Genomic DNA, 144,179 nt, shown 5'->3' with positions numbered 1-144,179 from the left:
AGAGGTTAATATTTGTATAAATAACTGTTATTGAATATGAAGTACAACTTTAATCTGTGCAAGTCATTGTATTTCACGGAACTTTCACTTGACACTTAGAGGCAGTCATGAAAATGTAGAACATCAAAATAGTATGACAGAACTTATTAAGTACATTTTCCAGCATAGTATTTTATGGCTTTTGTTTTGATGAATTATCAATTACATGGCTTTCCTCTACTTTGTGCCCTTGTAAAACCTGTTCTGCTGTAACACAGACCTAAGAGAAACCATGTAAAGTTATGATTTTTTTTACCTAGTCAAGAGGCTGGAGCTGGTGGTCTTTTCTCTTGGGCTGTCACAGATGTGCAATAGGAGGTAATAGCTGAGCTTCATTATCCATTGCTTATTTGTTTAGGTAGTTGTTGGCAAAGACTAAAGGATTCTAGAGATGTACCACTTGTCTTGTGTTGGATTTGGAAGGAGAAGACTCTAGGCAGTCAGTTTTGCATGAAGAATACAATAATAGTATTGTATATGTTATTTCAGTTGCATGCTATGTTTCTTCTATGGGCAATCTATGGGTGGATTTATATTATGCAAATAAAGGCTTTCATTTCCAAACGCTCTGATGTAATATTTTGGAAACCTGGCTATTTTGATGTAGAATGCACATGAACACCAGCTATTTTGATGTTGGATAGCTGAAGAATTTCTCTCCTATTGCCAGGTTTAATTTTGGTTGTGTCTAAATGTGCAGGAGAAGAAATTCCTGCTGAGCAGGATTTTGAAATCATCAATGTATGCAAATCCCTGGTGGCTTTTTTCCTCTCCAGAATTTGGAGTAGAGCCCAACACAGGTTTTTTCAGTCTCCTGGTGTAGCTGGTAGGCTCTTCTGCTTGATATTAATACTCAGTACCATCATGATTCCTAAATGAGGTGATTCCTTCTGTAAGTCATTAAAAGGCTGACAAACAGGCCCTCCCCCAGACAGGAGCAATGCATCCATCTGTGCTGGGTCAGCTCTACTCAAACAGGTGAGACTGAAAAACCAGGAAGTGGTAACTTCTCTCCATTTTGGTTGTGTAGGGTCCTTGTTCTCTAAGAGAAATTTTTGCTTGAAAAGTTTATATTAAAAAGTGAAAATATTTAAAGAGTCAACACAGCATTGACTTAAAGGCACAGGCACTGGCAGAGTGACTGGTTATTTAAGCTTTGCAGTCAAGCAAGTAGCTTAAAACTCCAGACATTTGTGCTTAGGACTATCTTTGTGAAGTATGCAGTGAAAAACTAAATCTGATGCCCTGTCTCTCCAATTTACCCAAAAATGGCACTTCAACCAACCACAAGTTTATTCTGGATATTCCATTGAACTTTGTTTAATATTTATTTCTACTCTTAATGAACATTACAGGCAATGAAAAATTGACAAAAATTACAGGGTCAGAAATTGAGTTCAGTTTACATTAATTTATTATCAAATCATTTCTTTGATTGCTGCAAAGGTGTATCTTAAGACACTTAGAAAGAATTGACACTTTTCATATTAGTGCATTATTACTTGATTATAAATCAGTAGGAACATTGTCTGCCACAATTTTAGAGAAACTAAGATGTAGACAACTGAAGGTTTGAGTTTGCATGTCCTTTCACATGCCTTTTGGGCCTTGTGCCTTATCATCAGCTGAAATCTGGAGCAGAGGAGGTTGAGTTATATCCCATGGGCTTGCCCAGTGAGCCAGGAATGGAGTTAGAAGTAAGCACCAATGATCCAGATCTCCAGTCACCTTGAGCTGCTGTATCACACTCCCCCTAGAACTGCTTGTGTCTCAGTACTGTGCAGTGCTGTAAATGGTAGTGTTTGGAAGGGGTTCATTACCAAAAATCTTCATTATTTTATTTTTCTTGCTGCTCTTTTTTTTTTTTTCTTCTTTATCATGTTTAGTTGCTTCTTAGGGAAAGTAATAGAAAATAAGTCCATAAAAGATATTTACTTAGAGAGGAAAAACTGGGAAATGTCTCTCTTTTTCAGAAATCATAACTACCAAAGAAATTATGATGGTGGCAGAACAGAGCTAAGCTTGTCTATGAGCTCAGGGATCTGATGTTCCAATGCCGAATTTGACTGACAAAAAGGATGATGTTTGAGACAAGAACTGCTTTTTTTGTCTGGCAACACAATAGGATCTTCTTCCTTGATAGATTCTCAGCACTACTCAGTATAATAACATGATAATTGGTCCCAAAGAAGGAATGAGTAAGATTGGATGGTGGTCTTTGGGGGCCCAGTTGTGTTATATCTAATCTAATTATGTTTGATAGTGACTTTTTAATACATATGGTAGCTATTTCCTTGGCTTTTGGAACTAAGGCTTATATGCAAGCTTGATATTTGCTTGGTGTCTGTTCTAAAAGCACACAATTTTTTTTTTTCCTTAGGAGAAACCCCAGCTATATCTGTCTCATGTCATACTGTATTCTAATTCAAAACTAAAACTGATTTGTTCCAGAAGATGTCTTGAAGCATAAATATGTTGTGGCTTGTGGAAATGTGGGAGGTGTGATGGAAAGAGCAAATGTCTATAGATTGTACGTCAAAAAACCACTGCAACTTGCTACAGAAAAGACATAGTAAGTTATTGCTGCCTTGGAGCAACAATCCTCAGCAGGCATTCACCCTTTTGCATGAGACAATATAAACATTTTAGTGGATTTATGAGCATAAAGGAGCATCTGGAGATGATGAGATTGTGCAAGACTAATTTTAGAGTCTGAATTAAACTAACTCCATAGCTACAAAAGTCACTGCCATGTTTTCTGCTTTTGTTTAAAAAATGTGTATGGACTACAGCAAGCCCAGATTTCCTAACCAAATGGAACAGAAAAGTCTAGTGCACTACTGCTGGTGGTGGTGTGGTGGGCACTGGCTTACTGAGAGGATTACAAAAATCCTTAATGAAAGATAGTTATGCAATTGAATTTCTGAGGCAAGTTTCTTCTCAGCTGTTAGCATCTGGGTTCCATTTTGCCATGAATAGGTGACTGTCTCTTGGATTTATTTATGTTTCTCACTTTTTAATAGAGAGTATAGCATTTATTCCTGTTTTCAAGGAGGCAGCTGTTGCTTTTTTTCCTTTTTCCTCTTGCATTTCACCATTGTCTTCCAGCTTTAAATAAGCATATTATAAATGAAACGTATTAATAAAATTAGCGCTGTGTGATGTGCTAATGCAGTAGGTAGGGAAATAAATTTGTTTGAAGTCAGTTTCAGTTTTGGAAATTTAACTTGCTCCCTTGAAGTAACTGAAACACTGAAATGTATGTTCTATTTTGTGTGTAATTTCTTCTTTTTTCTTTCCCCAGTGGCTCTTATTAGTGAAAGGCTTCCAGCTTAGCAGTGATGGTTATTGAAAGTTCAAATAATAGAAGCCTCAGTTTGTAAAGAAATGCAACACCTTTTAGGAGCTCAGAGACTCCAGTGCCATTGACTTACAGTGTTAAGTCATAGTTTTGGCCATCATCTCTTCTAGAAGTGGCTGATGCACAAGTGGAAGCTGGAAGTTACTGATCACCTCACAGTGATTAATAGGTAGATCACAACCTGTACTGTTCTTGACATGCACCATTTTCTGGGACCCCCTGACAATTTACTTAAGGCTTGAGGATGAAAAGGATAAAATCTTGACTCCTTTAAAATCAATTAGAATTTTATAATTAATTTGAAGTGAGGAATCATGCAGTCATAAAGTACTGGGCCAAAGCTGTTCTTCTAAACATAGAAGCAACATGAAAATAAGTCACTCTAATTGAGTAGCTGAAATCAAAATGCAAAACAAAGGAGAAAAAAAAAAACCTTTGGATGATATGTTCAACATGCTTTCTACCAGATCCCAGTAAAAAAAAAGGTAGTTCATGGACAGAGAAGCCTGTTTTCCTATGAACCTTTTGAGATTAACAGAACTTTGATATTTAAAACAGTATGTGAGTCTTGTGGAAGTTTTCAACATGAAGTAATGAAGCAGTTAGCTCTTTTTCTTCCACAGATTTTCCGTATTTACTAGTGGGAATGCCAACAAAATTTCACTCCTCTCTTCTTTTGACCTATATTTTTTGTGGAATAGATACCTCAACACTACTGAGGTTCTAAAAAATACACCTGAAACATCCAATCATGAATTTGATCAATACTGGCCAACAACTTGAAGAGGTTTAGTTGACATAAGTGTTCATGATGTAATTGCATACACACTCAGCTCCCTAACCTCAAAATCCAGGGTAGAAAATGAATCTCTTATTTCTAACAGAGAATCCTTTTAAGGCCAACCAGAGATTTTATACAACAGGAACTGCAAATATGCTTAGCTGTACTAATGTACTTCATTTATTAGATAATAAGAATTCTAAACAGCTTTCTGGAAGGAAAGAGACTTGTATTTGTCAGCAAAGCTCTACTAGTTACGGGTTCCAGTGCTTCCCTGTGTTTCTTAAATTGTTGCCTAAAGCTGAAAAAAGTTTGTTTAAAAGTGAAAGAAATGCCAGATACCACCTTCCTCTCCTGCAGCCACCCTGGAGCAACCCATCCTTACAGACTGAAACTGGAGTAAATTTTCAATGAACTCTTCAAGAAGGAGAAGGTTGTGCAAGCTTTCTGCTAGTTAGACTGGGCTTGAATGAAAAGCATTTGTGTTCCACCCTTAAGACATCTTTTATGACAATGTTTAAAGTGTCTATCCACCATAGTTTATCTGCATCCTGATCTTGTCCTGCCTTGGATATGTTCCTTGCTGTCTTGGATATGTTCCTTGCTGGCTTCACTGAGAACATCCTTCCCTTCCTGTCATTTCCAAATTTTGTCTGTTGATTTGGCCATATTACCTTCTCTTCTGCCTCAAGGAGCTGGCAAAGCTTCACTCCAGCCTGTATTTTGCTTTTTATCTTGTACTTCTGTTCTTTTCCAGCCATGCTAAGTACAGTGTTGTTAAAGTCTTTCTAGAGATACTGCTGGAGTTTTACCTCTAGTGCAGGGCAAGGTGAGGTGTGAGCTCACAAGGCAAACACCCTCCTTGCTGAGGAGTCACATTTTCTTTTGGGGGCCTGCAAATTCATCTTGTGATAAATCTTTGTCTGGAGAGAGAGAGGAGAGGTACTGCAAAAACTGCTGTGTTTGTCTCACCTATCTGCCATTTTAAGATTTCAGATTTCTCAGGGGTAGGTAACTGCATTTCTTGTAGTGATTGCCCATTCTTTCATGGCATTTTGGACATAATGCAAGTCTGCTCTTCCATTTCAATTCTCGTGTTAGATAGGAATATTGACATTTGTTGTACAAACCATTATTCATTTCATTGGTAGCCATATTCATTTAATGGTGGGTTATTTAAGATCTTTTCCAGGATCTTTTCTAAAACTATTAATGTACTTGACGACCAGTGAGAGGTGAGGGTAGTTAGTGAGATTTGAGCTTGTGCAAAGAGAATGACTTCCACTGGGTTTTGGTAGGAGGCTGTGGCACAGCTCATGGAAATCTGTTGGTGCCAACAGCCTGTGACAGAACAACAGGCTCAGCTTTCACAGAATAGATTTTTTAATTATTATTTTCTTCCATTTCTGTTTAGTAATTTTTTTCTCCATTATCTCTATTGAGTATACATATTGAATTGGAGATACCCAGCAGTGCTCACTGAAGGCATTCACATGTCAGGAGCCAGACCTTCCACACACTTTAATATAAACTATAAAGGGTTGGGTTCATTAGCTGTGCCTTTTGCTTTTAGGTGGGTGTATTCTTCTAATTTTTTTTATTAAATGAGGAAGTTATCATGACATGCAGTTTTTGAGACTAGCCAGCCACCTTATGTGGCAAGGTGAGAGAAATCAAAGTTTTGGTTTGAGTACTGTGTCTAAGTTTAGGTGTACATGCTGAAAACCTGTAGGTGCCATGTTGAACTGTACCACATGCCCAGTGCTTCAGAAGCCTCTATTGATTTTAAATGTGTATGTGCTTTGTATCTGTTGCTCCAACTCTTCTTTGACTTTTTTGAATTAGAAAAGATGTGCCAACCTCCATGCCATATGCCTGTTTCTCCTAATGCCCATGGTTTTTTCAGGCTCACATGCTTTCATATGTAAATTGGCTATCAAATTCCACCCTCAGTTTTAACCTGTAATAACTTCATTGCTTACAGTGCAATTTGCACTGGTGTAATTTGGATCAGAATCTGGATGCATATGTAAATGTGTGCTCTTATGCACACGTGTAATGCCTGCTTTTTATATATAAAAATGCCTGATATATATATATAAATATATATATATTTGAACTTTCTTTTTACAGTTGAAAAGGAGAGAGAGAATCTGTTTATTAATTATATATTGATCAATTTTAGAGCACTTAACAAGAGGAAAATAAATCTTTTGAAGTAGTTGGTGGATTTTTGGAGTCATGCACACACATACACACACTTCTTTACAATGTATTCTGATTCTTGTCTGTCCCAAACAGAAACTTTTCTTCTTCCTCTGACTTGCAATTCTGAATTTTTTGCGAGTCTCAAATCTCATTTTTAGTTGATTTTAGGGAAAATGGAGGCAGAGATATTGTTTAAAAAAAAAAAAAAGGAAAAAGGAAGAAATCCCCCCCACGTTAAACAGCTACCCCAGCCCCCACTTCTATACCACCAGCCCAAACATGGAACATATTTTAGCAGAAGTGCCCCAGCTCTATCATATGTGCTGTGCAGAGTCATCATGGCCATGGTGCATAGCTGAGAGCCGGAAAGCAAACAGCTGCTGTAGCCTGATTTGAGTTAAAATAGTGTCAGTGTTTAGTCTGGCGCAGTGCTTCAGGAGAGATTGGCAGCTGGGTCAAACAAAGTCATTCCATTGGCTCCCTTCCCAGTAAGCTTCTGCTAGTATTTAGGTACTAGTGCAGCCTAGGCCCCTTTTCTCAGGGATAGCCTAACATCTGACCGCACCCTCTTTGCTTTTTAAAAAATGCCTTTTCACTCTTTAAGATAAATCCTCTATTATACAATCTGCCACTAATTGTGTGTTAAGACTGTTTTTCTCTCGAAAGCTGATGCATCCTGCTCTCAACGTGGTCTAGAAAGTGGGCTGTTACAGTACTGGATTAATAAAAGGGGCCTTTATGGTTTGTGAAAGAATATCTCTGTGCTTAGGCAGGAAACTTTTTGATCCACAGAAAAGCCAGACGACATCCTAGGTAAGGCTGTGTATCAAATCTGCTTTTATGGGAGAGTGGGGCAGCGAGTGCTGTTAATTGCAATTGCTTCAAGTTTTGCATGCCCATTTTGATAAGCTTTTTAGAAAGTTTAGGAAATAGCTACTCCTGCATCTCAAGCCCTTTCTCTCCTCCCTCCTCCTCACTCCTCCTATGCCTTTACTGCTTGCAAAAGCTTGTAATGATCTGCTTAGTTTTCACTGGGATCCGCGCGGACGCTTCGCTTCTTTTTGGAGAGGAGTTTCTTGCAGAGGCGCAGGGCAAAAAAGTTCTGCGGTCGGACCCAAACGCTGTTAGAAGTGGAGTGGCTGGGGAGAATTTACAGGGAAAGCTTTCCACTGTTACAGACTGCCTGTGCAATCATTTAAAAGTAGTTGAAAACTGCTTTGAACTAACAAGGGTTTAATTACGGAAAAGTTTAACGTGGCGATGGAAGGAATATTAAGTAAGTTGTCTTTGTCTCATACTTTTTAATTTTAGTTGTTGCTTTAGCCTGTTGGGTCACATTTTTTGTCAGCGCTGAAGGCTGCCATGAATTGGTAATGAGGGCCCCTTTTGCACATGATTTTGGCACTTGGCCAAAATCAACTTCCCAAGGCAAGCTTTCTCTAAAAGAACCTGAAGCATTTTTTTGTGATTAGGAATCATGTCTGAAAGCTGCCACAACCAGTTGTGTAGGCATGTCAAAATGACTTTATACAGTATATCTGAAGCATTCGGGGGGGGGGGGGGGGGGTCTGTATTTTCTTTGCGTACCAAATTGTTGCTATTATCATTCTAAATTTCCGCAGCTTACGCACCTCCAAAAACCAGGCTACAGAGAGCTAAGGCATAATGAGGATCGTTGGTATCTTTGTATTTTTCAACATGCCAAAGCAGCACTAATTGTCACATTTAAGCAAGATACAGTATTAGGGGTTGCTTAAAACACTTGTGGATGTAAAGCAGATGAATCTTTAAACTTTTAATCTCAGTAAATTATTCTCAGTGAACAGTAAGTAATGATATTTTCGAGAAGTTTCTTTGTTTGAATTGTGTAAGTAGAGCTTTTTGATATATCTATTTTAAAAAATACATGCCTGGGTCCACTGGGGGGGAAATTTGCAAGGAAAATCTTGGACGTGCTTTTGGATTTATCCCATTTCCTTGAAATCTGGGTATGGGTCTGATCTGTGAGACAGGGAACAGGAGCTGGGTAGTCCTTTGTTGTTAAAAAAGGGGAAAGGGAGCTAGTCTAAACATTAGTAAGGAGCTGCAAAAGTTCATGTTTCAAGTGTGCTTGGAGTTCTGAAATTTGTGGAGATCATCAGTGCAACAAATGAGTTATTCCTTACTGATATTATATAAACAAGTTTGGCACTGTAAGTGAATACATTATTACTGCACACTTGAACGTTCTGTGACTTTACTCTGTGAATTGGAAATTAAGGACCTCCTATTACATACTGTGTATGCTCTACAGTGTCGTTTCCACGTGTGTTCAGTGTAAAGACAAAATGCATTGTGCAGCACTTTTGTCAGGTATTTTTATTTTACATTTCTGCACTCGTATGTGGCTGTAGCCGAGGAGTTGCTCCTTCCCTCCTATGTGTGTTGTTTATTTATAAGCAACACCATCTCTCGGCAGCAATATCGATATGGAACAGCCCTTTCCCACCTTCCCTGCCCCCAGCCTTGATCCCTTTGGCTGCTGTTAAAATGGGCTTTACAGGTATTGTCTTTCTTCTGCTAAACTGTATTTTCTATGAGGTGTTGGGGGTGTGTGGGTGTGTGTGTGTGTGTGTGTTTCCTTTATTACATAATGCAAGCCACAGCTACACTGGGAGAAAGCTCGAGCTTTACAGACTCCTCAGAATCGGTACTTTCATGTAACTTGGCTGGGAGAGTTTGTTCATTGTTACGTTGCAGCAGACTGACTTACAGTACTCAGAAGCCTCCTGCAAGTTTAACTATAACTCCTTGTATTTGCAATGAAAATAAGCAGACAAGATGAACATGTTGCAAAAGAATAGATGGAGAATTATAGTAAAATAAAACTTAATTGTATTTTTCTGGGGCTTTTGAAAAGCTTTACAACAGGGGAAAAATACGTCACTGTTGAATCCTATTTTAATGTAAAGCATTGCCAGAAAATGATCATACTTGGTGCAAATGTAAATGTGACAGTAGAGTTTTTGCAAATCATTATGGAATTTATTTGCTGGTGTGTGGAAGTGATTTCTCCCGGGTTACTGAGTTAGGTACTGTTATTTGAAAATATGCACATACCCGCCTTGTTACTGCAAAACTAACTTGAAAATGCTTTACTCTGATATTCCTAGTTTTGCCTAGAAGCTTTTACTGGGAAATAATGAACACATGCTAGTGTACTACTTCTAGAGGTTTTCTTTTCTATTCTGGTTGGTGAAGGGTTGTGTTATAAATCACAGAAAGTTATTCTCCAAAAACTTTGTGAACAGTTTTTAAATCCAGAATTTTTTTTTTTTCTGATAGCATGACTGAAATGTAAAATCTAATATATGAAGCGACAAAGTTTTTCTTAAAAACTTAAAACATTATAAATTCGGCTTTTGATTGCAGGGACCATATTAACATTTTCCTTCATGAAGAAATCTATCGTCTATACGAAAGTGCAAAAAAGTCATGTTTTCATCAGATAAATCAGCATTCTGTCTTCATAAGTTTAAATTTCAAAATGCATAGACACTGCATTATATTTTACCAGTAGATTATTTTTTCTTTATAAAGAGGTTGATAAATAACTGGTTAGTTACTTTTCCTGCCTTTAGAAAAGGTGAAGAATATAAAGTATTCTCCATTGTGCTATTTTTATTTTTAACAGCCCTCAGGACTAATGTGTCTCTAATCTTCCTACTTGGAGGGCTTTATGTTTTATGTTTGTTTGCAAACACATAATGAAAGAGTGCAATTATAAAGCTTAACTTCATTGTAATTTTGGATCTTAGATTTTGCTCCATAGAAACGCTGAAGTCTCAGTTACCCATTTCAGTGCAGTAAAGCACTGAATATATATATATTTTTCCATTCAGAAAACAAATTCTTGCTTTTTAGTTGGTATTTTTTTGATCATTAGACATTAATATTTCATATTTTGTAGTGCAGTGTAAGTGGTACATATTATTATGCTTTTTGAATAAAAGTTACAAATGTATTTATAAAATGCTTTCACTTCTATGAAAGAAAAAGAACTCTAAAAATCGTGGAACACTTTCAGTTTATCAAGAAAACATTGCTCTTGTGAAAATAGCTTTATTTCTTAGTAGATTCTGCCGCATGTTTTAAAACTTTAGAAGTGAAACAAGGCTGTTTTGTTTTGTCTTATGGGTTTGTTGGTTTTTTGGTTTTTTTTTTGGCAAGGGTTTAATTCATATAAACTAAGCACTTTGTTCTATATGTTCTAAATTCCAGCAATGAGATAAATAAATTGCTGGATTGGATGGAACATAATTATTGAATTTTGGCAGAACTTCAGTGAACTCTGCCATGAAAGATTAATGTGCGCAGTGTGCTCTTAGATTCTAAAGTAACAGAGTAAGATAAGGGGAGCACATAACAGGCTCCAACCTTTGTGCTTTAGAGAAAATAGAAAACCATGGGCAAATGTTAACTTTTGGTATAAACTGCTAATGATAATGTTTTGTCATCTGGGTGATAAAAACTACAGGAGCAGACAAGAAAATCCAATTTAACACAAATTCTCTCCACTTCTTTCTTTCTCTGCTTCCCATTTTTCACAATTAGAATAGCCACAGTTGCTCTATGTTCATAGGAAAAGGAGAACAGAGCAGGCAGGGTACTTACAGTATCCAGTAATGTAAAGTCCTGACGGAATCCCTCCACATCTGCTTGTGTCGTATGTGGGTTTTTACTACAGTCACGATTTTGGTTTGTGATTGTGGTGCATTGATTTCAGAATACAAGTAAAATTGTGCTGGCTGGATGGAGGCTGCGTGGAGTCATAGTAGAGGTTGTTATTATTCCCTCTCTCTTCTTTCTCTACCAAACGTTAATTGTTTAAAACATTTGCTTCAATTGACAATTTGTGGTTATAATCACAAAATCTTATTCCTCTTTGCTTTTAAATGATTATTGCACCCAAATAATGTTTGTAATTGAGAACAAATACATCTATTGTCCTGCCAGTCAGGCTCCCTCGGCAGGACCAATAGGATTGCAAAAACTTTTTAGTATTTTCAGTCAGTTTGCTTTTGGGGAGAACAGGCATGAGATCCACCCTGCTCTGGGGAAAGCGCTGCCACTTTGCCGACTGCTCCCTGCTCCTGACAGCAATTCCCTCTGCCTGCTCAGCCGCTCCAGCACCCTGAACCTGAGCCCACATATTTTCTCTTCCTCAGATATGTGCAGCAGCAAGCACCAGCCCCTGGAGCTGGTTTCCAGGAGGGCTCAGGGATTGGCAGCACGATGGGCAGGCTCCAGCACGGCTGCAAACACAGGGGCTGCCTGACGGGCTGGGCATGGGGATGTGGCTCAATGCACCCCAAATGCCTGGAATCAGAGGGAGTGAGACAGGGAGGATGCATGGTAGGATTTTTTCTTCTGTTTGCTCCTTGCTTCCAGACTGTCAACCTGCTGCTAAGGCTGAGTCTGCTCGGCTCAGTGTTTTAAAATGGCAGATATCCAGAATCTCAGATATATTTCATGACTTCAAAGACATTTCTTCTCTCCTTCTCAGCCACATCCTTAAGCTCATGATGACAGCGTTATGAGTGGGATAGTTAAAGAGGTATAAGAGCAAGGGACTGATCCAGTGCCCATTGCAGTCAGCAGAGAGAGTGCCCCTGACTACGTGTCTTTGGATCCCACACCCTGTGACCTGGCTGCTCTTCCCCCTAGTTCCTGATGGCACTAGCATGACTAGCATTGCCATCCTACTCAGGCAGCTTCCTTGCCTTCATTGGCACTCCTCTAAGAGGAAGGTTTACTGAGTAAAAGGCTTGAATGTGCCTTCCTTGTGTTGTAAAGAAGCAGAGTCCGAGTGCTTATTTTGGCTATTTACAGTCCTTTCCCTTGTCTTTCTCCCCTTCTGGAAATGACTCTTGCTCCTGACCTTGATTTATCAATTTATATCACCATTTCAAGTGGAGTTCAGTATGTTCAGCTACATGTCTGTATCTCCATTAAAATACTGCATTTGTGTATGTCCATGATGAAATGAATTTATGTTCTAGGCCTATTGTTCTGATAATCAGGCGCACTTTTCTTTCAATAATGTTGATTCCAAGATAGCTTCATCTTCAAACAAAAAAGGACACTTTTATCTTTTTTATGGAACTGTAGAATGCTTCAGTCTTTGTTTGCCCTATAAATGTGTTTAGTTGGAAAACCTTTAAAAAGTTACATTGAGAGTGTGTCCGTATTTTAAAGAAGACAATGATCCCTTTTTTGTTTAAGCAATTCACAGAAATGACCACTGCTTTTAGCAAAGTAAAAATGTTACCACAGATAACTAAAGAATAGTAGTAGGAATATTGGGCCTTCTTTGCACAGCTAATAAATGTATTTGCAGTGTGAAATCAAGATATCCTTTCACAGCAGTGGGGTTATGGGCTGTTAGAATACTCAATCTTAGAATATTACCGATATTTTTGCAAAAGTTGCATATATGACCCAGTGAACACCCCCTATATAACTTTAGTGTCTAATAGTAGACCGAATGTTGAAATGTGTCGCGTGTGAGGCTCTGGGATGCCCAAGCAAAAAGGTGCCTTAAGGAAAAGCCTGCTGTTCCCTCTCTGCTGGCCCGGGGAGCCGTGCCTGCCGCAGAACCAGCAGCTCCCAGGGGTGCAGAGCCGGGGGCACCAGGCCCCGCAGCAGCTGGGAGAGCAGAGCCAGGGCAGGAGCCAAGCCAAGGCACTCGTGACTGCACTGAGCATTTGTTCTGCCTGGTGGAGAGGGAGCAGGAGGCTGGTTTGGGATCTGAGCTCTGCCCTGAGCCTTTCTCAGAGCGGGGCCAGTGCCTTTCAGCTGCCATCCCAGAGCCCTGGGCAGAGTGTGGAGAAGTTTTGTGGGCAGAGCACTGGGAGAAGGCTCAGTCCTCTGAGGGATCTTCTGGGGATTCATGAGTTACAGCAAAATTTAACACCCAAATTATACTCAGAAAATATGAGACAGGTGAATGAATGTGGGTTCTTAGATCTATAACTTTGTGGAAATCTTTCTTGCAAGCATGGTAATGAATTATTAAGCAGTATAAATTCTACTGAAGAGTTGTTTGGGTGCTTTTTAAGTCACCTGCACATTGTGAAGGTCAGCAGAGCAAATTATCCTAAAACATATTCTGTACAATGACGTACTTTGTGTTTTACAAATTTGCACATCCTGGTGTCCATTTCTGAGGAGTGTGTCCCTGGGCATGCCACGTCTCCCAAGGGCTGAGCATAACAAAAACCTGACCTCTCCCTTCCACTGGGACACACAAAATCTTGCATGGCAACATTACAACCTTCCAAAATATTGAAAGAGTGTTGTGAACAAGGGGAGTTTTGCAGACATCTGAAACTTTTTGGTTTTAATTGTGAGAAATGAGGAACAGTGCCGTAAAAAAAGGCTGTTATACTTGGGCGGGGCAAGAGGCAGTAGGGAAGGAAGATTTGAGTTTAGAAAACTCAACCAAGTCATGTAACTCACAATGTTTGCAACCTGTGAAAATATTGATGACAGAATTGAAATTGTGTTATGCTGGCAGGTCACAGCTGAAATCGCTTTTTGTGGTCTCAGAGCATGGCTGAAGCAGCAGAGTATTTTACTAAAATAGTGCTGTATTAATAGCAGGAAAGAAACAAGTACCGGAAAGGAATTCCAAATATTTACAAGGTATCCCATTTGGGGACATGCATTAGTTTGGTAAATTCCAATTCCCAGACTGGCAATAATGTTTGTTACTGTGTGTCCTTTATGACTTTCAGAGCAAGAGAAGCCAACTTGAGGAGCATGCACACTGTGATACCCTCAGTGGTAAGTACCCTAACTGCAATCAAGTTTATTACATTTTTGTAGAGTGGAGGCCTTTTCAAGACCACACTTGATGCAGCTTAGTCACACAACAGCTTCAAATGGCATTCTGGAATAATAGGGCAGTAATGTGATACAGTCCATAATGAAAATCAGTGTACAGCACAGGTGGCTGCAAGCATTTGTGTGGTCAGATATAAAACCTTTGCTATGGGTACAAGCTACTGCTTTCCCACTTGAGGAAAGTATAATTAAAAGGGGTTTCCAGATGTGCTGGCACACATCTGCTGTTTTTAAAAGGGAATTTTGCAAATACAAACTGAGCTGTACTGAACTGTATTGCATTCATCGTTATAAAGCCGTTGATGGTTTTTCAGGTAATAAAAAGATTGGAGGCATCAACACTCCCACTGTAAAACTGAGGTGTCTTTAGACAACAGCATTTTGTGTTCACTTTGTGTTCTTAGGATTTTCTGTGAGTAGTTCATAGCTGAGCTGCGGCAAATATGCAAAATTTTTTCTGGACAAAAATTAACAATTATTTTATGAAAACATGATAGTTGATTCCTTGCTAGTGATTTAATTTTTTACCAGGTAGATGTAGCAAATTTGTATGGTGTTGCTTGTTTGTTTGTTTTCAGTGCAGTGAATAAATGATATTAAAACATTAGTAATGAACAGTGAATAAATGATAGTAAAACTAAAACATTAGGATTCAGTTTCTTTAAACAAATTTTCAAGATGTGGTAATAATCAGGAAACTAGAAAAATATGATATATTGAAACAGACCTTTAATTTCACCTCACACAGAAAGCAGAAAAAACTCTACCTATAGGCTTCCATGATGCATCCTTAGTTGAACTATCTGGAAGAAAATAAATCAGAAAACTATTATAAAATGTGATAGGCTTTAAAATATTGCTGAGAGAAGATTACAGATCTTTTGTTTCAGCTAAATAAACAACCTGTTTTTCATAATATTCCACTGATTTTGATAAAGCTTGTATTTCCCCTAGAAATGTTGCTATTAAAATAAAATCCCTGTTTCAGTAGTAAGTTTTCACCATTCCAGAAGTTTTAGTTACTGCTGCTACTTGGAATAAGCATAAGGGAAGAATGTTGTCCTGCTACCTTCTTACTGACTCTTCTAGCATTGCAGAGGTACCCATAACTATGATTTTGAGTTGGTTCTGAAAAAAAATGAAGGCTGTGATCTACTTGGGCTGTTGGCCAGGCTGCTAAGTGATGAGAGAAGGTTTTTAAGGATGTCCTGTGTAATATTGCCACACCTTTGCTCATATTTTCTTTACTTACTTCCACAGATGTACCCCGTAGGCTTCCTTTTCATGTGAGAGTCTAATCCTTAGCAATTATCTTAGGGAAATACTGACACTGAGTAAATCAAATGGATTTCTGGATATTTCCTCTTAGTTGGACTCTTTCATGCAGCAGTTGCTTTTTTTTCATTTAAATCTTTCTTTCTTGACTAAGCAGGATCTAAAATCTCTTTTTAAGTGTGTAAATGTCAGAATAATTTGCAGAAGATTTAGTCAGAAAAAGGGCCACTGAGATCAAATAACTTTTAATATAAAACTTAACATATTGTCTGAACCTTTTAAGTTCTTACAAAGGCATTGATGGATTCAGTGAGGGATGCAAAAAGCAACCTTGGTAGCAAATTGCCCTGTGTGTTTGATTTTTCTGGAATAACATTATAACCTGCTGTGGTCCTGGTGCTGCTAAACAAGAGTGCTCTGGCTTTAACAATTTCATGCCTCTGAGACAAAGGGTCCAGATCAGCTCATTGCATCTGGCCTGTGAATGGGGACTTCTTGAGGATGCAATGAAATGGATGGCAATCAATAAGAAGGATATTAATAACATCATAGTGAAAATGCTGATTTCATCAATACTGCTAGTACCTCTGACCTTTTCCTTTTAATGCATATACATTGTGATTGCTATGGTATATTATAAATGTTCTATTGTGGCACAAAGACTTCCAATTTGTGCTCCCAGTGACAGTTTTACAAGGATATATTTACTAACACATACACATGCATTTAATATTAAACCACATTTAAATCACTGCTTGCCCAGGAGGTAGGATTTTAGCACTTGTGTTTGGGTATTTTTCTGGCAAAATGCCATTTGACAAGAAACTTAGAAAGGTCTAAAAGAATACAGACATTCAGATGTGAAAATGTGCAAAATGAACACTACCTGGCACTTAAATTACACTCTGCTGCAATTAAGACTTGTTAATAGTCACTCCTCTGAGCTGGCTGCTCACATCAGAGACCAGCCCTGGCCAGACCCTCACAGTTTTGTACATAACCATTTTGTATAAAGGGTCAGTTTCTACAGAAGGTCTGGTGGGTTAAACAAAAGAAGTAGTTTATTGGAAAAAAAAAAAAGAATATTTAAATGTTGGGGAGGCTGCAGAATTTTGAGTGCATTTGGATTATTCACATTCCTATTATTTGGAAAATAAAATAGCATTTTACTCCCCCTGAGTGGGGGAGATGTGGAAGAGTGTTTTGGGGCTGTGCATCAAGGGGCATGAAAAAGGCACTTTATTGGATGGCAAAGATGACAAAAATCCTGCCCTGACCCAAAGATGGAGGACACAGCCCACCAAAGGTGTATCACCCCTCCAGGGCAGCAAACCTGCCCAGCGTAGCTCAAAGAGATGAGGCACTGCTCCTCTGGGGTATAAACCTCTCCCAAGCAATTCTGTAAGAGGCCAGGGAGCTGATGACTGAGAGTGGAGAATCTGTTACATATATGTGATATCACTGATACTATGGACTGCCAATTTGGCAAGGATTTCCTCATCTGAACATCTAATCCTATTTTTTAGACAGTATTCCAGATTCAACAAGTGCAGTGCTCCCTATTTCACCCAGAAAGAGAATTGAGAGTCCCTGCTTGATGCTGCATTTTATCTCCATTTAGAACACTTTTTTTTTTTTTATTTTTTCATGGGCTTTGAACTGTTGATGTTAATATTTTCTTGTAAATCAGGAGGATTGCCAGCACTTTTTATGCCTCCCAGATACCCACTCTTCACCTTAAAGTAAAGACTTCTGGCTTTGGCTTCCCAATCAGTTGCCATAAGAATATATGGTCTATTATGTTAGAAGTCTTGGCTAATGCCTTGGGAAGACTAAGCCACAGGAAAAAAAAAAAATAATACTCTTTAATATTAAGACTGATTATGAAAAGTATGTCCATAGGATGAAAAAATTCAGGGAGGAAAAAGACACCTTCAAAATATTGCTAAAAAATCTTCGAATATTTTGATGAGATGACTTTACAGAACCAGAAGACAGATCAAAATTAGTTATCTTATGTGTCAAGATTTTTTTTTTAAGTTCCATAACTTTCTGATCTGTGAAATACAAGAAAAGATAAACTATCATCTATCTTATAAATAAAGATCAAGGGGAAGGTGAATCAGATCAAGTTATATATTTACTATCAGAATATATTAAAAGACTTCATTTTGTCTTGTTTTTCTACATCTATATTAATCTTTGGGAGAAAGAAAACCAAAAAGATAAATTTGAACTTTAAGCCAGAACTTTTTAATACTGAAAATATTTGAATAGAATATTTAAACAATTTCAAAATTTTTAAACAATTTTCAAAACCCTCCCTGCTTTTTTAAATGGCAAGTAAATTCTACACATTTCCTTGCAAATAACTTTATTTTTAAAGAAATAGCCTTTTTTGGAGGCAAAATTGTCAAAAATATTTCCTGCTTACTCTATCATGTGACAAATGTATATTTTGCACTTCTTCAATTGTTGTGCTTGTGATTTTGTACCATGTGAAATATTAACAAATTATCCTTTTAAGCTGTGAGTTTTCACGCTCGCTCTTAGAAAATGAAGTACATGAGAGTAGAAATACATGGAAAATCTAGTTTCAGGGGCTTTGGCTGTGGATAAGCCTCATATGGTCATGGAAATAAGACCACTGAAACCATCAGAAGTGGTGTGCCTAGTGATTTACTTGAGGTCAGTATGTGTTACACCAATATAAATATACTATATGAGACCTGCACACAGATAATTACACTGCAAATAATCTTGAATACAGCCATGCAGTAATTGCTGCCCTGAGCTTTCACGTCCTTTGGTGAAACCTGTGCAGGGCAGGTCTGTAGCCAGAGCAGTGTGAGCAGCAGCAGGACAGAGTTCTTGGGGTAGCAGAGGTGTTCTGCAGGGAAACTCCAAACCCCACTGCCCAGCTGGGTGGCTCTGATCACTTGCCTGCTCCCAGGCCTTCCATTAAATTGGGCTGAAATCCCCTGGTATTTTGCCGCTTCCTAATATCATCCTGTCGAAATGTTTCAGTGTTGTTTAAGGAAGGCTTAAAGACACAGCTCTTAGTAGGGTTGTCATTCAAAGTGTTTATGCCCTGCTTTTTACAGGTCTTGTGAAGGAATATCTGCTTTCAGCCAGAAATGTGAGCACTGCACCTTCTATTCTTGTGCAGGGTCATCACTTGTGGCAGGAGCACTGAGGACAAATATATCCTCTCCTCTCCTGTCTTGCATAACTATTCCTATTGTTTTCTAATTGAGTGCTTCAGAGTTGAGGTTGTTTCTGATCAGTGCTGATTCACCTACTAGATGTACAGAAAATCAAGTATGTTCTGAATATTATTTTCACTTTTCTGTGAGGCAGCTAGGAAAGGCTTTTATTTTGAGCTACCCAGTCTCTTATAGAACTGCCTTCCAATTGCAGGTGATTAAAGGGATATTGTATACCCCTGAGCAAAGAGCTTGAGCTCTTCAGGGGCAGAACATGAGTTTCTCTCTCTGTCAGTAGCTCAGTAAAAATGCATGTCTGTGCAGTGTGTGCAGTTGCTGTTGACAGACACTCCCTGTTAGCTGGGACTGTGTTGGTAGTCTGGAGCATGACATCCCATTTTGGGCACTGGATAGCATGATGGGGGCAGAGTGGAGTGACAACAGTCAGAGATCCTGAAGGTCTGATTTACAAGGAATGCTTGAATCAAGTGGAGTCATTAGTAAAATGTGTTAGGAAGGACGAGAATAGCTGGTGGTGCCTTGTGGACGCGTAGAGGTTCCTTCTTGTTCTCTTCAGCCTATCTTCCCATTTCCTCCACCATTTTCCACATTCCCTATTACTTCACCCTGCCCACCCCAACACTCACAGTTTTCTAACTTTTCAGGGGGAATTTATGCACAGTGCTTCTGGTTGTTAAGCTTTTAAAGAGTTGATCAGGTAACTTCTTTCATTACAGTTAACGTCTCCTGTTTGATTTGATTTTGATTTGTATGGCAAGAGATACTTTAGGGGATGACATTGTTAAAAGAAGTCTTTTCAGTCTTTATCATAATTCCAGCTGTATTTTCTAGGTAGTGCCTGAATACTTCCATTGTTTTCTGAAATAACAAGGAAAAACCTTCCTAGAACTCCTGGTCCAGGCGCTAAATCTCTCTGCTTTATTTTTTTCCTCCATCCATTGTTCTCATGGGCATCTGAAATGTACCACTGAAAATTCAGTGTGAAAGTCTTGCTTCAGAAAAGCTTAAATAATGGGAAGTTCTTATCTAGCAAATTCTGAATAGGTAACAAAAAAAAAAAAAACAAAAACAAAACAACCAAACAAAAAACAACAAAAGAAACCCCAAAAACCAAAAAATCCTGAACAACCCAGACCCCCCAAACCCTAACCAATTATAAATATTTCAGCTTCAGCATGGCAGCTTCCTAAGTGTCTAAGAAAGTGCCCATGGGAAGATTCTGTACTTCTAGAATAGCTGAAGATAAATTAGGATTTGAACATTGTGGTAATTTTGTTTGGATTTCACTTTAGCCTTTTCTTACCACTAAGTGAAACAGACATGTACAATGCTCAGAATGTGTCTAATGCTAAACAAATCCCTTTGTACATAAACCATGGGTACATGGAGTCTGTATTTTGCCAATGGATTCATTAACATACTATAATTAAGATTTGAGAACACACAAATGGCAAACCCTTGATAAAAATGGTGACCTGCAAAGTCTTAGTGGTAATTTAGAGCTGCACTAGGATACTTTATCTTCCTTTTAAATAAGATGGATATTGAACACTGAGAAATGTATCAAATGTCATCAAAGTTATACAGATAATTTCTTGTCAAAAGGGCTCAAACTCTAGTTCAGATTTTCTCTTTTGATGTGAATGGGGGAGTTACTGGGGCAGAGTATGTCCCATAACATGGCAATAAACACCTGTTCCTCCTGAGGAACCAGGTGTCTTCCTCATTGAGTGCTGACTGTTTGCCTCAGTGCTCTACAAAGCAAATTTACAGACCCTGTCTGCCAGGAAGTTCTCAAACTGGAAAGCAAACATAGGATGGGGACAAAATACACCAGGGCATCCAAACCAAGTCTAGTAGAGCAAATAGAAAACATCAACAAAAATAAATGGAGTGAGGGAGTAGAGGGTGTGTTGGAGATGTTTGCTTTCTTGAAGAAAATGAAAAAAATTCCAATTTGTGGTGTTTTGAATACAACTCAGGGAAAAAAAAAAAGAGAAAAAAAACCCCAACTCTATGAAGGACAGGAAAGAAGTTGCTAAAGCAAAACATTATAATTCATGATGGAGTGAAGACCATGTGGTCTTAAAATATAGCAAGAAGGATCCTAGAAATAAAATTTAGGTAGAAGCAGGTTTCATGTTACCTACAGATCACTAGGAAATGTGAGGTTACTGAGTAGAAGTGTGTGCACAAAAATCTGTGTGTGCACTGAAAACTGGAGTTTTCAAAGGCAAATGTGACTCTTTGCCGTTAAAGACATATCTAGATAACATTAAAACATGACCAACTGATGACCAGATCCTGGCTCATAGCTGAATGTAAATTTAGAAAAATTAATTTTGTTGAAACTGTAGAGTAGTACCACAGAATGTCAAGAGAAATCCTGGAAAAGGGGTTTTCTAGTCAGTACCTGCTTATTTTTAACCAGTGTAATCCACTTGAGTGGTGTGGACTTGGAAAATTCTTTTTCCTTTTGATCTTCTCAGGTAGAAAATTTTTTGTTTCTTTGGATTTCTAAAACAAGCGAAAAAAATAGAACATACTATTTCCTTTCATGAACTGTTTGATTCTTTATCAGCTACAGTCTTCCCAAGTTTTTGCAGCTTTCTAATGCTGAATGCAGCACAGGTAGGTTTTTTTCAACTTTTGATGCTGCCTGTACCCTGATTTTTTTTTTTCTGGTGTGTGGTTGGCTTGCCAAAGTGCTGAAAACTTCTATTTGAACACCATAAAAATGACAAACAAGGTCAAAATTATGATACAACCAGTGCAGGAATGAGGTAGTATCTGGTCTTGCTGCTGCCTTTCTGTGCTGGGTTTGTATTTAACTCAAAGCATAATTTTTCTACTGAGCACAAAACTGATTTTTTTTTTTTTTTTTGTGGCACACTGGTATTTTTATATTGCTTTTAAAAATAAAATAAATGTTAGGAAGACTTGTTATCGCCAAAAGAAATCTCACAGAGGATCAATATCCAAGTAATCAGAATTTAGAAGCCTGAGCTTACAAGTGGGATTTGAAGGACACAAGGGTGTCTACAATAGATGTCAGGCTTGTGATGAGATTGTAGAAATCAAGGAGCAGAGAAGGAAACAAATAGAGGTTTGTTGTGACCAAAGTTATGAAAGAGAGAGGAGAAAGGGACACCACAAGGAGGTGGATAATCCTGGGTAAGATTTCAAAGTTTTCAGAGCACACCCAAATCAAACCTCTGTGGTCCCTGACATTTTGCCTGCTATAAGCCAGTGCAGCATTCCATCCAAGAAGTGTATGTTGGAAATATGCTTTAAACTGGAATAATTCATTAGAGTGTGTTCCTGAGTAATGAGCCAGTAAGGGGTGAGGAATTAGGCAGCCTAGGAAGGGATCACAGTGAGGGAGACTGATGATGTACAGCTCTCAGACCAGAAAAACTGGTGGATGAAATTAGAAGTGAAATTGCTGCTTTACTCTGTCTCTGAGGTGGCATTTCAGCAAAACAATAAAAGCAAGATTTTTGGTACTAAGGCCCTGAAATATGCTTCCCCCTGCCTGCCAAATCTCAAGTTAAATGTCAATATTGCTTTCAGAGATTCAATTTTTAAAATGTCCTGGAGTGAATCATGTGTCATCTTACAGAAAGTCTTCCAGCCAGACCAAAGCCATTTTCCCCCTTATGTGCAATATGGGTAATGAGACACAACTGAAAACAGGAAAAGAGCTTTCAATGGGAAATATAAGAAATACTTAAAAAAATATTTACAAAACAGAAGAGGAAGCATCAGGCCCATTATCCTAGAATTAAAGTACTAGTTCAGCAGTTTTCTGTTTATTTTCTAGTCATGAACATTGGTTTCTGGTTTTCTTCTTGCTAGCTATATGTACATCAAGCCTCAGTTAAAACAAGAAAACAGACCCTGATTTTTTGTTCTGTTGACTGTGTAGCAAGTGTTCTCTTCTCAGCAGTTTAATGTGATGATATCACATTAGTTAGAAAAATGACCTATATAAGATTGTGTGCACCATACCCTGGTGGAAAATATGCCAGGATAAATTTGAAAGGATTTATTTCCAATGTGCTAATACAGAAGAAGTTAGGAAGGAGTCATGGTCTTGTAATACAGATTATTTTTGTTTCTTTGGGTCTGCAAATTATCAAACACTTCAGGCTTTACCTCTGAGAAGACAAAAGTGGTATCAAAGTCATTTCCACCACCTTATTAGCAGCAGGCAAGCAAAAGACCTTGGTCTTAAATAAAGAATTCAGGTTTGAAATAAAAAAATTCTGTATATAATTCCCATGGGTTTTTAATGAGATTTTTTTGTCTTTCTCTGTAACTTACTGATTTATCTACTGCTCTTACTTCTGTTTTTCTTTAAAGCTCAACCTCCAAAAGAACAGTGCATTTAAAATTCAGCATTAAATGAGTAAAGGCCTGCCATACTTGAAATCTGTAGTGGCATCACACTTGGGTTTTTTCTGTTGGCCACATCTTCATTCTGAAATCCAGTTGGGAAGTTTTGTTTTCTGGATTTTGAAACAGTCCAGTGCTCCCTGTAATATCACTTTGGAGCATCACATATTTTTCCTGCTTCCATCTCGATCTGTTCTGCTCAATCCCTTCCTATTGCTCATTCCCAGTTGTATTCCTGCCTCTTTTTCCATGTTGGAAACCTTTGCATCACACATGCACTGGACACTTTGTTTACTAACCTTTAATTGTTGCTTTTGCAAAGATTTTGCTAATAGTGGTTATGATGCATAGCTTTGGGGGTTTTTTAAATAAAGATGTGGCACAAGGCATTTCTGTTCAATTAAGTTATTCAAAGTTTATGTTTATGCAGGTAATTAAATGAGATCCTTGTGCGGTTTTCTTAAAGTGCTTTAGTTCAGCTGGGTCTGTCTTTACTCATGCCACACAGTATTTTCTAACATTTTGAATTCATTCCTTACTCTTATAGTTCAGCTGTAGTTTTTCAAAAATTTCCTGTGGTTTATAGCATAAAAAGTTTACTTACTGTACCCTCAGTGGAGACAAAGAAGTAGAAATTAATAATGATTCCTTGAAAGATTTTACACTGTTATATTGTTCTCAGGTACCCATTCTTGGAGAGTTTGGGAAATATTTCCATAATCTGATATTAAAAGACAGTTCAGAAAATGATGCAGTTGGAATTTACCTTTGGAAAAGCCTCTCTCTATCCATTGATGGGCATGGAAATCTGTCTTCTAAAATAACTAAATTAGGTATCAGAAGCCAAGCTGTAGGAAAATCATTGCCCTTTGTTTTGAGCTCTTGTAAAGTGTGCTATTAAGCTTGAGAAAAATTAGAGGAGGATTCTTATAACAGACCTGAAGTAAATTTCAAAATTCCCACCTCACTCTCTTCTCCAAGAGTTGAGTAGTGCACAGTCCCCTTATGCTTTGAAATCTGCATTGCCTTTTATTTAGGGAGAGTCCTGCATGACTCCAAACAAGGACCTTCTGAATTTTAATCTGGGAAAGACAAATCCTGTGTCTCAGAGAACATATTGCCCCATGATATTTGCTGAAAGTTTATACATAGCAAGGTTCTCTTTTATGTATCTTGGCATACATTTTAGTCAGTTTTATTCCTGGAGACCAACTCCTACATCTTTATAACTTCTATTATAAATCTAAGAAAATGTCAATATTCCATCTGAAGGACAAAGCTAAAAGTAGAAGTTGGGTTGTGCTTTACACATACAGTGCTCATCCTATGAAGGATGCAAAATAAGCCATTTTTGAGTGTTTAAAAAAATAACCCAAATATATAAAATAAGAACTGAAAAGGAGATTTGTACTCAAAGGATTGTCCTTTGCTCTTCCCACATAAAGTAAATTCCCACTTTGTTCTGCTCATTATGGATACACAAATAGCATCCTGCAAAGCCTTCTGTAATGCATTTTTTCTGAATGCCAGTCAGATAATACATTAAGAGGTCTTCTTCATATCAGAGATGGGACTGGAGGTGAAAACCAGACATGGTTGGAAGTGCCCTTGTGTAGCTGCAAAATGGCATTTCAGAGCCAGCTGGCCTCATCAGAACCTGGGAGCACATTTACAGTGTCTTTAGGCAGCATCTCTCTCTAGGAACAGCAATTCTGTTTTTTTGAAAGAACCTATTGTATTGCTTGTAAAGAATTTCTAGTCTTTGATTATTGTGATATAAAAAATGAGTAAATTTTTTTAGGTCTGCAGGTATAAGGTAGAGCTAAAAAAGTCTAACAGGTGCAGGTTTGGGTAAATAATTCATTATAAAGTGCAATTTGCAATTGCTAAGTCATCAAACAAACTGCATAAAAATTTGGGAGTGGAAGAAAATTATTGAGCCTCTGAGGTGTGTATATATATTTATATATATTTCTTCAGCAGTGCTTTCTTGATTTTTTTCTCATAAAATCTGTGGTTTTGAGACAGTTGAAAATAATGGATATCCTGAACTTATTATATGGACTCTTGGAAGGCAAATCAGCACATATTTTGGGAGTTGAATTTTTAAATTATAATGTTATGCTGTGTGTGATGGCTTTCAAGTTGTGTGGAGCTTATATTTACAAGTACAGGTAGGGCAGTAGATAGGGCTTGTAGCTGTGCTAAGTTTTCATAAATCCTATAGCAATAATTAAGCTGATCTCTTTAGCTTTTTCATGCTAAACATTGTTCTGGGATTTCAGTATGTTGAGAAACATTGGCTTCATAAGCAGTCATGTGTTTCTAATTCAGCAATTTTAATTACAGGAAATTTAACGATAATGAATAGTAACAAAATATAAAATATAAAGAGGAAAAAAAAGACAAAAGAGAGTTTCCATCCCAAGAAAAGAAGCCTTTTGGTAATAAACTGGTGGCTTTACATTGGAAAATTCATTTGTTCTACTTAGAGCATATATGCTAACTGTTAGCAGCAGTCTTTTATTTTATTTTTGCTGTCCTTTTTATTTTCTCTTTGGTTCCCTTTTAATAGCTAGAAATATCTATTTAATAATTGGGAAAACATGATGGTAAGGCATGATCCTAAACAGGAAAGCAGCTGGTGTCTTAAGAGTTTGGTAATAGGATATCAGATTTTGTCACTGCTGTAAAATGAGTAATAAACTTGGGCAAGATTTTGGCTCTGCTGATCAAGAGTTTTGCCATTGATTTCAGTAGAGTCCAAATTTCATTGCTGGGGTGTGATAAGTAATAGCCTGAGTCAGAGTCTGTGGCAAGCAGAGGAGAGCTGCCACTTTGGCTTGTCTTGGCTGAAATGTTTGTGGTCCCTGTGTCTATATCATAGATCCAACCTCTGTCACTTGTGCCTTTCCCAGCAGAGCATCTGATGATGGAACAGGCACAAAGGTATGCAGTCTTCTGTTGCTTTGGTTTCCTTTTGTTTTCCAAAAGTGGTGGGAAAACTGTTAGAAGGAGCTGCTGATGCTGTGTCCTCTCTGCTTTAGTTTTTAATAAATAAGACTTCAGTATCCCAGTTTTGTAGGATGTCAAAGAATGAAATAACTAAGAAAGAAATCTTCAGCAATTCACACCAAATTGGGCAGAAGGATGATAAAATGTAGGATCCTAGGCCTGGAGAACTGGCCAGTTAAAATACCAAATGATCCAATTAAGAATAAAAGACAAATTCATGCTATTGTTGGCAAACTGTGGAGGTCATTTGATCATGGTGATTCATTTGGCCAAGAGCAGCAGCAGCCTATATTAGACAGATTTCATTCAAAATTATCTTTGATATAGAGCATAATCAATTAACTATGGTGATCTTCATGTCAAATGTTATAGCTGATGAATTAGCTTTAACTAACCCCATTGGTAGATTTATTTATGGGCAGCATATCCTGGCAACATACATAGATTTAGGGCATTAAGAAAAAAGTGAACTGCTAAGTAGTGTAGCAGCTTGTCTGGTAGCCACCTTTTTGGAAATAGAATCATCAAATTTCAGAAATACAAACTTTCAAAAGACTGCAAATTCCAAGAAGTGACTGACAACCACATTCTTAATTTTCTACACCTTCTTTAAAAACATCTATTGAATTAACTTTTGAAATTGACTGCAACTTCCTTTTAACTTCAGTGTAATTCCACTTCCAGTTTGAGAAATGTTTCTTCATAGCCTTCTTTTGGAATGTTCAGTAGCAACAAAGATATTAGAAACCTTAAATATGGTAAAATTTTGAAACCTATTTTGTGGTCCAGAATGTTGTTAGAAGAACAAATGAAAACCTAAAGGGGTTGCTTTTCACACCTGAAACACCCTAAGTCTTAAAGAAATCTCAGTGCTTTCCTTTGAAACTTTAAAAAAAATCTGGATCTAACCTGAATCTCACCCAGTAATTTCTGGTTTCTCTGTGCATACTTACAAGCAAAGATCAGGAGACTAGGACCATAAGAATTTCTGCCATCTTTCTTTTTAAGTTAGAACATCTTGATTTGTTTCCTTATTTTGTTCTTGGTGTCATGCCCTCAACTGCCTGCTAAAAATTAACCAGAAAGATGGGAAGGCATGTTTGCAAGCTAATGAACTTAGCCATTTTAGTTTCTGATGTTCAAATGCAGCACATTATGTTCATGATATGTATACAGAACAAATGTGATACAGTACAGAAGATGGAGCCAAGCTCTTCTCAGTGGTATTCAGTGAAAAGTTGATAAGCAATTCTATTTCAAGGCAAATGAAAAAATGGCAGCTTTTTACCTGGGGGTGGTTAGCACTGCAGCAGGATGCTCAGAGAGACTGTGGAGTGTCCATCCTTGGAGATATTTAAAATCTGATGGACACAGCCCTGAGCAAATTGATTGACCCTGCTCTGAGCTGAGCTGGCCCAGGCAATCTCCAGAGGTGCCTTCCTGCTTCAGTTTTCTGTCTGAATCTGTAATTCAGTCTTGGCTAATGAAATAACTTTGAAAAACATAGGAGATTGTAAGCTAATAGTCTTACAGCAACACAAATCTACCAGATTCTGAAACTGTATTATTTGTACTTACATGATATAAAATATATAGATAATATGTATTTTGGGTAGTATTCAAAGCCAACCTTAAAACAGAACTTGGTAGCTCTGCTCCTAAATTAAAAATCAAAGTATTTTTACTGTCATCATAAACAAGATTCTGAAGAGTAAAGCCATAGAAGTTGAAAAAGCAGAAAAGTAACAATGTTAATACTGTGTTTAAAACCATGTCCTAGAGGCAGACATTAACCAGCTGAAAAGCACATAAATTAGGATCTTTTTAAAATGCTGAGTTGCACAAATCATTCATAAAATTGATGTATGTTGACTTTCCACTTTCTTTTTTTTTCTTCTTCCATTAAAAATGTGTTTTCCCCTTGAAGCTGCCCCAGTCTTTTAGGGGCTGTGCTCTGTCCCTGATTCTGGTAACTTTGGTGTGCATTTATGTGGAGAGCTAAAGATTTCAGTGAGGTCCAAGTGCAACATGATGATGTTGTTAATAGATTTATTTTCATACTGGGATGGCACTCAGAGCCTGAGCCCAGAGCCCCTCACTCTCTTAGGCACGCTCAGCACAGAGCAGGAGAATTTCCTGCCAAAGGAGCTTCTCCTCAAGCACACAGCCAGGGTGTGTCCCCAACAGCTTCCATGTCATGATATTGGTATGCTCCACCTTCCCCCAGCTTTCTAAGGGGGACTTTGGGGTATATCTTTCCTTGGATTAATTATAGTATTTTTAGGGAAATTGTACTTGAAGGTAAAAGGTACAGAGAAGAGAGGAAAATAAGGACTTACAACACATTTGAAATGTTGGAATGAGCAGGTGGAGGGGTGTGTCTGATATCTAGCACTCGTGTGGTGTATTTGCATGCCAAAAATTGTTTTAAGAATTATCAATTGTTATGTACTTGCAGTAGTTGATAATGAAAAAAAATCATCACTTCTTTTTTCTTTCTTTCTTTTTTTTTTCTTTCTGAATTCATAGGCACTATATGCAGATAGCTATGAGAGACACAGCTTCTAAAATGGTGCCCTTCCCTGCATCATTAGCTAATGTCCTAATCAGTAAACAAAGAAAAAAATCCTAAATTTATAAACAGTTCTTTTGCCTTTAAATTAGCATTGCATATTTAGTATATGTTTGTTTACTTTTTTATTATTTTTAACTATAGTTTAAAGCAATAAGCCAAAGCTTTGAATAGCATACATGGACATGTTTTAATATATTCATGAGTGATCAAAATACAGTACAGAAATCACATATGCTGCTCTGCTGCAACTTTCAAGGTTCAATCCATCATTCTGGAACCCAGGGGGCTGAGATTTGACATCCTGCCTAGAAACCATACTTCAGATTGGCTGGAACCATGCCATCTCATGTTCAGGTTAAAAGAGCAGCTGTAATTTGTCTGGGTAGCACTTTAACTATGCACAGCAAATTGTAAAACCCATTTTCAGTAATAAACTGGAAGATAAAATAGGTCCATTTGCTTCATTTCCTGATCCATACAAGAATTTCATCATTTTGGTACAATACCACTTGGAGTTTGATCTTACAATGATGTAGATTTCTGTAACAACCTTTCAGATTAGCAGTTTTATTTAACCTATATACACTATGTAGAAGATTTCTCTTTTGGCATTTAGTGGAAGCCTTTTTCTATTGTTCTTTGGAACTGAAAATATGAGAATAATTTCATAGTAGGAGTTAAGTTTATATGTGATTGCCACAATAAATAAACCCCAATTGTACTCTTTATCAACTGTAAATACCAGATGTGAAAATACTCTATCCTGTTCTCTTTTTTCTCCTTTTATGTCTTAGTGTGGCTTGCTTGCAAGGGAGTAGCAAATGTAAGTATTCCCAGCAACCCAGTGAGATGTTATATATATATATATGTAATTTTTCTTTCTGGCTTTGGTTTGTAATTATTTTATAGTTCAACATTTAGTGTTTGCAAGTGTGACTTTTTTTTTTGTCTGAGCAGCAAGAAGGGAAGGGAAGGGAGTTTTCTTTGTCATTTAGGACCCCAAGAGAATCATCCCAGGATAGACTTTCCTCAAGGGATTTGCCAGTGAGCCCAGTTGTGGGCAGCCTGACCAGAGGCAGCCCCTCTCACCTGTACATGAAGGGTTTTGTTTCAATTCTTTTTGGACGTTGCACAGTTTGAGTTCCAGCTCTTGATTATAGAAGTCTGCAGAAGCTTTGTGTGCCCATAAGCTGTAAGAAACAGCTTTAAATACCATTCTGCTTCAGTAAACAAGTAATGGCTTGACCATTAAATAAGTTGCCCATCCCCTCTGTATCCTTGGTACATTTACTTCACCAGCCTTCCTAAAAGCATCAGATTGTTGGGTTTTCCTTTTCACAGAGCCATTTCTCTACCTGCATCTCTACTTGGACTTCTCTCTTTCAGTTCCACAGACCTCTCTCTTTTGGGGTACGTCTTCAACTCTTAGAGTTTGCTAAAACACAAGGAAAATCTCCTGTCACTCTTCCTAACCCCTGTGCCCCACCTCTGAGCTGAGGAGTCCCATTCACAGACATGTCTCTGGTGCTGCCCATGCATCAATCACCACGGCAGCACCAGGGAAGGCTCTTTCCCTTACCCTCCCCTCAGTACCACGGGGTTTTTTGACATTTTTGGCAAGATGCTTGTCTCTGTTACCCCATTGTTTTAGCTCAGCCCCACTGAAAATACATTCTTGCAAGAGGTCTGTTTCCTTCAGCCCTTTGAAAATGCCTCTGGATTAAGAATTTTTATGCAGCTACAGTGTACTTACATTAAGCATGTAATTTGCTGGGGTAGCCAAGCCAGGGAAAATGCAATGTGTTTCTGTATAGTGCATCTCCCCCTACCAGAGTGAAGCAAGAGCAGGCTGCAGGGTAGCATTGTGTGTCTTGGTGGCCACACAAGCACTGGGTATTCACTGGAGACTTGGAGGTACGACAGCTGCATATAAATATGCATACTTGGAGAGATCCGTGCTTGTGCCTCCTTCCAGGGCTGATTGGCTGTGCTGCTGCCCCTGCAAATCAATGAGCATTTCCCTCGTCTATCAGCTGCTCCCTTGCTTGGAAGCAGACAAAATGGTTAAAACACCAGCAGCCCACAGAGGGCTCCTGAGTGAGGGAGACTTGTTTGCTACAGCACTCAAAACATTTCCCTGAATCTACAGTAGCTCTCAGTAGATGAATTTAGCACTCAGCAGATTAATTTAGCTCACAGTGTGCTGGATTTAGAAAGAAAAACTAATATAGATGAATACATTCTGTTCAGCCAGCATATTTTGTTTTGCAACAATACACATGTCTTATTTGAACTGCAATCTGGTTGGAAAGCGTTTTGCGAATGGTGCATTGGTCATAAAAATGAGTCATGCTTGCTCATTTTTTAAAAAGCTCTCATCTACTGCAGATTGAGGAAAATAGTATTGAGCAATTCACTGGAGAAAGTATTGGTATTTCAGCCATCTCTGATGAGCTCTGGGCAGTTTTTAAGGTAGACTTTCCTATTGTGTTGCAAAAAAAAGCAGCAGCTTTCCCTTTGTTACCTGCATATCTCAGTATGTGATGTGCACCACCCTGCTCTTTGTGGCTTGGCTCATCTGCCTCATGGGCAGGGTTTCCTTGGAAGGATCTACAGGCTGGAAGCTGAAGGTATATCCAATGGCTGTTGGGAAGAACTTGAGCAGGATAAAACCAAGATACAAAATCCATTGTTTCATGGCTTCATTTTAACCTTTAGCTTTCTTCCTTAACCTGGAACATGTCACAAGGAAAGTGGAACTAGATTGCTTATGGATGGCTACTTGCTTATGATAACAGTCATGTTTACTAATTCAGGAGCTAGGAAATTTAATAAAATATAAAAAGATATAAAATAAAAATATAGAAAAAATAACCAGGAGCTGATGATATCATTTGAACAATTTTATTTGAACATAAAATGGTCAAGGAAATGAGAAGAAAAATGCTGTGATATGACAAGCTGGCTTTTGAAAATGCGATCCTCAGTAAATGAGTATCTTATAGGGAAAACTCTTTCCAAACACAGCTTCCAGAGGTTTTCTTGACAAAGTATTTCCACTACCAGCAGCAGAGTGATGATTATAAAACATTCTTTCAGTCACTCAACATTTTTTTAAAGGGAAAACCCCCCACATTAAAGAATGGGTTGAAGAGAAAATAACTCCTCTCAACTGAGCTGGTGCTGTACAGCGCAGACCTAATTTACTTGGGAGCTTCTCTGATGTTACTGTGATGACTGCTTTATAGAAGTGATTCCCAATCCTATTTAATCAAAGGACTACTGAGCCTTTTGGAGAACACAAACTGAAGATCCTCCTCTCAATGATAGTGCAGTGGTTTTCTTTTACCAATAGATAAAAATGAAGCAAAACTTTGGAAGCTCTTATGAGGTTTGTTTTGCCCACTTGTTTGTGTACTGCCTTGCATGTGCAGAGATATGCATATGTTTTCTTCTCTGTTTTTAAATCCTACAATACTTCTGGAGTTTATCTTGTGACATCTTACAGGCTCCCAGCAGCTTTTAATCAGTATGTTGAGTGCTGCAAGGAAAGACCACAGAAGGCTGGAGGCCTGGTTCCTGTGTTTGCCAGGAGCCTTGCCCACCAAACCACAAAGCATTCTGTGCTCAGTTGCTTTTCCTTCTAGATGGTAAAGTCTGCTTTCAGTAAGAGACAGCAAAGTGGAAATCTCTCAGGAATCGTGTGGGATTTTGCCAGTTCTCCTGTGAGGAGGATGAGGCAAAGTGGTGCATCCACAGGTTGTGCAGGTAGGCAGTGGTGACTCACCATGCCTTCTGCCTCCTCTCTTCCAGGAGGAGTGGGAAGGTGTTAGGAGTAAATCTTCCTACTGGAAGAGGTGTGAGCAACCACTATGCCACATGGACCTCACTGGGAGCTGCAGGAAGGGGCTGGAGAGGGATTGGCACCACACTGCCCTGGCAACCCTTTGCCCCTGGCTCTGCCCCTGCAGCCCCCAATACCAGTGAGCAAAGGATGAAGATGCAAAAGACAGGAATTATTCTAAGGGCAATGTTTGGGACACAGGAAGCAAGGAAAGGCTTCTGCTGACTGAAGTCCAATTTTTTGTTGGTGCTAGTTTTAAGTCACACAATCTTTCCTTTTCCTTGACTCTGTTAAGGTGGTTTTGTCGATAAATAGGAATCATGGAAAGTTAACTGTAAGTCACAAAGATGCAACTGTACTTCTACAAGGACTTTGTGATTGCTGCAAGGCTGAGTACCCTAGACCCCTAGCCTGTACAATTGAGGGGGGATTAGTAGTTAGCTTTACTTTCAGTAGTTTGAGATTTTTGCAAATAGACCAAACTTCAGTGTCTTCTCTTCCACGGGACAACACCAGAGCATCCTGCTGCTGCAAATCCTTACATTCCACAACCCACTTCATTCATCTCCTCCTTTCAAGGTTTTTTGTGTTCTTGGCAACAGCTTCAGAGGAAATTAAAAGCTTTACTTCCAGACTATCTTCAAACATGGAAGCCAGTTTCTGAAAATCCAGTTCTAAAAGCTTCAGTTTTTATTGTTTTCTGTGCTTCCTTGCCAAGATCTCCTTGCTGTGGCAAAATGCAGCCATCTGTAAGATCTATTAAACTAGATACATTTTAGTGTTGGTACTTGAGAGTACCATACTTATGGCCTTGTTATGGTTTAAGATTGTGCCAGACTTCAGGGCACATAGGACCTTATTTTAAATGTTCAGTTGGTTGGATGGGTTTTTTTCTCTTTTGTTTAAGTGTGGTCCAGCTTAAAAGTTGCAGCTTGGAACACATACATAAATTAAGCTAATTTAATCTAGATCTATTATATATAAATGGACCTTGTAGCTCTGATGTGTACATGGAAACAGGGGATAGCATATATTGGTAGAACTGACTTGTCTGTACATTATAAAAGTATGAAGTGTTCCAAGCAGTCCAGCAGTGGTGCTCGTATAGATTCTCATAAAGAATATTTGCTGCTGTAGTATTTATAGAAGCTAATGGATATCAAAACTTCCTCTTGATCACTACAGGAGTATTTATACTTTTATACAAAAACAATTTCATGATCATATTAAATGAGTTAAGAACACAGTTATTTCTTCACTGGAGCACAACTGGCCATTTCTTCCTATTCCTGTGATATAATTTTAAGCTGCTATATTCAACATTCTTGATATTGCTTGGTAGGTTATAAATGATAAAGTGAACTAGATAAGAGATGTTTCAGCTGTGCACAAACCATGCTTTGTTATGGGAACATAACAAAGTTATGTATATAGATGCAGTCTAAGTTTTTTAAAAGGACTCCTCATTGTCAGGTATTATTTTCATCTGATCTTGAGAAACTTGGAGAATAAACAATAGACTAAGGCTGACTAGCTCAATACATGGGACGTGGAAAGTAATTAGCATAGCATCAATGAAGCAGATGTCCTTTTTAACAAAGTTGATGCTATTTGGAATGAATATTTGTTTTTTTTGAAGTTCAAATAAGCTTGGATATAGAGGTTTTACAGTTTTAGTCCTAGGAAAAAGAAATTTTGTTTAATGAGGTATAAAAACATTTTGTCTCTTGAAGTGTTACTGGTTCACTGGAAATCATTTTTATTTATGATTTGTCTGTATTAGGCACATGACTTACAAGCACTGTTTGCTTTCATCACCTTTTCCTCTTCATTCTCCTGTCTCTTCCCCTCACTTCAGCAGACTTACCTGTCTGATAGAGATAATAATTTGTAATAACTCTGTATCTGAGGAGTTGTACTGGCAAAGTCATAGTGGCTACCTCTAGCTGCTATCTCTATGTAGGCAGTATTTCTTCATGATATAGTGGAGCTATCTCATTTAAACAGACTCAGGTGCAGGGAGAAAATCCCAGTCTTCAGTAAATAAAGTGGGTATCACTCTCCTGAAGGCAGCGATGTTTAGAATTTTTTTTTTTTGCTCCATAGTTGGTGAAAGCTTTAACAAAGGGTGTTGAACAGTATGGTGTGATGAGACATATTTTCCTGAGGAATTAAGAAGAAATAAGATGGTACTGAAAACAGCATGGATTTTACAATTGCTTTGGAATTCTGTACACAAACCAGGCATAGAATGTTTCTTCCTTCTGCCCTTTCTTCTGTTTTTTTTTTTTTTTAGTTTTGCTTTTCTTTAACTGCATATGTTTATAGCTATAGGAACATCAATTTTTGTATCAAAGACTAAAAAATTCTGCACATAGCAAAATACTACTGGCTAACCAGTTTCTGTCTAAAGGTGTATAGAGGGAGGAAAAGACACTCCATATTTTGCTTTCAAGCCAGCCAAGATAGCTCATCTATGCACAGAACATTCCAGGGGAAGCAGGAGAAAGTCCACATACATAAGATTTGCTGAACCCTTATCACTCAGGAAGTGGGAGGAATGGTTTTTAGATTGGCATTCTAGTCTGGGTTATCAGAGACTTAGTCGTGGTTCCTGAGTTATCACAGATATCCTGATGTTAAGTAGCATAAGTAGTTTTCCTATGCCTCAGTTCCCCATCAGGTAAAAATAGGGATCTCTTACAGGGCTGTTGTGGGCATAAATACCTAAAGCTTGTTAAGTGCTTGGCTTCTTCAGTAAGGAAGCTTGTCTAAGTACCTCAAAGCACAGTTTTGGCTGGAATGTGTATATGTGGTATCCATGCACCGGGGATTCATTAATATCTTGGGAGACAGAGGCCCAGTGAACCTTAGAGGATGGAAATATCAGCAATGCACTGAACTGCTCTTGTGTAAGAACCAAGAGACACTTCTTGGTGGAAGGCAGTTCTTTGAGCTGTGGCTGGACATGACTAAAGTAGAAAAATATTGAATTGCTTGGTCCAAGGGGATGCCAGGGAATGAGAGAAGGCTCTTCTGAAATTCTGCATTGAGAGAGGAGGAAGTGGAGGAGCAGCACAAGCAGGTACTTTATAAGAGGGAATATTTCTAGAATGGATACTTCTTTTTGGAAGTAAGACATACAGGAGCAAAAATATGGAAGAGAATCAGGAAAAAGGATAGAAGAAGGATTCTTGAAGGAGGATTTTTCTTCTGGTAGACTATATAGCTCAAGACACAACTGGGGAGTTGGAAAAGGAGAGGAAGATTATGTTGGAGAAGAGGGAGAGAGTAACAGTAGCAGCTCCTGAAATACTGATGTCAATTTATTTAACTAGTGAAACACTAATGTTGTGGATGAAGTCGTGCATAGGAGGACATCACAGAAGGATCAAAAATCAGAAGATTTATAGTTTGCAGCAAAGAAAATAATTTTGTGTGAGATTTCTGTGTTAGAATAGTCAGAAGAAGAACAATTATTGAAACACTTCTCTCCAGCTGAAAAACCTCTGCAGGGAATCCGTCTGTTTTAGCAGAGGGAAGAAGGGTGCTCTAGAGATAACAGAGCTCTTTCAAGGTTAAAGGCAGAGGTCACGGTGGTGCTGTAAATTCCACCAGCTCCAGCTGTCTGCGCCGGGCTGTGAGAGGGAGCCGGGCTGTCCATGGGCGACCGACGGAGCCGCGGCTTGTCCCGCGTCAGGACAGCGCCAGGAGCATCGTGAGTAAGGGCTTGGCCATGGAGGCAACAGGTTCCCGAGGCAAAAATAGTTATGGGTGGGGATTGTGACTTGTGTGGAAAAATACCGAGAGATGAGGCAGTCAACAAAAGGGAAAGCAGAGGGAATAGTGAAGCTGTATCGGGAAAGATGAGCTGGAGTTTTTCTAACAACAGATATCAAAATTTTAAGGTAGAGAATAATCTTTAGGGTAAAGTGTAAGTACAGAGAGAATCTGACTGGATTTGGAAGATGAAATTTTTGAGAATGATCTTTGAGAATCTTAGGGATTAGAGGTCTTTTGCCTTGCTTTGTGTTTTTCTTTGCTTTGCTAAGACCATTCAATTTCATAGAAAAAACCAAAAGTACAGAGTGACATGTCATTCTATCTCACCTCCTGAATAACACTACATTCAGATAGATTTGCTAGATGAGGTTTTTGTTTGGCTTGTTCAAGGGGGTGAGCAGCAGACAGAATATAAATTTCTCCTGTTTAGTCACACTAGTGAAAAAATGAGCAATTTGGCATTTAGCTGTCAGGTCTATGTACTGTTCCTGTACAAACCTTGTTTAAGAAGGATTTAAGTAAATACAAATGAAGTACTGAAAGCATAAAACATCTGGAATATTTTAAAGATGTACTGAAACATAATGTGATTATTTTCTATTTAGCTAATTATACCTATTATGACTTTTAAAAAATTCCACTTTGCAGCCATTGTTATGTAACTTGTGGCTTTTCTGTTCTTTGAATCTCAGCTTTCCATTCATGTGGTATATAGAAAAATGTTACAAGACAAATTACAAAGCTCAACTGAATCAATGCCAAAAATCTTAACCAAGTTACTCTATTAAATAAATAACTAATATAGTGCTTACTCTTCTGTGGTTTTTTTGGATTTTTTTTAATCAAAAAGAAATGCTAATGTAATAAGCCAGAGCGGAGCAGGATCTGCTTTTTTTTTTTTATTCTGGTGTATAGTTTAATGGAGTTACTCTGCACCTATAGTGAGGTATTTAAGATCAGTTTGTGAGCTACTATTCCTGTGTAGTATTTTTTCACCGTCTGGAACAGGATAGTTTTGCTCCTGCTAGTATTTGGATGAGGGATTTCTTCTCCTTGGAAGAATACTTTGGACCTGAAGAAGCTGCAGGGAAGAAGAGGAAAGCACAAATCTGCTGTTTGCCTACTGAAGGGAGATGAAGAGGGTGATTTCCAGGGGGGTTGCCTGGCTGTGGATCTGCTTTGGGTGCCCCACAAAGTAGCTGCCATGGGAAGTGAGCTCCAGGGGATGCTGACTCAGTGGGAGGTGTGGATGTGCCTTCCAATCCTCCTCCAAATGCAGTGGAGGTTTTACTTCTCTCTTTTTCTGCAAAATGGGTTCACAGTGCAATTCAACCCCTAGAAAATATATTAAAACCAATACTGGTCTAAATATTTTAGGAGTAAAAAAAGATTTTAAAGATTTTGTCCTTTCTTTTTGCAGCAGTGACTGAAACTACTACTAACAAAATGAAAACAGTTATATGAGCTTTGTGTTGATAAATTGGTCATTGCTTGGGTACTGTTGTAGGAATCTGGCTGCAATTAGCAAAGCCTATGTTTGAGTCCAGTTTTATCCCTAATTTAAGAACTGAAGTGAGCTTGAAGCCTTACAAAGTAGAATAGATCTCACTGGGGAAAGAAAAAATTAAATTTTTACCCGCAAATCAGTCATAATTTGCAAAAAAATCTTGAAGAACTCAAATTCATTTTATAAAATATTTGATTCATTTTTCTGTATTATGCTTTTGAGACAACCATTCACAAAATAATTTTTTTAGAAATTTGAAAATCCATATGATGAAAATCCCTCTAAATAGTTTGTGGGTTTTGTCGCACAAATACATAAGAAAGAAAGAAAGAGAGGGAGAGAGAGAGAGTTTGGTTCCTCTCATACATTGCTATTTGATTGAGATATCAAAAATACCATGAACACCTTTTTTTGCCTACAAAATTATCCATTCCAGGTTTACTAGTAACTGAGGTACTAGTAGGTAACTTCTTCATGTTTTCTTTTTAATTAAATATGACTTCTCAGTCTTTTCAGATCGATCCTGTTCAGCTGGCAACATGCATTAAAAAAGGGGCATTTGTTAAACATTTAAATTCAACAGTTGTCAGCATTTTTGATGAAATTTAGAGGATTTGATCGATTTTGTTAGCTATTTTTGCATGCACTTATTACCATCTCCAGTATTATTATCCTTTTCTTCCTGAAATGTGTAAATTGGTTGAGTAGAGTTACCAGTGTCCTAGGAGCACTGGGAACGCCCTGGGAACACTTGCTAGGTTCCACTGGTTGTATTCTAGGGAAGTGTTATGGATAAAAACCGGGAAAAGAAACATCTTGACCCCAAGAGTGATGTATCATGGTATATCTGAATCCACCTTGAGAACAGGAACCTGATTCCAAGCTGGAAAGCTGTGGGTAGCTGACACAGGGGTTAAAACAGAGACATTCTGAAAGGCAGGAATTTGCAGGTCTCAAAGTTCACTGGGCATATTTGTTATTGTGTTTGTAACCAGCCCAGTGTGTTGCTGGTGCAAGGTGTATGAGGGCCATTGCAGTATTACACAAAAAAAGGCCATAAAAACACTGTGCAATGAAATATTTGTGCTGTTCTGAAATGCCTTGATGTTACCATCAACTGAGATGCTTCCCATTCTCACAACTTTTTTAAGCAGGCATCTAAACTGATAAATTTCTTTTCTCCATGGTTAGGTGGAGGATGTGCAAAGCCATTTTTTATAGGAAGACTTGAGTCCATAATAATAAAATAAGGTTGATTTTAATACTTCAAAAAGTCCTTACTTCAGTTACTTAGTGTACGTTTCTGTGGGCTCTCTGTTCCTATTTCTTTTCCCTTTTTCACATAAATGGGTGTGGGATGGGATGGAAGAAGTTCAGGTATTGTAATGTGCATTCCAGGACTGTTTGTGCTGAGCTGATTTTAATGTCTACAGGACTAGGGTCAGAAAAGCCAGTTTAATTATGTACAAACATCCAAGAGCTATAGACAAGAACTCCAGCTACTGATAAAAGTAACCCCAGCACTGATGAGTGTTGCAAAATAAAGATCCCCCAGAAACCCAGTTAATGGCATCTTTGTTCCCAAGCCCTGACTTTGTGGAAGTCCTGATACTTCAGGTTTAAAAATTAACAATGTGGACCTGAAGTCAAAAAAATACTTTGAAAGTGGGGATGAAACAAACTCTTCCCTTTTCATCTTCCCCAATGATTTACAGGCAAACACCACCCCAGGCAACTTCCGAACTTCCATAATTGCATTGAATTCCTTGTTAATTGGGCTTTTCTCTTGCTTTTGAGTTCTTTCTTGAGTAATGCTTGCTTTATAATGATTTGTGTGCAGACAATAAATGTAGAGATTTAATAGGATGAAGGCTTTGGCTCCATATAAAGGTATTTAGTCCTTAACTCCCATTGAAATCAATACCTTTCCAATTATCATTATGACTTAAAATTAATATCCATAAAATAGGATTATTATTAAAATGTTTGAGGGATAAAAAGAGAATAAAAATACTGTTCTCCTCTAAAGGGATTGTGAAAATTGTATCTTTAGAATTGCATGGTAATTGTTCCTGTAACTTGATGCTTTTTATATCATATGTGCTCAATTTGAAAATAAGAATTTGGTGACTGACTCTGGAAACTAGGAGGGAAACTTTCTCCATTTCACAAGTTAAAAAACCCTGTCTTTCATCAGACTCTTTATGATGCCTGTTCCTCCAGAGCAAGTGGGGATAACAGCTTGTTTGTGATTCACTACAAGGTAAAGAATTGAAACTATTTTCTCTAAGCAAAGCAGAGATAAGTTGACTAAGGAGGAGTGAGCAGTATCTTTTGCTCTGAAAGAGGCTGTGACACAATTAATGAGGGAAGTGGAGCTGCTGTTTTTTTCCCAGAGCAGAGTCAGAGGTTCAGGGATTTTGGCTGGTTCAGGAGTGCTGGCAGCAATGTCAGCATCAGCAGGGATGGGTGGCCACCACAGTTCTGGGACCTGGCCAAATCTGCAAATTGCATCCCATCTCTCATGAGTGCATTTACCCTTGCTAGTTTTCATGCACATCATGTTGTTACTGAAAGGAACAGCAAAAGTACCCAGAAGTCTAAAGTCTAACAAGGAAAGGCAGTTTGCTCTCTAATGCTAAACAAATGTAATGATCAGGAGCATCCATGCTTGGTACTGGAGTCTAACCGTGAGTGATTGAGGTTGGTGGGACATTACTGGTGGCCTAACAACACTGTCAGCAAAAAAGGGAGATGAGCAGTCATTGGCAGAGGCTGCTGTCTTTTAGTGCACATAGTGATAGTCCTTCTCATGCAAATGTGGCTTTCTTAAACAGAACAGATTCTGGTTATGTTTTCTGTTGGTTTTAGATTTGGGGTTTTTAGGCTTTTGGTTTTTTGTTTTTTGTTTTTTTTTTTTTTCATAGTAGATCTCATTCCCATGTAGGACCTCAGAATAAAGATTATGTTCAGCAAATCTTACAAAAGCACAGTCACCCATATATTTTATCCTTTATCCCATCATCAGTCATCTTTTCCCTGTTTTTGCATTTGTTCAAACTCTCTTGCTGTTAAACTGTTTCCCTGCTATTAGATCTGAGCGGGGAAACTGTTTTATCTACAGTTGCATGCACTGTCCAGTGGTGCAAACCAGTAACAGGGCTGGGGTTAGGACTCACACATAAATCTTTCTGAAATGAGATAGATGTTCTCAAAAGTCACAAACAGGCAGATGGCTGAGGAGATGGTGAGGACATGATCCTTTCAGTTCAAAGTTGTCTGACCTAAATCAGAGTTTCTGAATTTAGATAAACTAGCCTGACTACATCAGAAAGATGCTAATGTAACAACAGAAACCTTTATTTTAAGCAAGATATACTCTAGGCTTTGCTGAATACAGGGCTGATTTGATGGGGTTTGCATGTTGTCTGTACCTTTTCTTGCTGCTGTTTGTTGGTCCATTCCAAAATTCCCAGCATCATGGTCAGTAGTTTTCCTTTTCGTGAAAGATGTAAGGAATGTTGGCCTACACATATTCATGGAAAGATGTTCCACATGGCAGAAACTGCTGTCTCAGAGGGCTGGTAGAGAGGTGAAAGAACTGTCTTTCTGTGTCACCATAATCCTCTTCAAGAGTCTTTTGACATTGTTTTTACACTTCCTATTATAAGACTCAGCTTCTAGAGTCCAGGATTGAAGCTGTGTTTCTTTCTTTGGGGTCAATAAATGTCTGGTGAAACACTCCCAAAAAAACCATTCTGTCACAAGAGTATGTGGAAAGGATGGAATGTGCTGTCAGTTATTCCCTGACCTTGAGGAAGATCATCTGCATCTTCTAGCACTGGAGCTGGTGATAGTGGTTGGCAGATATCATTCTTCCTAACAGAATTTCTGAAGATTATATCCAATCCAAACACACTTCTTAGATATTTACTTATCAAGAAAATTATTTGCAATGTGCTCGCTGTTTGTTTTCAACTGAAATCTTTGAGCAGGGCCTTGAATATATAAAGTCTGGTATAATTCTGAGTCCTCTGCAAAAAAATGAGTCCATGTGATCCAAATTAAGTATTCAGTTTTCAGTCTGATTTTTTGGCCCTGAGGAACTCATCTGGGACAATGTTATTCCTGCAAAGGAATTTGCTGAACTTGAGTTGTGCAGTGTTTGCAACTCAGTCAAAGCATTCATGATTAGAATATATGGACCATAACAAAATTATCACCCTTTTTTTCTATGAGGATTTGAATACTACTTATTTAATGTCTCTCCAGACCACGGGTCAATCAATGAAATTTAAGAAAATATCAGTGCTTGAACTTCTTGAATGTCTGTTTGTGCATAGGCTGAAGAGGAATTCCCATGGAAATACTGTGTGACTAAGTAATTAAGAACTCTAGCATATTCCCTACTCATTGAAAAAAATAAAAGTTGCTCAGGAAGGCTAAAAACTTGGCTTTTTGATGTTAATATTCATCACGTAACAGTCTTGATAATGCTCTTTTTGACAATATGTTTATTTTAAATATTATAGAAAGTAAAGTAACTGTATATTTCAGTTCCTTGAAGAACATTTAATGATAAATACTTTTCACCATCTGAACATCTGAGTATCTTATATTGATATCATTATGATATAATGATAGTTATACATTTGGATTTGAATAAAAATATACAAAAGTTGATACCACCTATGTAACAGATAACCTCAAACATTTCTTTGCTCAGCATGGTTTGGTATGTCTGTTGGGTTTAGTTCTGTTTATAAGTTAATCCTGCTCCACAGTCAGGAATCTTCTGAACAAACAGGGACCTGCTAGATTTTAAAAGGCTTTTCATTTAGAATGATATTGCTGCTTGCATTTTCTATATAGGAATAACCACTCATTACTAAATTTTTCATCAAAAATATGAGAAAGATAAATAAATTATAATGAAGTTTTTTTTCTGCTTTGCAGGTTTCTTTTACAATGTGTTTTGCTCCGGCCAGTGAATTTTGTTTAACAGGTAAGCAAATATTCACAGTCATACTTTTTTTCAGAAAAAATGTTTCCCAGACATTTGACAACTAATTCTGAGAGACTGGTGTTCTGAATTGTTGGATAAAATTTGCAAAATCTATTATAAATATATTCAAAAAGCTTTTGTTAGTTTTTCATTTGAAAAATGCAAAAGCAAGACAGTTACAATTTTAAGAGTGCTATCATTTTCAATTAGGAAATTTACCACATTTTCCAGATGTTTGAACTTCTAGTGTTTCTCTCCCTTCTTTTCTTTTCTCCTTGTTTCCTCACATTTTACGTTGATATTTATGGGCTTTTTTTGTTTTTATCAAAGTCTTACAAGTGGAACGTTTTTTTTGCTATCTATTTCCTTCTACTTACCAGAATTTCAGCATTACAAACAAAACCATCTACTGAGAACTCCAGGGATGTTATTGGTATTTTAACACCATGGAAATGGCAAAGCAATGCTCTAGTGACTGTTGGGAAGTAGAGATGGCTTTGGAAATTTATAAACACCATTTCTGAAATTAACAAAATACAATTCAGAAATTAATGAATTTAGAGGTAATGATCTGGTTTCATTGAAATAAAAAAAATTAAGGTAAAGCACCAAATTACACTCTTGCTGTGCCTAGGTTCATAGACTGAAGTCTGTGTTTTACCTGTGGAATTTCAGTTTGACTGGCTGTTTTTGTAGGTAGTTTGCAGAAAGCACCTTTTTTGTCCACCTCTTTTATCATTATGAGAGAGATGGGCAATATTATTTACATGCAGTGCAGCTTTAATGTTGCCTACACACATATGATAATTTTGTATCCTTTTTTTATAAAATGTGGACAAATTGAATTAAAGTTGCTATTTTGGATGGAATATTATGTTCACAGTATATAGACATAGTTTGCCTTAGATTAAAAGTTTTTGTGCTTTTTTATAGGCTTATCTTAGCCCTGGCTAGAATAACCAAAACCAGCCAAAATAATAAATAAGATCATGGTGTTCCTTTGCAAGTATTTTTCTTATTTTATGTAAAAATAGTCCATAGCTCTACCTTTTTATCAGTACTGGTAATCTCACCTTTAATTTAGATAAACTGTTCTTTGATCATCCTCTCATTATTCTAACTTCTTGACATTGGGTTTTTCTGTGGTGCTGCCAACACTTAAAAAGCCTTTTCAGTCTCAGTTCACCAAGGAGAAATTTCATCCCTTTGAATGTTCTCCTGAAATTTTTTTTAGACAAATTGCTCCCAATACCTTTTATGTCCTTTAAAAAATGGATATTTGCTTCAGCATGTGCTGCCTTTTGGGTGCCTAGTGGGATATTCCTGGGTTTTGTTTGCAAATTAGTCTGCAATCACCTTGCAAAGAAAGAGAAAATCTTGGTTTAAAATTACCTAGTGATTTCAAATGTTAGTCTTAAGAACTTTTCAAAAGATTTTCATATTAAAAGTTTGGACTGCTGATCGAAGAACAACAACAAAAAAATCCCCAAAACAAAAAAATATTCTTTTCACCCCCAACATCTGGGCTTTCTTTTTCTGGGCCTTTTGCATATTCAAATTAGTCATTTCTCCAAGATTTATTATTCTGGTATTTTATTATGATATTTTGTTCAAAACATTGCTAGATATAATTATTAACAATAAATGAATCCATTAACTTTACCAGCTCTAGCAAAAAGATGGCTGTTGATACTGTCTGATCTTTTTCTTCATATGTAAAGATGTTTCCATCACCAGAATTTGTCATGGTGTTTGCCTTACAGATATAAACTGTAATGCAATTGTAATGCTTTGATTGATTTGAAATAATAATTGGTTTATTTATCAATATGAGATATCCAAGAAAACAAATCATTATGGCTAAAATAGCTAATTTAATTTATTTTTTAATACCCTCTCTTTAAATATCATTAATCATTTTTCTGAAACAAAAAAATCAATGTAATTTTAGAAAGATTTCCCCAAACATGTCTTTGACAGGATAATTTTTTTAAAATTACTTTAATTAAAAGAGTGAAATAAAATTCATCATCAAAATGTTATTTTCTGTGAACAAATTACTCTCTCCCACTTCAACCCTACACCTTCCATCCTTTCTTTCTTTGGCGACCACTCTCAAAGATTGCCTGGTCTGTGTTTCTGGATAAAATATGTCTAGCAGTCAGTGACATTTTTTTTAAGAAGCTAAGTCCAAAGGCAGAGATTAGATCCCCCAAAAAAATTTCATACAAACTGGAGAATCTCAAGAAGTGGTCCAAGATGATCTTTGAGATCCCTTCCAATCCAGGCCATCCTATGATTTTATGATTCTCTGAACTGTTTGCTCTCCTTACTGACTTTGTTTATGGCCTCCTTTGCCCTTAATAGTGATGCTTGTAGGCTTTATGAGGTACAATGGAAAATGAGCAAAAAAAAATGCTACAAAAAATGAGGTACAAAAAAAATGAGCCACAATGGATACTTCTGCTCCATGAGTACAACGTATCTTTGCATGTACTCCCTAAATTTCAATGAATTAATTGTATTATTGTGAATATTTATATGTAATGAACATGTCTGTGATGAAGTAAAAGGCTTGGCTGAATCAGGTGATGACCAGCTAACATGGAGGGCTGTGCTGGTCTTCAACACTGGTACTGAAATGCAAGCTGGTTTGGCACCTTTCATTGCTCTTTACCAACTTAAAATGTGAATCAAAGTATTCTAAAGATTATTCAGGTTTTTGGTGAGCCCCTGATTCTGTTTATATTTATAGGGTAGGACAATGTGAGCCTGCAAGGCTTCCTGCTGACTGAGATACTGGGGTGCTGTTGCCATACTGTCCAAAAGCAGAATTTTCCAGAGATATTTGATCAGCAACAATTCTTACAAGAATTAGCACTCTGACAAATAGCTGTATTTTAAAGTTTGTCAGGCTACTGAAATTCTCAGAGGCTTTGAAAGTCTTCTAATAGTATGGTTGCATTGTTATTACACAATTTCTATGCAGTACACAAATTGAGAACCAGAAATTATCTATAATATAGAAAATCCAACAGGAAAAGGCTTACTTTTTAATTTCTTAATTTTAAATGTTTTAAACAACTGGTGGTATCTTATAGTTTCATTTCAAGGAGTAAATTTGAATTCCATATGAAATAATAAGAGCTCTAAATAACTATTTTGAGGCAAAAAATATCTTAGAAGTGTATTCCATAATAGCTCTGGTAAATGGCATGGCAATTCTTTCAGAAGTTTTTTGTACTCCAATGAGGCCTTTTTGAAATGCTCAGAGGTTTTAGCAGGTTAGAACTATTGTAGCTCATCAAATTACTGGCAGATACAGAACAAACTCTAAGGAACAGCCATTGTGAGTGAAAATTGGATTCACAGTTTTCACAAGCAGAATCTGGTTGCCAGTGTTACACTTGAACAAAACCACAGGATTCACCTAATTACACTCCACTCAGGTCTCAGATGCATAAGGACATCTATTCACAAATTATAAATCAAAAGTCATACAAGCTGGAATTAAATAAACCAGTGGTTCTCTATTAATTGTGCTTCACTTAAACCTCCTTGTAAATACCTGGTCCTGGCTCTCTCAGAAACACGGCTCTGGACTTAGGAGCCCCAGGTTTCATCTCATGTTGCAGTTTCTATATTGCTATTATTCTGAAGTCTTTGTATGGCATAAAACTGTGTGTTTGTTTCTGTGCACAGGGATAAATTTCATACAGGATCAGTACCGATGAAATAATTTCAGTTTGCCCCTGAAATCTTAACAGCCATAAAAAAGCAGGAGTAATTTCTTCACCAAGTCTAGGGCTTTGCATACATTTGTACTCAAAATTCCACAAATCTCTGAGTGAGTGCAAAAAGTCCATTAAAAGGCAGCACTTTTATTTTTTAAAAAATGCAATTCCATTCATTTGATTAAATATTTTGACTACTGAAAATAACTTAATGCAGAGAAAGTTTTCATAATGCCCAGTAGTAAATAATTGCTCTTCTGGGCCCTTTGTTTTAATTGGTGACAAGAATATACGAATATGTGCATTTTTTGAGAGAGGTTTAAATTTGTTAGAAGGGCTGTTTCTTTTTCAGCTTGGATGTGCAAGAATATGAATTTTAACACTAGTGATTATAAAAAGGTGTCTTGAGGGTTTTGCTGTTGTGGCATTTCATTTACTAAGAGGGTATTTTTCTTCTGTTTGTATCAGCAATGGAAGACCCCAGAAGTGATACTAACTTTGCATATATATTTTTGTTGGCAGTATTTTTATTTAACTAGTCCTAAATTCACTTGCATTTTCATTTCTTATGTGGCAATATCTGCTGGTCAGCTGTACTAAATCCTGGGGATGATTTGGATGGAAAATCTCTCCAAGTTTTTTCTGCTACTCAGGGGCTTTCTTCAGGGTGTTAGCACACATAACCTCCCTTTTCCTAGCAGGAGGATATCACCAGAAATTCCCCCTCTCTTTGGCCACAGGTTTGATGTGTGCTGAGACAGATCCTGCACCTACACAGTTAAAACACAACTTTAGGTGGACCCAGCCCCTCCTGTGCAGATCTCACCCTGGCAGGGAGAGGAGCTGCCCCTGAAGAATAAAAGTAGTGTGTGCTTCACTCCCTGGGAGAGAGCTGGTTAGGGAAGGCAAATCCAGCCTTTTTTCCTGGATCAGAGCTGTTGTCCTGGCCCACTGTGTACACTTGAGAGGTCAGGATCCAAACCCTTGTCTCCCTTCTTTCCTTTCTTAAAGGAAAATAAGATTATTTTGGGATCATTTGAAATTAAATACAGCCTTAGAATAGTAGTTGTATTGGTAGTACAAAACAATAGTATTGTAAATAGTTCTGATGGGTGTGGAATACCTGGTGTCACTTTTTGTGCTGTGCCTGCAGACCTGGGAAAGCCCAACCATAGAGCCTTAAGCTAACTAACCAATTAAAATGTTTTTAATATTCCTTATGCAGAGTTCCATACAATGTTGTCAGAGTACACATATATGGGCTCTGCTCTTGGACCAGACAGAGCAAGCCCTTGTTTTGAGAAAAGGCAGATTTTGATAGATCTTTGTATGAGCACAGGAGGCCTCTTGCAGGATCAGGCTCTCAGCAAACTTGGCAACTCTTTTTTCTCCTGCTATCAGTCTTGCAAAGTTTAATAATTTCATTAATGCTTAATCAGTTGGGTGTGAGTATGAAAGAGCTCCTCTTTTCATGCTCTCTTTGACTTTGTAGCCTCAGTAGTTAGACAGGATGTATTCAAAGGTTCATTCTAACTTCAGACTTCAAACAGTGTTTATATAAGAAAGAATAGCCAAGACTCAAAAATAAATTGTTTTTTTTAATACCATCCTCTATGCAATATTTTTACAATCATTACTACAAGGAGGAGGAAGTCTGAAAAAATTATTTCACACCTTTTAAACAATTGTAAAGGAAGTCTTTAAGGCAATTGCTTTTTATGCCTTTTTTCTTCATTCTATATTTTCTTATTTTCATGAGGAAGCCGCAAATGAAACATAAATTATTGGTTACCTGAAGTGTTAAGATTTCAGAAGAACCATCTCATTGATTTCATTCTGTAGAGCTTCCAATCTACTTTTAGAAATTAGTCATACATGTAAAAATAGGGTAGTGTATGTGATTTTTTTCCCTCATATATCTCCAGGCAGTAGAATGTCAGAAGCTACAGGAGCTGAGAGCTACAAGCCTCATCTTGGAACAGTAGAGATATAACTATTGTGGCTTTGGCATTTTCTCAAAATGAATTACTGGATGAGATACTAACTTGCTTTATTTTTACAACATCTTAAAAACTGTCAAAGGCTTAGTTTTAAGTAGTTTTTTCCTGGAACATTTAAGGGAAATTTCACCTAAATATACTTGCAGTATTATTTTGTAGTTTATCTTCAGGATGCTATTTTTATTATTGCATCTTTTATGTCTGAAGGTTTTTTTGTTAATTTTCATTATATATAGCAAAGATGAACAGCTGTTCTACAATTTTCTTATGATTTCTCAACAGTTTCATTTTTCTAACCCTCTCTGGGGATAGTTTTTACACAGTGTTGACAACTTTGTTTTCTGATCTACTTGAATGAAATTAAGGAAATAATAAGGAAGAAAATTCTAGAAAGGATGAGGAGGGATGACTTAATAAAAATGAGCTAAAATATTTTCCAACCTTTTTACAATTGCACTGTTGGAAAGGCCAACAGCTACAACAAATTAAATAAGTGAGATTATAGAGCTTTTTCTGCCAATTTTCTAAGATGTTAATATGTCCTAAAGATTCTGTATCCTATTAGCTTACAATGGTTTCAAAACAAAACAAAATGCTTTTTGAGCAGGCACATCTCCTTCTTAAGTAGAAACTGCACTGTGAAGAAATTAAGTTCTGAGGAAGTCACTTATGTTACGAAGGGAAACATATGAGAGCAAGTGAGTGGCAGATTTACAGGTCTAAATGTGCTCCCCATGTGTCATTCTGAATACCTAAGGTGGCAGGGACCTGCTAGAAAATGGGTGCTCAAATTCATACTCATGGTGAGTCTCAGTCTCCTTGCAATGTTCTCTTCATGCTTTCAAGAGTTACAGAGTAGAAACCTTAAATATTGCAGAGTGGTTTTGCCTTTAATGGCGGCACGTAGTTCAAGAAAAAACTCATTTTTCAGCGTGGGCTTGCAGGATCTATGGTACAATTCCTGCTTCCCACTGCAAATGAGCCTCAAACTAAAGTCCAAAATGCCACCATATAGAAGAGAAGACTTTGTTCAGATTGATAATGAGATCATACACATACAGCTCTGGGGTTTTTTGTCTATTTCTATTGAGCATTTAAGTGTCTGGACACAACCCTGTGCCATGTGCTCTGGGATGACCCTGCTTGAGCAGGGGGCTGGGGCCAGGTGACCCACTGTGGTCCCTTCCAGCTTGACTCATTCTGCAAATAAAAAGCATAATATTTTTAAAACTGGAGGGGAAAAAATACAGCCACATTTCACATGCATCTAATGATGTACTTCCTAGGGAAAAGGGGAGAGTGCAGAATGGAAGAGGTAAAAATGTGCTAGGAACTCTGTAACACCAAGCACTAAGGGCATACATGGAGCATTGTGCTTTGCTTTATTGTTCATCAGCACTGAGGTTTTTAATTTGGGCTTTTTTTAAGCTTCCTGTTTCTAAACTGTTCTGTTGTCCTTTCCTTCTCATCTCTTCTGCAGGTTGAAACAGATTTTGGACTTTGAGTACTTAGATAACAGGCATTATCCAGAGGAAGAAGTGTAATTTAAGAAACAATATATTTGAGGAAAGGGTAGAAGGTAGCTTGGGACAACTCTTCACGTTGTGAGATATGGTTTCCTAGAACATAATGTGTTTGGGGGCTTTCCATTTTTCCCCAAAATCTTTATGCCTGTTTGGGCTGTCTTCCTTTTGAGTCACTTGTTAAATTGAGACTCCAAATGTCTGTGATAAAGAGATGCAAGTGTGCTAGACTGGGCCCATTGAATGTACAGATGCCAGACTTATTGGGAGTGACACTGTGAAATTAATATGTACACACTGCAATTTAAAGGATAATATTATGCAAATATTCCTAAGCATGACATGTTAAAAAGTAGTTACATTTTAGACACATCCATTAATATTTTCTCTTGAATATCAAGTACTTCCTCCCACCTGCCATCTCTTCCATGTTTTTACATGCTATGATGTTTAAATGTCATAAAGCTGTCATAACGCTGTGACTAGGCTTTTTGGTTAGTAGAATCTAGCACAATCTGCATTTATATTGTGCTCAGCACTTTAAAAACAGATTATGCATTTCAATCAGTACCAAAAAGACATATTTTTAATAACTTTTTCTTCTTATGGAGCAGAATCTGAATTGCTTTTTCTGCTTCTAGCATATAGCACTACTATGTTTTGCCCCTAAGCAGCATATGGGGGGAAAAAAAACAGGTTTAATGGCTTATTCTGAGTCCTGCTTGTACTCCCACTTCAGACTTACATTTATGCATATGATGGTGTCACTCGCTTTGAAAAAATAGCAATTCTAGGTGCTCAGGCTTAGGCCATGCCTTCCTACTCCCCACCCCAGCCAGTCTCACACAAACATAGCTCCTGCTCATCTTAGTTTGTGAACTGCTCTTAGCACCTGGATTTGAATGCCAGAATTCCACATAGCAACTAAGCAAGCAAATGAACTGCCAAAGTTTGCAAACAATCACAGCATTTCTAGAATCTTGGTAGCATTTGAAAGTCAGTGTTTTATTTTTCTGATCAATGCTGCCCATTAATAGCAGTGTACCTGTGCCCTGAAGTGCTGGGATTTCTTGCTCCCCATTGGTTACCCTATTTTTTTTGTGAAGTACTGCAGAATATTGTTCACATTCTGTTCACATGGACATTCTGGGCTTCAATTCACATGTATTCTTTTAGACAAATTATCTAAAAGTAATTTTAGTTTAAAAACACAACATTTCTTTGAATTAAGAAATGAACTGGCAGTGGAGAAGTCTTGCTTGGTGACTTAAATTAACCAGCAGACTTGACTATAAGCATGTAGGTGTAATGACAATACTATGAAAATATCACCAGCAACATCATGGTTAGATATATTAGTATTTTCAGTTTAAGGAGGATAAATATCTTTTACACACTTAAAGTGAATGAATTTTATATCTGAACTGAACAAAATATATCATGTGGAGCATTACACCTTCTAATGTTTCTCTATCAAAATTTGTTAAAAATGTACTGATCATGAAACTGCTTATTCCTCTAGAAAAAAAGAAAGGTACACTGGAAAAAGCACACAGATTCTAAATAAAACCAAATAAAATTATTCTGTGCAAACACCTACAAAATATTAATTTAATGATATTGTAATTATGTACAACATTTGATAGATATCTACATGTACAATATAGATAAAATATTATTACTTAGTTTAAATTTTATCATCTATTGTCTTAATTCAAAGAAATGCAAAAAAAATTATTATACGTATACTGAGATTTCTTGTTTTGTACTCCAGTTAAAAAGTAGGAATCTTTAGGGACTGGTATTGGGTGAAGTTAAAATATGATAGAAATCTAGATCATTAAGTACATTTGTCACTCCGAAGAGAGAAGAGCAAAAAGGAGGAAGAAAATACTTAGATTAGATTATATTCCAACAGGAAAAGGTAAACAGAAATAAGAGGAAAAAATGGACCTCTCTAATCCAAATAAAACATTTTAACAATGAGGAATTATGAAATACAGGCCACATGGATTATGGAGCAATGTCTTTTTCCCTGCACACAACTTTTCTAACAGTAACAAGCAGATAAATTACACCTCACGTTAGAATAAAGAGTAGGTATTTGTGTGGTTAAGTGTTTGAATGGCAATTAAATATTCCTAGAAGTTGTTATCAATACAATAGGCTTGATTATACAGAGGAAAATAATTTCTGTTAATGATGCTGTCATTTAAATACTGCATCATAGATGTACTTCCAGGAAATAAGTTCCTTCAAAGCACAAAAATCCAAATTGGGAGTGAAGATCAGAATGAACAAGATTTATTTTATTCCACACAGGTTACTATACTGCTCTTATTATCATAATATCTGATTATTTTCTGGTGGTGCATTACACTATGGGTTTGTACCTCAGCACTCTGCCATTGCAGGATGGGACCTGTAGGCTTGGGGGAAGACGGACTAGGAGAAATGTGAAAACTTGCTTAAATATTAAAATATTCCACATGTGTAAATACTAAATGAGAGGAGGAAAGAGCAGGAATTAAAATGATATCTAATTGGGTGAAACAAAACACATTGATATGTTCTGGCTAACACAGAAAAGACTTTTGGAAGTTTAGGTTATCAAGAGGTTGATGTTTGATCCATGAAGGTTGGTATCTGTTTCAAGAGTAGTTCAGAAATGTCTGACAAATTGTTTAAAGGTACTACAACCTACAGAAAATGCCAGATTTTTCAACTCTTGGATTTTAATCAACTCAGTATTTTATTTGGAAAGGAACAAAATGTCCAGAATATAGTATCCTTTTATCTCTTCTGTGAGATTGTTCCCAGGGCAGATGGGGTTTTGGAGCCTCTTTCCTTTGGTAAATGCTCCTGTCCCTAGAAAGGATTGTTGTACCCTGGAAACCTGTGACCTTTTGTTCTCAATGACTGATGCTGCAGAGGTACCCAGACAAACTGCAAGCAGAATATACTCAAAGAAAGATTTATATGGAGATTAGAAATTCAATTAAGCTAAAAAAGAAAAATAAATAATAAAATAGGAAAAAATAAGCAAAAAAGGCAAAACCAAAACAAACTATAACCTCAAAAAAAAAAAAATCCCAAAACCATAACCAAACCAATCAAACAAAAAAAAAAAAAAAAAACCAAACTCTTCTCCAAAAAACCCCAGAAAAATAAAACTGTATTTAGTGCCCAGGACAAAAAAGAAGCTGAAAATATATAAGCAATGGGGCTGAAAGGCCTCTGTAAATAAACACAAGCTAAAAAACTATGGATTAGAAACATATTAAACATTTTAAAGGACTCTATCTATCAAATATAAACTGAGTTTTATGATATTTTAAAAACCTCTGCAATCCTGATGCATTTCTGTGTCAGTTTCTGCAGGAAGGCCCAAGAAAATTTTGGGTTATAGTAATTGTGTTAATGAAGAAAATTTCTGAAGAATTTCTAGATTTATATACTAAAAATATCCATGCACAGTATGTGTTTAAGAAATGTCCAACTAATTAAATGGATAATTATCCATCTGTGTCAGACTTTGAAATTAATTGATCAGTTTATTTTAATTAATGTCTAATAGCTTATAAATCTGTTATTTGCAAAATGAGCCTGAAGCCTGTTGAGAACAGGATGTCCTTGCATAGTTTTTATTTTGTGCCACAGGTCGTTTTCTAAGTGTTGCAACTGTCTTTCACATGGCCATTGCAGAGTTCAAAGTTATGTCAAATATCAAATGGATGTTTCATTTTGAAAATTTTCTTTAACTAGAAAGGACACAGGACCTGAAATACCAGTTTTCACCCTGCTATAAGTTTAAATCAGAAAATAATACATGGCTGGGATTCAGTCCCAGGTATCATATAAAAACGGTCCTGAATTTTTACCTATATCAGTTTATGGATAATTCTGTTTTCACAAATCCTGAAAAGGCAAAGCTACATATTTTCCTGGTTGTAATTATTTGCTGATTTGAGTGACCTGAGATATTTAAGTGGTCAGATAAGAGTAGTTAACTCAGACTATGGGTGGAAAAGGTATTCACACATGGGCATGTTATCAACAGGCAGTTGCATCACAGTTTTTAATCAACCTATGTGTATAGTACCCCTAGGAATTCACTGTTTGACCTTACCTGAAGCTGGACTGGTTTCTGCATGAATGTTTTTGCAGACTTTATGGTTTACATTGTACAATATAATATCAGTAGTAGAATCTGCTTTCTCAACTGCAGCAGCTTATCAATCACTCTTCCTCTCCAGAAGTGAGTTTTCTTAGTTGCAGTTTATTGCAGTACTACAGGGGTGCAATGCCCAAAGCCAAAATCAGAAAAAAATGTATGACTTATCTGTAAAGAGCTTTAATTTTTTACAGCAACCACAAACCCATCCTAGTCTCTTGTGTCCTCTGCTCCAGAACCTAATTCCCCTAATTCCAAAGAGGGCCTCATGAGAGAGAGATGGGGTCTGAGAGAGTTGAAGGATTTATTCCGTCATAGACATAGGAATATTCTGTATTCCTCTCCTGTTATACTCTAGAGAGGAATGCATGCATTTCATTGCCAAGCAATATTTTCAGAGGGGTTCTTTGGCTGCACACCTGTCTGAGTGCACACACACCCTGCAGCATCTACAGAGGAGCTCAGGATGAATCAGACACCCGAGCAAGAGAAGTCATTGCTGGCAAGCAACTCCTCAATATTCAAAGTAAATGGGGGCTTGGTCACATCACATTCAGTCAAAAGGTACTGACTTTTTGGGAGGAGTTGCCAAAATAAGGAAAGGAAATACTTTGTTATATACAAAGTTGCAAAGTGTGATTTTTCTCCTGCAGGAAAAAAAAATGGTTTTCAGAATGAAAATCAGAAATAGAGGTTACAACAAAACAGCACTATGGTAGGGAGCCTTTTTTGATGAAAATGCTATTTATTGTGATATGCTTGGTTTATAAACACTTCAAGATTAGGATTTACATTGTGACTGAAAATGCATACAAATACTGTATCCATTTTCTTTCTCATTATTAGGTATTTGTAGTATGTTGCCAAATCCTTTGAGAGCAAAGCAGTCCTTAGGCTTATTTATTTAGATTGGTGATGTATCTCAGGCTCTTCATTAGGCATCCAGATGTACAGCCATGTCCTGAGCAGGAAGGATTGCTGATACCTTTGAAGACAGAAATGGAGGAGAAAATTGAAGTAGACACTACTCATGTCAAAAACAAATTTTTGCCATGTAGATAAGGAGGCAATTTATTAGGAGATCCTCCCCATATATAGGAGAAGCCACTTGGCTAGTTATTTGAAACTTGTGCAAGTTGTCAGTAGACACCAGCAGAAGGTAATGATCTGAGGCAGACAGTGACATATTGACAAATGTTTTAGTTCATCTTAATGTTATATGTTGCTGTTTAGATCATCTCTAAAGACATTGATAAAATATTTTAAAGGAAATTTACTGCACTAATTCTTTGTTTACATAATAGAACCCAATATCTGTTGTAGGTGGCTTTGATTTTAAAGCTCCCATACTCAACAAAGCTCTGCAGACTTGCTCACATTGGATGGTTCTTACAATTTCAGTGAGAAGGCTGATTGTACAGATTAATACAGGTGTAAGAATTTGCATGATTAAGGCCTAGAGACATTATACAGCCCAACTCCTCTCCCAGAGCATGGAAATAAAAGGTTCATCATACTGTGTGAAGACAAGGTTTCTGCATGCTCTGTGCACAGCATTGCATTCAATCAGGTATATAGCATTCAAATTATTCTAGGATATTGGCATTCCTTGTGGAGGTTTATTTCTCTTGAACTAGGAATAAAATTCTTTATTGTGCGGGTGGAAAGGCACTGAAACACACTGTCCAGAGAAGCTGGGGATGCCCCATCCCTGGAGGTGTTCAAGGCCAGCTTGGATGGGGCTCTGAGCAGCCTGGTCTAGAGGAAGGCATCCCTGCTCATGGCAGGGGAGCTGGAATGAGATGAGCTTTCTGATTCCAGGAATTCACCATCCCATGACTATGATTAATCCTCTGAGGAAAGAACTAGATTCTGCTTACAGAACTTAGCAGCATTTTAACTAAGGGGACTGTTGCCTACATGTTGCATTCTGCTTTTTTCCTGCTAGATAAAAGCTATCCAGAAACACATTCCACAAATCTGGTTGCTTGGTTTCATGCTCTGTGAGCATTGGTTACCATAGTGTTTTAGAAAAATACTTTTTCAGGAAGCAGAAGCATGATCAAACATAGTCCACTGGAGTTGTAGTGAATGAATGAGCCAACTGTTAACAAATTGAAAGCAATGCATTTATAGATTTAATGATTAGTAAACTTTAATTTCCTGCTACAATCAGAAAAGTGTAAAAAAGATGGTGGCATGTCAGTAAGTCCAGAAGTATTCCTCTAGGCACCCAGCAGCTGCCAACCCTTTGAATATATCGCCTTATGATTGTCCTGTGACTGCTGTAAACTGACTCTCTCCAGCACCCAAGTCTTTCTGGAAGGCAAACCAGACAGTTACCTCCACCCAAACTGCAGATTTTTCTGTAGATACCTATCTCTGAGCCACTGGAACAAGCCCTGCCTCCCAGCTTTTAAGCCAGGATATACGTGGTAGTGATCAAAAAGTGTTATATTCATATTGGATTCCTCTTATCCAAATTTTACTTTACATGTTTTTGTTGTAATGAAAAAATGCAAATTCTTGACTTTGATCCCAAAGACCTAGGTACTGTGCAAGTTTAACATAAAAAGCCTTTAATGTTCTCAAGTTCATGCCGTCTTTGTAAGCTAATGGTTCAGAATTGCAGACAGAAGTTGAAAGGCAACTGAGGACTCTTGTCACAATTTGAAACAAGCAGTAAAGGTCTTCTACTTATTACTAGGAAAGAAAAAAAGCATCATTTAGGTACATGATGCTTGTTGGTCCTCTGAAATCTCCTTTGTGTTGGTCATTCATCCTGTACTGAAAATTTCAAACCAATCAGTAAGCTACTGTGCTGTCTGGTTCTGGTTAATGGTTCAACATGTTTCAGGTTCTTAGATAATCATTCTGTGCTTATTTATGTGTCACCCTTTGCTGTTGAGTGTGAACTAGAAAAATCTCTTAAAGTCAGATGTGTTTCCAGCTACACTATGGTAATCTTGGCTGTGATTACGCTCCTGTCTCTCCACCACGAAGAAAATTTGGATATTAACATGAAATTCACAGTGTGTGAATGTATCTGGGGAAGAAGAAATACGTAATATCATAAAATCCAATGGGCTGTGCTCAAGCTACAAGCTACATGAATTCATGTATCATTATGGAATTTGAATTCTTTCACTGATGTACACATAATGTTTGATATTTATGTAGTTATTCAAGATTTTCTGAGTAAATCTTTTTACCTGATTGGCCAAATCAAAACCTGAGGGCAATAATTCCTTTAGCTTTAGGAAAAAAAATAATTAGAAATGTTTTGTTGAATACAGAACTTTATTCTACATTTATAGAGATGGATAACCAAGTAACCAAGGATCTGGTAGCTAAGATACTCAACAGATTGCATGATAGTTGATCCCAGTGCTGATTTGAGTGTCTTGTATGGGAAGATGTGAAAACTCTTGTGGAAGGAAGTCTGCTTGTACGCAGGAATATTACTGAAATGTGTGAGGCAAAAGCTAAAGAAATGCCCTGGTATGACTGCACAATGTGAATTTCACAGAGATAGTGTGGAGCTGTCATTTGATAAAAAGATAAAAGATTCTCCTATGAGGAAAGGCTGAGAGAACTGAGCTTGCTCAGCCTGGAAAAGAGAGGGCTCTGGGGTAACTTAATTGTGGCCTTTCAGCACCTGAAGGAAACATTCAAGAAAGATGGACAGAAACTATTTATAAAGACCTGGAGCAACAGGGCAAGGGGGAATGGCTTCAAACTGACAGAGAGTAGGTTTAGATTAGATATTAGGAAGAAATTCTTCCCTCTGAGGGTGAACAGTTGTCCAGAGAAGCTGTGGATGCCCCATCTCTGGGAGTGTTCAAGGCCAGGCTGGATGGAGCAACCTGGTCTAGTGGAAGGTGGCCATAAAAGGGATTTGGAACGAGATGATCTTCAAGGTCCCTTCCAACCCAAACCATTCTGTGATTCTGTGATTTTGAGTTATATTGCACTAAATTTTCCCCAAAGTTAGTATAATTAGTATATCTTTACTCAGAACATGAGTTTTCCATTATTCCTGTGAATTATCCCTTCCAAAGAGCACAATAACTTCTCTATGATGACACGCACCAGCCATAGTGTGCCTTTATATATGTTAGATTTTGTCAGAAAGAGACAGTTTATTGAAAACATCATTCAAACATCAGTTCATTGAAACATCATTCCCTATTGGAAAATGGGATTTTAAAAGACACTGCCTATATTTTTTCAACAACCAAAGTTAATTTTTGTATTTCAAATAACTTTTCAGCCTGTAAACTATATTTAGTGTATAAATAGTTCCCCCTCTACCAGTCAATAACCTGTAAATTATACATGTATAGTGGAAGTAGGAGTTAAGATCCAGAGTCCTCTCTTCCCTGCCTTTGATCACTCATAGCCTGCTCAATCTTACAAGAAGGCTCTGTGCCTTTGATCTCCTCTGCCTCTATCTCTGTTGTTCAGGTTAGCTGGGGATGTTGATTTTGAAGTGTAGGTTTTCCTCACAAAATTAAGTCAGTTCAAACTAGAAAATAACTGCAAATGTAGCTGTTTGTACTAAAACCACTGAAGAAGTCAAAATCTGGAATGAATATTTAAAACATTTCAATGTACAAAGTGTTAATTTCTTCAATATAAAAGTAATTTAAGATCTAGATTTGAGGGATTGTGCTGTTTGGGGTGAGAATATTTTACAGAATCAAGAATTTGCAGTAGAGAAATCAAATAATGCTATATTTAAAACTGTTCTAACCATTTTTACTTCAAAACTCCTTGATACTTTGGTCTGCTGAATCAAAAACACACCTTGCATTGGACTATAGTGCACATGTTCTTTCTTTTCAACTAAGAGTTATGACCTGAGCAGTTTTTTTCAGGCTAATAGAACTCAACCTGCTGGGAATGTAACCCAGCAAAGTGTATGCACAGGTCCCATATTTTTTATGTAATTAAAATAAAAAAATGTGTGGGATAATTTTGGACATATGTACATATGCATCTACCAGGAAAACATTATGATGTTTTGGAAAGTACTGTCCAGAACTGTAGGAATAAAAGGACCTAGGGATGCATGTCATTTCCTTCTTGAAGTAATTATGTTTCAAAAATTTGAATTTTCTCTTTTTGCCAATGAACTCTGCCATACTGAGGTGTAAGACTGTGTCATTTATAGCAGTCAGGGGATAGGTGACACATAGCTTGTGTTCTACTTTTGGTTCAAGGCAGCTAAGCAAAATGATCCTCTTAGATAACATTTTATAAGATTTTAAGGTATGAGCAGCCAGCATTCATTCATTTTCATATAGGAAAAGTATGAAGTAAAAAAAAAAAAAAAACAACTTTTTATCAGTGACAGATAAATCAATGGTCCAAAGAAGGCCCCCTCTGACATCTTTTATATTACAGTCTGCATTCAGGTCAAGAATGAGTCCTAAGGAAAATAAGTGGCCTTGGGGGACCCTTGCTACATAACTGGGCAGAAGGGAGCAAGAAGTCATTTGGGCTTTCTGCTGAGTTCTATCTGTGCAGTTCCAGGCCCCTGAGGATTTTTCCTTCTGAAGCTTGGGAGAGGATTGTTGTTGTGATGGGGTTCTTTGCACACGTGCATGAGCTCAGAGTAGCATTGCTGGCATTTTTGAAGGGCATCATTGGGATGGGAGCTATACTGGGACAGGTTTAGGCACTAGGCATGCTCCTAAATCAGGGAAAAAGTTCCTGGCTTCCATTCTGGCTATACTTGTCCTTGTTTTGAAGAGATGTTTGGAAAAGACAGATAGTGCTTTTTTTATCACAAGTAGAAGGCATGTAAGGAGGATTTGCTGTTTACCCTCTTTGTTAGCTGACATTCTGTGTGCACTGTCTTCCTACTCTAATGACCAGGAACTATACCAAGTCATCTTCAGATTTCAATTTTCAAAGGTAATGGTCAAGTTGGTGTAAACTGTGGGGGTGTTATTTAGAAATTATCTAATTCAAGGGAGTACTTATGATTCAGTGCAGCGTACGTATCACTGAGCAGTGTCAGGTATTCAGTGCTCAGTACAGTAATGTTGTTTCTGAAAACAAGTTAATCTTTGGCTCCTTTGCCTCTAAATCTGGTAAAAACATTTAACTGCCATGCTACCCAGGAATTCTGAGGAGTGATGTGCTGAAAGCTTTTAAATTCAGGGAGGAAAAAATAGATGGTTCAGATTTTTTCATCTACTGAATGGTGATGATAATGCTCAGTCATATTTGCACTTAGACCCAGAAGAGACAAACAAGGTAAAGAGAATGTGTTTTTCTATATCTAAGACTGGATATATGTGAGGGGATTGGATGTTTTATCTCTTGCTGTGAATTTACTTAATGTTTCTGGAGTGACAGAAGTGAAATAAATCGGAGCTGGAACAAGTATGTTGAAGGAAATGTCTGTGGCAAAGATCTTCCTAGCATCAGGTTTGGTTTGATAGAACACCATGGCATTCCTACCTGTCTGAGCCACTGTGTTGGTGCTTGTGGAGAAAGGGACATATCTCCTTGGGCCTGAATTATCACCTGTAAAAAACTAAAAGTTTTTCTAAGGGATGGTGAGTAGTGATAGAGCCTGGCTTTTGCTTGGGCCTCGCTATGAACTTGTCTCCAAACCAGCTCTCCATGCTGTTTGTTCTACCATAACTGTGCTTCCCTGGGAAGAAGAGAAGGGTGTCTCCTGTTTGCTCCTGGTACTTTCTTTATACCATGCAAGAGTTACTGGAAAAGGCTCATCTGAATTTTCAGTAGTGGTTTAATTTCATTTTATTTGTACCCTTTTTTATTTATGAATATCTGCACACTTAAGGGAAAAGCTAATCTTAAAAAATCCATGAGCAAGTCTTTTATTGCCTGAACAAGAGTAGTGGTTGTGCATTATTCAGTTTTCTATTGCTATGTGTTTCTAAAGATTGTTTTAATCCAGTAGCAAAGCAGAAAGAAGGTTGTGAAGAGCTGGTACCCAGCCATACAGCCAAAGGCCAAAAGTTAAATAAGTTTCAAACAACACAGTGAAAAGTTTAGAGGAGAAGGAATTTAAAACAAAATTTTTCATGGAAATTTCAGGAAGGGGAAAATTACACTTAAATTTAAAAGGAATGACATCTCTGGCTCTTACCACAGAGCATCTTGCTTAAGTCTCTTAATTCGGTGCTGTTAACCTTAAGGCAGAAAAAACCAGAAGGCATAGTGCCATTTGGAGATAAAATTAAAGTAGCTAGCAGATGATAAATTTTAATTTGCATGCATTTTACAAATAATTTTTGTCACCTCTGTACACTAGGGCCTTTGAGAATGTGATCTGCAGAGCAAGACCATTTAGTTCTAAAGTGTTATGCTGTGCAATATAGTATGTTAAAGTTAATCAGAAATGTGCAATATCCCCGCCACTTGCATGTCCTCTTCACTTTGTGCATTTTCAATTTTTATCTTGTAGTTTTAAAGTTTTAAACTTGCTAGTTTTGTTTTCATGTTGAAGAACAGCCATGTAAAGAGCAGAGATTCCCTTTGTATCTGCTTTCACACCAGCATGGCTGTTGCATTTCTTTCCCATTCTCTGTCAGATTTTCTGTCATATCTTGTGTGGGTTGCCATGCTCGGGGAAGACTCTGCTTTTTTCCTTTCCTATTGTTTAGCCTTTTAACCTGAGAATTTTGGGATGATGGTTGTTCTGTGGGAACTGAATACAGTGCAACTATATTTGTCAGTGAGCAGAAACCCTCGGCACAGCCCAGGTTTCCCATCCTCCTTGCATTCCTCTTGCTGCCTCCTGGGCAGAGGAAGGATCAGTGCCCTGTTCTCCCATGGAGGTGTTGTTTCTGTGCAGCTTCCCTCCACCTGGCCTCCCTGCCTCCTCCAGCTGTGCATGAACAGGGCCAGGCACTCCCACAGACACAAGTTCTTGGTTCCCTTTGTGCTGCCCGTGAATTAGTTCATAGGCAAAGAACTCTGAGGTTCATCTACATCTCTAATTGTTGTCAGGCACATATGCAAGTGATATTTTAACAGCTTTTTAAAATCCTTCTTGAGTATTGGTGAAGTTGGTACTCATTATTGAGGGTTAGCCACATGTTGAAGTGTTTTTCCACACATGGAAAATAAAAAAAAGACTGTAGGATGCTGTGCCTGTCACCCCTCAAAAACTGGTGCTCAGATTTGCCCAGTTCAGACTGTCTATTATTTGGAATTATTGGCAAATATCCTTCTGAGATCTGAAAGTCAGACGGTTCTCTTGTCCTTTTCACGTATCACCACTAAATAATAGTAGCAAATTTGAGCAGGATATTAATTCATTGTTGTTTATCTGGAGGTTTCTACTCAATTCTACTGAAACCCTTATTTTTCATTATGGTTCAAAATACATCTGGGTATATGGGTGGTTCTGTTGGAGATGTATTACAGCCTAAACATTTTTATGGTTAATGGTAAAATGTAAGGTGGGATGAACTGAACTTGACTCCCAGGTGCCCTATTTGAAAAAAAAAAGTAAAAATTTGGTTCGAATTTTGCTCAAATCAATAAGAAAACTACTAAAGTGATAGAAATTGCATCTCAAGTTTCAGTTTCTACCTAACTCAATTAAAGACCTTTGGCTGAATTTTCTGAGTCTGGAAAAAATTAATTAACTTCTAAATAATCTCAAAGATGTGTTATTAAATCTCAAAGACCTTTATGGAAAAATCCCCTCTTGCATCGTTCTTGTGGCTGAGGGGTAATGACACACAGAGCTTGTTTGTGGTTCTTGGAGGTCACTGTGGGCCCTGTGGTCCAAGCCATGGGTCTTGGGGCAAGTAGCTGGAGTGATAAGCAGCAGTTCCACTTACCTCCTGGTGGCACCTGTTCAGACATCTTTAGTTCACAGGGAAAAGGAAGTCTGGATTCAAAGCCATGCACATGACATTGCAGTCTGGAAGACCATTTGAGAGAGCTTACACCATGTCACTGCATCAGTGGGCTGGGTATCTGGGTGGTTCCAGCTGCTGGCCCTTGAAAACCACCAAAGCTGGAAAAGAGGCAAACTAAGCCATGAACTGATTTTCTGGAGCCATAGCAAGCTTCTCTTCTGACTGACAGCTCCCACCTTGACCAGAGTGAGGCTGGCCCCACAAGCGCTGGCTCAGCAGACAGGGCAGGGTCACTTCCATCCCCTGATGCTGTACCCAGCGCCTCCTCCCAGCCCTTTGCCCCTGCTGGGCTGGAGTGGTTGTACCTTCTCCTTATCCTCTGGGTCCCACCAGCAATGCCACCACCATCTATAGAGTCTGCTCCAACTGTTCTCCCCCTCCAGTCATACTTGACTTCCCAGAAACTCGGATCCCAGCCTCCAGGATGTGCCAGGGGCAAGGCAGGGTGTGACCTGTGCTGCCAGGCTGCCATGTGCACTGTCCTAGTCCCAGCTGGATGACAGCCTCAGGACCTCACTCTCAGGGCTGCACCACCATCATAACAATCTCCCTCCACTTCAAAGCCCCCTTTCTCACACTTCCTTCCTTTGGTAATGAACCTTCAATTTCCTCCAGGTAAATAAAGTGGAACTGGAAAGAACTGTAAAACAAAACATAAAAGTAGCCGAGCTGGAGAGTTATAGCCTGCAGTGTCTCTGGGAATGGGTTTTCCTGTCCTCACACTGCAGTTTCTAGCCTGTTGTCTCCTAGTTTGTTTGCCTTTTCTTCCCAGATTTTAGCTATAAGATCTCTAGCATGCAACCTTCACAGGAGCATTTGGAGACATGCTAATAGGTAGGGAGACTCCTCCCATAGCTCCATTTTTATTAATGGGAGGATCAGAGAAATTGCCACGTTTTTAACATTGCTTTTTGCAGTAGCTATTAAAGTTCATGGTGTAGAAACAGTAAACTCATTTGTTGACAGCACAAAGCTCTGAGGTCAATTCTTCTGTATGAGGTTTTCAGGTGCTGGGAGAGCATGTGTTTGTTGCTCAGTAGGTTATGTGGTATTTTCATTTGGAAGTGACATTTTCCGTGACATTTTACTTTAGAACAATAGCTGGGCAAAATCGAAATTTCAGGTCTGTAGCAGAAGAGTAATGTCTATTACTTAGTCTATTTAGTAACTTGCATCATTTATAAATTCTGCCTGATTGCATCTCTTTTCACAAAATCCAGTTTAAATGCGTTTTGAAGAAGGGAGGGTGCTGACTGGTTTCAAATGTGCTGGTTTGCAAACTTGCAGACCAGCTGTCCTACTCACTGGTGAAGATAAGAGGGCTCAGATGAAGAGTTTTGTGTGGCTGGAAACACAAGCAATTTTCTCAGGAGACTGCTTTGAGGGAGATTGCAGCCCCACTGTTACTGGTGGGTATTGCCGCATGCATGTATAATTTGTGTTAGATAAAATCAGGAAGTAATAAAGACAGGTAAAAAGGAGAGATGAGAGATCTGCTGTGTTGGGTTTTTTCCTTTCCTTTTCTTATTTTTCTTAGGGAGAAAAAAATGTCCAGGGGATGCCACATTAATCTGGGGAGAAGCGAGTGCTGCTTTAAATCAGAAAACTTGTGTTATACCAAGTGCTTTATTTTGGGAACCATTTCAGTATGTTATGAAGGAAAGTTGCAGACTAGGCATGTTTACTAGACCTTTAATTGCTACATTTAGGAGAAAGGCGCTTTTTTTTTTTTTTTCTTCTACCCTTCCCCCTCCCCTTTTTAGCGACAAGAAGCCAGAGTTTGCTGTGCAAATGAAGCAGGCTTTGCAAGAATCAGATTCACTTTGGACGACTCTTCACATTCCTCGTCATCATTACATTAGGCAGCACAATTCCATCTCTGGTTGTTGGGCAGAAAAAGTGGGCAGCCTGCCAGGTAGACGTTTCCATGGCTCCCAACCCCCAAAGGTGATGCGTTTTTCAGCTAATTCAATGAAGAGTGGGCTGAACTTTGGGTATAAACTAGACAATAGCTGCCTTCGCAGTATCAGCAGAATGGTTTATGGGAATGCACTCCACATTTGGCAGAGCATCATGTGACCTTACGGCTGAGATTTTGTGATGGTGCCAACGGAGACTTGGAAAGCGGTGCCCGTTCTGACTTTTTTCCTCTTTTCTTACATGGCTCAGAAAATGGTGGATCTTAATACTTGACTTTAGCCAGACTCAGCAAGCAATTGAGCTTTGAAGCACAACTTTGCCTTTATTCTGGCTTTTTTGGCACACCACCAGGAGGCTGTCCCTTTCACGCCTGATAAATTCTGCTTCTTATCTCCAGATAGAAAAAAGAAAGAAAGAAAATATAAGCAGAATAATTATACTTCATAACTGCATTTTAGAACTGCACGTTTTCTTTTTTTATTGGTGACGTGTAGTTTAGAACAGCCCTCCTGAGTGTCTGAAGGATAAAAGTTGTTATTTTTTTTTATTTTTCTGGGTTTTCTTTTCTTTTTGTTGTTTTTTTTTTTTTTTCCTCCTTCCTCCTGTTTAATGAACAGGCGTTTGAACTGGGCAAACGGGGCGACAGCATTGAACATGAGATCATTGCAGCCTAGTGTAGCAAACTGGCACCCTGCCTTTTCACCCCTTTGCTCCGGCACATTTGTGCAAGCCCCATTTATAAAACCGGCGCAGGGGCGAGGTGAATTTTCTGGTCTCTCCCCACCTCTTGTCCTGGGCAGGCAGTTGCGGCAAGGATTGGTGCAGCTTTTGCGCAGTGCTTTGTGCCTGGAATTCCGAGAAGAGCGAGAGAGAGAGAAGACAGGCATCCTGGTCTTCTTCCGAGAAAGAACAGGAGCCCTAAGAAGAAGAAACAAATCTGAGTTTGTCCTACATACAAGAGTAGAGAAAAAAAAAAAAGTGACTCTCCTGCTTCCAAAAAAAAAAATCTGGCATGTTTCACTACAGAGGCATCAGGACGTGTTAGAGCTTCTTAAAACAGTGTAACAAAATGAGCATAGGAGATTGTTTCTTTAAGTACAAAAAAAAAAAAAAAGAAAAAAGAAATATGGAACTAATTTTTTGTTTGTTTGCATGGTTTTTTCACTATTGCTCACATAGCAGTATTTGGCACTGGGTGAACACGTACCTTTCATATCAGGTATAGCTTCTGTTTCTTTTTTTCCTCTTTTTCTTTTTTTTAAGCCGTTTTAAACGTGTTGTTCTGCAACTGAGTTCTTGTGTATTAATTTTAACGTAGTCTTCTCTTCACACTTTTTTAAACTAACTTTTTGGGGGTGTGTTTGATCTAATGCTGCTAAAGATAGAAAGTAAACAAAAAAATCGAGGCTCTCTAGAAATAAGTGGTTAGGCACATTTTGTCTTAGCTAAGCACTGGAGTTATGCAAAGACATTAATGTTACATTTACTCAGTCTACGCTTTGGTTATCTCTAAGAAAGTTGTGGGTATTTAGATCTGGTTGCTAAGGAAATTAAATTCTTTTTTTACAGTGTGACTCATGCTTTCAGTTTCTAAAGAGGAGAAGTGAAAAAAAAATCATGTTAAGCTGCAGGAAAGGATCGCTCTTGTAGCCTGTATATTAAAGTTGTAACTGAGTTAATTCAAATCTGAGTTTCTTACAGTTTATATCTAAATCTCTAACAAAGAAATCAGTGTGATAAGCACTGGAATAAAAGGCACATTATTGGGACATTCATGAAGCACGCCTGGTTTGCAGCCAGTAGCAGTAACTATTTTAAGATATTTGGAAAAGCAGCACTTGTCCAGGAATAGCTGAAAACAGTATTTAAGATACCCATTCAGGATGTTTGTGATAAGTGCATGTACAGTTAAAGTAAGTTTTGAGCAGATGACGCTTTAGTAGAGCCTTTTACTTAAGGCATTTGTCTGTCTGTTGTAACATATTCCTAAGCAATTAGAAGAGTATGTAACAAAATTCATTCTGACTGACAGATTTTGAAAATCTCGGCCAAATCGGTGTTTTACATAGTTTAGATTTTTTTTTTAATATTATCTTAGTCTTTTTAATTTATGTTAAAAATACAGATGTTCTTAGCTAGAAATTACTTTGAAATTACAGCATCTCTTCCATCAGAAACTCTTACATTTGTTAGGTTTTTTTCCAAAATGTTCATGATATTTGCATCTATAATAAAAGGCTTTATAAATATTCCTTTATGAAATAGAACTGTTTTAACATGTTCTTCACTTTTTATACATTACTGAGTAGAGAGTAATTTCTAAGATTATAGATTATATGATTATGATTATATGCTAGTTTTGCTACTTTATATTTTTGTTGTTCTGCAATGAATTCTGGGAAATTGCTGAATGGAGACCTTATATATATATGACACATACATCTCCATATACCCATTTTGGACCAGAAAGTGTTTCTTAGGTTTATGGTGATACTGCCCTCCCCAATACTTTGTTGGAATAGTTTTGTTTGTCATTGATACCTAAGCCTGTTGAGAAACCAAGGCTTGCATTAGCTTAAAATAACTTTTCAAATTTCTCTATCTGGTCAGACAATCCCCCAATCCCCCCACCAATAAGTTTTTGCAATTGTTTCGTAATTTGAGCCACTTAGTTTATGCCCGTATTTTTCTGAAGTTCCGTACCTAATTACCTCATTGTGTTCACTGCTTGATAAAAAGTACTCCCTTTTGTTAAGTTTGCTCCTTCTCTTCTGAAATTCCTAATAGAAATTAAGTATTTGCAGGTTAAAAAAAAAGGCTGGAAATTAATAAAAGAAAGAGTCCCTTTTCCAAAGCATGCATGTTCACAGCATGTCTTCCCATGGCCCTGAGGAGGGGCGTCAGCACTGTCGGGTTTATCTTAAAAGCATAATTACTAATTTTGTGTCTATTTCATGTTCAGAAAACACTTGACATAAAACAGATATTTCAAAATCTTTCTCTCACTGTTTTTGTTGGGTTTTTTTTTAATTTTAGTGAAAGAAAAATTAAAATGAAAAAGGAAAATGAAGAAGTTAATGATACCAGATTTCAGCGAAGGTAATACAATGATCTTAAATAACTTTTTTCTTTTTTTTTTTTTGGTTATAGAGTAAAGCTATTGGCAAGAACCTGAAACAGTTTAAAAAAATATTTCCTTAAGACAGCCTACAAATATAATTTCAGAGATGTGTATTAAACTTTTGCTCTCATTATTTGCTGTTGAGAATGTTGCAGATTGTGTAGCTGTAACTGTATAAAGATGTAGCTGTAGCTTTATACTGCACGTTTAAATGAAGCTTAAGAATTAACTGAAAAATCAAAACATAATTTGTTCTTTGATTAGGCCTAGCAGATATATAAGATATCTAATATATAAGACATGTATTTACTAATATACTCATATTACTAATATATTTATAGTACATATATCTACTTTCTACTGTGTAACTATAATGCAGTGACCAATTATTTTTCAAATGTGAAATATATCTTCTATTCACAAAAATAAAAAAGAAAGAAAATTGGAAAAGTAATTTTATAGCACTTATTACAATCATTCAGTAAGTTGTATATGCAGTCTGCATACTTATTTCTGATACTAGGATAACTATTCTAGTTGGAGGGCTTGTCTCTACATATTCTCTACAGCATCAGCAGAATGCAGTTATAAAAATATCATTCCTTCTGAATGCTGAAGTGTTGCATAGAAACTGAAAGCAGGTTTAAAAGAGACTTTTCTAGAAAATAAACTAAAGTTATTTTAAAATGCAAGAGGGTATGAACATGCAAGATTTAATTCACTAATTTAAAAAAGAAAAGAGAAGGAAACGGTAATTCACTAATGCTCAGCTGTCATTACTGAACCAGAAATACATGTTGAAGTCTGAAAATATACCTTTATATGGTGCCTGGTTTTAAAATTATACCTGAGTCTCATGGCTGAATTTTACAAATGCCTTTGTATTCCTATTGTTGCAAGTTATTCTGATGTGCCAGGTGCAGTATTTATCAATGTTTTCGGTTAGAGTATGAAAGTTATAAAACTGTGTCTCTGTGTCACCCTTCTGAATTACTGGGTTTTGCCCCAGAGAAGTTGTTTTCAGTCTGTTGTTTAGGGTACCCTACATTCAGTGTGGGATAATTTTTAGAGGGTTGCTTGCCGGTCACAAGAAGGATGAATTTGTTGCAGGTGTTAACCCTGAAGTTTTGCAAGATTGCATTTCCACTTGCATTCTCATTACTAGGGAATTGCATTGATGGGAGGGTCAGTGAATAAAATATACAAATTAACTTCTTTGCTTTGCTTAGTGGCTGTTATCCAATCCACAAGTTATTGTCAAGCAGTACTTTAGTTGTGGTGTAATGTGAAGAAATAGCTATGCAGTTTTCACAATATTGTATGGGAGTAGCACTCCACTATGCCTTGTTGCATCTCAGATTTGATGGGGTGAATTGTATTTTGAGTTGTAGTACATTATATGAGCTCAGACATGAAGGAAAACCCGTACTGTTCACTTCTATGACATGTCCAGTTTTTGATTCCAGTTGAGCACACCATAGTCAGATGCAAGTTGGGAGCTGAGAGTTCATCAGTAAGGGAAACAGTGCACAAAAGGACATTAGTTCCAGCTGAAGACAAAACAATCTCTTGCCGTTAAACTGTTAAAAAAAAAAAATCCTTCCATTTTCAAATAGAAACTAGTCACAAATCTTTGGCTTGTTTGTTGCCTCCACCATTTATGCAGTTGAGCTTGGAGGAGCCTTCTTTGCAATAGATGGTAATGTTTTCACTCCTGAGTACCCGTTCTCGCATCGCATGGTATGTTTGTTTGTTTGTTTGAAGTCTCCTGCAGTCCCTGTAAGAGGAAAGCCCTAACCAGCCATGCCAATTGGCATAAACCCGTAGATCCGATCTTGTGTTGAAACGCACTGCACAAGCTCGCTTCTATGGGTCTGTGTCAGTGTGGTGATCTGGCAAAACTTCACGCAGCACCCACTGCAGTGGTGTTTGACAACAAGCCCAAATGAGTGTACAGAACCATGTGCTGATTCTGGAATTCTTCTCTTGTCCATTGCCTTCCAACCTGATTAAGGGATTTGTTCTTTTATAGTTTGCTTTAAGCATCTGTGGCTTGATATCTTATTAAAATTTAGAAAGAGGTGTGAGGGAACTGTAGGGTTTCCAGTGAGGGAGTGTAGTATATACAATTTCCTGGCTTTATTAAATATGCCATTCCATGGTATTGCACTCAAAAACAAAGAAGGCATTTATATTTTATTCTTATTTTAAAGTAATACCAAATACTTATTTATTTCCAAAGATGTTCTGGGTTTTCATCCCTATCAAATATGTATGTATATATATACGCACACAGCACACGTATATATCTTTATACATATGTAAACAAGATAGAACAAAAGTTCTACTTCTGCAGTAGAAAAATCTATCTAAGAATATGCCTTGTGGTCTGAAAAGTGGGAAATAACTGCAGTGGAAAGCCTCCCCCCATGGGAAATATGTAGGCCAGTGGCTGCTGTCACATTTCAAAGAAAGGCTGAAGAAATGAAGAAGACTTTATGGTCACCGTCGGAAGCTGTGTGCATCCGGGTTGAGGTAGTAGGTTGTATGGTTTAGAGTTACACCCTGGGAGTTAACTGTACAACCTTCTAGCTTTCCTTGGAGCACACTTGAGCCATCGAGGAATTCATCACCACTTTAATCTGATCAGGGAAAGTATGCAAAAAGGTATTGTTTCATGGCTGTACATAATGATCACTCTGAGGCTTTATTGATGTTGAAATAGTCCTGATGACTTGATTATTTCATTTAAATCCTGTTATGAACAATGCTGACACATCGCCTTAATGGACTGTGACTATGTACCGCAGGCACTTAAGGAAAGAATGATGATTATTTTAATTCCATTAACAGGAAAGGTTTAAAAGTTATTTTGGTTTATAATCTCAGGAAAATACCAAGTATTTAATGCTTTTTTCATTCTTCAGGGAATAGCTTATCCTATACATTTGATTTTTGTTGCTGGCATTATATAGGTCTATATATTTTTTAAAAAGGAAAAGAACATTTTCTTTTGTCCTTAAGATGCTCTCCAGAAAATATTGCATGCTGCTGCTTGGATAGCAGTGGCAATGTCACAAGTTGATGCTAGTCTTCCCTGGATTTATGATATTATTTCTTTGTGCCTGAAGAACTCAGTGTTATGAGCACAGATCCAAATGACCTGCAGACCCACCTGTGTTCCCACCTTCTTGTGACTCAGTGACTCAGCCCAGCCCCACTCTGGGGTCTCAGCACCTATGTCCTTACACAGCACATCAGAACAAATGTCAGGCCAGGGTCAGACCTGACCCAAAATGCCCTTATCTGTTTCAGTCCTTGATTCATCTTTCTAGCTCAGCAGGACTTGGAGAAGTCACACTCCCTGTGCAAATGGTCCCCAAAACACTGGAAACTGCCCCCAGTACCAGGTCTCAGCACTGGGTGCCTCCACCCATGTGGGATGGGTGCCATAGACAAAATTATCCCTCCTCAATCCTGGTGTTCTAGCTGCATGCCTTATGCATGCTTTTTTTTTTTTTTTTTCTTGTTGTTGATTTGTTGTTTTGCTGGGTTTTTTGTCCTTTTTTGTTTTTTTTAAGGAAATACCAGAATGAACCAAGAAAAAAAAAAATCCCAATCTGACTCTGAAGACAAAATTGGGCTTGTGGAGGTTTAAGCCCCAATTTCCGTGACCCCATTTCATTCTGGTTTGCAGCCTTCCTCATCCTGCCTGGAAAAACAAATGTCCCTTAATATGTACCTCCCATGAGCAGGTATCCTGACAGAAAGAGACAAAAAGATTGAGTGTTTCCACTCCTAGAAACAGCTATGAAGAAGGAGAGAAAAGAGCTGTGCCTGTATATTCACCATGATTTTTTAAGTGAGGGCTACTTCTGGAGCTGACCTCAAACATGAGGTCTCCCCAGTGAGATGGAACACACATTATTGCCAAAATCAGAGCATCTGGACCAGACAGTGATGCTCATTCCATAATAGCTGGGAAAAAGTGATACTGTCTTTTTCCACATACTTTTCCATAAAAAGTGAAAAGGAGTATTATTTTCAAGAACAATTTGTCATTAAAGACAGCAATAGTGATAATTTTGCTGGAAAGTGACTTAGTTTTGTTTATGTGCTCTGCAAAAGAGCAGAGCACAACACTCCTGTGGGGTTGTGGTCAGGGACAGATCAGACTCTTATGGGATGAGGAGAGGGTGAAATGTGACTGTTCCACATAGGGGTGAGGGGTCTGTTCCTGGAGCTGCCAGGATACCATTAAACAGTTCTCTTTTCAGGCTGTTTGGAAGCCCTGAATTTCTGACTTTACTTTTATTGTAGGTGAACATAACAAGATGTTTGATATTGCCAATGTTTAGTTGTTTTGTGTTTTGCATCAGCAAGGACAGTTAAGAACGTTTATTTTAAGTGGATTTGAAGGTGGCTTGTATTTTGATTGTGTTTTCTTCCCATGTCTGTGTATTAAAAAAAATCATTTGCTCACAGGTCCCTAAGTTTGTCTCCTACCAGCTTAAGGTTTACCTGAACCCTTTTCTAGATAAGGAATAACAGGAGGAGATGAAAATGGATTTAGTTTATCTTTTTAACAGCACTTATTTGTAGTGATTAATTTTTGTGATAGGAAATTGATGAAGAGGATCTGCATGACAGGTGGATCCAGACTGAATTTTAAGCCTGTCTTGAAGTGTATGGGACAGAGGAGAGATGAGGTTGAGTGAATCAGAATTGCTCCAAGCTGATGGAAAATGCTTAAGGAAGCAATGGCTAAATGGGAGGATAGAGGGGAGACCTCCATCAACCAGTGAAGCCTAACAGGGACCACTCACAATCTGAGTAAAAACTGCAATATCCTCTGTGGATTCAAAAAGACTCTGGTCACCATTACATTTTCTTTTGTTATTTTAATTTTTTTTTTCTTTTGTAGTTTAAGTTCACTGGGAAGAAACATTGTAATTGCTGGTTTCTGCCAACAGAGCAACAGGTGTTCAATCCTTTTGTATTAATTCTTCAATTAGTTGCAAAATAAGGGGAATTGTTTATACTAAGCTGAACTGAATAGAAATGACTGATGCAGAAAATGTGGGAATGTTTCATCTGTCCTTCAAAGGCATGATAAATTTGTAATTCTATCAGGCCTAGTTGCAGGTTGCTATGCAAATTTTCATGGCAGCATCACCAGCTTTAATGAATATACATTTTCTCTATTTCTTTCTGTTCTTTAATTTGGGTTTTTTACCCTGCAATATGCAATACATTATTTTGGCAAGAGTTATCAAGTTACGAGCAAAAAATGAATGAGACTGTGAGGTAATTTTGAAGCGGATTAAGGTAGAGAATGAAAAAACAAAGGGGGGGTAAAGCTCTATTAAGAACAGCTGGATTGAGTTAGGTCTTCTGTGATTTCATTTTAAAGTCATAAAACATATTGTCTGTTTTAAGTAAAGTCTGACATATTTTACCTTTGCAGTGCAGTTGGAGTATAAGTGTGCCTCGTAGACTCAGCATTACACTGATGTGATGCTTCTGTAGGAAATAAATGCACTTTGTGGCATGGCTAAATGGGGATGGGTTCCAACCTAGGGCCCATTTGAGAGTGTTTATTCCTGTAAGTAAGAGAGAACATTGTCATTCTTGTGCCTTTACTTTGCTTCTTGCATTTGGAAAAAAATTTCCATTAAGATATTCAGGGAAAATCTGGAGATCCAATGGATCTGCAACTCCCAGTTATTCCTTTGGCAGATATGTCCTCAGTGTTTCACAAGCTTTGTCCCAAAGAAAAGCTGCAAAGACACTGACTCACCCAGCACCCTTTTGCTTGCCACAATTCCCTTGGTAAAGATTAAGTCTGATCCATGGTGAGCCCTGGTTCCCAACAAAAAAAAAATCCACTGCAATGGCAGGTCCTGCCTGTCTTAAGAGCTAAGTAATTTCAGAGAGCTGGGGAGAATTTGTATTTCCTTCTGCAGCCCACAGTGTCTTTCTCCAGAGGCACATCCAAAGAAAACAGAGAGAAATTTCTGAGTTAACAACCATGACTTGGAAGCACTGACAGAACTTGGGTGTTTTGGGTGCAGCCATTTTGACACCTTTCTCTATACCAAAGGTGATGTTAATCCAGTTTAGAAGAAGAGGTAAAGTAAGTTATTACTAGTTTTGTGCTGTTGAAATAGCACACAGTAGTCAAAAATATATGAGCAGATTTCTGGGTTTGTTACTTTACTCAGCAAAAGAAAATGTGGAGTTTCACTTGGTCTCATCCTTTGTTTAACTTCCTTGTCTTCAAAACAGTTGAAGTTCTTTAGAGATTTTTAGGTAAAGAATGTGTTAAAATACTTAAAAGCAACTCCAAAAAAGGCTTTCCTCAAAAATCTGTCCCTTAAATATGACAAACAGCATTTAATAGTCTCCAAAACTCGTCTATTGAAACTCTTCAGCAAGAGACCTGGGAGAAGTCACTTAACTGATAAAGTTGGAATAGAAGTGCACTTAAAGTTTTTCAGATCTTTTGGATGTGGTTCCATATGACATTAATTTATCTATTGAGAGCAGCTTCTGATATTGTAATAAAACAAGCATTAAATACATATGGCAGGCCCTGTTTAAATGTGGGCATTGCCTTTATAGCACAGTTAAAAACAAGTTTGAAAAGCTAATGCTTTTGTATTAAACAGTACAGAAGAATGAAATTGTTTCAGCTTTGGCCTTCACATAGTAAAAATATTTACATCAGAGTGATATTTTTGGTGGAGTTAAATTTTGCATAAGGCTTCTGGATATTTCAGTTGTAATTCATTGTAATATATATCATGTATATAAAAATTTCAGGCTAATTTTTTTTTGAGATTTTTTCCCCTTCACCTCTTCTTTCATGCCACTTCTACAAACAGTAAGAGTAAGCCTCACATTGGTGAAGTCTTCTCAAGAATGCTTGCAAAATCTGAGTAAAAACTCAAAAATCATTCCTCTTTTTTTGTTTTCTAGAATGACATCCTCATGTTCAGGAATTCCTGTCCCCTTACCCCTTCTTTTACAAATATGATTGGCATGGTATTTGATCTTACAGCAAAATAGGCATGTATCCCTTTACTCTTATGGGCTTTGTTGCACCTCCTTTTGAATGGAAAGATGTCCCCCATAAACACCTGTACTTGGAGGTTTTCTGGATAAGGTGGTTTTCTGGCTTTAGTAAGGCTGGCACTGATATGCACCAACCGTTGCACCAAGAGCCTCATTGAAAAGACATAAATACAGAGCAGCAGATTAATCCTTTTTCTAAGAGTCACAACAGCCTTGTCTACAGCTTTGCTTTCATGGCTGGGGGAAAAGAGAGTAGTGTATTTTCTTGTATTTTCATGTGCATGCGGTTAACATACATATATTATGCTCATGTTGTCTTTATCTGAATGTTATGAGTCACCTCAACTAAATTTTATGTCCATGGTTGAGAATGATTTACCTGGGTTAATCGGCAGTTTATCTGGGAAATACAACTCCCTTCCTTTCACTTTTGGTCTCCAGACACTTTTTTCACTGGTTGTTTTCTGATTCTTCATTTACGACATCATGATAACACTGGCAATGGATGTAGAACCCATTGCAGATATATTGGCAACAGGGATGGATTGGGAATGCCCTGATGGCTGGAGAGAAAGGGATTCCTGTCATGTGTATAAGGTTAGCAGAAACCAAAGTTTACTCAAAACATCTCCATGAGTCTGTCATGACTCTTCAGCTTGGGAAGAAGGATAAAGATGTTGTAGGTGTGCCTTGAGACTCTGGGGTTGAATTTGCTCAAACTCTGTGTGATTCTCGTTTTTCAAAGCCCCTGGACAACAAAAGTAGTCCAAAGTAGTAGTAGTAGTCACTTTTCCCTGACAAAAACTCAGCCTTGTTGTTACTGCAATATCAAAGCAGATTTGCATGTCTGAGAAAAGATGACTGTCAGTCACACATACCTTTATGTATATTTGCTGTCGGGGATTTTTGCTTTGCACTACACTGAAATGAGCAAAAGAACACCATCCTAAAATTCTCATCTCAGCCATTGCAATTAGTTTGCTGAGACAAATTTCTTCATTTCCCATGTTACGAAGGGACCATCAGATGGGAACTTGACCATGATAACTTCACAGTCACTTGAAAGAACTTCACTTTAGACTATGGATAGCATTTGGAGCATGCTAAATTCATGTAAATGGCTGGTTTCCTGGAAAGTTACCCAAGAAAGATGTTCTGTCTGGACCAGGAAGTAGATTCCATGGTAGATGAAGATATGGCTTGAAAGTCCCTTCAGTATTCAAACGTCCTGGGGTGAGAATCATTGTCTGCTATTTTATATCACAGCTTGTCCAGGAAATCTTGCACTTTCAGAAAGTATTTCCATCTTCACCTTTTCAAAAGGCCTAAGTGCACTTAGTTTGAATGATTTAAGGGGATTTATTCCATAAGTTTTTTGAACCTGCAGATTTGTCTGTGTCAGCTGAGCCTTTTATTGGAAGGAGAGTTATTTGGGGGTAGAACTGTTAATAAAGTAGGATTGATGCTATTGAGCAAAGTTGTTTGAGAGCTGCTGCTGAGGCTGACATCCCTGTGGGAGGACATTTTGTGAGCTGAGGCACAGGGAGCAGTGGATCAATGTAGCTGTTCATCTCTATGCTAAATAATGTTCTTTTGTCCAAATGTTAGCTTTTGATCCTTAGGCTAGATCTTTCCAACAGTATATATTTTACCATATTCATTTCTAATTTCTTCAGCTCTACTGCCCAAATATATATATATTTCCACGTTGTGTATTGTAAACAACTAAGCTCAGACCACCTAAATCATGTATTGCACTTGTGTCTCATCACTGGATAGGAAGGCAGTGTCTGAAAATTCCCAGCCTCAGCTGTTCACGGCCCACACACACTTGGAGATGAGACTGCAGGCTTGAGTCCATCTGAGGTACCACAGCTGGCAGTTTGGCTGCTGCCCTAGGGAGGTTTTTGCTTGAGAAATAATTTTTTCTTTAGACAGCATTTACTCAGGATGTGACTTGTGAAGTACATGATTCCTGTAGTGATAAAGCTATTTTTGTGAGTGATTATTAAATATTGCAAAGCCTATTGCTCTTCTTAAATGTTCATCATCTGATACAGAAAGAATTTAGAGGTATTGTTATCATTATTTTGGTTTTGAATTATAGCTGTAACAGAAGGGCCAAAATGTAAATTTTAGTGGTGAGTCTAAGAACCTAACTCACACTTAGTGTAACATTTTGAAGCAATCCTGCTTTTTTTCCCAAAGTATCTTAGGCATTTAGCAGCCAGCATCCTCTTGACTTACAGCATCTGGGCAAGTTCTAAAAGAAAAACCTCAGGTGCAAAGGCATTTTTACAGCTTTTTGACCCAATGACAGGATGTTAAATCTATAAAGAGGTTGGAGCTGCCTCTAGGTTGTGCTTCTGTGTGTCAGACACTTAAACATGGAGCACCAATGCACTCTTAGCCTCTGTTATGAGATAATAGCCCCTTAATTCCTCTCCCCTGGCTGCTGTAAAGAAAGGCTGGTGTAAAGAAAGGCACATAAACAATGCAGCCAGAGAAAACAGGCACAGCTTGCACACCTGATACTCCTCTTGGTGCTGCTGCCAGCCATGCAGTTGCTCCAAGGGGACACAGGACTCCTTTCCTCCCCTTTCCCAGTGCCGTGGGAGGAGTTGTCTGCTGTGGGAGACAGTGCTGGCCCCAGCCTCCTGCTTTTAGGGCAATGCTGTCAGGGAATGCTGCCAGGCACTCCTGCCTCCATCCTTAGCAGCAGCAGGCACCGTCCTACCAGGGGCACCAGGGAGCCTCATGCTCTGTTAGGGCAGGGGTGGCTCTTACTGGAAGGGGCTGCAATCACCACCCTGCCAAGGACAGGGACGTGCAGTGCCATGCCCAAAAGGAAGGAATTGAGCATAGCATTGAGTCAGTTTGGAGTTTTTTTGGCTAAAAAAGTCCAAGTGTTGGTCTGTGGCAGTAAACACGCAGCCTGCCTAATGAATGTGCTATTTATTAGCAGTGTTAGCTGCTGGAAATACCAAAGAGGATAAGGGCTGTGATTCAAGGCCACGGGGCTGGGCCCACACAGCTCCCTAAGGCAGGAGCCAAGGATGTGGGAATCCTCTCCAAGGCAGGTGACCCTGGCAGTCCGGAGAGAGAGCCAGGCTGTGCTCATCTCCAGGCAGGAGGAGGTTTGTGCTAAGGATCCTTCTCATACGTGAGGAGCGGCTGTTATTTGTTATTGTGTAATTTGATTTGACTCTAATTTAATGACAGTTCTTAGCAGGCAACATGGTTTGCAAGGCTGATTTCAATTTTTATTGATTGGGCCTTTAATTTACTTGGACTTGCACTCGGAAGCTTCATCGGAGATTTAATGAAAGTCTGCAAAACCAGCTTGGTAAGGAATTTTTTGATGGAACTTGAACTCAAATGCTTCACTAACAAGTCATTCAGGTGCAGTGTGAAAATATTTTAAGACAGAAAATTCTTAGTTAAACTTCACTTTTTAAATAGCAGATTGGCATAATCCATTATTTAAAACTGACCTTTCTTGTGGATTTTTTTCCCCCAAATTCTCACACTCAATATCTATTCAAAGGTAAATTAAAGGTTTCATTTATAGAATTTTGCACAATGGGCTTTTAAACGGGACATCTTGGAGATTATAATTGCAAAACTTTCACAGAAAATAAGTAACCTGTAACTTCTGGAAATCTATTATTTTATTCATTAGTAATAAATTTTCCAAATGCAGAAAAAAATTGTGTAAAAGCATCTGCAATAGTCTCCTACTTATTTTCATGGTGCAGGTATTTTTTAAAGTAAAGATTGAAAAGCTTACCAAGAGATTATATGATTTTGAAATCTATCAGTAATTTTATAAAGGCAAGCTTTCTTTCTTTTTAATATTTATAAATTAATATTCATAAATTTTACAAATGAATGCTTCAAACAGAGAGGAGCTAGGAAGAGGTCAATTAATGATAATGTTTTTTACCTTTTCTGAAACCAAACCTTTGCCCTTGAACCAATGAATGAAAAAAGCAGCAAGAGAACAGAGTGTATCTGTATGGGAAGAAGGAAGGAATAGGGAGGATGAATTATTATGTGATAAGAAGTGTAAGAGGATGTAAGAGAAGGAAAGAGATTGAAGCTGCACATAAGAATAAGAGAGAGGCTACAAGGAATGGAGCTGCAGTCACTGCTCTTTTGCACTTAGAGGAGCTGTGGGAATGTAGGCACAGGAGTTCAGGAAAGTGGGAGAAAAAAGGGAACTTGAAAGATATAGGGAAAGGACATGAGGAGGTTGTAGCTTCACATTGTTGTCCTTCACAGACATTGGTGCGTCTTGGTAACTGTGAAGTACTGAAAGAAGGAAGATTTACAGGCAAACTTCATATTTGTAAATAAACAGATTATGCCCTCCTGAGAATAAGTTTTTGTATTTCCTGGTCAATTCCCATTTATTTTACAAGTAGAAAACCCCATTATAATATATAAATTTGTAGGGCAGCAAATATGAAAAGTAGTATCTGAGGATGCTACACATTTCAAACATATTGAAACCATCCCACTATTATCCCCCACTACTGAGAATTAGGAAAGCAAAAATATAAATCTAAAGATAAACTGGAAATCCAGAGGAAAGTCACACAGATAGCCATAACTCTGACTAATGCAGGCAATATAGTAATGGTGCTGGTTAGTTCAGTTTAGTCTAAGACAACAAACACCAAATGTGATTATATTATGGCCATATTATAACTGCACAGTGTCATCATAAGGGAGCATTAACTCCTGTGTGTGCCCTTCCCTTGGCATCTGCTCGGTTGATTTGCGTAAATGAGAAATATAAAACTCCCAAAAGCCTGAATCAAAAAGAATAAGATAACTCCAGCTTCTATATGAACTGTAATTAATTTGCAGTCTGTTACCACAAAACTTAATTTAGGGAAATTCCTAGTTAGAATCAAGAATGTTAAACATTTGTGTGAATAAGAACAGTATGTGCAGTGGCGCTAGAAGTAGCAATATTTCTGATTCAAACCATGCACTGAAAAGTTGTTGAGGTTCCAGAACTTCTTTCCCTTTAAAATTATGAGAGAATGAAGTTTATTGACTGCTGATCGCTTCCAGACACAGAATGGTGGTCTATTAGTCCTTTTCAGAGTGTAATAGCAGTTCCACATGACACAAATTAATGGAATATCTCATTAATTCCCTAAATGTCACTAAACTGGTCAAGTCATAAGTTTCCATCTCCTTGAAGTAAATTTAACTGCTTCCAATTTTTCAGTTCTGTGAAAACATCTGCAGAATATGGAATCTGTTAAAACAGCAGGGTCCACATTGGGAGATGCCATGATCTTAACCTGAGCTATTTCTGTGAAGGAGATCAGCTTATTCAGCATCCAAAAAGAGCTTGCAGATTTACATTCAAGCCTGTTTTGAGGATAATTTTTACCTCTCTATTCTAGACATAAACACTAATTTCTCTGTCCAATAAAAGGAGGGAATGTGAATATTTATGGTATGAGATAAATAATATTATTGGGTACTTTCAAATTTCAGTTTTGCATTACAAGGTTATTTGCTTGTTAAGTGAAATGGCTAACCAATAAAACAGGCTTTTGCTATGGCTATGAAATGGTGATTAATCTTCATGTAGGGTATCCTCGAAGCTTTTGTTGAACCCTATCACAGGCACTCTTGTGAGGGGAAAAAATCCAACAATATTGTCTTCTAAAAGACAATCCTAATTTACCAGATAGTAATTGCTCATTGGAGAGAATTACAGTAATTTTACAATGTTTTTAACCTTGCATTAGAGGATTGTACTGACTTGTCTGATCATCATCAGTTGTTTCTCTTCTCTCCATTTGACATATCTGCAATATACCAGTCAGGCCTCAATTTACTGTTGCTTTCTGTCAGTGCATTTTATATACTGCATCTCCAACACAGCTCCCCGTATACGATGCTACATTTTTAAGACCTGGTAGTAAATTTCTCCCTGAGTGAAGCCTTGAGTGAAGATTTATTTCAGAGCTAGTAATCATGAAAACAGGATCCCTGCATAAAGAAAAGTGTTTACTAATGTAAGTCTACAGTTCAATTAACATATATTAACTTAGGAAATACTGAGAAAGTCAAATTCTCAAAATGTATTAAGTACATTGCTTTCATTTATGTAATTTTTTGCTCACAGCTTTTCGAATGTGAGTAGATCTTCAAAAATACCTTAAAATACCTTAAAAACCAGAAAACCTCTCTATAAGGAGAAATAAATACAGCCCTTGCTGATTTTAAAATATTCAAATTAATTCAGTCCCAGTCACTTTTATCATTAGGGTCCATAGCATGGTATTGGAAATACTGAAAATGTAACTATCTTTGTTAAGTGCAATAACATTTGAAAATACTTGTTCTAAAAATTTCTGTATGGCTTCAGAGTTACAGAGGACTTCATAAGCTTTAAAGCTGCTTTAAACTTTAAATCTGTGGATTGAAGCAAATGTGCATAAATATATTTGACAAATGCTTAGGAGTGTTCATTAATGAGAGCATGCATATTGAGTTCTAACTCTGTGGAGCATAAGGAAGTGAGAACATTTCCTAACATATAGATGTGGGGGCTTTTGTTTGTTTTTTTGATTGTTTGGGGGGTTTTGTTGTTTTGTTTTGTTTTTTGGTTGGTTTGGAGTTTTTGTTTATCTTCCACAGCCTTGATCTTGAAGATTTGTTAAAGAATCTAAAAAAGTGTTTTAAAAAATGGTGGAGTGGTGGTAAGTGATCTAACAAAGAGGTTACAAGGTTGTAAATTCATGTAATGTATACTAAATTTTAGAATCTTCATATTTCTTATTAATTTAAAGCTATTTAAAACCTATGTTTGTTCCAGGATGAAGTTTTCATGAATATAGCTTCACCAGTTCATTACTTTGTGCATATAAATTTTCTTTGTTTATTGTTAAATAAGAACAAGGTAAATGATAAATGATTGAGGGAACATGGCAAATCCTTGTCTCTTCTTCAGCTCTAAAAGCTTTTCTATAAACCTGGAGGTAGGAGTTCCCCCAGATATCAAGAAACAGTTGCATGCAGACAGACAATAGTTCTGTGCTTTATGGAAATAGTTAAGTGAAGACTAAATACTTAGTCATTGAGCATTATGGAGGAAAAAATTAATGTATAGAAAGTGTACAAATGAAGTCTTAACAATGCCAAGTTCTTTCAGGAACAAAAAAATTGTTCAATTTAACTTTAAATAAAAAGTAAAGGGATAAAAAAGTACTTACCAAAAAAACCCCAGCAAACTGACAAGAGAAAGGGTTCTTGTTGCTAGCAATAGTAGTAGTCAAGGGGAAAAGAGAAATGAATCATTAATGATCATCTATTAGACAAAGAAAATTACCCCATGATACTTGACTCAGTAATCCTAAAAGTCCTTGTACTTATGTGTCTTAGCATCTTTGGAATAACATAGTCCAAGAAGTGTAAATATTAGTGTTCGTGTGAAACTGCACAAAACCAGTTCAAAGTAATTCAACAGAAGAACGTGAAGGAAAAGGGAATAAATATAAAATGGAGAGCATAATATAAAAATAATCTTCATAATTGTTCACCAGATAATGTTTACCAACTAGCTGTCTGAACCGTTGCCTTTTTGCCAATCTATATATTTTGTGGGATAAAATCTATTATCTAAAGGTAAGCCAGCTTTATATACAGCTGTTCAATGGCATCAATTTAAAAATATTACTATCATCAGTATATGGAAAAAAGTAAATCTATTTAGTGCCAGGGCTACAAGCCACAGCATTTTGAGAAATTCAATTCACATTTTTCAGTAGAATAAATATGATGCACTTTTAAGTGATACACATCCATGAATAAGACATTGCAATTACATTCATCAAGTGTTAGGGAATAGTTAGAAAAACAGGCTAATACACAACCTTACAGAGGTCCCTCCTCTTCCATGATAACTTCACAGAAGTCTTTATGGACATTTGTACTCAGGAAAGCATCAAGATTTGCTTTGAAAGGTCCTTGTGTCTTTTTAATCATTTATTTAATCATTTTCCACAGACAGCTTCTAACAAACAGGATGTACCTAGGAGTGTGGCATCCTTTTGTGACATGATACCCACAGTGAAAAGCAGGAGTTCGGGACAGTTTAATAGTTTGTCCAAGTTTGTGCTAGATGTCATTGTCAGCATAGGGATCAAGGGATGAGCCCTCTGGTTTGCCAAAATGATGACTAGTCCAAAACACATATTTATGAAAGTCCTTTCTGGGCAGTACATTAAAGGCCTAGTGCCTGTGTTCTGAGTTAAACAGCACCATCTCACAGTTTGAAGTCGATGTATCACATTGGAATGTGTTTTCTCTACCAGTGTGATGTTTTCACATTGTGTTTTATAATGTAATTGCACAGCTCGCCCCACAGTTCTTCTTGAAATTAATGCATCTCTTGTATTTAATAATAACACACATTTAATAAGACTATTTCATTGTCATAAATATTAAAAGCTACATAATATATGCACATATAAAGGCTGCAGTAATGAAGGTGTTTAAAATAAACAACACCAATTGAAATTCAAGTGCTGAAGCTCAGTGGATCCTGAAAGTAAAAGTAGCTGTACAAATAAAACTAAAATTGCCTTTGTTGATCTTCATTGTCTAAAAGGAGAGGAATATGGCATATGAACGAAGAGGGGGAACAGTGATGGGAAGTCCAAGCTTTTCTCCTTAAATAATCTGCAGCATTGACTTTCCATTAAGGAAGCTGAAGAGATGCCCTTGCCCACAGCATTTAACTTCACCTGCTCTGTATCCTCTGTGCCCTGGCCCTTTTTCTATGGAAAGGACCACTAGACCTGCCAGACATGGCCCTAAAAACTCCAGGTCCAGCTTGGGAAGAACTCTGCTGTGGAGGGAAGCAAGAAAATGGCCATTAGGCTGCTTTCCAGGCAAACCCTGAGGCTGCAGGAACTCCAAGTGTGCCAGGCACTGCTGGACAAATCCCAGCCATCCTGGCTGGAGCTCATGGGCAGCTGAGCATTTCCTGCTCAGTCCTAGGCAGTCTCAAAGAGACAACTGAATTATGTGAGGGGATGTAGAGCAGCCCAGGATAAAGGAGGCTGAAAATTGGATTAAATCCATTTTACTTCCCCTTGCCACAAGGTGTGAACGGTATGTTCTGCACCTTAGGAATTACAAGTTTAAAGTATTTATGTGAGCATTGTTCTCTTAACTCTTTAAAGGATGTGGTAAAAAACCTTATGTAATCTCAAACTGCAATATTCAGATACAAATTTTAAGAATTCCACAGCTGTGGGGATAATGTTTGACACTTGAGTGAGAGTTTAGCTGTAAAATTCTCAGTTCAAGATTATAAAAGTAGTAGAAATACAGAAACATAAAGATAAAAAGTGCTTAGGAGTGTGGATTTTTATTCTGATTTGAGTGACTTTGCTTGTTATATTTGGATGCTAATGTAATTAAAAGGTCTCAATCTCTCTGGTCTGTGAAAGTGACAATACCTGTCCCTTCTTACATTAAAGAAATGTACTTTTTTGGAATAATGTGATAAAGATTACAAAGATTTCTTATTTATATGTGGCCACGTTTTAGTTTCTCTACCGACAAATGAAGAGTAATGACTCTTCATTACTGAAGAATTGAATAGTACTGTGACAAGTTTTCAGAAAGCTGTTACAGATTAATCTAGTGAAGTTCATTTCTGCACAATAGGAAGAAATAGAGACTGGGAATTAGAGGAGGCTCTATTTAAAGTAAGATGCTGAAATGCTAATATCATAGTTACCAGGTCTTTTTTTGGAAAAGATATTAATTCCTCACTATTCTATTAGCTCTCTTATTTGTGTCTTTTCTTTTTTAAACCAATTATTAGAAAAGAAGGGGAAAATGAATCAGTCAACATAATATTTGGACTTCAAAAATTTTCTCCACAGGAGCAGCTGTTAAGGAAGTTAAGTAGTCACTGGGGGAGAGGAAAATCCTCCTCATAGAGTGAAAATGGCTGGATGACAAAGTCTAGAGTAAAAATATATAGTCATCCTCCACTGTGACTGAAAGATTAAGTGGGCTGCTCCACTGCTTCATGTTATGATGTTTGTTATTTAATCCATGGAAATAATGGAAAGAAAGTTAGGCAATGAGATGACAACACCTGCAAATGTCACAATTATCTGGGTTGCTCAAATCCAAAACACACTATGTGGGGAACTTCAAAAGGGAACCCTGAGATCTACAGCAATGGATGACACAATGTCAAATAAAATTCAACAGTATGAAAGCTAGCAGGCATTGAAAGAAGTAATTTGAACTATTTATGACCTCTCTTGGGTACTAAATTAATTTAGAAATACCAGAAAAAGAGATCAAGTCATTGTGGACAACTCAATAAAATCTGTGATCTCTGTTCAAGTTTCATCAGCCTTTCCCTTCCCCTTATAATTTCTCCAAATAAAAGAATCCCCTCACAACAAAACAATAATCAATGGCAATATGACCCTGTCTGTGCAATAAACTACATCCAGTACAGCCAATAGTATATAATGCAGCATCTTCTCTTATTCTGACTGCTGTGATAGAGAAGAAATAAGCAACAAGAGGAAGAAAATACCCTATTTCTTAATAGATATGTTGTGCCACTTTCTAAAGTAGAATGAGTGAAGATTTGGCAAAAGTGAGGAGACACAAATTTTATCTATGGAGGTATAACACATTTTTTTCATTAAATAAGTAACTAAACGCTAGTCTGTGCAAGAAGGTTCCAAACTTGTAGGTGCTTACATCTGAGAAAGCAATTTAGATGTGTAAAGTCAAGGTAAGGTAAAAGTGGTAAAAGTGCTTCTAGTATCAACTATTACAGGGTGCTGAGCATCTCATAGAGACTCTTCTTCTTTCTCAGAAATCCAGAGAGAGGAGGTGTCAGTGAAGGTCTGACATGAGCCCTTCTGTCTCACTGTTCCCTCTGTGGGGCAAGATTTACTACCTTTGCCACTGTTGAAAGAGCTGACGGATTTCTCAGGACAGTCCTTGTTCCTTGCTTACATTTTAGTTATTACTTAGCACAGCTAAGGTTTGCAGAGTTATCCCTGTAATTAACCTGACTGCACCCTCTGCATTTGCTGGACTACATGTGTCTCTCTGCAGTCCAAAGGTGAGGGTAATAGTAAATCTCATATGCTGTAAAAAATTAACTGCACAGTTGTACAAGAACTGTGCCAGTGTTACCATGGACAGTCACACACCCACAGCAGGGATCTTTACACAGTGTACCTCCAAGCAGAACACGTGGGAGGAGAGGAAGGGAAAAGTAAAATGAGCATCCCCTTTTTTTTTTTTTTTCTTTAGTTTTATGTACAGAACTGATTAAAATAGATTTCAAGGAGAAAAGTTCATTGTGCAGTTGTTAAACAATGGTGCTTTTAAAAATATTTGGAAAAGAGAAGATTTGCAGAAATCCATTAAAAGGTGCTCATTAAGGTGGCCGTGATTCATTCCCTGATGGAACTTCTGGTGCCAAGGATTTCACAGGGGCAGAGGCAGGAGGCTGGATGCTGTCCAGGGAAGTGGTTGAGTCCCTGCTCCTGGAGGTATTTACAAGATGTGGAAATGTGGCACTGAGGGACACATTTTGGTTTGGTGGTGGCCTTGGCAGTGCTGGGTTAACAGTTGGACCTGGTGATCGTGAAGCCCTTTTACAATCTAAATGATTTTCTGATGCTATGACTCTATCCTCTTTTATTAAATTGGTTTGAACAGACATATAGCTACTCTCCATAAAAGGTATGGAGAGCATAAAGAAATAGGTCCATATTTTACCTATGGTTACAAAGCTCTCTCATATTTTGCCAGGTTGTTCCATATTAAAATTGCAGCAAAGAATCTCAGTAAAATCCCAGATCAAAGAAATTAATTGAAGTCTTTTCACAGTTACCCTTAACTCCAAGGCAAATCCATGCACCACTCTATTCTTTGTCTTCTTTTTTGCTTTCTGGTAGTTTTGTCTATGTTCTTTTATATACTTTAAAATTCCTCTAAATTGCTAAATATTTTTCAACATCAAAAGGTTTCATCATTCTTTTGTCATTGAATAGTCCTCCTAATCTGTAATTACTTCCTGTTCTCTTCTGCAGTTTACAATATTTTCATATTCTCATAAAAACCTCAATTCTCTGGAAGGGCAGGTTGCGGAATTCTCACTGGCATGTTGCTGTTGTGATCTTCTTTCAGTCCCTATCAAGGCAGATGAAACCTTGAACTCCTGCCATGCTCTGAAATGCCTCCTCTCTATTGATTCCCACCACTGATATCAATCTTTGAGTTCCTTATTTTTGTATCAAAGTCCTTAAGAACCGAAGCTAAAAATGATCCATGTTGCTTTCTGAGCCAGTGAAGGATTAGTCCCTGCTCCTGTTTGGTGTAAGCTAGTTTTGTACATGATAGCCATTATCTTGAAGTAGTGTTTCAATGTGAAAAAGAATTCCTTACACAACTGGAAATTCTTATTTCTACTCACTTCTGCATAGGACTCTTTATGGAAAAACTCTTCACTTTTTCTGTGGAGGTATTGCCCAAAAATAATTGTAGACTATTGTGTAAATGCTTAAAATGTCTGCTTAAAAAAAAGCATCTCTCTTGACAGTTCTTCTCCAGACTATGTTGGCCTAACCAAAATTTTTTTTTAAATATTCTTTTTTTTTTTCTGAAATCCCTCCACATTATCAAAGTGTTTCTAATCATAGGAAATGGCAAGAGTGAGAGGAGCTAATAAAAATTAATTTGACCGGTACATTTCATTTTAGGCTAATTTTGGCTGTACCCTGGTAGCAATGGTAAATGAGAAAATAGTCTCCTACACTTTGTTTGCATATAGGTTACATCAGTGGATGAAATTCCTATAGGAAAAATGTGTAGTGCAAGCTTGTTGTTCAATGCCAGTTTGGGTAAATTCTGACTGTAGTCCTGAAGCAGAGGAGTCAGATGACCTTAATGAATTACATCACTGAGTTTATATGGAAAAACCCTTTACTTGAGATCTCTTTGCTTGAAATCCCTTTACTTGATTTATTTTGAAGTGAAAAGGTGGTCTGTGAAAGAAATGTTATTGTTCCCTCAAGTTTATTTTAACCTTTTGGGTAATAAGCTGAAATGTTACATTGATTCTGTGGATTTCACTCCCACACCTAACAACATCACATTTGAAACTCTTACAAATCAAAAGAAAATTCCTATTCTCATATGAGTCAAATAAATTTTGTCTCTTAAGAACAGAATAAAATCTAGAGGAACTTAAGAGTGAGAGGAGCCCAGGGTTCCCAATCATGAGCACTATTAATTGTACCAAGAGTCCAAGTGAAAGAATGGGGAGTGTCATTTGATACTGTTTCATTTGTGTTGGGTTTTTTCCTTCAATGGATGTTGGTTTCAAAGGAATGCAATATAATTTATTTTTCTTTTCCCAAAAATGATAGAAAAATATTAATGAATTAGATTAATAATGAATATAATATTTTTGGTGCATCTTTGCCCAAAAAATCTGGGAATCCAAGAGTATGAGTCCTAAGACAGTTTTAGACCCCGTTTTCCCTGTGAATAAAGGGAAACTATGTGCTGATGTAGTGTAATTTGCTGCACATTTATTGAGGTGTGAATGCCTGGTATTTAAAATTAAAAGCTGCTGCTATGACTTCACTAGCTAAAGTAGTGACAGGAGTTAAGAAAAAAAATTTAAACAACTGAAATCTGTAAGAATTGATGGAGAAGTAGAAGTTATAAACCTGTCCTCATGTATTGTTTGCCTCATGCTTTCTGATGCTCCTCACTGAACAATGAAAATGCCTGTTGACTTATTTGCTGAATTCTAAGAATGAAGCAAGTGTAAAGGCAGACTGAAAAAATACTGTGCTTCATCTTGCTTTTGAAGAACTCTGATATCATCAAGGCTTAAGAGAGCCACTTTCCTGTGAAAAAAAATCACATGGCACTTCACTTGCAGGTGGATTTAGGAAAGCAGCCTGCCACTTCTGCATTGCATTGAACCACTTCATAAATCTGGGGACTTAGATATTTGGCTAGATTACAGGTTTTTGTTTTCAGCCCATGAAGGCTGCAGTTACCTAACTAAAATACACAGAAAATTTTGGTACTTAATTTTTCAAGTAACTATGCTTATGGTGTCTGTACCTTGTCCAGAGGTGTAATGTTTCTGTCTAATAAAGGAAATATATAAGAACTCAGACTATAAGGCTCTCAATTGTTGGCTCAAGGCTTTATGAAGAATTTTTATGCCTCAGAAATGTAACATATATTTACTTAGCATCCTGTACATTTTATTAGTGGAGTAGCTCTCTTTAAACTTGTCAGCCATGTATCTGATGACATGTAGGGCACAAGAGCTTTTAACTATGTTTATCAGACTCACCTAGAGACAGTATCTTCAAAGTGGCTCTCTGAACTTTCCAGATGTAGTTGAAATATGCGATCCTGTCATTAGGAGTTTGTTTATAACTTTTCTTGCAAACTTCCCAAGATAGATTCTGTGGGACCCCTGGATAGAGAGAAAAAAACCCCCAAATTATTAAACATAATTTCTCTTGGTGAGCTGTTGTTGGGTTTTGTTGGCTTTGCTTCTTTGTCATCTGGGTAGCTGCAGTCAGCAGACTCCAGGCTCTGACTGTATGAAGCAGTTCCCGTTTTGGTAACAAGAGATTCCTTGCACCAGAGAGCTGATGTTCAAAGGCAGTGCAGTTACCACTGCTCATGTTGAACAGAGTGTGGAATTTGACCTTTATGAAAGAATTGCAAAGAGGCTTTGAAATCCCTGTTATGGTATCCACGGAAAACAGAGAGGAGCTGGGAACAGGAAAGTTTTCGTGGGTTTTGGAGAACAGCATGTTAACCCCCTCCCTGTCCTCTGCCACCCTTCAGTTCCTAAAAAAAAATATGACGGCACAATTCTGTGATATTTCATTTTTCTCACTTGGAGTCTCTCTTAATAATATACAAACCTGTTCCTTTTCCTTATAGTCACCTCACAGTCTTTTGTTAGAAGGATCATCTGTGCTTGTCTGGTTCAAAGGAAGACCTTTGGCATCTATTTATATGCAGTGTTGAAGACAGGATGCTGAGTGAGAAGGCTCTTGGATTTAACCCATTATGGCCATTTTTATGTTACATGAGGGATTGAGAGTTACATTCCTCCTATTGCTGGTTATCCTACCAGCATATCTTCTGGTAGCATGGAAGCATCTGTTTTCAAAGTGTAGCACAGCTTTTGTGGAGAAAACTGGTGTGTTAAGGATTTGCTCCATGTCTTTGTGTTGCTGTCACAAACTGCAGTTTTGGATCCTGGGAAGGCAAGACTTTGCACAGATGGATTTCACAGGGGAAACTGTGCCTTTCAAGCTGCCATTGCAACCTGATAATCAAAAATTAAGAAAATATAGAAAAGATACCTGTATTCTCTGATGCCTAAATCTCCCTAGGATTATACTCAAGAACATATTCTTTTGAGGATATGCAAATTAAATGCTTTGAGCCAACATTATGGGTCAAATTTACTTCATTACAAAAGTAGTTATGTTTTGGGGGCTATTTTAAAGGTAAATGAGCATGGAGTGGGAATTTTATTTTCTGTCTGTGCAATAATTCTTTAAGCTGCCTGGTAGCACATGTTGCTGGTCTCTTCCAGCCAGCTGGTGGGTTCCCAGGCAGAGTCTGTCACATGCTTGCGTCACATGGAATCCCCATGCACTTGCAAATGTTCTGATCCCTGGAGAGGCATGGGCCTTTGGGGGCTGAAATGCTCAGTCCTTGTGCTGAGATGTTCTGCTTAGGAATTCAGGGCACAACGTAAACCTAGCTGTGTCATTCCACCTCTTTTTTTTTCTTCCCCCCCCCTCCTTTTCATAAGTCCTAGATGTGATATGTTTCACAATGATATGTTTCATCTTATGTTGTTGCTCTCAAATTGCACGTGTGAGAACACAGCATCTTGGAAAAGATTTACAAACACGGGTGTGGTGACTGATGGCACTTTATTTGTGAAGGAAAAGGCATATGTTTGCTTTGTGGTGTGTGGATCCAAATCTAGTGAAAAGGGAACTGACTACATCAGTAATAGGCATATTATTTACCCCTTCCCCTCCCCAACCCCCCCTAAAATAAAAGACAGGAAAATGCTGAATGCTATGTGGAGATAGCATACAATTTATTGATTCTCTCTGTATGCTTTATGGCTATAATGGACTTTATGAAAACCCTAAGCCTGTCCATTTTATCTTTGTAAATAATTGACTGAGAACACTGTTATAAATAGGGTAAGTGGAATGAGATATATGCAAGAGAAGACTGTACAAATAATTATACGTATATGGTACATTTCAGCCTGTTTTGGCAAAGTTCAAATACATTTCTTCATAGTGTCTGAAAATTAGAGATCTAATATTTTTGGCTCAAGTCTGTTGTCACAACTACCCTTAGCTCTACTGTAATTTGCATTTCAAGTGTATTGGAATCTCTAAGCACCGCCTCTGCGTGTTGTATGATTACTGTTAATACTTGATTTCACAGTTATTTACAGCCTTGATGTATTGCTTGACTGTTGCTAATATCTCATTTACTATTCTGACCACCCTGAACAGCCCTTCTACATGATACTTCCTGGAGTGTCTAGTCTTTTATCCCTGGCTGTAGCTTCTAATTTCTCTCTGGCTGTAAAACAGTCTCATACCTTTGCATCAGAAAGTATTTTTACTTTTGTGTTGCAGAGCTCAACACAAATGCCAGGGAGGATTGCAACACTACTTCATAGTCAGAATATGGGGACCTTTAGTGTCCTAAGGAGTTGACTTGGAGAAGCCCAGGTTCATACAGCTCCTGGGTCCAACTAGGTGCAAGGCCACATATATTCTGCCTGGGTTCAGGTTGCCACTGAAAGAAGAACTCCATCCTCTTGCTAGTGGCATTCATTTCCCCTTGGCTTTTTGTGCTGGCACTTAGTTTACGTGACTGCTAAATGAGCCAGATGAAGGATTGATCCTCCTGCAAACTAGTCTTGTATTTCTTCTGATTTGCTTTTTGGGACAGTTCCCTAATCTGCTTTAGGATGCAGCTGTGAGAGGCAAGTGTCAGCACAAAGAAGGGGGAGGAACAAATGACCTGGCTTGGGAGGGAAAGCAGAAAGGACCACCACTTCAGGCAGATGTCCTGATTTATGCTACAGGTCTTGGTCTGCACACTCACTGGGAATTGGCAAGTGGGAATTGCTGCCTTGCATGGGAGAGGGAGTCTGCCAAAAAAGTGATTGTCAACATCACTCATCTTTAAATGGCAGCAGGTTCTGTCCCCCCATTCAGTCCCTATTGACAAGCTCTGTCTTTAAGACAGGAGATGTATGTGAAGTCTGGCACTCCAGGCTTTGTAAGCTGTTCATTCCTGGTGCAAGTACCCAGTGGTACAGGTACTTGCATAAAGAACTCTTCACAATTTAAATTGACATAAGTAAATGCCTTATAGAAGACAAGCATAATTATCCAAACTCTTAGGTAGAAGTGCCCATAACATTTGCCAAACAAAAATGCAGATAGTTGGAATATCTGGCTTAGCACATTCTGAAATTGGCCTTTGGGGTCTCAGAATCTCTGATTTGGTCTTCCTAGTTTGGTGAGTTGGATTTCCACTTGGGAGACTCTTTTAGCAGAGCTGGTTTATATATCTGGTTCTAAACCAGATATATATTGAAACCTCCTTAGGATCTGCCATGGGAGTTATATTCCTAGATAAATCAGAATACCATCTGTACTGCCACCTGCAATGTGAGGGAGTTAAGAGAGGTCCTTTAAGTAGCCAAAGGCAGCTAAGAAAATTAGGTAACACCTCCCTCCAGGCTACTTCACTTTTCCTAGTCTGTCACAGGCCTTCAAAGAGTGTATTTCAGATTGTGACTTAAAGTTACCCAAACCTAACTTACCTGAAACCCTAGGCAGGCAGGCAGAAAACAGGCAATGTCACATCATGGACCATAGATGATGACTGAACTGAATAATAAATCCTGATAGAAATTTATTTTCCATTTGCCTATTGAGTAAAATAGTTTTGGCAGGACAGAATCTGAACTACAGAGGGTTGCTGCTGGTGAAACAAAAGACATGGGTGGCAAATGAGGTTTATGCTGTTAAAAGGGTATGATGATTTTGGCAAAGTTGATCATGGCAAGACCTGCAGAGCCTCACTCACTGGGCACTGATGGCTTCTGTTCTGACAAAGTTCACTTCCTTTTGTGACACTTACCTTGGTTATCAAGCAAAAACTCAGCCACAGTTACAGGTAAATACACATTAGGAACTGAAGTGAGAAAGCTTTCCAGAAACATGGTAATTAACTGAAAACTAGATACTTTTAATTTTAGTATGTTTATGTGAATCTGTACATGTTAGTGGACAGAAATGCATGTCTAAATACTCTGAAGTTTGCCCTGGAGTGATGTGGTAATTATCTGGTTATGAGTTGTGCATGTTAATTTCTGCAGGTGATTTATCTGGTTTATCTGGCTTTTAAAGACATTATATTTTCCTCCTTTTTTTTTTTTTTTAATGCTCCTATTTTCACAACAGAGCACAGATAGCATTCCTATAATTATGAGTGCAGGCAAGAGTTGACAAGGAGAAGCAAGAGCTGAAGGTGAGGTAGCTTCTCAGTTAATCTGTGAGGAGAGATAACTGGCAATGAGACGAAGAAGTGCAGAGATGTGGCCAGAGAGGCAAGCAGAAAGGATACTTTTATCAGCATTGTTTCAAAGCAGCTATTACAGTAAGTACTAAAAGAGGAAAAGAAGCAACTACAGTAGTGAAGTGTAACTGAATTTTAAAATGCCTTTTAATAATGTACAGGACAGGAGCTACATCTTTACCTGAGCAACTGGGGCATGTTCTGGATGTGTCTAGCCCACCTGCTTTCAACAGAAACACAAAGACAGATAAAAAATTTAGTTGAATTTGTAATTGAGAGCATGTGCTTATGAATTTGTAAATAAGACCTATCATCAGAACTTTCAGTGTTATAAATGTTTTTGGTAGTGGGACCTGGGCTAGGCACAAACCCCTTCCATTGTCTATGTGCTTGAGTGCTAGTTTTGCCTGAAAAGTAATCAAAGATACAGATTTTATGAGCCTTTAATATTCATTGTTATTTTCCTCTGAAAGATTCAGCTGGTTTGCTTTGCAATTGCTTTTGTGGAAGAAATGCTGCATTGTAATCAATTTTTGTGTGCAGTGTAAAATGTCAGGGACATTTCTGTTATTTAACCTGCAGACTCCCGCAGTATGGGATGAGGCAGATTTTTTGAAGTAAGGCTATTTTAAGGACTAACTTCTAAGAGATTTCAGGTTCAGCATATCCAAGTACAGTATATGCTTTCTTATTGTTTGTTTTCTTTTTAATTTAAAGTGGAGGTGCATTTCAGGCAGCAGCTAAGATGCATTAATTGAGGTACATTTTTTTTTCACTACACTACTATTTGTTTGGTCATCCTTTTGATGTGATAAATGCACACAGTGTTGACTCTGATCACTTTTGACATTGTTTGAAAATTCATGGGAAATACAAAATATTTTTTTTTATCAAATGCATATTTGAGTTAGAATTCAATTAAAATGTCATAATCAAAATTAGTTAAAGAAGCAAACTGCTCTATGCACTGATTTAAAGAAAAAACTTTTAAAATGGAACTCTGTGGAGCTTTTGTAGATACATAGGCCTCTCTTCACTGTTGGTTGAGTTTATTTAAAGAGCTTTTCTAGTCACCTTTGAACCTAAATGATTTCTCCAGATGTACAGAAGTGAACAATGTAAAAATCTTGCTGCTTCAGCAGAACAGGATCCAGCTGGCAGGGAACTGGATCTGCAAGTCATTGGTTACAGCTGTGTTTCGATTTATGTGATGGTTGAAAAAATAAATTACTGGATTAAATGGCTAGAAAGAGGACTCTTTGTTTAGCCCTTGTGTGGGGACTGAAAGTGTTTATGGTGCTGTTTTCTTCAGAGCCTTTGCAAAGTAAGCTGGACAAATAGACTTATTCAAAACTTGTCTGAAATGTTGTGCATTCAGCTTTATTTCTTTACAGAAGAAACTGTATGTTTTTGTATAATGCTGTCAGCCAGCAACCATTCTTAAGGTCTCTTGGCCTTTGAAAGTGGCAGTAGCATTTTAGCAATGTCTTGTAGGCACTGCAGTTTATCACTGGAAGGCAGTTTCCTTTCGTTAAAGGTTTTCAAATGCACTTCTTGGCATGAATGCAAATACATGTAGGGACTCTGTCAAACTCATAACTTTTTAATGGGTTTAATATTTCAGCTTTGTATACCACTTACCTTTTGCTCTACATAATAGTGCTGATGTAATTGTAAATTGGGTGCACAATAATTTACAGAGCAGGCACAATGAAATCAGAAACTAATGCCAAGTGTTTGGATTATTGCTTATCTTATTTTAAGCTTCTAACTATGGTGATTATGTCTTATTATCTGATATCCTGATTCTGCAAAGATTTACATGCTTAATTTTACTGAACAGTTCCACTTTGCTTGAGAGGACTGAGTGGTGCATGGAGCCCATCACAGCTTTGTTACCTATTTTGATAAGAAATGTGTCAGGATTTTTTAATCTTTATACAATTAGGGTCCTTTGAAACCTCATAAACTGCCTTTTCTCCTGCAGATGGCTTGGGTTGAAGGAGTTGAGATTAACATCTTCCAGTGAAGTCCCTGCTCCATTGCAGTCATTGGGCATGTTACCACTGGCTTCTCTTAGGATACAATTTCGCTTTTAAAAGTGTATTTTAATGCTTTATACTTATAACCAATATCCCAAGTCCCACAAGTGATTTTTCTTAAGCAGTGAAACTGTTGCTAGTAATGCTAGTGAAGTGATAGGCTACCAAGTGTGAACGAAAGTTTTGATATTAGACCAACAGGAGTTTTGAAGGCTGCTTGCAGGAGCTATGGAGAGCAAAATAATAGCACAGAACTTTCAGTGATGGCAGACAGTGAGCTTATAGTGAATTTTTTAAAGATTTAGCTGGCTTTCAGCATAATAGTTTGCAAAGCCAGGAGCTTTTCAGCACTTATATCTGTTTATTCAGCAATATTTCCGAGTAATTATTTTCGGCTGACCATTAGTTTCTTTTTAGTCATAAAGCTGTAGCTGTAGCCAAGTATCAGTTACATCCTATTTATTAAAACATTTCTAAAATGGTGCATAAATGTGGAAAATTATGGTTGTGATTAGTTCACAACTGTTATTCTATCAAGATCCAGTTACTTTTTTAAAAACAGTTTGCACAAATTGTTTTCAAAAGATCACCTTTTTAAAATCCTGCAAAGCGCTGACCAAGAAGAGCTAAATACCAGAACAGGAGTTCCAAGGCAAAAAATGAAATCAAACAAGTTGGCCAAGTTCCATCATAAGCCACCCTCAGAAATACCAGAGAGAGGCTTAAAATATTTTAAATAGAATATTTCCCCTCCCCCCTTTTCTTTTATTGTTGTCCCCGAGCAGCATTATTACATTAGGAGCCATGCGACAGAAAGTCGTGGTGATGCAGAATAAATAACCATAATGTATCAAAAGCAGACAAAGGTGTGATTGATCTGTCTGGAATTGGCAGACTCTTTCGCTGTGTCAGGCTGTTTCTTTGATCAATGAAGGTATAGCCTCTGACCTTTAAAAAAAATCAATGAGATTGATTGAAAGGAGAGAGAGAACTATGAGAATGCAGGATAGCTTTAACCTTCACTGTCTAGAAAATTTAAAATATTCTCGGTTTTGCAGGCATTGAACCTATTTTGTATTTTCTTCTTAGAATGCTTTTCTTTTCTCCAGACTGCTTTTGAAACCTCTAAAAACAACACTGTAGAAATGTTGTGTCTGAATATTTCTCACAAATGTTTATCTTCAGATTGCATTGTTAAGAAAACAGGAGTGTTTTGTCCTACAGCAGAATTCTGTACATTCTCGTAGTGTTTGCAGCATGTACCAAATACCCTTAATTTTTTTTTTACAAACTTGGACTTTTATGTGGCAAATACACACCTCAGAGTTAGTGCTCAGAGAAATTGTTTAAGTAATTTCAGAAATTTTATCCACCTGAATAAAGGGACTTGTATTGCCCTATTTCAGGATCAGGCCCATTGGTGATTGCAACAATAGTGTAACCAGCATGGAGGGGTGACTTCTGGGAATAGACAGCATATTTTTGTGTGCTAATTCTATCTAATATTGTGTTTTTATCAATTATATGTGTTTGTGTGCGTGTGTGCAGGTATATCTACAGGTCAGAGAACAGTAAAAATGTCATACTGGAAAATTTACGAAGCGGGATTTTTAAAATAGTGCTTGGCACTTTACATCTTTCTTATTGAACAGACTACAAATGCAGACCTGGCAGTTTAGGGAAAAACAGGTTTTAAACAGTTGGATTTTCATTTTAGTACTGGGCCCTCCCTTTCTTCACATTGTGCTGATCCTGTATTAAGTAGTAACACAAAGCAATTAGTGAAGTATAAAAAGTATTCATAAATAGAAAAGTTAATTCATTCATTACTTCATGCTCTCTCAGCTCAAGGAAACATAGGTCAAAAAAGTATACATATCACAGTGGTTTGTTTTCACATACAACTACATTTTTTAATTGAAAGCGTTGGCAAAATCAAGGTCTATTGAATAGAATTCACACAAAAAGTAATTCAAACTGCAATAATTTCTGCTGTCATATGTCTGTGTTTTAATAAAGGGCAGGTAAATTGACAAGTCAGCAAGGAGATGGTATAATAACATTTTTTGAGTAAGATGGAGCTTGTGTAGGAAGAGAAGGATATTGCTGTTTCTCTGTAATTTTATTTCTGTGATTTCCTTTCTGTAATAGATTGTGTAAGCTATATATATTTTCAATACTTTATGATCAGGTGGGAATTACAGTTAAGTTTAAAAAGGCACTTTTACTAAATTGCAAGATGAATTCTGGACATAGCATTTCTAAATCAGAAAATAGAAGGGTAGATTTTTTTTTAATGGCAAGTCTGGGACTAGATAGCTGTGGGAAATTTCTGAAGTCTTTATCCCCTTGCTGTTCATCAGTGAGGTGAGAAGGTGTTAGGGACAAACACACATAGCTATGGTGTATATCATTCCAACGAGGCAAAACACATTCGAGCAGTGTTACTCTTCTAAGTCATTTAAATGCTACAGTAAGAGAATGTTTTTTTTTAATAAATGTCATTTTCATGTGCACTGTGATGAGGAAACTTTTGCTTCCAGAAAAAGAAAAGGGATGAGTGCGTTATGTCTCAGTTCGAGCACATCGAGGATACAAAGATGAGAACTGTAAAATCAGAATAACATTTGATATTAGTGCATTTCTCTCTTCCCATTAGATATGTTCTGATTTTGCTTCAATGGTGTCTAATTCTTCTCACCACATTCCCTAACATTACTATCTGTTATTCCAGAATCCTTATCTGTCACAGAAAGTTTGCATTAATATTGCAAATCACCTCACTCTCACTGTTTAAAAAACAAAAGGCTGATCCAGTATTTGAGCAGGTTCTGATATCTGACATGCATCTCCAGTCTCACCTCTCCTCCCTCTCCGTCCAGAAGTAATAATCCAGGAGACGTCTTCTTTTTTCTTCTGTCTCTCTTTTTTTTTTTTAATTTAATTTTTTTTTTTTGGGTGCTTTCAGCAATGGCTGCTCCCCTTTCTGTTCCTCACAGACACAAACTGCATCTTTCCAGTGTGGATGTGGATGCTGTCCCCTTGTGGATGATGCTCACAGTCTGAGCTGCTGCCTGCAAAACTGAGCAGTGCCCTTCAGCCAGTTTAAGGTGGTGTCTGGTGCAGTGCATTCATTTAGCATGACTAAAGGACAAAATTAAGGTTCTTTTTGTTTCTCATCCCCCTGCCAGCTACAGCTTTCCCAGAAAAGAGGCAAAGCTGAGGTCATTTTTTTTCCATCTGTGAGGGGTCAGTGACTGCAACCAAGCTGTTCCTGGCTGAGGTATAAGCCTGTTAAAAAGCACCTATGCTAGCAGCTGAATCATTTTTGAGACCAATTTTTTATATTTCTACTAATGAAAACAGCGGGTCATTAAATCCAGCAGTCGATCTCCAATTATAACCTGGTTTGGACAGCATGGAGCCCTGCCCAGACAGACCCCCGACCTCGGCCTCTGCCTTTGCCGTGAGATCTGTGTTTGCTGCCCCTGTCCCAGACCCACTGCTAGCATCTCCAGGAGCACAAATTCCCCTCCAAAATACCATTACCACAGCTAATTCTGCTATTTAGTATTCTCAGTGCTGCCTGGAGTGGGGCTGGGCATGCTGTCTGTCCAGATGAGAAGCAGATCTATGGTTAAAAAAGGTGTGGTTCTGCTTGGAAGCAGAGGCAGTGTGTACAGGCAGTGATGTAAGTGTAAATGTACCAGTGTTTTCTTTCTTGACTATTATTTAAGTCTAATGGAAGAAATCAGACTTAAGAGACCTGAATTCTGGATAACCGCTACCTGTATTCTTTCTTTCCTCCTAACAAAATCAGAAACAGATATGTGAGAACTGCTGTAGCATTTTAATGAAAAGCTCTTCGATCTTTTCCTGCACAGGAATAAAAAAAAAAAAAGTTTAATGGTTGACATTTAATCTTCATACAGTAAATAATAATTACAGGCAAGAATTTAAAGTGGTTCTGCTCATAGTCAAGCCTGATGGTTCTTTTCTCCTTGCATTGCATGAGGATTTACTGTACTGTGGATGCAAAATGTAAATGATGGGCAATTCTGTGAAATTCAGACATGCACACAAAACTGTCTTTCCAACTTTTTCACACTTACCTTCAAATTGAAAATGGATTTTCCTGGTGGCTGATTAACCAGAAATGAGTTGTTTCTAACTAGGTTGAGGGGAGGAGGGTTCTGTAATATTGGATTAGTGAAAGGAGTGAACAGCTTCAGTTTAATTCAACTAGTCTTCTATTTTTAATCTCCAAGGAAACAGCTGAGTTGAATGTTAATTAAACAGCAGTCTTTGATCCACCCAGCCACTCCCGGAGGCATAATAATAATATATAAGTGCACAGCAGCACATATATAATAGGTATACTTAAAGGAGTGCATCTAATCTCGCCATATTTGGATTTAAAACATTTCTTGCTGACCCACTCTGATATTATTTAAATAGGGAAAGGAAAAAAGCGGAGAAAATGCTAAGCTAAACTTTGTTGGTCTGAAGGTAGGGCAGCAGAGCAAGCGTGAGTTCCTATTATGAGGATGTATAAGGGTTAATGATTAGAAGAGTGGAATCAGGAAAGACCTTAAGCCCAGATCCATGACAGTGGTAATTGAGCTGATTGATTACGACATCTCGTTTCAGACGACTATTGATTTAATCTAGTCTGCAGTCCCATTGGCCCCAGAGGTGCTCCCGAGTGAGGCTCAGCACTTGAACCTGGGTACTCTTCCCTACTCACCGTCTGGATATAAATTTCCAGAATCTGCAACCATTTATAATTTTCACTCATCTTCATCCTTTTATTCAGAAGCCTCTAATTTCATCAGGCTAATGTTTTAACCATTGAGGGAAGAGGCACAGGGAAAATAAAGTGGCACAGACTGAAAAGGGTGGGTTTTTAAAAAAAAAAAGGCAAGGCAGAGAGCCGGGGCTCTGTGGCCAGTATTTGCATCTGTTGTCTCTGATTCGCAGAGCTAGCAAAGGCTGCTTTTGGAGGCAGTCCACAAAGCTGGGCTATCAGTAGGCAGTTTGCTGTACGTGCACGTTCAATTATTAAAATAGTAGACTTTTTTTTTTCTTTCTGATAGCCATAGTGAGGTCATGACATTAATTTATCCAGGGTATTGTGGGTAACTATACAGAAAAAAAGCAAAAAGGGCACAGATGCTGGAGCAGCAAAAAATGGATGGGTCTGAGCAAAAGGAGATTAAGAGGCGATGACCAATCTAATGTACGTATAGCAGTAAGAAGCCGGCATCCGTCACAGACTGTTGATGGCAATAAGTATTTTAAGCCATGCTGTGCATGTGGTAATTTTTTTTTTTTTTCATATACCTCAGTAACTGCTAAGCTGAATGCTGTAATCCTGTATTTTTTCAGTTTCCCAAATCTGATTTTGGTCTTGTTTTTGTTGTCTCATGCTTGGCGTTCTTCGCTCTCTCTCTGTATGTGGGTGTGTGTCTGTCTCCGTCTCTCCCTTTCTCCGAGATTACAAACTTAACTGTTTCCTAATTGTCTACTTTCCTCCATCCTTTTCCTAAGAAATCAATCACCATCACCACGACTGGTCCCAAGCGCGCACTAGCTGGGCTTAGGGCGTGTACCTGGCGTTTTGGCTTCCTTCCTTTACTTTGGGGCTGTGTGCTATTTTCTTTTGGACCTTCCCTGCAAGCGGATGCCCTTCCCGTTGGCTGCTGCTGCCATAAGGTTGCCAAAAGGCTACCTGAGCCGGGACTGCAGCGCTGCATCCTGGGACCTGCCCGCCCGGCTACGCCGAGGGCTTCCACAGCACCAGGCAGCTCAGAGAATTGGCTGGTGAATTGCGTATCACCTGTCCCCCCCCTCTGGTAAATAATTTCTATACCGCGAATCACAGTGGTGTGGTACTGTCTGGAAAAGTAATTCCCAAATACTGTTGGCGTAAAAAAGGGAAAAGCTGAAAGACTGTCAACACCGTAAGCCATTAAAGTCCCTTGCCTTAAGAACAAAGGAACAAGGTAAAAATGCACACAATGATTATGCTCTGTGGATTTTTATAGCCTGTCAGACAACTTGTGCCTGTGTTTCAGTTATCAGCCTTTGTGCTTTGTTTTGTGTTGTATATTTTCTATACGTGTCTTCAGTTTCTGTGTGCGTGTATTCGGTGTGTATGTGTATGTTCAGACTTCTCTACCAAAATGGAGCAAATATCGTACAGAAAAATACACAAGTGGGGCTCAAACATGCATTTTCAGTACTCAGTGTGGTGGTGCGGGTGTATTGCCATTGTTCTCTTGCAGTGCTCCCTTTGATACAGGCAGCTTCTATTTTTTTATTTTATTCTAACTAAGTCTAAAATAAAAGAAAAGAAAAAGAGGAAAAAAAATTGCTTAGTCCAGTTAAATGCCAATTGAAGCCCAGAAACTCACGATTTCAGCACAGTGAATGGTGATTCAGACCCTGGCAGGGTTTTGGCTATGAGACAATTCCTACTTATAAAGAGTACAATGAAGGGGGGAGGAAGATAGCATTAATTTTGAGGAAGATTAATATTAGTCTTTTAATGTTCATTATTTTCTGAAGAAGTGGATCCTTGTAGCTTTTGACAGCTAGTGTGTCCTTCCCACTGGTATTTATTCGAGCAGAGGAAAAAATGAAGAAGGCGTAGAATAAACTCCTAAGACTGTTCAAGAATTACTGGCATTATTTCTCTCTACATCACGTGTGAGCCTGGGTTGCCTGCTATTCCTGAGGCAGAGGATCGAGGATGAAAGTCTGTGTGTCAGAGCCTGTTTTCACAACTGCATTTGGAGATCTGTCTTATTGATTAGGAAAAAAAGGGGGTGGGAATAGGAGTGTGAGGTGAGGGGAGGACCGACTGACTACTGGCTTATTGCAGCTCAAGACATTTTCTTCCGGAAAGATGTCAAACAACTGAGACACAGCAACAGAGGAAGTAGAAAGGTGGAAAAATAAGAAGAGGGACCTTTTGGAAGAAATGAAGGCATTCCTTATGAGAGCCTTGAGGTTTTTTTTGTTTTTTTTTTTTTTTCTTCTAACATCTGACCCACAAGGGCTAGAGTGACAGCGTCATGCAAATGCTGCAGTCCAGCAGGTCTGAGAGAGGGTGGATGCTAGAGAGTGAGTTAATGTTAATGATGAGTGCAGTGAAAATACCAGCCGATACCACCCCCTCCACACACAACTGCTCTGAGTCAGCATCCGCTGCTTTGCCGTGCCTTTCTGAGCGTGTGTGTGTGTGTGAGTGTGCGCATGTGTGTGTGTGTGTGTGAGAGTGTGTGTGCTGTGACCGTGCGTGTGTGTGTGTGTGTGTGTGTGTGTGTGCATGGAAGGTAAAGCCAGTCAGTCAGTGAGAAGCAAAGGTACGTTCGAGAGCAACTAAAATCTGACTGATTTCCATCTTCAGAGCATCAGATGTATTCCCTAAAGAGGATGGGTCTATGCGATGGGGGTGGTATAATTATGTTAATGTCATATTTATAGAGGGGAGAGATTTTTCATTCTAATTATTGATTTGAAAGCTGTGGTCAAAATTGTTTGTTAAATCATGATCAGCTTTAAAAAAAGAAATTGAATGAAATCTAAGGACTGCTATACATATATATCTGTCTCATATATGTATATATTTTTTTTTTGTTTCATTTAACTATTTTGTGTCTGAGGCATAACTGATTGAATGGTGCACAGTGACAAAAGAACAGCTCTTGTATAATGTTGCATTATATCATCAGCTGAAATAATATTGTAAATAATCCAAAATGTTCTGAAATCTGAAGTATCAGTCTGGAAGGGAGGGTGAAGGGCAGGGGTGGGGGTGGGGGGCACTGGCAAATCTTTTCTTCGGCAGAGCACTCTGTACAGCTTTCTTGTAAATGGATGGTTCACCTGTTCGACCAGCAGAGATTCTAATTCTTCCCCCCCTTCTCTTTTTTTTTTCCTTTTTAAAGCTGAACGGCTTCCCGAAGAGCTCTGAGTTTTCTATGCCAGATTCTGCTCCAGTGGCTAGGACCTTTATGGCTGCTGTTTCTTTTGCTCTGGGATCTGATGGAGGAAAAAAAAAAAGCCACGATGGATCCTGTCCCTAAAGTAGAAATTTTCTTTTTCATTCTGCAAACAAGGCTAAAGATCGGAGGAGAATGAATGCAAAAGCAATTCAGGATTGTGGTCGTGCCATTAAAAGTGTTCGGCTTCAGAACAAAATTATTTGGGAAATCCGAGCAATTCTTCTTACTGTATCGACAGTATTTAAAAGTTATGTGTGCTTTGAGTAATCTGGTTCAAGTGACAACAATCTCTGCATGTCAATGTTTTCTGCAGCTTGTGGAGTGAAGGCTAGTTTTGCCATTGGAAAGGAAGAAGCTTTTTCTAGCAGTCTGTAGAAGGATTAAATGGTGAACGTGGGGAAGAGGCAAAAAGTGAATACACGCCCAAAGGTTATCCTTGCATCGTGAATGGGTTTAAAGTACTCTGTAACCCAGGGCCCACCTGAACAGCAGGACTAAAAGTATACCGGGGAAATATTTCAATTAGAATCCCCTTAACAAGCATTTAATCCTTCTTTCAGGCATTAAGGAAATAGAATAAAATTGTTACTGTACAAATCTGCTGGAAGCAGATTTTAACCCATTTGTAGATGCTTCCCTCTGATGCATTATAGTAACATAGCTACTTGTGAGACAAGGCAGTGAAGATTTTTATCCTGTGTTCTTTGTTCTTTCTTTTCAAAAGTTAAGGACCATACTCTCAGAAAAGTCTGTTCGATCAGCTGATACATTGTTCGAATGTATGTATGCGTCTTGCCTGCTTATTTGATCTTTTCTGCCCCCTACTTGAAACTGTGGTTTGTTTATTTGGGGGGAAGGAGGTGGTGTTGATTTGGTGGGGGGACGGGACATTGGTTTTAGGGTTTCTTTTGGGTTTGGGGTTTTTTTTCTATTTAACAATAGCAGTGAAAGTTTTGGTGACAGCGATTATGACTACTAAACAATTCAGTTTATTGGAAGACGAATTCTTCTGGACCATATTGGACTTTTCCTAGTCCCTGAGACCCTAACTTGTGAGGTTTTTTAGCAACAATCACAAGTCAGGCTCTTGGGACCTAGGCGGAGGGGAACCAGCAGCTTTGGACTGTGTTTGTTTCTCTGCAGAATTTAGAGAACCACAGGAGCTTTCCTTGGCTGGAAGGGTAAAAAGGAAAATATACCTATTTTAAATGTTAAGCATCAGAACTGTTCCTAAAAAAAAAAGAAAAGAAAAAAATCCAAACGACTGTTACTCATTGTACATATTTATATGTTTAGAAAACTGGACTGGATGTCATGTAACATTTAGAATTATAATTTAACATGAATGTTAGTTTGCACAAAAAAAAAAAAAAAAACTCCCTCCAAACAACAAAAACAACAAAACTCCCACTCAAAACAGATACTAAAATATATAATAGACTTCCAACCATAATATTAATACTATTATTATTATTATTGTTATTGTGGACAATTCTGATAAATAATTACCAAAAAGAATATATTCATCTTTACTGTTCAAGCATCAATTGACTTTTAAAACATAAAACATAAACACTGATGTTTGAGGCCTAGAAAACATTCATTCTATTGTTTGAATAATGATTTCAGTCTACAGGAAAACTGTTGCTTAGCTTTTCCTGTAACATCGAACAAAGAGTATTTTGTACTTAGTTGCCATCCTTTTTCTTTGTCCAAGTGAGAACACAATATGTCATTTAAAATATTCTCTCATTTAATTTACATTTTAATCTGAAAGAGAATATGGGTTTAAAAATCATACCACAGCATTAACGTCCCTTTGCACTCAGAAACATATTTCTTGTACCTGTTCAATTTAAAGCAAACCCACAATACTCTAAGCACCCGACTCAACTTGTAACTTCTCCATCACTTCTTATATTTTTTTATCCCTCTGAAAATAACCAGTGTGAGCTGTAGCTTGTCCCTCATGTGTTAAGTTCTTCACTGGCTTTGCATAAGGAGATTCACAAGCACATGAGTTATTCTACACTGCTTATTTGTCTCAAACATCTGATCTAAAACACGTCATCTGATTTGTATTTCTTAATATTTTATAGGTGAGTTAGTTCTGAGTCATTTTTCTCTGTTTCCTGTGTCTAACCAAGATGCTGAAGTACTTTGTTGATACATCAGACTTCACTGAAACAAAGGCTTCACACAGATCAGGCATCTAAACTATTTGTTCATTTCAAAAGTGGTATTTTGGCTACAGTATATTTTTTCCACTTGTGTGGGAGGAATTGTGTTTTATTGTAAGCATCAACACTATTGTTAAAATAAATTGTTCTTATCTGTTAGTATAATACTTTTTCTTCTTGTCTTGTTTTCTTAAGAGACAGAAACTATACTCAGTACATAGTTTTCAAGTTGCTCAAGATATAATTAGTCTTTAAATAGTCATAAAAAATATTGCCTTAGCAATTACAATGATGATACAGTTCCTGTAAATATGTAATTCTTTTCTTCGTAAACTGTCAATCCCACATGCTAAGAACACCCAAAAGAGTTACTTGCAAATATTCAGATACAGAGGTAACCTTTTTAACACAGATGTGATATTCAATGTTGATTTCTGTTTAGGAAATATTGGAAAAGTAGATTTGAATGTGTATAGGAAAGACAAATGCACCCAGCTAGGTGCTACACTCGTGAAGCACTTTGTTAGGAATTTACACATATTCTGTAGCAGTTTTCAATACTGAAAACAGGTTATTTAAGATACTGATCAGGTGAACACATATTCTGTTCATTTGAGCTGTATAATGAGATAAAACTATACTGTGTGTTGCTATATACATGTCAATATATAATTTAAATTACACATAGTGTTTATTGAAATAAAAGTCCTTATAGATTTAATCAGCTGTAAGATGCACTCATTTATGCATATCAAAGATTGTCATTGCATTTATTTTTCGATCAGCAAAATTTTCTTGAATGAAGATAGCTCACATTCAGCACTCTGAATTAATTTTGCATTTAACACTGTATGTACAATGAAGGTGAAACTGTGGTGTGAAACGTTTTGTCTCTGTCAGTCTGGAGATTTCAACTGTGCTCTGCCCTGCATTGAGAGTGAGAAGAAAATGAATCATTATACACCCCTGCCTGGCGTATTTGGTGCTCCAGCAAAAGTCGTGAATACGCAGTCCTGCCTCTGCATTCCTGCTTGAACTGGGATGACTCCAGTGGCTCCACTCTGCCCATCATACTCACTGCTGCCCCTTGCCTTAGTGATGGGAAAGTTGGTGCACTGCCTGCCTCTTTGCCTGCTCCCTCTTCTTCCCCAGTCTCAGCACAGCCAGCCCAACCTCAGGTGCACAGGTAGGGCAGAGGTGGATGGAGGGGAGGAAGAAGCAGGGTCTTCAGTCGGGCAGAATTTCCACCAAGATCAACAACGTGTTTCTGTGTCCTGGAGCTGCGTGACAACGCCTACAGAGACCATGCAGGAAGCAGTCCCATTTACCCAGTGACAGAATATGAAAGCTGTCTCTATTAGCAAAATAAATAGAAAGCATAATCTTCAGTATGCTATGCTTAGATATATGTGCAGAATTTTGATACATTTCTATATATAGGAATAATATATTTCTATACAACTTGATGTTGTTTCACTGCAAAAGGCATTTAAATGCTCTTTAATAAGTGATTTCAGAGTAATCAGCTTGTGCTACAACAAAAACAAAAAAACAAAAACACAAGCTCTTGCAAAGGGGGAGGAAGAGAGAGAGAGAGAGAGAGTGAAAAAGATGTGTGGTGCATACAAAAAAGGACTGATATTAACAATTCGATGGGTTGCTAGTTGGTGGAGCAGACTGAGCCAGACGCATATATTAGTGGCTGTCTGCTGCTGATGGGAGCCTGCTCAATGCGGTGGAAATGAAGGATCACCTAGGCTCTGACACCAGCTTATTTGTACGTTTTAATTTTAAAAAGGAAAATCACTGTTTTACATAAACATCTTAACCCCCACGTGATTTTTTTTTTTCTCTTTTCCTCGCTCATATTGTTTGCTAATTTACTGTCAACTTAAAGTGCTGTTTAGCTATAGACCAACAAAACATCAGTCAAAAAAATAGAGGGAAGTATTAGCTTCTCTTTTGTCTGCCATGTACAATTGAGTTATTATTATGATAATTGTCTACTTTAATTTTTAGTCTTCATGGGAGATGCAACAATTTTCTGGAGCTTCATTTTTGAGGCATTTTAAGTTTCAGCAATATACCATTTCATGTTTCACCCAAACAATGCAAAAAAAAAAAAGGAAAAAAGGAAAAAAAAGCTCATAGCTCAAGCTGGGGTGTTTTGATCAATTCTTTTCATTAACCTGAAAGTCTTTAGCACCTTTGTATAGTATTGCATATATGGGACAGGATTTCTTTTCCAACCATATAAACTGTAAGATCCATTAATACAGTGCTGAAGACTGCTACACGAGTCAAGGGAATTCCAATCCAAGTTAATTACTGTTGGAATTAGAGGGAAGAATATTTTACTTGAAGTTGTATAACAAGAATCTACAATTATCACATTTCAGGGCATTGCTCTATTCACTTGATGAAAAATGTCAATGAGGTTTAACAGGAGATGTTCTGCATTTCCGTGGGTAATGAAAATCGGCGCATCCACGATAAGCTAACACAACATTTTCAGTGAGTTAATATGCAGTGCAGCAGAAATTTCTGTAGGCAGTAAATGTAGCCATCATTTTGATTCGCCCGTGTGATGATTATGCTCAATTCCTGACTAGGTACATAATTTCACACTGAAAAGCAGTCATCTCCTCTTAGGGACCAACTGTAGCCTACAAAAAAATAATAAAGAAGGAAAGAAAGACTGCCTGCCATCTGAGTCTGAAGTCTATAACTAGCTAGGTAGTCACACAATAGAAAAAAACATATCTGGAATACTATAAAAAAATACCAGCTGAAACTGTATCACTCAATTACAAGTAGATTTATTTTATTATGTTCATTTAAAGTGGTTTTGTCCAAACAATGTATCTGAGGCATTCATCACCCTGTTAAGTTTTTTCATTGTTTGATGATTACAATAGGCATCTTCCAAGTTTGTTGGATGCCTTGTTGTTGCACTCCTTGGCAACACTAGAGCGATTCTTATGGGGAGTTATATTCTGACCAGAATCCAGCTCAATTGATTGATGAGCTTCAATTGCAGTGCCTGAGTAGCAACAAGTGGATGGGAGCCTTAGAGAGTAATTGAAAGTCAGATTAATAAAATCAACATGATAAAATTATGTCATCTTTAAAAACATCTTTAACCTATTAAGTAGGATTTAAAATTAATCACAGAATCTTCCAGTTGACTACAGAGTAAAGTTTATCTGATAGGCTTTCAGAAGTGCAATCTTTATGCCTGCTCCTACTTATTTAGGAGTTAAAGATTAGTTGTAATTGTGGGATAAACTAGATATGGTCATGATAGTTTGAGCAATATGAGTATTCTACAGGGAGCAAGACAGACAATATTCTGTACTTTTACTCGTTAGCTGTTGCGCTGGGGCCGTGATTCTCTACAAGAAGCATGTTCATTTATTTAAATGGCCAAGCAAATCAACAAGGTTGTGCTGAGTAGTTTAGGGCTGGTAATTTTGGTTTTGGTTTTGGGTGGTTTTCTTCCACCACCACCACCCCCAACTTCTTTTCTTGGATGTGTACGTGTCATGCATGGGAAGGTATGAAGGAAAAACAGCTATTCAGCAGAGACACGTCCCACCCCTTTAATTAAGCTTTTCCTGGACTATGTAAAAACACTGGCAATGTGTAAATCCCATTTGTGTGTTTGTTATTATTATTTTAACAGATTCCTAAGTATTATATTAAGATATGTCAGTGATGAAATACACATGAAAATAGTTGCATTAGTAAGTCACTCGATACCAAAAGGGTTGGATGGCACCGGCACAGAGCCAACTGGAAGATTTTATTTTTCATTTAATTCCTTTCACCTAGTAGGCTCCCTAAGCATTAGGCAGAACCCAGTATGTGGCTAAGTTATTGCTCTAGTGTTCATCACACAAAAAGCACAGTCTTAGCATTTGTAAATTTTCTTCGGGGAGGTTTCTAATCTAGACAGCATTTGCGTTTGGGGATTACACCACAGTCTGTTCCCCACCACCTCCCCCTCTAACATGTAGCCCTTTCAACTTCTTCAAAGAAGTGCGGAAAAGTAGGTTCTTTTATTAATAGCAGAAAACAAACCGACTGCTGGACTTCCGTGGCAGAGCTCACATAATGCGGCAGGGTGGGAACTGTAACAAAGAATGCTTCAATGCACTAAACGTATAGTGAAACCCCATTTACATTCACTGATGGGGCTTAAAGTACAATAAATGAGAAGTTTAAAGTAGAAATAAGCAGGGCTATGAAAAGACTTCAGTGAAGGTAGGAACTTCTTGAAAAGTTTAGCACAGGATTTAATTTCAAACTCAAGCCTTTCCTAGTAGAATGCATTTCTTCATAGTGCATCCCTTTGCTTAAAGCATTTCTATCGGATGACAATAAATCAGATGAAGTGAGTACCTCCAACACATAGAGAAGCAGATTTTGTTTATCCAGTTTATATACTGATTTTCATACAAGTGAGACAGTTAGCAGTGGAAAAGTCTTCATGGTTCACTGTCTGATCCTCTATCTCTCCTCTGCAAACTGCCTTTGAAGTGCATGGAGAAAACTTTGTGTCTAGAAAAAGTTTGATTGTGGCATCTTCACTCGCTCTCTAGTACTAAAATGTTTCTGTCCATGTGGGTGTTGGTATGCCAGAGAATTGGACAAGGTTGCTTTTCTTCTGCCAAAGTTATTCTGTGAAATAGAATTTTACTAGTGAGTAACAATCACCTCTCCCCTTCTCTTCATCTCTTTGTTTCAGCCCCTTCCATAGCCTCACTGTAAGGCCCTACAAGAAGCTGGCTTTGTTCGCCTAGGAGTTTAAATCAGCCTTTCTCCCACTGATTGCATTTTTCTCCACAGTGGTTCTTCATCCTGAACAAGAAGGATGTATAAATTGCCCCTACTTGTAAATTTTTGCAGACTCTGCATTTCCTCCCTTGGCCCCATTCAGAAACAGCCAGCAGTCAGACATAAGATATTAGGTTGTTGGTTGCAGCTTTCAAAATAAAGATCTGCTTTCTCCTTTTCTTTTGAAGAATGGCATGATAGTCCTGATCTCTGCACAATCAGAAAGGAAGTTCATTTATGGAACATCAGTTTTAACAACTGTGATTTGGGAAGAGCAGGCTAGGGATAATTTTCTGCTGCTCTGTTCAGCAGAGGTAGATTCTGCTGGCGATGTGCAGGAAAGTTTTGCTACCAGCATTTAGCCAGATTCATAATTCCAGAAGGTTTGACAGTCGGCCCTTGCACTCAGGGAGCCTAGTTCTGCTGTGGGCCTACAGGAGGCAGGTCCACAGACTCTCACACTGCTGCCATCCTGCAGCAGCTGATATGAGCCTAACCCAGACACAGCCTCTCTCCATCCCTATGACACGGTGTCCCAAAAGCACAGGAATCAGTGTTCAGCAAACCTGGCACGCGAAATGGCCGGCACAGCCATTTTGTGGTGGGATTTATAGCTCTCCACTGGAAGCACAGGGTCCACCCCTCTGTTGGGAAGATTTGTCACAAGTCTGAGGATACACAGTGCTTATAGGTCTTGCTGATGTTATTTATATACGTGCACTGGGGTATTCGGGGAGCTAGATTTACTGTGACATTTTAAATAAACATAGTAGACCGTGCTTTTCTGTTGTTTATTATGTTGGCATATTATTTTGGATTTTAATTCTCAAACTTATGTCTCCTTCTGAAATAGAGGAATATGGTCAAAATATTGATGTTTTAGGAGCCATTGAGGCACCTGGTTTTTAAACAATGGCTGGATGTTTAGAAGTGAAGCAGGTTACCAGTGCAGCATTGGAAACTCTCCTGGCTGACTCAGAGGGTTAGATTTCTTGTGGGTGTTGCCAGTATCTGAGTGTTGAGGTTTGGTAGGCTTTTATGAGTTAATAAATTCCAAGGACTGCAGCTTGGCTCTCTGAAATTTGGTAATCATTCCCTAAATGCTAGTGGGAAATCAAAATTACTACATGCAATAACTAACACTTTTAAACCCCTTTGAAATGTTTCCAAACTGCTGCCTACGTGCTCTTTTTTTGCTGCATCGATGGCTAAAGATTTAGGGTCACTTCCTGGAACCCATCATGAATGCAGACAAGTTCCCTTGAGCTTTACTTTCCTTCCCTGCCATTTTCCCATGCTGTCCAGGCCGACTGTGGGCTCTTTCATGTGGGGAACACCACTCACTAATGGGAGCACAGTGACTGTCACAGGGGGACCTTGGATTTTATTAGAGCTCTGAGACCTCAGTATAAAACAAATATTAGCAAAGCAGGAGGTCACGATTTAGTGTGGCAGTGTGAAGCAATGTTTTATACATTTCTTTTACCATCTTTCTGCTGTTTGTCCTTCAGTTATTGACAGTAACTTAGTGCAGTGTTTGGAAAGACAGAGTTGCATCTGAACAAGCTATGGGGTCTCAGATCCCAATATTCAACCAGTTTCCATTGAAACTCTTCTGACTAGTTTTGATATGCACATTTACTTTTTTCAGATTGATATTTTTAATGGTCCAAATGATCTTCTGCAAAAGCAAGTAAGAAAACAAACAGAAAGGAGGAGCTCCACAGAGAGTCCCTGGCTCATCATTTTTGTATAAATCAGTCTAATGTGCGTCTTTCAATTCTGTGTGATTTTAGCATGGTGAAAAAAATTCTTCAGCTTGGATTACAAAATGACAGCAGAACTTAATACCTGCAGTAGTCTTCTGAGAGGAGTTGAAGGCTCTTCTGCCTGTGGTAAAACCTGTGGATGAATGCAATCCATGAATGCCATGTATGCCTTCCTATATTCTCTCTACTTCCAGATACCATGTGCCATTCATTAGACAAGGAAACTTAGTACCGTGTAGACTCGCACCTTACAGGGGCTAGAAATACAGCCAGGCATCTCCTTTCTTTCTTTCTTTCTTTCTTTCTTTCTTTCTTTCTTTCTTTCTTTCTTTCTTTCTTTCTTTCTTTCTTTCTTTCTTTCTTTCTTTCTTTCTTTCTCTTTCTTTTTCTCTTTCTTTTTCTCTTTCTTTCTTTCCCTCCTTTTCCCTCCCCCTTGCTCTCCTCCCTTGTGTCTCCCACACACAGCAGAAATATCCTGTCCGCTGCCAAGGCAAACTCAATCATTCAGTCTGACTTCCTCCATAAAACATGCCAAAGCATTCACCAAGCAACTCCCACGTCAACACCAACAATTTCTGTTTGGTTAGCATGTATATTTAGGATTTGGGATGGCAGAGAATCCATAATAACCTCCTGGAACAGTCTCCCAGTAGTCTATTACATCAATATCAAAAACATAGGCTTTATTTCCAATTAGAATTTGTTTAGAATTAGTTTCCAGCTACCTTTTTAATTTTCCTGACAACTTCAATGGTCATTTGCTTTCTTCCCCCTCTTAGGATTTTCAGTGAAAAACTAATGAGATTGTCTTCATTGTCTTACTCTAAGATTTTTTGGGAAGATCAGACCACGTTGCTTGTTCTTGTTTGAGTCTTTTCCATTTTGTCAATATCTTCTGCAAATACTAATAGCAGAATCAGCGAGCTGATGTCAGGAATGGTATTATTAGCTTGCTAGTAATTTTTCTTTTGTTTGACTTTCTTACTCATTTATCTTGTTATTCTCTTCTTTGCTTCACTATACTGAGATCACAAGTATAGCTAAAGGAATAAAGAGAGAAAATGATTTGGAAAAGTCTTTTTTTAGGTATTTAAAATTCCCAATTCCAGTTAAAATTAGTAGGAGTTTATCACCTAAACTGTTAAGTACTTCTGTTGCCTTTATTTAAGCAGAACCTTATGTCAATGGGAGAAATAACGAAATTAGCTTATCAGTGTTTGAGTAATTATTAGCCAGGTAGTTTTTGACCTCCATTAATCTATTTATTGAATAAATTGAGTTTAATTTCAGAAGGAAATGACAGCAGGTGTATTTTTCTTACTATTTGAAAGATTGCTTGATTTCAGCATTTCCTATGTTTCTTGTATGCTCGAATTACAGAAATAGATCCTACAGATGGATTAAAACATACTCGTGTGTTGAAGCCAAGCAATCAGTCTCACATTTTACAGGTATCCATCCAAACAGCTAGAATATAGCTAGCTAAAGGATTATTTGTAATATGTTTCTCCAAAGTTCTCTAACCTAGTCCCTTCACAAAGCTTATTTGCCTCATCTCAGTAAATCTGCAAGCCTATACATTTTATCATTTTCCTATCATGTGTTTGGGGAGGAAGGATGGGGGAAGACTGATCTTAGATAAGCAATGCAAGTTGGTTAAGAAAGGAGGAAACTGTCATCTGTAGCCTTTCCAGACACTGCAGTACAGTTCCAGACAGTCACCTGAGTATTATTGCTCTGCCTCAACTATAAATCACAGTCTGGTAATGGCCAAGGCTGACACCCTGACATTTTCAAGAAGAGTAAAAGACCTGATTTGAATGGAAATCAATTTCATTTCACAAATCTTAGGATACTCCAAATATGGTCTTGTTCTTTTATTTTCTTTTATTTTATTGCTTCTTATTCAGAATTTCCATGATTTTGTTGGAGGATTAGTTGCTCTATGCAATGACTCTGGTTTCCCACATAAAATGTAAAATTACAGAAATATGTGTGTGTGCAGTGCATCACAGGACCTGATACCATTGTGAAAGTAAGTGCCTTTTCTGACAGCCTGCTGAAGGTGATGGGCACATCTCCTGAGCCTACATTACCTTTTTCCCACCTCCAAAGGCAGAAACTGTCCTGAACTGGAAGGATGAAAAGGCAGGCACAGAGCATGTGATGCCACAGGTCTGCTCTCCTGCACGTGAATTCCTATGGGGTGCTCCACAGTGGTAGCAGTGTTGGCACACCAGGACTTCCCATTGTGCAATAAATTTTCCTGCTTGTTACAGCCTTTCTGTAGCAAAAATGGCCCAGAAGTTCTAAAAATTTCAGCTGCACTTTTATTTACTTGAAGAGCCAAAAATAAACCCCAAGCAAATGGAATTAAGGTGGCTTTTTCTATATTTTTATTTTAATTTTTTTTTTTCCTTTTGCCTGGGTGGTAAGAATGCACTGTAAAGACAAGATATTCCCCATCTAAGGAGGGAGGGGAATGAGCTTAGTGACTGTAGCACCCATGGAACTGCTGCACTAACAAGTGTAAGTAAATATGATTCCAAGTGTCCTTCACTCCGAGGACTCTCATCCATAGCACAGCACCCCTCTTGGAGCAAGGCCACTGCCCAAGGTGAAGGCTTTGAGGTGGCATCAGACCTCCAGTGACTGAAGCCTGAAATGTTCTTTCCAATAGTTTCACAAGGAGCTACTATGCTCTGCAAAATTTCAGTTTTCTTGCTTGGCAAAACAAAACCATCTAGAGGACACTGGTTAAAAAAAGGAAGGTGGCGTGAGGTAATGCATGTATGAGAATCTAAGCCAGTGAGTAAGCTGTGCCTAAATTTGCCAACAGATGCATTCCTGTGTGAAACTGAGAAAGGAAAAGCATCCTTAGCATACAGAGGATTAAAAATATCTGATGGCCATTCCATGTTTAAGCCCCTTAAACAGGATAGAGTGAAATACATTGTGGTGTCTATAGCAACAGGTGTGAAATCAAAGGTAAGGATTTTTCTCTCTCTGTGTGCATCTTGCCTGCTGCACAGTACTCCTGGAAAACCTGTAAGAAGATCATTAAAATCGTGCATATATAACACAGACACAGCACATCAAATGATTTCCAAAGGCCTTACCTATGTGCTGTGTCTAGACACTGTCTGTGGGCTTTATCACAGCACACCTTAAAAAGCAGTAAAACACATCTGGTGTGGAGAGAAATGCTAACAATCCAGCAAATTGCTATCATCTAGCCCAGAATCCTTTTTCTCTGACAACAGCCACTAGGACATGCCCAAGGAAAAGGATAAGATCCGGACAAGTAAAGTGATACTTCTCTGTTGTGGTTTGGTTCTTTTTTTTCTGTCTCCTGTGGAATTCAATGCAGTGACTAATAGCTGGTACCAACCTACTTAAGCACCCTTGGCAGAATTTTTCTTTTCTTTTGTGCATGTGTTTAATTACTTGTGCTTTAATTTTCTGAGCCCTTTTGTGTGATAACAATGGTATCTTTCCTTGATTACAAATATATCCATGTTCTGCAGATTCATTTGCATCCACGGAAGACTGAGAAAATGCTGGAGCTGTGCATAAGTGGTTTGCATGGATTTCCAAGGTGCATTGCCTCTGTGTAACCTGCATCATTATGCTCTCTTCATTTGTCACTAAGTGTTTTCTTGTCAGGGACAATTTCTAATGTTCAGTCATATGAGAAATTTTGCCTGGGGCCAATGATTTTTTCTGATACGTGTAGCTTATTGGCAAACTTCTCCAGCCACACACTGTTCTGTACAATGGAGAGACCTAAAGGTGGATTAAATCAGAACTGTGACATTTGGCACTGTGATGTTCTCATGACTGTTTTTATCAGCATAAAGCATTTCCTGGAAGACAGAGGCATCTTGCAGCCTTGTTGTTTCCATAAAGGAATGCTTTGGCCTTGTTAAAATCAAGGGGAGCCTTTGGCTTCAGTTGCTAAGGTGTCACCATCAAATCTAAACATTTTGAAGAGTGGCCACCATCCTTACAAGACACTTAAATTATTTCCACTCTCAAAAACCTCCATACTATGAGCTGGATCCTTCTGTGCTTAACATATCCCCAGATTACATGGGGGACAGTGTAATGAACCCTGGAAGACATTTCCCTTGTCAGAACATCACATCTACCTGGTCATGGGTTTCAAGGACAAGATGAGAAGTTTACATTGAAGCCTGCACCAAAGTAGAATGCTAGCTCTGGAAAAAGAGTCTAAACTGTCTTCATTCCAAGACTTAAAAGGTTCTGTTTAAATTCAACCAAAGAAATATAATATTTATCTGCTTTGCACAGGACCTAAAAACTGCAACAAAAATAGATTCAAATCAAGTGGCCTCACTGTTTATCATTTAACATGATGCAAAACTACCCTGGCATATTTTTAATGGAACATGAGTTTAAATATTAACTGCTTAGTTTAAACAGAGATTTTTGTTTTTAATATAGCAGCTTTATTGGATGATTCATGTCAACTATATATGATTTTTTAAAGTAACTATAGCATCACAATTTGTAAATTGTATGATATTACCAAGGACTCTATCTGAAGTAATTCACAGTTCTCACTTTTTAATGCAGTGATTGAGCTCTCAGTTCTACAACAAAATTTAGCATCTAATAGTAAGTGCTGATTTAGGGGGATTAGATCAAGTACAGCCACTCTACAGCATAATGCCAGTATATTAGGGCATATTACAACCCAGCTGATGAGAAAAATCAAAATGTATTCATGTGGTTATTTGGTATTTCTTTCAGGCCTGACTAAAATTTAGTGCTTTGGAGGAGCCATAAGTCATTAGAAATGTTTAGAAAGTGTAAAGTTGCACTGGCCATTTGTCTTGGGGCATCCTACTGGTGCTACTCCCAAAGATAGCAAGTCCACTGGAACTGTGTGACGTACCTGCCAGACTCTCATTGATGTCAGCCTCACATTGATGTCTCAGATGCTTCAAGTCATCACAAAAGGCAACAGACACCTAATACATATGAAATCAAGTCCTGTGCTACCTGTCCCATTCCATTGTACTCTCAAGAACTTGACAAACTGCGTATTTTGTTCGAAAATTAAAATGTTGCCTTGAAATACTCAATTGTGACTATTATAACCAGCTTTGATTTTCTGAGTTTATGTTTTCAGGAGGTTGGATAAAAGCATGAATTAATAAAATATGTCAGTGGATACTTGGTGTAGCTCAGATTTATGAAAGCTGCAGTTTCATACAGGGACACAAGACAGCATTTGACCACAGTTACTGCCATAATGGTCAGGTCATGATTTCTCTAATTTCTTCTTTATTTATTTTTTAATGTTGATGCTAAAAGGTGGACATTTTAGCCAATAGCTGTCTGTAATTCTTCTGCCATTACAAAATTATGCTCTCATTTTTCATTAATTGGTCTCTTTTTGGTCTATTTTCAACAAATGTAAGAACACCAACTGAGGCACACGTTTGGATTTCAGCTGTGTAAATATATCAGTATTCTAGCTAACCCCTTTCATAGCTACAACGAGCAGCTTAAAGTGTGCAGCCCTGGGATTTGTTAGTGATAAATGTGCTGCCAGCATCACAGGTGAGGGTGGATGCTTCCTTCCCAAAAAAGCTCCAGCCCTAACAGTGGCCCTGTCAGACTCACAGAGAGCAGAGGCAGCTCTGCTGCTCGGAGGTTCTGCAGACCCGCCCTGGGGCTCCCCTTTGCTTCATCCCCAGGATGAGCCTGTCTCTCCTCAGCAGATCCATATAAGAGGGAGGGAAAGGGCAGCCCACTCTTTTTGGAAGTGCTGCCTCAGAATGTCTGCAAGCTCAGGTGAGAAGCAAAACACATTTCAGTAGCAAAATCAAGACTTTTTTCCTTTTACCGTGTGCGATGACTAGGATCTTGTTCAGTTCCATTTTTTAAATAGAAGCAGAATTTCTGTTCCCTGTGCTGAAGTTTTTTAACTTTTTCCCAATGATTTTTCTCTTCTTTTGCATTATTTACATGCCTCTGTATTTCCTGTGGGAGTGATCCTTGTAGAAAAGATTCAGAGGCCTTTTTAATAGATTTCTCTCAAAAATGAGTTATCAGTTTACATAGATCCCTTGAAGGCTGAAAACCAGTGTATTAAAGCCAATTTCCAGAAGATATTTTCCTAAAAATCCTTTAAATAATTTGATAAGACTCAGCACAATTCTCAGACTGGTCGAGAAGGAAGATGCTAACATTTCAGAAACACAGAGATCAATGAAAGAAAAGCACTATGGAGGTCATTCATATTTTCCATTATGAAAATCAGGCCAAATTAATGGCCACCATAATCAGGTTTAGACCCACAGACCTTAGGAGACTTCACATACGCCAAGCATCAGGCTGGCTGATTGAAAATATTGCTATGGACATCTTTTGGTCTGCATTACTGCTGACAAAAACTGTGCAGGTGTACAAAGGTCATACTCCTCTTCTCTGTAGATACCAGACACCTCTACTACCTGAACAGAACTACTCATTGGAGTGGGTACTAATGGTAAGTATTTATGAGATCAGGATGCTGGTCTCAAACTATACAGAGACATGAAGATCCACATGATGTGTTGCCTGTGGACTTTTGTGGAATATGGGTTGGTTTTTGGGGTGTTTTTTGCATATTTTACTTTAAAAGTTACAATGCCAATAACATGCTTTTGAACAAACTTTCCTTTTTTTTTCACATACACAGCACTGTGAATTGGTGATAGATACATAACCTTCTCCAGAATGTGCCACACTTAAAAGAGTAATTTTTGTCCAGACAGTATTATTACTAGAATAAGAGCTTTTTTCCTGGAAAAGAACTGCCAAATCTACTCTTCAGTTGCCCAGTCAGAAGAAAGAAAGCCTGTGCACAGTAAAAATATGAGGACAATAACATTTCCTTATCACATTCTCAGGTTGGAAATGATTTTGCTATCTTAACCATCTGAAATACTGACATTTTTTTCAGAAGTCACTTACGCAATTAGTAATGGCAAGAACATTTTGAGTCTGAATAGCGTGCCTGTGTGAGAGTCTGAAACCATGCAGTTTCCAGCATCTGGGAGTGAAGTCTCACTGTTCAGCAAGCTGCTCTGAGAAGCACAGATAGCTCTTCCAGCAAGCTGGAAACACTGATACAGGAGTGTCAAATAAATAGCTTATTTGCTTTAATTGTACTGTTCTAACCATGATGTTTCACTTACAATCTGTCTTTAATACACATGAACAGATACATGTTCTTTCACAGAACCACTGCTGATCTTTCCAACATCAAATCTGCATCTCTGACCAAAATGAACAGATATAGGTTTTGTGGTCCTCACAGCAGTAAACAATATGGGCACATATATATATGTATAGATATATATATTTTTTGAATGTATATTTCAAAGCACAATTCAATTTTGTGTTTGGTGTGTATTTGTGTTTGATAAATATATATTTTTGAATATATATTTCAAAGCACAATTTGATTTTGTGTTTGGTGTGTACTGGTGTCTGATTTGTCATAAACTTTTTTTCATCTGTTCCAAGGGGCCTGGCAGATTGGGGGTGGTCCAGCAGCCAAGGTGCTGCTCTGTGCCCTTGTGCCTGGCCAGCTTGGTGAACAATCCAAGGACCATGTCCTTTGTTAGGATCATGTCCTTTGTTTTCCTACCTGGGAGGATTCAGCTGGAAAAACCCCATACCCAGCACCAGTTCTGCTTGAGGATGTGCTCAGCTCCCCGTAGGAGCATGCTGGGGGGGACAGGATTGTTTGTCCCCTGGCTCCAGGAGCGTGGTTCCATCAGGGACTGCTCTGACTTATTGTGAGTCTCGTGCAAAGGGCCGTGCTCAGGATGTTTTTCTGTGAGCTGTAAACTCATGTCACCCTTAACTTCACATAGTTCAGACATTGCAGTCCACAAAGCGAGATCTTTAGTGCTTTGCTCTACTGAACTTTTCCCTTGTCTGTAATGGATTGTGGATGGGAGAGGGAGGAGGGGAAGGTGATAGGGAAAAGCAAGGGCTTGATTGGCATGCAGTGATTTTGGACTAGCAGGAAGCAGGCGGCTCTGCTCTCCAGCCCCCACATACTTCTCAGTCCATGTGTGTTGAGAGGGGAAAGAAACCGATATTGTTCCCTCTAAAATTAATTCCCAGTTAGCCAGTTATTCCTGGTTTTTAGCTCAGAGCACACTGTAATTGCATTTTTCATTTCAGTAATTATAGAGGATATTAAAGTGGATAGACAGTTGTAGCAATCTGGCTCTTTAGACATATCTACTTGTCCAAGATCAAATGGCTACAGCATATTCAGGGTTACAGTCTCCTTCTTTTCCTTCTTGTTCTCTACTGCAGTGGATTTTTTTTTCGGCGTTACCATGACAACACTATATCTGGCTGCCAGCTCTGTCGTAAGTTATTGAACTGAGACTGGCTTTTGGTTTAGCAGATAATTAGGTTCTGTCTCACAGGTTCATTTTCCTGTGACTGGGACATGAATATGACCTACAGCTGGCCTCAATTTCAGTGTCACAGACAAAACTTTAACCCTTCCCAGTCCCGCCACTACTGTACCCGCTGCGGCGGATGGCGACAATTCCAAACCCTTTCCCGGGGGTGCTGGACACAGCACACCCTCCCAGGTCCTCAGGGCTCGTTGCCCAGGCTGTGTTAATCCCCAGGGAGGAGGAGGAGGAGGAGGACAGCCTGGCTTGCACCGCCATGCTGGGCGGGCGGGGAAAGGGTATCGCTAGCAGCAGATGAATATTGATTGTCTGGTATGGAGATTTGTCGGAAAGGTAAGTTCACTGCTTGATTAGTGACCCTTTAAATAATAGAAATGCACAGGGTGGTGACAGGCCTTTTTTGCTTGTCTCATGAATATGAAATATTTACAAGAGGTCTGTTTTAGCACACAGTGCCCCATCTTAGGCTGATACCTGCAGCGAGGGAGCAAAGCCACAAAGAACTGACATATTGTTCCTTTAGGTACCTCCCTGGTTTTCCTTTTCTCCCTGGGAAAAAGGGGGGTCCAGCCTGGAGGCTCTGGGCATCTGCCACTGGAATGCATCAGGGCCCAGCACCCAGACCCTGGGGTGGGTGCAGGCAGAGCAGCACCACACCAGATGGACATTTGAGTTCACAAAATCAGGCTGGAAAAGGAGGAAAAGCCACCATTTTCTTCAGCCCAGTTTTCAAATGTGCTCTTTCCCAACATTTACCTGCAGTATAATGTGGTCTTGCAGTTTTAGTGATTTCAAGCCAGGATATAAAGCCCTCTCATGAGTATGAAAAACCTGCAACTAAAACTACTGATGGAAGGGATAGTCCATGAGATTTCACTAACAGAGATTTGCTTAATTTGTCCATGGGATAAGGCAGATTTTTCATACCCTTAAAAGAGCAAGCAGGTTTCTCTCCCAAAGCTGGCAGATCCCAGAGGGTGTTCCAGAGAAGCACAGGACCACTGGGGTAGGAGTAGTGTATCTACTTCTCAGAGGCTGCAGATTCTTGGCATCTGGCAGTGCACACCATAGTGCTGCTGGGACAGTTCTTTCTGGGGAATCTCACAATTAAAAAAGAAAAAAAAAACAACAAAAAAAAGAGGCTGGCTGTAAATATTGATGGGCTTGCAAGCACTATACTCTTGTGTGCAGGATATCCTCTGTGCATGCTATGGCAGGGTGGACAACTCTTCTCAGCTTCCCTCCCCTTTCCCCACCAGATTATTTGCGCCGGGGTCTCTTGATTAGAAGGTCAAAGAGTAGAAGGAGCTTCCTCCTGCCTCTATGGAACGTGTCCTTCTGAGCCAATCTCCCAGCCTGTGTCTGTTGATAATGTTTGAAACCTGTCTGTTATACAGGACAAGGAAAATGGCATTTCATGAACCAGAGATGGTGATTTCTTACCCAAGATAATGCCGAAAGCTGCAGATTTAGCATACATGTAGGACCAAAACCATCACAAAGAGGCCCTTGAGGTATTTCTTGATTAGCATATTTAGTGTGGATTAGACATCCTTGCAATGATAACCTAAAAGTTTTGCTGTGGGGTTAAACTCAGAGTGGGAGTGGGCTGGAGGGGAAGGTCCCCCTTGAATTGCAGAAGAGGGATGTGAAACTCCATGTGCTGGTTGGGTGATGAATTTTCCAGATGCTGGGTGTTAATGAACATTGCCCCATCTGGGATCCCACAGCTCTGGTTGATACCACATCAGCATCATGTTACAATATAGCAGTGGTATATTGCTATATAATAAATTTATTTCTTCATATAAGCAAGGGATTTTTAGGGTTATTATTATGGGATTTTTAGGGTTATTCTCCCCCTCTTTTTTTTTTCAGATTTCATAACAAAAATACAGACTACATAGTTTCAGTTTTTGTTTAGAGTTGGTTTCAGTGCCTGGCCCTCATACTCTGGCATAGCCCTGTAATGTTTCATCTGTGATCACAGTTTTAAAGCCAAATGAAACACTGTTTTCATTGTACCCATTAGAGAAATCAAGCCAACATTGCCAGTGGGATTAAATTTTATAAAAATAGATAAGAAATCTCATCGTTTGGCCTAAAGCAACCTGACATTGTCCCAAAAATATTTGTAAATGAGGGCATGTAAACCAGATCACAGGGAAAGCAAGGAGGGGCACAGGGAAGATGATGACTAAGAGAAAATAATTTCATGATTACCAGTTTGAATACTTAAACTGAGAAATTTTATTGTAGGTAATTAAGCCCACTACTCACCCCAGTATATATCGTTTACAATTGGCAGCAAATGAGTCTCTTCTTGAGGATGCAAAGCTGTCAAGTCCTTCTGAGCCCCCAAAGTCTTTCCATAGCTGACCCTTTCTAATGTGAAAAACAAACACGTGCAGGATCTCTCCTGCTCTCAGGTGCTGAGACCAACACGCTCACTTCTCTTTATGCCCAGAACAATTGCCAAAAGCGGAACACCAGCTGAAGTTCAGGCAAGAAAGAGGAAATCACAGCATTTCATGCATTGTAGCAACCAGTAAATGCCCTGCAAACTTAGCTTGAATGTAAGGCTTTGTTGTTTAGAGCTAAATAACCTTCTTTACTACCCTCTGACAGAACCTGCCTCTACACATTATTGCCTCTGTGCTGGATGTTGGCTGCTGAAGTTAGTTACATGGAATCATGTCTGTGTTGTGTGCCTTGAGTAGGCTGAGAGGATACTCCCTGAAGTGAGCCTCATCCTTTTGATTTCTTATCACATTTTACCACGTATGTGGTACTTGACCAGGGGAGCTAAAATAAGTCCCTTAATTTAAATATTTCATTTTGACAGCAATGTCAAAAGCGCTTCAGATACTCTGATCAGTTCCTCAGAGCCATAACAAACTAACAGGAGTAAGAAATATTCTGGTTTAAAATCTGGAATGCCTTTTCCTCTGGCTTTAAATTTTTAATTTTTTTCCCCTTATGTTATCGGGAAAATAAAATACCCCCTAGTATCATGCCATTAAAGAAACATAAAATGACATAAGAAGGAAAATGTTTTGCAGTATCTAGTATGGTCAAATTACAACATATACCAAGAATGAGAGTAGGAGTGTGATCTTTAAAGATTAAACTTTAGATTAATGATATAACTTTAAAAATTAGCTACAGCTCAATTCTTTTCAAAAGAAAAATTAAACATTTTTTTCCAAAACCAAAGTGTTGTTTCCATTCAATACTTGGTAGTTTGCCTAGTAGAACCCATGAGATGATGCCTCAGCAAACTGCAGCTTGTTACCTGCGTAATGACGGATGCTTTTTTAAATTTTTCATTTTACAGGTTTTCTGAAACCTCTTTTTTTATTAAAAATGAAATCTGCACAAAGAAGACACAATTTTTTTTCAACCCTGAAGAATAGAAGTGATTTTTCTCTGCAAAAGAAACAAAATGGTGACAAAGCTCCAACAAAACTAAGAATAAAATTGGAGATATCTGCTCCACACCCAAACAGATGCTTGACCCAGAGAGCACTGTCTCTTGCCCGTACAGTGGTGCAGAACATTTGTTTACTTCTTTGGCATTCCTAAACCAGGGAAGACTGCGGCAGAGGGATCACTCAGAGGAAATGGACACTTCCCAATGGTGATGCTTGCTTTGGGTTTGGACAAATATCACCGTAAGACTCTCTTCACGTAGGTTGAGTGGCCCAAACCTTGTTTTCCCAGCTCCTGTAGCAGACCTTGGCCAGGGTGGAAGTTCACCTGAGCAAGGAGGTCCTTTATAATTTTTAAAATGTATGCTTTATTTTTAAATGCATGATGAGAGAACTTATTTATTAAAAAGTGAATTACGAGCTGTATGGTTGGCACCTTAATCACTCAAATCTAATAATTCTCTTTTGACCTTTTCTAAAATAATTCCCATGAAATAATTTCAAAAAGATACTTTAGGCAGTGCATTTCTGGGAATCATTTCACTTCTCAGGTGACTGAAGTCACTTATTCTTCATCCTCATGCTTCATGACACATCTGAGGCATGAAATTATTCCCTTCCAGTGTGATGCCTTCTCCTACTCTTATTGCTTAAATGATTCTTAAGGATTAGTGTGTTAAAAGCATTGTGAGAAATTCAGGGCAGGGTGGGGGAAGGAGAAGATAATATTTTACATTAGAGTTATCAACCTGATCCACATTTTGGTGATTTTTATTCCAATCAGAAGAGTCTGGATCTAATATACATCCATGGTATGGACTAGCAAAAATATGGAGGACACAGTGACTTCCTTGAAGTGTGGTGTGAATAAAACCAGTCACATATAGCAGAAACTATCAGAATTAAGGTGGTTTTGCATTTGCAAGAATAAAGATAACTGCATTCTCTGTCCACTGATGGGTATTGCCAGCTGTCTCCTGTATGCAGGTACCATTCTTTGTTCCCAGGATTTTATGCATTCAGCTGTGATTTCTCTCTAAATCCTTTTACCATATCTTGATTGGTTTGCAGACAGAATACAAATTCTCTTGAGACAAATGTACCATTACCATTTTAAATTGTAATCTTTTTCAGAAAATGTTGTTGGGGTTTTGTCATTAACATTTGAGAACAAAAGACTGGAGTTTCAACATTTGTTGCCACCCATGGGGCTTTTCCTCATATAAGGTTCTAGTTGCAATATGAGGAAACAACATTAGTTTCATGTCCTTTGGAAAACAATGTGCAGACAATCACAGAAACTTACCTTCTGTGCATTTGTTTTACTGTGAGCAAGGACTGTAAAACACTAGCACGCATTTTAGCTGGAGGACTACAGAAGTAATCTCTGAAGCCAATGTTGGGGAAATATAGTGCATTTACTAAGTCATTACTTAGTAAAGTCCTTATTTACAAAGCCCTGGTGAGCACTAATCTCAAGCTTAAAATTATAAACGTAGCTGCATGCTCTGATGAATCAAAATTTTAGCTGTTTCCATTTCTGCCTCAGTGACAAACTTCATGTATTGTAAGAAAATGCTAGAGCTACTAATAAAAGTAAAAGATCTGTTTGACATCCAAGGCTGCATCACTAAGCTGACTGTCCCCCAGTTTGAAATGCTATATAAATGCAATCAAATATTTATCAGTAAAACCTTACAGCATCAAATGCAGGAAAAATTATTTTGTTCTCTCATACAATCCATCATTCATACATAAATAGCAAATGTCATGTGATAGATAATATACAGTATATAATGTATCTAGGATGTGTTAAAAAAACTTTTATTTCCTAAAAATATCTTATTCCTATTTATTTTCTTCTTCCTGCTGTACCCACTCTGAAAACACTTTCATATACTAGTAAAGTGGCAAAAAGCAGTGAGAAAACATGGTTGCTTTTCTGTTTCACTATGTAAAGCCCTTTGTTAAAACTATTTTTCTCGCCTCTTTATTTGATGAAATGTATAAATCTTTATAACTTATAACTCTTGTATTTGTAGAGTAAAATGCTTATGGCATTTTTCCATAAATGCTTATGGCATTTTTCCTCACAAGAGAGATGAAAATGTAATTCTCAATGTCAGCAAAAACTGCTGTATTGCTTTTTACAGGTGAGAGGCAGCACCCCAGGAAAAGGCAGGCTAACCCCAGTTAGGTGTGCTGTAAGCCTCATGCATGTGCCATGCCTTATGTAGATGATGTGATAACGATGCCTTGTAGAATAAAATCTTTAGTTACAGACAGAAGGATTGTCAAAGCTCTTCTAAGCTTGTTCTCCGAGTCATTGCATTGAATTCCTTTCTGGAAGCCTCACTGAAAAGTTTGTGATGGTTTGTTTGAGACAGCTACTGTGGCAGTTCTGGTCCCAGTGGGCACATACATTGCCTTTTACAAATACTGAAGGGACTGGGAAATAAAAATGTTCTCAAGAAGCAGGAAAGAGTTCTGGGATAGATCCAGGAAGAGCCACTGTGCTATTTGCAACATAATTTTCACATTTTCTGATTAATTTTTTAAGTAATACATAAGTTATAGGTGTATAAGGCAGTCTGTCAGTGAATAGCAGACTCACTGGATTCCAAGCAAATTTTTATGCTGTGTCTTTCAGTAACTTTCATCCCTTTTAACACTGTGGTTTTGAAAAGTAATTCATCCTGCTTATGGTTCAGAAAGGAAAAGGAGTTCCTAGCAGAAAATATTAATCTGATGTGCTCAGCCTGAATATTGGAAATAGTAGTGAGAAACTTCATAAGCTGTCTTGTCCCACATTGCTGGCCTTAACAGTTTAGACAACTTGGAAAGGACTTTCATCTTCTATGTCCAAGCTGACTGGCAATTCCAAACACTATGAATCCAAGTTCTTTGCCTCTCACTGCTCTGAATGACCAGAGTATTTAACATGCTGTGGGGTGCAGTGCTATGAAATGAGTGCAATTCCATATAACTCAGTGGCTTGATTCTGTGCACACCTGGGGGAGGTTTAGGAGAGATATTACATGTGTTTCACATCTGTTGGTTTCTGGAATTTTGATGCAGTGGTCTTTGGCTTGTTCTTTGCCCATTCATATTGTACCTATTTAAACTCCAGATGTGAATAAGAAAAATTAATTTCTTCCTAGCCCATCTTTTAATGCTGTCAGATGAATATGAATCTCAGCTCCCTGAAATATACAACACAGAATTTTCATTTTGTTTAGTGATTATTAATACTTCTACAGCTGTGAATCCAGGCATATTTCTTTTTTAGGCTTTACACAGCATATTACATCTCCTGGGATGTGAGTTTTCTGCATGTCATTTTATAATCAATAGCAGTTTTTATTTACATTTTTTTCTGACCATTTTTGCACAATCTGCTTATCCTTTTTATTATTCCTAGCTAGAAAATGGCAGCATAATTTTATTTTCAACCACTGACATTTTGATAGGAAAAAAGTACTTAGTTAAGTATTTTTAAATTATTCTTGGTTTGTTTTTCTCTTTCTTCGCAGTACCAGATATCACCTTTGATTAATAACAATCATATATAGGCTTTGTTCCTCTTATCTGGGTGTCAGCAGTAATTGGAATCCATATCCATATCCTACCTTGCAATCATGCTGCAAAAGGCCAATAAATTCCCGCTGAGTGTGTTACTTGTTAAATTTAGTGCATTACATTCAGGGTAATGAATAAAAGCACTGGGCCGTTACTGTCTGGTTGGCAGAGGAGGAGTAAGAGCAGCCAGACTCCCCTGAGGCCCCAGGCAGGCTTAAAACTGTGACAGGCAGAATCAAGGGACTCCCTAAGCATCACAGTTCAGTTTGTCTCCCTTAATTTCCTCTTCCACCAGGATTTTTAGGGGAAATGGAGGTGAGATAATCTTGCACCGAAGCACAAAATGCACTGTGCTGGTTTACAGTGCTCCCTCGTGCAGATTCTCTTCTAGGCAAATAATACATCTGCATTAAACATCCAGCTGATACCAGGTTTGACTTTGCTTTAAAAGATGCATGTATCATATATATATATATATAAAATAGATAGATATATAGATAAAATATACAGAAAAATGTAGGATTCTAGCTAAGCCATGTAAGCTCTCTGTTGGACTGCTGACTGATAAAAATAAACTCCCAGACTTGGATGTCTGAGCACTGCTTTGGCTGACACAGGAGCAGCTGTGTGTCTCTAACTGCGGGAAGAAACAATATGTACTTCAGTTCTGAACCTGGGCCTGGGAAGTTCATGAATTTCAGTTCCTCCTGGTTGGCACGCAAATTTACTGTGTTGAAATGATGAAAATCTGATAAATAAGGCTATGGAAGAACTGAAGTAACAGGACAGAATCTCAGTGAGAGGATACACAAATCTATTTTGGGGAGGCTGGGAAGGAGTTTCGCACTTTGTCTGCAACCTCCCTTTTGGTTTTTCTGTGCCTTTGAACAGTGGGATCCTCTGAGTGAACTCCCTGTCTTGGAAGAGGGACTCAGGCTCCTCTGGTGCCTCTGCAGGCTCCAAAGTTGGGAGTGTGGAGAGTTGTGTGCCCACCCATGGCCCAGCAGGAGGGAAGTGGCATGTCTACATACAGCTGGAAATCCACCCTGGAGCCTTTCCCTCTCATTCCCATGCCTGTTCCCTATTCCTTTGGGAGACCATGAAAGGGAGATTAGGATGATCACATTCAGACCCAGTATTTTCTGCAGCTATGAAACTATGAATTTTGGCAAGATTTGGATGTTTATGGTAGTTGCACTCCTTTCAGGGACACCTGTCATGGCCAAAAACCTCCTGAACTGGAAATACTGGTGCTATGTCATCATGGATCATGTAGATCCCAACTACATGTTATATCTTCGAGTGAAATAAAATCCACCAAACAGAACAAAGTTACAGTGGAGATCTGATCTCTGCTGGATCAGAGACAAAGGTTTTACCTCTTCAGGATATTGTCAGCCTGGAGCTACTTTATTGAGTCCTTCTGAAGTAGTACTGGTTTTTGTTGTATATTGTCACTACAGCAAAAATCTTCCTCTTATCCTTCAAGAGCAGATTTTCAAAATTACTGAGGAAGCATAGGTCCTTTGGGCTATACCCACCACAGCATTCAGGTTATCCAGCTTTTCTTCTAACTGTCCCTGGTGGCTTTTTTTTTTTTTTCCAGTTTTGTGGTTTTGGTATTAGTCTAGTTTAATATTGGCTGAAATAATTTTCTTGATGGTGAGAAAAGCATTTTATAAATAATGGAAGGAAGAGGATAAAACATGCAGCCTCCATATCTGCATGTAAGATTTTCAAGGTATTCCTTTCTTTTAGGGTTTTGAAGAGTCTAGGTTTAAAGTAAAATTAATTTTTTGTATAAAATTACCTATATGGGATATCTGTACTCCAGGATTTGACTATATGTTCAATTCCAGAAGTAACCGTGCCTGGCAGTTGAAAACTAAGGAAGGCATCTGTCACCAGAAGGAAAAAACAAGATCCTTGCAGTACAAGGTGCTGCATCAACTGCATCAAATAATTGCTCCAGGTTGTTAGAGTTTAACATAAACATTCCCCAACATGAAAAGTGATATTTTGTTTTAGAAAAGGGTAGTCTTTTGATATGGGTGATCTCACACAAAATGAAATATTTGGTGTTGCCCTGTTTTAAATAACATGGCTCGTGGTGCTGCTAGGAAAAGCTCTTTCATGAAATTGCCATGTTCATTGTCTTAGCCTTACAATATATCATGGTTCTGTTTGGCAATTGCATTAAAACTTAAAATGACAAATCAACATTTCCAAAACACAAATGCACATGCCTATGGAGCATACCCATGGAGAGAGGTTTTAAGATCACTTCATTGGGAAGACAGTTCTGGCTTCTGATGTGGTCTTGTGGGAAGCCTCCAAAGTAGCTTACATTTCATTAGGGAATGCAAACAGGTCCTTGATTTTCTCATTTTTGAACTGGAAAATACTGCAGATGACCCCAGATCCTCCAAAGAAATCCTTCTGAATCATCACAGGAGGGAGGCTGGGATTATTTGCTACATTCTGAAAAGCTCCACATGTCTGAGAGCTCCAGTCCCTGGTCTCAGGTCAGGCAGTGGTTTTGCTCTGTGCCAACCATTGACATTTGTTGTTGATGGATTTTTATATCATCTTCTCATATTCAACATTCCTTTCATCTGGAACATTTAGTTTAAGGCTATCTGGGTGCCATGGATAGAATCATCTTTAATCTACTTACCATCAGAAATAGGGCAGAAGCAGATCCAGGTGCAATAGCTGTTAGATTTTTATATCAACCCATTAACTTTTGCAGATGGTTTGTGGATTTTTTTTTCTTTTAATATGCTCTAGTTCATGCTCTCCTTTTCTCTACCTTTTTTTCCCCCCATTGTTCTGGGGCAAAATAAATGATGGCAATGATGTTAAATGTAACAGCTCTATGAAAACTTTTATTATTTTAAAAGTCCATTATCTGACATGAGAACTTCATGTTTTTCAAGTATTTACTTACTTTCTGGACAATGTGTGCCACTTAGGTCTATATAAGTAGAGCCAAACCAATACATCTGGAGAAGTAATAAACCACAGTACTGTATTTGTGTCCTTTCCAAAAAAACTAGTCTGTTGCCTCTACTGCCAAGATCTGGCAGGTAGCTTTGAGGAGATTAATGGCCCTGGTGATTGTTACTATTTGTGCCTTTTTTTCCCTTCCTACACTTAAATTATTACGTTCCAAATGCTTATTTACTGGATAGAATGAATGTGCTGTGAAAAAAAGAAAAACAAAACAGTCTAGCACGCGGCATGTTGTGATCTGACCTTGTATTTGTTTATAAATTTTTGTTTTTAAAGGTGATGGACTAACACAGCCCTCTGAAGTGCTTGATGGATCAAAATCAGCTGTCTTTTTAGGAGCAGTCTATCAGTCACATAAAGGTTATTCCAGTTGTGCCAGTATGGAAATGGATTTGCTGGACATGGACTCACTCGCCACTGACAAAGGTGGAGTTGAAATTACTGGCAAATCTCATGTGTTAGTTTTTCATGTCTAACTTTCTTTGATCAGCCAACATTGCTGCCAAGATGACGGCAGATTGTTACTTATCGTCATCATTGCTTCTTAGTTTGGTGGTTGGTTACCATTTCTATTTTCAAGAGGCTGGAGTGCTTTCTCCTCTGAAAACTTTTGTGTGATAAGTTCATCATGTGGGAAAAGAATTAGATAAAGTCCTATTATTTGGATCATAGTTGAAAAAATATCCAGTGACCTGTGTCCTGTTTCTTGTCAAAAGCTACCATGAACAAACATGCACTGAACCAGTAAAGTCTGTGAAAGTACTAGGAGTTTCATTTCTATTTCAGCACACTTTTTTGCATGGCTTTTTGATGTAGTGGAAAAAGACTTTGGTCTTCTGGAAGTCTGTGCAAACATATTTCCTAGCCCACATGAAGATGTGTTTGTGGCTACTGGCTGAATAATTTAGGGAACAGCATACCAAAACAGGAGGAGATACACAGTCTGTGTCATTGGGAGTTTATTTTATAATGACTGGGGTTTTTCCTTTTCCTACAAGCTTTAGATATTAAAATCATTAAAGAACAACCTTCAGAACTTTACTTAATAGTTCCCAGAGCGTGGTATCTTACTGAGGAATCATCTTCAAGCAGTTCTCTTGAAATTCATGCAAAGTGACTAATATTGGGATTTTTTTGTTTATTTTTATTACTATTATAGCTGCTTTCTCAATATTCTGACTCTTTCCTCTATAATAGGGTCTTGAGTAGGCCTTAGTGGCTCTGGCCAGACCCACCTGGAGCCCTCACCCACCTCCCCCATAAAGCTTGGACCCACCAGCTTTATTTGAGCTCTTGCTCCTACTCTGGAGGACTCTCTTGCAGGCTGGAAAGAGTTTGGTGCTGAGTTATGGCCCATCAAAGGGATGTTCAGGGAAGCATTATTTCCTCAGGGAATAGTGGGCACAGCTGTATGTGGGAGTTCTTTATCAAGAGGCACTTTCAAACAACCTGTTCAGAGGCCCTGTCTGAAGAGCACTTTTGTCTCTAAAAGATTCTCTGCAGAATGTAGTTGTTTTCACTGTATCTGTTTGTGTTAAGATCTGTATAAGTGTCATGTGTTCTGTTGCATGGTATATTAATCTTTGAGCCTTCTATTGGGGGAAAAATCAGAAGGAAAATATACTCCTTTTATTTAGATTTTTTTCCTAATTCTTCATTTAATTGAAAGTTCAGGGCAGCATAGGAAATTGATACCGGCACACCCTTTTAAATAGCTTGCTCTTCTGTTGAAGATTTATTTATTCCACTAAATAAAGACTTTGAGATATTTCAGAAAACTAGTAAAATAATAATGATCTTTGTTTATGTGACTATCTGATGGAAGGACAACATAAGGAATCAAAAAGGAAACAAATGATGAGAGAAATCTTAACTGGGTGAACTGCTTTTAGCTTGGGATAAGTTGAATTCCCCCCTGATAAATTTAGATACACTCTAATGGTGCTATGGGCTTGTTGGCCCTCAGTAAGAAGTCTGAGTTTTGCAGATGAAAATAATAGAGGAAAGAGTTAGGAAATGGCTCTCAATAATAGACATTCTGGTGGTCTTAGTTTATGATGTCAGACAACATGGAAACCTTCCCCCTAAAGAAGTAATTGGAAGAACCAAAGCATCCTGCATGAGTACACAGGAGAAGAAAAAACTAGAGTCTTGTGAAAATTTGTACCTGGAAGGGCACTGACATATACCTCTGCACATTGATTCAGTCTATAGCTGTAGAGGCAGAGCTGGACAGTTCTGATACAGGTTTTGCTGGACTGGATAACTTGAGATGCTGAATGATCTCTGGCCTAGCTGAGAAATCACAAATATGGTCATTTGTTACCTTTAAATTATTATTTCATGATTCCTCTTTGAGCTTGTGAGGAAGAGCAAGAACCCAACACAGAAAGAGGTTGTTAGGGTTTTTTTATCCTATCTCAAAAAGGAAGCAGAATGCTTTGGTAAGAGAAGGAGTCTTGTTAAAAGATGGATTTATCTAAGCTCAGATCTCATACTAGGCTTCTTTTCAAAATAGAAATGTGAGTCCAAAAGGAGGAGCAAGTGTGACAGAGGCTCTTCACTTCCCTTGAGTGTGGCAGGCATCATCTTTCTGTGCAGGGGAGTGTTATTTTAATTAGTTGTTAAGTTTCATGAGTAATATCCCTAACACAATGCTACAAGCAAATGGACATCAGTACAAGCCTAGATGAAATGTGTGCTTACAGCTTATTTATATTATCAATCACTGCAATGATGGTTTGTATATACATAAAGGAAACTACCCCTCAAGGACAATTGTATAAAGTGAGTTTGGAGGATAAGAACAAGGTTAACTTGGGGAGAGAAAGAACAATATAGATACCAAGTTTTGATTTGTGATTCCAAAGGTTTGTTTATAATAGGAAATTCCGTGATAGAGTTGGCTTGACCTGGGACAGTTTATTGGCTTCTTTTTTTGTATATCTTTGGCTGTAGAGCTTGCTCAAAGAGGGACACAGAATTGAACTGAAAAACTGTCTTGGAACTGTAAGCTTAGAGTTTTTGTAAGAGCTCTACAAACTTGCTTCATAACAGATGAGGAGCTGAGTTGTTTGATTACTTGGTTGTTAGTGTGGTTGATTTATATTTATTTGCTTCTTAAGCTATGATTGGCCTTGTTATGGAAATCCTTGAGTGAGCCTACCTACCAACTTGAAATGTGGAGATTATGTCTTCAGAAATATCAGACACATATCAAAAACACCTGGCAGAAATAATCTGCCAAAAAAGATTTTATTATCCTGATACTTTAAATTATCATAGAATTGTTTAGTTTGGGAAAGTTCTTTAGGGCCATTGAGTGCAACCATTAAGCCCACCACTAAACTATGTTCCCAAGTGCTATATCTACATGACTTTTAAATCCCTGAAGGGATGGTGACTCCCTGGGCAGCCTATTCCAAATCTTGACAACCATTTTTCCATTAAGAATTTCTTTTAACATCCAACCTAAATCTCTCCTGGTGTTTTTTTATTGTCCTATCAATTACTACTTAGGAAGAGAAGCTGCCCCCCACCTGGCTACAGCCTCCTTTCAGGAGTTGTACAGAATGATATAAAGTCTCCTCAAGCCTCCTTGTCTCCAGGCTGAGCCCCCTCAGCTGCTCCTCATCAGACTTGTTCTCCAGACCCATCCCCAGCTCTGTTGCCTTTCTCTGAACTCACTCCAGCCCCTCAATGTCCTCCTTTCAGGAGGCACCCAACACTAAACGCAGAATTTGAGGTGCACCAAATTCTGTGCCAAGAACAGGGGAATGATCACAAAATAGACTCAGCTGCAGGTCTGTATGCATAAAATGGCAAGTTCAAATGTCTTCCAATGTTTTTCATGATGAAAATATCTAAAGCTGTGAGTGAGGGTACTGGTGAAGCCTTGATGACATCCCAGACTGTCAATGCTTGAGGATTATGGCCCACTGGAACCAGTGGAAAATTATGAAGACTACACATATTCAAATGAAAGGTTGTTCTTCAAGTAATATTTGATGAAAGGCAGGAAGGATATGTCTAAAACTCTTAGAATCCACACTGAAATGAGAAACAGCATTTCAACTGGGATCTATTCAGCTGGCAATGAATTTATAAGGTAGTTTGGCTGATATAGTCCAGACTCTACAACAATATTGTGAGAAATATCAAGAGAATGGCCCTGAACCCAAAGTTTACTGCCAATATTTTGCGTTGTCAGCAAAAAACCAGTCACAAAGTTAAACAAGAAACGTAGAAGGGTGTAACCAGCCATCACAGTGTACTATTTTCAAAATTAGGGGATAAGTTGATGAAAACACCACATGTGGGTGTGGTGAGTGAAAGGGAGAGCAAAAGTGAGCATGTTATAAAGGAGATATAATCAGGTAGTCATATTGATGGGGAGTATTGGAGAGTTTAAGAAAATAAAAGAGGAAAGAATAAAAGAACAAAACATAAGGAATATACATCCATTTGCTGACTGTGGCAGAAAAGCTAAAAGAATTAATGTATAATTCACAGTATACAAAATTCACAATGAAAAGAATTAAGAAAGAAAAGCAAATCCTAAGGCTCTGATGAGGATACAATTCTAGTTTTTTGCATTTGCAGATAGAAACCACTTCTCCTGTACAGAGCTGCTTCCCATCCCACAAGTTAACACTCCAGAACTCTAAATGCCTTCTACAGGCCATATGTGAGCAGGAGACTCCTGATACTCCTTTTGAAGTGCTTTAGAAATGCAAGCATATGGAAATGTGTGTGAAGACCACTTCCACTGCTGGTTTGAACTTGGCGACGCTCTAGCAAATGGGATTTACAAATGTTACCACATAATTATACAGCTTTGACAAGTTCTGTAGGGGAACACCACCCCCCAGCATGTGTTGGGTACTTCTGAAGTTCACTAGGGAAAACCTCCACTTCAGATTTCAAACTTTACTTTCCTGTTTCAGCAACTACTTCACATTTTCAAGAAATATGACAGAACGTGGTAGGACAAAACGTTCTGATGCTGTTTAAGTCAAGGGCATGATACAGGTGTAAACAGAATTTAATCAAATATTTCAAGTTAAATTGAATGACAGGTCTGGTCAAGGCTTCCCAGTAACCATTTTCTTGTTCCTTCTCTTTTTCTCTTTTTATTTTTTTTTTTTGTACATTCTTTCACAAGGAGTCATAAAATAGATATTACTGACTTTGTATTATAGATACTAATATTTATTTATTTATTTATTCGTGTGATTTCTTGAGAAAAGCTTGATTATTGGGGCTCAAATTGCTTAACCTGTTCTGCTGTCATCCATAGAATCTCTTTGCACTGATAGATGTTTTTTTTGAGATGGCAGCTTACCTTGTGTCATCAATGTCTAAGCAAGATTGATACTTAACTCAAGTTTATGGAAAAAAATATATAATCTTACAAAAAAGTGGCACGAACTCCATAAATCCTCATTTCATATTAATGTTTGTGGAGTGAGTATGGTAGAGCAAATTTTGTCAGGATTTTTTTTCCAACCAATAATGCACTTTTTATGAGCTTATTTCTACTTTTAGGAATTAAAGGTTGCATGGAACAGCTGGTGAAATTAAGGAGGGGTTAAAATCATATGTTACATCTTCATTTACTTCTAAGAGCAGAACAATGAAACTTCTGATGTTTTTGTATACATATTATCTTTATTATGCTGGATGCTACCTGCCTGGGGTTTTTAAATCACACCATTTTCTAAATTTCACTTTCCTCTGCCCAGGGAAAGTGATTCATAAATAACACCTTAGCACTTAGATAATTTTTTTATTTTGTCTTTAATGTTGTTAAAGCACATTTTTAAAAGGATAGTGAGCATCATTATGTCCATCATATAGGCAGAAAATCTGCAGCAGAAAAAGGTTAAATGACTTGCCAGAAGGCACAGAGAAAAGCAGAAGTAGCAGACAACCACCCACAAGTCCAAGGATAATTCTGTTCCTTAGTATTATCGTTCTGGAAGGTAGGAATGAGAAGTACTACACAGCCTCTTCTCTGCAAGATGTCTTTTCACAACATGGCTAAGTTTGGCTCTCGCTGCTCTTTCCTGCTTAGCTGATACAGTTTCAGCTTTTACAACCATATGTGATAAGAGCTAACCTTAACATCTATAGAAATTGGTACTTAAAGGACCTTGTACTGATGTTATTAATAGAAGAAGAATTTGGAAGATCCCACTGTCGAGTGTCATCTTTGCTAGATAAAGTTTCTTCCTAAACTTAACTGCCATGGAAGTGAATAAAAAGACTGGAAAAACTATTTTACTTAACACTTAACAGTTTAAATGAATTTTTGCAGGCACCTAGAAGAGAGCAGCAAAACAAGCCAGTGAGTACTTCTTCATTCTAAATAAATTTAACAAATTTCTGTAGAAGAGAAACAGCAGATGTATATGTATGTACTACTAAACTGTAACACATAACAAATTAAAGAAGAGGAACCTAGATGAAAAAGTTAAAAGGCAAACAATCTACCTGGGAAGCCACAGTTCATAACAATATCAAGATGGATATCAAGGATCTTTCAAAGTTTCTGCAGTTGTCTGTTCAGCTCCAGGAAGGAAGGAATAGAGTGGTGAAAGACACTTTTGGCGCTTAAAATTATTTCAAAAATGAGAGAAATTATCTTGGGGCCGAGTGGGCATGGGATGAATGTCAGTAGGAACAACTGCAGTATGCAAAGTTTGGGTAGGAATAATCAGCCATACTAAGGCAGGTAGGGGAGAAACCAGGTAAATTGTGTGTGGACAGGGACCTGCAAATTGCTGAGACAAAAAACCAGAAGTAAATATAATTATACTGTTGAAAACCAGCAAAATATATACCAGGGTGTACCAACAGGTTTGGTTTTTAGGATACACTCACCTTACTGAACAGGTAGAAACACAACTGAATCATTGTGTTCAGTCCTGGCCACTGCTCAACCAGATTCATTGAAGAGAATCTGGAGGGAAATAAGGAAATTAAGAAGTCCATATACCTTCATTTGCAGGGTAAAATTATTTTGTTTCAATGCTAGAAGTCTGATGAGAAACACAACATTAATCTTTAAGAATGCACAGAGGAAAGGAATGATCTGTTCCCTATCTTCATGACAGATATGCCAAGAAGGAAGTAATAGACTTCATTTTCAGTAAGGAACCTAGAAGGTAAACATTAGATAATCTTTTTATCAGGAAGGAAAGTAAAACAATGCAGCAGCTGGTTTAAGGATGTTCCATTGCTGAATATATCTTTGGAAATGTGGACTGTGACCCTTTCTGAGGCTGAGGGAGGCCTGGGTAAATCCTAAGATTCTACTCTGTGCCTAGCCACTGGTTTTGGCATGAGACATTCTCAACACAAGCCTTACAGCCCAAATAGTGCAATCCCCCACAGAGCATAAGATCTGGGGTATCAAGATTTCTATAATCTCATTAAAGTACAAAATATTTATAGCTGTCACAGACTTAACAAAAAGTGTGAAGTTTCCAGATGCTTTTATTAGTGTTTAGCTGGGTCTGCAGGCATCATGAAACAGCAGTAGAGAGATATGACCAGCACATCACATCCTGAGGATGGAACTCTGTGGTCACTCAGAGTAAAAGTCATGGGAGAATCATCAGAGGCATGCTTAGGCCTTGCCTTTGCAAGTAACACAAGTGGGTGAACAGGTTCTTTCTGCACCTGTTTATGGTTAGCATTGCTACACTGCTGATTTTGTACTCCTTTTGCATTAATTAAAATTTAACAAGTGCATGTTAGAATCAAGAGCAGGTAAATTAAAGCACTGCAGGTCAAAAAACTACTGAAGCAAGTACACATTTCCTATTCTGTGGTGCCATGTGCCTGTATGGGTACACACTGAAGCAGGTACATGGGTAACTTTTGGAAACTTCTGTGAGCTGGATTTTATACGTTATTCCCTGCTTTCTTCAGGCTTCAGTGTAATCAGGCTGATTTATGTCAGCTGAAAATCTGATGCTTTATTTTTAGCATTTAAACACACAGAAAGAATTCGTGTTCCTGGTTTAATCCACTGGAACACTGGGATTTAGTGAAAAGCTTCTGTAGAGATGACAGGACTGCTGGCTGCATAAGCAAAGGAAGGTGAGGGGGAGGAACGTGCAAAGAATGCTCTTGAGAAGTAGATTAACTTTGGAATTTTAACATGCAGTTATTATTGAACAAATAAACGAGGAGGTTCTTTCTCTTCAGAAGGGAAGATTTTGTTCATTTTCACAGATAATCAGTCTGTTTCTGTAAAGTTAATAGGATGCTGTCAGGACTTTCTTGCATGGTTTGTTGGTATGCTTTCATTTCTTCAGTGAAACAGGGGAATTATCTAAGGGAGGATGGAATAGAAACTGGTTCTGAGTAAAATTTCTCAAATGAGCTTAGTGAGCTAAGCTTCAGTGACAAAATGCAATTTATATTATATATGTACCTGACAGAATATTGTTTGTTCCATACTTCTGTTTCAAAGTGTAGTAAATTAGGCAGCATGGAATGAGCAAAATTGGCCTATTCTACATAGTATTTCTGTGTCTGTATGCTGTTACTGGTTTGTCCCACTGGTTTGTCTCCCCACTAGGACAGTCCATCTCTTTCTTCTTTCTTACCTATCTTTGTGTTTAAGCTCAACCAGGACCAGTCTATTTTCAGCTAGTCTTGGATGCAAAGGCAGCAAAATCAGGTTGTTGGAAGCCTTGAATTTCCTTAGGCTGGCCTGTTTCCAGTGGGATAGGTGCTCAGGAACTCTACAGCAGAAACATTTGTTACATGAATGTCAATATATGTTTGTGGCCCCCTCACTGGCCATTGCACTCAGATTGACCATTGGCCTCAGAATAACAGCAAGAATCTGAGAATTCAGCTTGCAAGGATTGCCAAGAAGCAGCCCTTTCCTGTATATTTATGGAGAAGCCATTTCAGGAAAACAGTGGTTTGTGTTTGTTTCCAGTGGTAGGGGCAGCTTCCTTTTCTATTCCTTTGTGTTTGTATTTGTATTTGTATTTGTATTTGTATTTGTATTTGTATTTATATTTATATTTATATTATTTATATTTCCTTTTTGGTCCTGTGACACCAGTCCTAGACTGCAGCTCGTGGAAGGGCAGTGAGTTGGCTGCAGATGGCCTGGGTTATCTCTCAGAGCAGGAGAAACAATTCTTGCAACAAAAGCCTGATCTGAGGCAGTAGGAGTCTGAGAGGGCTAGAAAGAAACAGGTTTCTGAAAGCCCTTTTTTAGTTCCACAAATATCATAGCGTGTTGTGAAGTGCATTTCAGAGAACCAGAGAATCAACATGCAAGGTATTCCCTGCAGCATTTAGTGACATGTAGATTGGATCATTACAGCTGTACAAAGGCATTTCAGTTTTTACCCTTAAACAAAACCTAGTGCTGCTCTTAGGCAATGAACTATAAGGAAGAAAAAAAAATATTTTGTGGAATAATTCCATGAAAATACATATCGGTATGAAGACATTGTCAGCAATCATTTCAAAACTCCATTTATTTCACAGTGAACTTTGTGCATGACTTCAGGGGGTATGAAATGGAAAGATAGGGAAAGCAATTTACTAAATCCAAACTGTGCCAAGCGTAGATGCCTTGTCACCCATCCCTCAGTGGGGAGCTTTGCCCTTCCACTTATGCCAAATGTCACAGTCCTGGTGAATGACATAATATATACCGTGCTGAGATCACTCTAGTCTGCCTAAAGAAACTTTCTCTGCTCCCTGTTCTCATTTCTTCTGCTAAAAGGGATGCTTGTACCAGTGCAGATATAACTGCCAAGTGGCCTGATAATTGGTCCTGCTTCTCCCCCAGCCCAAAGCAAACACACCCCATTACTTGTTAGAGTAATTTGCTCTTTTCTCACACCTACAAGGAGTCTATAGACAGTCAGGGGCTGTGGATCCTGAGACAGCACAGGTGGGATCCATCTCACCTAGTTTAGTTTAGATCATACTATTTTCATAGAGGGATTTCTGTGCAGTAGTTGCAAATCCTGTATGTTAACTCATACGTAATTTTCCTCCTTTTTCAGAAGAAAAATGCTTTATAAAAGGAGTAATAAGAAAATTTTCATACTCATATAGAAGAGAACTTTCCCTAGAATTCTGGGGGAAAAAAAGAGGCTTTGAAATATTCATGTTGTGTTGCGTAGACTGCCCATGAAATATGCATGAAAAATTATACAAGGTACTAGAAAAAAAAACCCCATGCCACTGGAAATTGGATTCTTTAATTTAAAAGACAAGTTTTTATCTAGCAAGAAGAGCAAGAATATAGTAAGAGCTAGACATGTCCCTTGTAAGTAAGTGTCATTTTAGAGAAGGCTGGCTGCTGGCTCTGTAAAGCTGGCTGAACCTGTGCCTCCCAGCCCCCAGAGAGCTGCTTTCTCATGCTTCCACAGGTTATGCAACACATAACCTGCTCTGAAAATACCAGGTGGAGACACTGCTTAGCAAGCACTAGCCTAGTTGTGAAAGAGCATCCTTCCTTCACCCAGATGTAATTGCTCTGATGGTGGTTAAACAATTTTGGTGAATATCTAGCTGTCCAATAAAAGTCATTATCAGTCAGGAGAGCATCTGGCAGGTGGCTTCCCCCAGAATAATGAGTATAGTATCTGTACTTTTGTCATGCTTTTAAAACAAACCCCAGAGGAAAAATTGTCCTGTGCATTCAGGATAGGTTCCTCTCAGAAGTGCAGGAACAGCAGCAGATAGAAAGCGTGATTGGATATCATGTAGCTGCTTTTACCCCAAAATTCCACCCTAGTTATTAGTCATTAGCCTAAATATGATGGTGGCAGATCCATTGATAAGAGAGATGTGTTTTCATTAAGAAAGATGATAAAACCTGCCAGTCTCTAGGACACTACTGGGATGTCTGCACAGAAAGTGCCTCCCAAATTGCACTGAGTCAACAAATGGTATCTACAATCATATTCTTTGTACAATTGCCCTCCATGCTCAGAGCTCACACATTTTCCAGCATACTGGTTGGTCTGGAAATGCCCACATTGACAGAGTGGTTTCAACACTCTTTTGCTTCATTAAGAAAACCCAAATTTTCTCACCTGTGTACTACCATCGACAGTAGCGATGATCTCATTACAGATGTTCCATGCTGACATGTCCCGATCTTTCCTCACTTCTACTACCCTGGCTGGTAGATGAGCCTGTGTGTTTTGTTAAATGTTGCCAAGGCAGAGCAGCTTAGCTGACCATCTGCATCTGGCCCTGAATTTTGGGCAGTGGCTTGGGGAGACATTATCCCAAGGAGCTTCCTTCCAGCTACGCTTGTGCCGCGTCCCCTCGCGGTGGCCGCAGATGGGCTGATCGCTGCTCTGTGACCAGGCTCTGGCTTGGCTTTGGCAGGCTGGCATTCTGCAGCTGCCCTGGGCCCTGGCAGAGCCCCAAATGTACCTCCAGATGCCCTCATGCTAGTAACCACAAATGCTGCACCAGTTCCACTTGGGTGGCTGGTCTGGGTGGGGGCACTGCCAGAATGGGAGGAGGAGATGGATTATTGCCTGGCAGGAGAGGGATCAGGGGGCTGCTAAATGTGCTTTGTTTGCTTGTTGCTGTGGTCTGAAACGTACAGCAGGTGAAATTCTGCAATGCTGATGGGCTGGTAGGGGGGAAAGGAGCATGGAGCATGGTCATGTAATGCTTAATATCAAGAAAATCCCCCCAGATATGAAAGCAGTTATTTGCAGAGTAGATGTGAGCCAGCTGGCTGCATGGCCGTGGCTGCAGTGTGACATTAAATATGCAGCAGTTACTGAGCTGCAGCTCGCTGGGAATGATACACCTCCCCATTATCCCTCCTTGTGCAGACAAGCCCAGAAAGAGGGAAAAAAAAAAAAAGAAGAAAGATAAAAAAAGCTGAGCTGAGTGTTCAGTCTGCTTAAATGCTTTCAAAAGAGTGTATGCCAGTCTGTTTTGGGCTTCAAAAATTTTTAACTTAAAGGTTAGATTTTTTTTTTTTCCCTCTTATGTTTCAATCAAGAAAAATTATATTAGGGTGAGTCAGATAGAGGCAATTGCAGGCTCCCTTCTAGATGTCTTGAGATACATACATACATACAACAGAATACAAAAGTTTACCATGTTTTGGTGTAAGTTAAAAGCCTCTGTACATAATGAAAGTATTTTCCTTATGATAAAGAGAATTGAGTACTGAGTATGCATCCCTCATTCCACTTAATTTCTTTCTTCACAGACCAAGGCATCACTTAGATTAAGAAAATGGTGCATGAAATTTAACTTACAATCTGTTTAGGGGACAAAATAATTTTTAAAAAGATTTTACAGTGCAATGACATGGTTTTATATGCTGTTATTGTACTCTGAATATTGAGTTGTAGCCATGGGAGAACAAAGACAAAGAGAGGAGAAGATTATCTAGTTTGCTGGAAATTTTGTGCTTCTCGTGGTTTTTTTTTCACTATTTGTAAGAAGTTAAGTTATGGTGATGGTACTTAATGAAAATTCTAAAATTTTAGTAAATTTTAAGATCACAACAGACTTCATATCACATGTCTGTTTGAAATGCTGTAGTTCTCTGTTGATAAAGGTAATCGTTAAATTTAAGAAGGGGAGGAATTCTGTTTTTCTTTTTTTTTTTTCCTAACATTTTATATATAACCAATTTTAATGTCTTCCTTCTGTGTTTTGCGCTGAAGTTTTTTTAGTTTCCATTGGTGGGGGGTTTTTTTTGTTAATTTGTTTTGTTTTGGGAA

At 38.2% G+C, this 144,179-nt stretch overlaps 1 long non-coding RNA gene across 3 annotated transcripts; it reads right to left on the bottom strand.

The window, feature by feature from the left end:
* Positions 1–54,729: 54,729 nt before the first annotated feature.
* Positions 54,730–99,422, bottom strand: LOC139593060 (uncharacterized). Of its 3 annotated transcripts, XR_011680193.1 has the most exons (7): positions 98,996–99,422; positions 89,786–89,911; positions 82,620–82,662; positions 73,755–73,898; positions 65,959–66,092; positions 63,174–63,352; positions 54,730–55,321 (listed from the first exon to the last, which is right to left on the bottom strand). It is a non-coding gene; the product is annotated as an uncharacterized lncRNA (long non-coding RNA). The 3 variants fall into 3 exon arrangements; XR_011680191.1 differs by lacking the exons at positions 54,730–55,321; positions 63,174–63,352 and having other exon boundaries at positions 65,443–66,092; positions 98,996–99,257; XR_011680192.1 differs by lacking the exons at positions 54,730–55,321; positions 63,174–63,352; positions 73,755–73,898 and having other exon boundaries at positions 65,443–66,092; positions 98,996–99,252.
* Positions 99,423–144,179: the final 44,757 nt, after the last annotated feature.

The sequence above is a fragment of the Agelaius tricolor genome, unplaced genomic scaffold (assembly GCF_023055355.1).
Source record: "Agelaius tricolor isolate 1412-34295 unplaced genomic scaffold, bAgeTri1.0.p SCAF_9, whole genome shotgun sequence".
Classification (NCBI taxonomy): Eukaryota; Metazoa; Chordata; class Aves; order Passeriformes; family Icteridae; genus Agelaius; species Agelaius tricolor.
Note: the sequence above shows the minus strand (reverse complement) of the source record. Positions and strands in the feature narration are given on the sequence as shown.